This window comes from Camelus bactrianus, chromosome 23, assembly GCF_048773025.1.
Source record: "Camelus bactrianus isolate YW-2024 breed Bactrian camel chromosome 23, ASM4877302v1, whole genome shotgun sequence".
NCBI lineage: Eukaryota > Metazoa > Chordata > Mammalia > Artiodactyla > Camelidae > Camelus > Camelus bactrianus.
This window is the reverse complement of record NC_133561.1, coordinates 11,832,922-11,963,811: the sequence shown is the minus strand read 5'-3', so window position 1 is coordinate 11,963,811 and position 130,890 is coordinate 11,832,922. Positions and strand designations below refer to the sequence as shown.

At 37.6% G+C, this 130,890-nt stretch overlaps 1 protein-coding gene, 1 long non-coding RNA gene and 1 other non-coding gene across 7 annotated transcripts; 1 reads left to right on the top strand and 2 right to left on the bottom strand.

Annotated features, from left to right (window-relative positions):
- Window positions 1-10,497: 10,497 nt before the first annotated feature.
- RRP15 (ribosomal RNA processing 15 homolog) lies at window positions 10,498-48,356 on the bottom strand. Of its 2 annotated transcripts, XM_074351630.1 has the most exons (6): window positions 48,183-48,356; window positions 38,881-39,155; window positions 36,358-36,455; window positions 33,822-34,023; window positions 28,222-28,262; window positions 10,498-14,470 (listed from the first exon to the last, which is right to left on the bottom strand). In XM_074351630.1, the coding sequence occupies exons 1-6, from the start codon at window positions 48,325-48,327 to the stop codon at window positions 14,413-14,415; spliced, it is 819 nt and encodes a 272-aa protein (XP_074207731.1). In that variant the 5' UTR covers window positions 48,328-48,356; the 3' UTR covers window positions 10,498-14,412. The 2 variants fall into 2 exon arrangements, with proteins under 2 accessions (XP_074207731.1, XP_010972316.1); XM_010974014.3 differs by lacking the exon at window positions 28,222-28,262 and having other exon boundaries at window positions 48,183-48,355.
- Window positions 48,357-48,396: 40 nt separating this feature from the next.
- Window positions 48,397-121,660, top strand: LOC123613999 (uncharacterized). Of its 4 annotated transcripts, none has more exons than XR_012501796.1 (4): window positions 48,397-48,577; window positions 48,694-48,868; window positions 51,785-51,888; window positions 53,793-53,858. It is a non-coding gene; the product is annotated as an uncharacterized LOC123613999 (long non-coding RNA). The 4 variants fall into 4 exon arrangements; XR_006721455.2 differs by lacking the exon at window positions 53,793-53,858 and adding an exon at window positions 68,461-70,560 and having other exon boundaries at window positions 48,398-48,577; XR_006721456.2 differs by lacking the exons at window positions 51,785-51,888; window positions 53,793-53,858 and adding an exon at window positions 121,408-121,660 and having other exon boundaries at window positions 48,402-48,577.
- On the bottom strand, window positions 81,092-81,194 carry LOC123614025 (U6 spliceosomal RNA). Its single transcript, XR_006721493.1, has one exon. It is a non-coding gene; the product is annotated as a U6 spliceosomal RNA (small nuclear RNA).
- Window positions 121,661-130,890: the final 9,230 nt, after the last annotated feature.

Genomic DNA, 130,890 nt, shown 5'->3' with positions numbered 1-130,890 from the left:
GACAAGCGATCAAGCCTCCCATTTTTACTTAGTGGGGCCCACTCGCAGCCTCCCAGATTAAATCACTTGCTCTAGAATGGAAGTCTTCCCTCCTGTATTGTACATACACACTTAAGGCAAATAAGCATCAAACAGTTGATTCTGGGCCAGGCCATTTTTTTTTCAGTCTGTACAATTTATACAAGAGACAGGGACCCAGCCTGGACCCCTGCATTCCCTACAAATAGAGAGTTCCCTCTACAAAATGTAGATAATTTAGCCCCCCATAGCAGTGGCGGGGGAGGGGGGTGTGTGTGTGCAAGGAGCCACCCTCTGCGGAAGCTGAGGGCAGGACAGGGAGAGGGCTTAAAGGCACCATCAGCACTGAAAGGGGAGGGGCTACAGGAGCAGCGCAGAGGCTGGGGACCCGGGGTCTGGGGGCACCAGAATGTGGCATCTGATATCAGTGTTAATGGGGAGGGGGTTCACAGCTGAAGGCACCACCGGTGGGCATGAGGGCTGCACCAGAACCTTAGAAATAGGGCGAGGGGGTGTGGGAAGGGTGGCTTCATGTCCTAGGAACCCGGAAGTCCAGTGTGGACAACACAGAGGAAGCCCTGAGACGGGTCTTCCACAGTCTAAGATCCACCGCCTACCTTTTTAGTGGAATCATTTTCTGAGATTCCACACCACTGTTCCGGTACCTCTATCTTAAAGTTTATCTTTTTATGGATCTTAAAGCTTATCTTATTATGGTTTGTTGTTGACAGTTGATTCCTCCATTTGATTGAACTGCTGAAAACAGAGCTCTATCTTTTGTACCTAGAGAATAAAGTATATTTATTTTACTGTTTGAATGAATGGATATCTTTTTAATTCACTGCCTAAGTCACGTCTTGATATGCCTTTCTCTTCAGCTTCTTCCCCAGCTAGACTTGAGCAACTAACTTCATTCTTTCCACAGCATACATCCAGGAAGCTGGAATTTTCAGTGTTTGATGTCTACAGTTGTACGCTACCCAGAACTTGACATTTTCTATTTCAACCTAGTCCAAATGAAAGGAATACAAAAATAATTCTTGCCCCTGTTCACTTTTCCTTTTTTCTTTTCCTTTTACCTTTAGTTACTCAAAGTCAACATTTTCATTTCATCATGACTGTACCCATACTGACTAGACAGATGATTTAAACTGGAAAGTGTTGAGTTTTCCCCTAAACTCAAAGCCACTATATTATTCCCCAGTTCAGATGTTCCTTTTATTACAGAAAAGTCACAAGGAACTTTAACTTACAGAATTTACACTTTACATGTGTATAGGACCTATATCATTAGTAACTAGAGGGCTAACTGGTTTAACAGCAATAGCTAACACATAGCACACTTAGTAATGTGAGGCAGATGGGTAGGTGTGTGTATGTGTGTGTGTGTGTGTGTATATATATATATATATATACACTATATATATATATATATATATAGATATAGTCATTTAATCTTCACAACACTGTAAAGTAGGTATTATTATTATCACCTCTATTTTGCAAGGGAGGAGACTGCAGTGCAGAGAGGTTTAGTACCTTGGTCCAGACCATAGTCTTCAGCAGAGCTGGATTTTGCAATTGGGACCCATTGTCTATATTCTCACCCACGATGTATTTCTGAGAAGCACTGGTACCAGAATATGTCTGACGAATGGGGATTCTTGGTGCAGTTAAGTTTGGGAGATACTGGGTACCCTATTGTTCTTTTACAGATTCACAGTTCCCATCATGATGTTAAAGGCTCTGACAATCATCCAGAGCATAAACCTGTTTCTCTTTTTTAACCCAGCATACTCTGAACTTCCTTGAATGTGGAATTTTTCTCTATTAAAACACATTAGAAAACTCTGGAATAAAGGAATTGTTCCAATCCACTTGTGAATAATTCTGAAAATTATGTGTAAATCAGCATTAGCACCTTCCTTTCCTTGAGGCCAGTTTCAGATTGAAGCTACTTGGAAGGAGTCAGATAACCAGCTCCAATTCCAAGAGCCAACGCAAAACATGATCCAGAGGGGCTACCTGCGGGGCTGGTACTTTCAAGTTGTTATCCCTTTGAGTTCAGCTTGAGAACAGCAACCATCCAGCTATACACAAAGGAAACAAAGTGACCATTCCTACACCTGGGGCAATTCTAGAATGGAAAGCAGGAGCTGCGAACTAGAGCCACGGAGAGAAGATGCGGCTTTGGAACACGGCTGGTGAACTTTGTCTCCACACTCCGCTCAGGACGCAGGCTCAGCCTCACTGCAGCCACACACCTCTGACTACCTTCTTGAGATAAATGCAAACACACCTGAAGGTAAGTGGATTCAGATTAGAGAGTGGATAGAGCAGCAAAAGTCCATGTTACATCACTTCGAGGAAAACCACCTAAGCCATACAACCTTGTGACAAGCAACCCCTTCCAATGGAACCATACACACTTTGTCCATAATATTCAGTTTGCTGAATAGTTACTGCTTATTTTACAAGCTCTTAGACTCCCGGCCTACTCATGAGAGGCTACTTAAAATTTCCCCAAAGTCCAGGGAGGCAGGACAGGGGAGGGGTGGGTAAAGTCTCCCACTATGACTGAGGGCAGTAATGTGAGTGCAGCAGGAGGGGAGGGGAGCCCTTTCTACCTCTGTGGTGGGCGGTCCTTCAAAGATGTAATGGGTGAGACTTCAAGAGCTGTCTCGCTGGTTTCCCATAGCCATCTGGTGGGAAAAGGGTATTTAACCCACGTAGACCGTCTTGAGTTTCCCAAGGAGGCAGGCTCCGGAGGCGGGTTTTCCTGGATTCAAATTTCTGTCACTTTCTGGCTTTGTGATCCCAGCTGAGATACCCAGACACTTTGTGTTTGTTTCTTCATCTATGAAATGGGGATAACACATAGTACCAACAACATAAGGTGATCGTGAGGATTAAATTACACAAGGTACCAAGAGAGCATGTAACACAGCCTGGCCCTGAGCATGTGCTCCTGAAATGTCACCTACCATTTTTGTACCCTCTGGCATCTCCATTTTTGTCAGCTCTTTCTCAGATATAAATAGAATGAAGCAGCCAGGGAAGATGCGAGTAAGAATTGGTCTCATGGTTAAGCCTCCTAGCAGTTTCTGTAAGTCCATGTTCATTGTGATTTTAACAATTGTGATATTTTGCCCCCAGTAATTGTACTGAAGAAAATACATTTTTGGTGAATAGAACTCTAAATGATTATCACAGTCCAGTTAAGTCCAAATTCAAGTTAAAGTTCTTATTATGTAACACCCTAAAATGGGATATGCTTTGTTTTCCAGATCAGACAGGTAGAGAGCATAGCTGTTTTGACTGCTAGGGCTTCTCTGCTCATTCAAGGGTCTGTTCACTTAACTATTGCGGAGTTCCTACAAGGGGCTAAACAAATGTTTGATATCAAAACGACGACTCATCCTTGTCCTGGAGTTTTGCCCTCAAGGATCCCAGCCAAGAGTCTGTGATCTAATAGTCCTTCCTAACTCTGATGAAAAGAATAACTTCATCTGTAACAATTTTGGAAGTTTTCCACAATAGTTTCAAGCATTAAAAACCAGGAGGTGGGGAAAAGAAATACGGAACTCCTGTAACTAATTATATTTTACTCTAAAAGCTAATGTTTGATAAACGCAAAATAGGGTAACTTAATGTGAAAATATATCAAAAACCTTTTAATTTCTTATAATTTTGTCTCTGATCCCACAATTCAAAACCAATGTTTGGTCCATAATAGTTTTTGTCTCCTGTTCTGTGTGCATTTCTAGAGATACAAGTTTCTGCTCTCAGAATAATGAAATGGAGAGGTGAGTAATTTCCCCAGGAAAAAAAATGATCCAATTATTGTTTCCATTCTGTATCTGTAGGTTTATCTAAGAAAGAAGTGATGAGGAACAAAGGAAGTGGGGAGAAGGACTGAAAGAGAAGATCAGAGGTGGGAAAAGATGAAGGGATGAACTCAAGAGGCAGGGACAAGAGTGGAATGTATCACAGGTAGTGAGGTTTTAAAGAGAGAAGTGCCTCACACTTTGATGATACACTGTGGGAACGTGTATCCTGCCCTTTGGAATTGTGATTCGTGGATGGATTATTGCTGGTGGCTTCCTTCCGTCTCTACATTTTCAGCTCCATGAGACGTCTGACATGGGGTGACCTCCAGAGGCCTGGGGACTCACTCCCAAGGCTTTCTGAAATCCGCCAGAGCCTCTGTTTTCTCACCCTTGGTGAAATTCAGCCACTAAAATAGCACTTGGTGACCGATATAAATAAACAGCATTTAGTGATGGATATAAATACATGAACATTATGGGAACAGTTGTCATCCCGTAAAATATGGATATGTGCTTAATGAAATCTAATGCTGATAAAAAGAAGCCAGTGGCAGAGTTGACCTTAGTTCTTAGGGCTGGGTTTGACACTTGTCCTTACAGAATGTCTCCCACTTCGCTTATCCCACCACCCCAGCAGTCCGCAGACACTTCACAAAGCAAGAAGCCAGAATTAGGTTGCTGGGGAGACAGGAAGAGAGAGAAGTACTAACATAGTAAAAATTAAAAGATGAGGAAGGAAAAGAAGCAGCAAATGATGAGACAAAAACATAATGATGTTCTCATACATAAAATGAGAATGACAATATAAAGTGGATTTTTAATCTTTTAAGATATATAGTCTTTAAATGAATTTGTCATCATTTCAGTGGGCTTCACAGATGGTATAAAATTCTGAATGTGTAAATTACCTTTAGCAAAGTTACCAACCTATATTTCAGACAACCTTGCCTTTCTGCTGCCTGCGATTAAAAGATGAAAATAAAACAAAAACCAAGAGGTAGTCGTAATTGCACATAAAAAGAAAACCTGGACGCATTTCTTTAATGTTAGAAGAAAAAACTAGCAAATGCATATTTTAAAAAGCAGTGTAAGTATATTTTAATAAATATTTTAAAAAGCAAAGCTATATCAGTAGTTATGACTTGGAAAACTGGAGACTAAGGGCCACAAACTTTTCCTGTTGTTTCAAGTCTTAGAAAACAAAGTTAGTTCTTGCAGCCAGGGTGACCATATAACTTATCACACAAAACTGAGCCCTTTCAAGAGTGAAGCAGATACCCTTCATCAGTACATTAGGGCAAAGGGGGCAGACGAGGACTGTCCCCAATAATCACTCTAAAATGAAGCTACTTTAAAATCTGAAATCTCCAACAAAGCATCGGTTAAATTTTCACCTTTTCTTGGTTACAATAGTGATCTATTTTGCATATTTCCAAGCCCTTTCCCCTTTGCCTATGCTACAGATTCTAATAATCACCATCAGAGCTATAGTTTGAAAACACTTACTTATACAACTTTAGCATTTACATAATATGCCCCACCCCCAAAATGAAGCCCCTAAGAGGTGCTTGGTCAAGATTCTTCTGAGCGCCATGAGGGCCAGTCTCCCACACAAAAAGGAAGAAGAGGATAAAGATGGTCATAATTGGGATTAACAAGTATTCTGGGTATTCTGGGTACAGCCAAATTTGTCTTTAAATTTTGGAAAGTGAACAATAGGTAAGGAATCTGAAAAGTAAAAATAAAGCGTCCTCTTCCCATTTTAGCGTACAGACAAAAAAGAACAGAATGTTTCTGTCGTTTGCTGCTTCCGGGTCACCTCATACTGACTTCTTACTTGTGGTGACTTACTTTAGCAAACAGTAAAGTCTGCACAAAACCAGGGGCACCTGGGGAGTTAACTTCACCTAACTGATCGGGTTGTGTCAATGTGGAAATTTTGTGATCCAGATCCCTACGATTCCTGGTTTCTACCTGGATTATTTCAGTTAGATGTATGTGTCCTGTAAAGGTCAAAGGCAGTCGTATTTTTACAGTTCCTATCAAATGGCAAGCCGTTTAGCATAAACCAGAGAAATAAATCCAGAAATAGGTATGTGCTATGACCCGAAGAGACTCCAGCAATACACAAAAATGATTTTGGCTATCTGGTTATTAGAGATAAGTTTTTGGCTTTTATTTAAGAAGTCTAAAAGACAAAATGTTAAGTTAATTAAGGTCACTAAACAATAGGCTGGTCACTCTGGTTATCTGACCAGTTGTAACAATTAAATGGCATCAATACTGTGGTGGTTCTGGTTGTTCAGAAACTAGTCAGTCATCTGGTTGTGGGGAAAAAAAAAAATCAGTTAATGCAATGAAAGCCTAAACTATGCCATCTAGAGGAGAGAGGTAGGTATGTCTTCCTATTTGGAGAAAACCAATATGCTCAATTTTTTCTGGATATTTTCATCACAGCCTATTAAACATACAATAATATCAATTTGCTGTAAAATCTTTTTTAAAACTGTCATTAAGTAAGTTTCACCTCAAGAATATCTTCCACTGGCTTGTTGTTTATTTCAGAGGAAAAATTATGAAGTTTTAATTACCAGTTATCTCCTAGCCAATAACATTCTAAGCTAAAATCTAGTCTTCATTTATAAAGTATAACTTGAATATATATATTCTTAATAGCAAAAAAAAAAGTCAGCATTTTACACTTTTATGAGTCATCTAATGTCATTAAGTAACAACCAGCAGCCATGGGTGATATATTGTATCTTAGTATAAAAGGAGCAACTATCATGTTCCAAGAGAAAAACTACTGGATGCCACTCCTAATGGAATTTTACAGTAGTTCCATAGCCACAGCACCCAGATAATTAAATAGTAAAGTCTTAATTATCAGACATATTCAAACAAGATCCATAATAAATTATCCAGTAGTACACGGCATAATAGACTGGCAATAACAACCAACATACAGCCTGGGGTGATATACTACCTTAAATTCTGAATTGCTACTGCCAGGAAAATGTTCACCTTTTGATACATGGTGTCTAGTCTCACCTTCCACTGGCCATTCGTTCATACTCATAAGTAAATGAGATGAAAAGTTACAACATGCCTATTTATTTTTCCCAGAGCAAAGTGCAATTTCTAGAATCTCATTTTCTGTAAGACATTAATATCATCTAACATGTGAGGAATCACTGCTGTGTTTAACAGTTCTTATGACTCAAGCTTGGACTTAGCTGTATTAGCTGTGTGAACTTGGGCAAGTTCCTTAACCCATTGCCTGTTTCCTCAACTATGTGTTGGGAACAATAATAGCACCTACTTCACAGGGTTATAGGAAGACTGCATGAGTTGAGGGCATTATAAACTATTAAACGGTATCTGGCACACAGTAATTACTGTATAAATGTTTGCTGTTCTTTTTACGTCTTCTGTTCCAACTTACACTGCAGGGTCGATGGGATTTTCACATGGTCATCAATTTCGCCTCTCCACATCAACCCTTAGTGTTCTATTAAGACAGTGTTTAGAGGTTGGGTTCCAAACAGTTGAAGGAGGCAGTAAATATGTTTTAATCTCTCGTTAAATGTCAGAATTTTTGTACTGAGGGTGAAACTTGTCTTTTCAGACAGTCCAAAGTTATTTTCTTAAAAAAAGAATGTATTAACATGGCCATCATGTTAACTGGTAGCACCAAGGTGGAGGTACCATAGTTGATGTACGTGACCTCATGTCACCGAACTTAGAATTTGTTGCTATTGAAAATGCTATCACACTGTTCATTGAGAATTTTTTGTGTGATCTTTTCCTGAGGAGGGTTTCTAGAAGTAGAAATTACTGGGTCTCAACGAGTATCCACTGTCACCCTTTTAAATCTGTGTGTAGGGAACTCTCTATCTAGAACAGTTACAATTACATAGATCAGAAATGAATGACAAATCTACATGCACAGCACCTAGTCCTCCAAGTGCATAACACCGTCTCTTGAGACTCTCCCTACTACATACCAGCTGTGTGGACATTATTCAATCCTTAAAACACAAAGGTACCCCTCTGCCTGCTGTGCAGGATAGCCTCAGAGTTTGAAGACACTTGTCCAAGGAAACACGGCTTAATGAGTCCAAACTGAATTGAGTTCTGATTCCAAAATTTGCCTTTTGTTATCTGTCATGATGAATACTGGTATTTCTAAAAATGTTCGCTGTACATAGGATTTATCATTAAAAAGTGTACTTGGGAGTCCTCGTAAGGATCAAAATAACGGCAGCTGTGTCAAGCAACAGTTATTCCTATCACCCCTACCATTTGTAGAGAAGGGTACGTCACCTTGAACCTTTTGGACTATGAGCTTTTGTATTTATAATACACTTAAGAGAGCCCGGTGTTATTGTACAAAGACAAATATTATGGAGACACAGCCCTGATGTTATGCTGGGTACTGCTCAGTGTTTCAGGTTAACTGCTGGGCCTGGCCGCCTTGCTGATGTTTTGAGAGCTGATGTCAATCCACTGTTTATGTCCATTCCATGGCAGGGGATACATTTTTACCTAAGACTGAAGTCTGGTTCTTTGAGCAAGTGCAGAGAGGCAACTGTCTAGCAGCCTCAGGGTGAATCAACAGCTGCAAGGCCACCCACGCACAAGGACGCGGCTCTCAGCTGTCTCCCCATTCAGAGCCCCGGTTGATCTTGACCCCATACAAATTTGGTGTTCTTGCTTTGATGTTTATGAACCGATTGCATTAAAAATGCAAGCTAATGATTCAGGGGTTAGAGAAACTGTTATTTATACAAATGTGGTTAACACCTCATCATTTTAAACTGGCTGTGCTAATAATGCTCATCGTGCTTCTTTGTTTTCTGGGGTTTTTTGGGTTTTTTTTTTTTCCCCAAATCTGCAACCTCCATTTGCTCTGGCAGGATGTCGAATGTGTGCTGGAATAGATCGGAGCTGCTGGACGAGTTGGGAGCTCTGCAACTGAAGACACTTCCTCAGGAAACCTCCTAAATGAGGAGGCTCCAACGGAAGCCCACAGCACTGGAATTCACTGGCTGAGGCGGCATCGGCTATTTGCTCTGACAGCTCACAGTATGTCCTTTCTCCTGCATCACAAACTTCTTTCAGAGGGCAGCAATGAGACTTAGAGTTTAGTATGCTCATTCTGAAAGCTGAAGATAACAGTACTACAAAATCAAATGCTGTATGTTATGAACAGTGGCCTAAAATGGAAGGACAATTTGCCACTGGAGATAACTATAAAGCAACTTATTATATCTTTTTAAAAACACAAATTGTGAAAAGGAAATCAGCAAAAATTTAATCAATAAAGTCACACCAGTATATTTGTATATAAATTGTATCCATAAAAGTTTATGGGAGAAATTCAAGATAGACTTATGATTACTGATGTTGCAATAGACTAAAAATACGCTCTGTAACTTTTATTTTCTTCAATGGTAGACAGACGACCACCAGCCATATGCAGCTTTTAAAACTTAGTAACTACGTAGAATCAAAACTTCTGTTTCTCTGTATCCCTAGCCACATCTGAAATGCTTTCAACAGCCACTTGTGCAACCATATGGAAAAGCGGAGGTAGCGAATATCTCCACTATCACAGAAAGTCCTGTCGGACAGTACTGATGTAGAGACTAAAATTCTAAGGAATTAGGCCCACTGCGCCAACATACATCCTTATGCAACTACTCGGATGAAAACCAAAGGGCATTTAACAGAAAGCTAAATATGTAACTCCTGCTACAGGGCGGGGTGGGGTGGGTGTCGGACCAGATATCCTTAGAGTAAAACATATTCTGTAATGGTCTCTGAAGACAGCTTTTCTGAGCACCGAAGGTTCCTTACACGCTTAGATAAAAAGCACTGTATCATAACCCCCTGCAATTATGCTTAGAAAACCAGACGAACAGTATTAATGTGGTTCGAAGCTAGAAAACACCCGTTAGAGAATCTAAAATTATTTAAGAATTGTTGGAAGGCGGCTTCAATCTATAAAATTCTGGATTCACTGCAACTCTTAGTACTTTGTTAACCACCAATCTCTATCCTGAATGTCATCACCTATCTCAAGCAGTATTTTACTTCCAAATCTGTTCATAGGCCCTCCTGACTGATACATTTAATCAAGTTTCAGAAAAGCTCACGCAGAGGAAAAATTCGCCAGGCCTACCTTTGCTGCAAGAGTTAAGATTCATCTGTCCAGCTGGCCAACATTCAGACTCCTGCTTTCTTGGGGAAGGAATGAGAGAGCTTTTTGTAGGCACGGAGTAGTTCTCTCTCCTCTTTCCAAAATGTGTTCTAACTGCCAATTTACCTCAAATAGTCTTCGTGCTCATAATATCTGCAGGGCTTAACAGACTCACTACCTATCACTAATATTCCGAGCCGAGACAGGGATCAGTGACTTTGATGCTAATAGATGAATTTAAGGGAAGAGCAGAATAAACTCTGCTTCTCTCAACTGAAAATGGTTTCCAAAGAAAAATGAAGTCACCATCGACAGAATACTGACAAACTGACCTCTTCACAGCCTGGGACAAGCGTCGTTATTCTAGGACCCCTATTACCGTACAACTTAGAATCTATTATGATAGTTTTTTCAAAGGTTATCTTTGAACAAATATTTATAAAGTCATGGTAGAGAACTGATTTATTTCAAGTCACCACTGGTAATCCAAACTGTTACACAATTCAGATCACACAGTGGGCACTTACTGCAGGAAGTCAACTTTAAAAAGGAAGAGAAAATTCAATTTTTTTACTTTTACAGGAGTAAAATGACCCCTTATTTTGCCATAAACAATATCATCACTGAGATAATTCCAGCACGATTCCTGGTACAGGTGCTCAATTAACGCTAAATGTTTCACTTAATTTTTTAATTCTATTAGGAAGTATTCATGAAGAAACAATAGTAGCTGAAGTTATTTCACATCTACGTTAAAAATGCACCATTTGCTATTTTATACATTGCTATGGACTGACTTTTTGTCCCCTCGCCAATTCACATGTAGAAGCCCTATTCCCCAAGAAGACAGTATCGAAGGTGGAGCCCTTTAGGAAGTAATTAGGTCATGAGGGTGGAGCCTTCACAAACGGGATTAGTGCCCGTAGAAGAGAGACACTGAGAAAGATGAACCCTCTCTGCCTCAGGTAAAGACAGCAAGAAGTCAGCTGTCTACAAACCAGGAAGAGGGTGCTTATCAGACATCAAATCTGCTAGCACCTCGGACTCCCCAGCCTCCAGAACCATGAGAAATAAATGTTTGTTGTTTTAGCCACACAGTCTAAGGTACCTGGATTGCAGCCTGGACCAAGACACACACACACCTGCATGCAGGCACGCACACACTTCCTTAAGAAACTACAAATGTTAAAAAATATATCTACTGATATTTCAAACGTTTGTTTTAAAGTAAAGTTCGTGTGGCACAAATATATCAATCTACTAAGCACAATAAGGGTACTCTGTGGTCATTAAACAGACTGAAAAAAATAAAACGTCTATCCCATTTCACTTACAACTCTTTCAACACATATATTAATAAAAATCTGTAATAAAATAACAAAAAAGTAAATACACAGGGAGGAAAAAAGTTATCCAAAAGACACAAAACTATCAACTTACTTATTGGACCTCCTCCTATCTCTTCTAAAGAAATATTTTCATGCTCTTTTATAAAGAGTCCTTTACAGGCATTTTTTAGGCTTTACCATTCCTTTAACTCCTTAACAACACACTGTACGCCTTCAGTTTATCCATGTTTCTGTGCACACTCCCACCTTACAACTTCTCTGCTGTTACATGTTGAACTAGGACATCTTGAGGCATTTATAAACTGTAATTAGATGGCTTTATAGTTACAATACTGTATGCACATTTCCTGAAGACCATCTTGGGTGGCAGGATTAGTTTGGTTGGTGGCCACTGAATATTAAGTATGTTCATATGTGCAACAGCACATTGATTAAAAAGCCCTAAGAGGTTTTCCAAAATTTACTTGATTTACATACAAGTCCAGGTAACCTGAAAATAAATTCAGTCCTCTAAGTTAAAGTGCAAAAACTACTGTGGTGGTTCTAAGTTACTGTCAGTCTACAACAGGTATTATCTTTGTGAGATTTTGATGCCTAAAAACAAGAAACAAGCAACACTCAACTATGCTAATACTAAGAACCTTCACCCCAGCCACCTGGATACCCAGCTAAGGGAGTAAGATCACACCTAGTTACTAGTTACCTGGTTACTATTTTCCACGGTTCTTTTTAAACAAATAAAAATAAATCATTTCTATTACTCTGTTACCCTAAATAGTTACCAAAAGTGCAATCCAAATATTGTTATGTTTACATCACTCAAGGAGGGGCAGATACAGCAGTGCTGGTCTTTCTCTTTTCCCTCGTTAAAGAACTCGAGACAGTATCGAAAGATAAGACAGATGCAGAATTATTTACCTGACTGATGTCAGAAGAATTTAAATGTTGTAGGTAAAATACTGTAGAGTAGTGATGACAGAGCCAGACTATTTCAAATATTCATCTAAAGAGACACATTTAATTTCTAAAATAATATGCTCATCCTTAGATTCCTGTGTGGTGGTATTTTGCTTAAATATTTGATAGCCAATATGCACAAATACTAATACATATAAAAATCCATCTTTATGATTAAAAATTATCTCATGTAATTTACATATGCTTTAAAAGCCTCCTAACATAAGTGATATGCTTTTTTTTTTTCCTACTGGGGCAACTCAATTTTATTTTGGAATAAACTAATTCCTAAAAGAAGAAAATCTAACAATATTCTCTTATTTTCAGTTTGAAAAATCTTGCTCAATTTTTCTAAATTAAACCAAGGGCTACACAATGAGTATATGTTTCAAAAATAACTTTTTTACTAAGCATTATTTACCCATTTCTATCACCTGACTGTCCTATTCAGAAGAATTTTTGCAAAGCTTCATTATGATTCAGAAACAGATTAATAGCTAAGTAAAATCTTTAATTCTGAGAAGAAAAAAGTTTTTAGGTCCTGCAAGTATTTTTTTTTCAAAATGATCTACATGTTAGGTTATACTGAAATAGTTATGTGTGTTAAGGTACACTGAGATGTTTAGCACGCTTGTGTTACTAATGAGGTATATCTGATTACATTTACTTATTACATTGACAAAACCAGTTCTCTAATTTAAGAAGACACTAAATTTCAAAAGTTTGGATAAATACAAAAATGTATTTTGAGCTTTGCTGGTTGAACTACTTGATACCTTAGATGTTTACCTTCCTTTAGGATAACAAATACCAGGCCATGGACTAACTTAATTTTAGTTACATAACATGTGTAACACTCAAATGGGTTTGCAGGCTCTTCTCTAGCAGTTTGGAGGGGAGGGTTACCCTTCGATACGTAACAGATGCAAACATGTGCAATTGGGTAGGAGGAGGGGAATTATTTTTATCATGGAAAGATGGAGAAAAGGATGGATCCTTTTAAAAAAGAACAGATCACTTTTATTAAGTAACTCCCTGACAAGCTCTGGATCTTACACCAAGTTTCACAGAAATTCTGTAATGATACTAACCGTCTTGCTTTCTTTTTTCTTTTTGTTTAACATCTAGATACTAACAGTCACCCAACTAGAAGACGTCAAATATGCTTCCTAAGAAATGATGCGTCATTGCATAAGTTAAACACGAGAATTTCCACCTCGGTCAGTCAGTCCATAAAAGAGAGTTTCAGCTAACTCAAATATTTAGGTGGGAAAAAAAGGAGGGAGAGAGATAGAAACTAGAAGATGTCAAATATGCTTCCTAAGAAATGATGCCTCATTGCATAAATTAAACATGAGACCTTCCACCTTGGTAAATCTTGTATGAAAATAACCTAACACTGAAAATAAGTCCAAGTCATTATTATACACATATTAATTAGCATACAAAAGTAGAGATTTGATGTTTCTTAAATCACATTTGCCAGAGTATCTAAAAATACAATCATCGCTGTAAATCAGAAATACTATAATTTAAAGTTTTTGCTACATAGGTTTTTGTCAATAGCTCACCAAAACAAGTAACAACCTTTCTTCTCCAAAACTCTACATATATAGGTCTGAAGTTGGAAGGCTGAAAAATATTAACTTCAAGGAGTTCATTTTAATTATGAATTGGTATTGCACTGCCATAAACATCGGTGATAGTGAAATAAAACACCAATATCCATGGCCAATATGTAAACCAAAACGAACCTGAAAAAATGCATCTCAAGTAGAAACACTTCTTTTTACAAATGTTCTGAGGAACAATGCTTAAAATTATACAAGGTTTGAAATATATGCTTAGCAAAGTTTACAGGAAAAAGGAAAACACCGAAGTTGGCAATAGTGAAAGTCTTTCGGCTTTCCTACAAACGGTATCTTTGTAGTCCCCCAACTTCTGGAGCATGTGCTTCTTGTCCAGCTTCATGTGTCAGTGTCACCTTCAGATCCTGGCCTGCTGTCATCTGCTCCATCGCTTTCTTTGTCCCAGTCTTTCATGGATGCTCCCATCATGAAATCGTCACGTAGGATAGTCCATCCTGGGCTCTCTTCTGATTTTGCTTCAGTCTGAGGAAAATCACACAATCAAGATAGTCGAAAGTCAATCTAATCATAAGGAAATGAAAAAAAAATCCAAGCTACAAAATAAACTTGTCAATACTTAGTTTTACAATAGGAGTGAAACCAAGACAAATTATAGATTAACTTGTAGTGTGGTAACAAAATATTTTAACCTCATACAAGAAGCAAAATTAAAAATTTATTTTTTGCAGTAGGGGGAAAATATAGTAAAATCTAGATTTGGTATCAGTTTTTAAAATCTTCTGACAATCAAAACAGACTTACAAAATATTGCTTAACATTCAGTGATAACTTATTAGAAAATGTTTGGCAAAATATTTTAACACCAATAGAAATTTAACAAAGGCTTTTAACCCAAAATAAATTAAAGGAGAGAAAAATGAAACTTACCTGACACTGTGCTAGGTTTTTATAGATGCTCTCATTTAACATTTGATAAAAATTTGAACCAAATGTTCTTTGTTTATTTAGGTTATGATCTCATTGCCTGCCCAAATCATGTAATCAAAAGACTAATCACATGCTAAAGCTATAAATAACTGAAACAAGCAATAAACATAAAAGTAGTCAACTCATTTTGTTTATTCATAGGGTTTATATAAATCTATGTATGAGAGGCTAAGAATTATACACTGCTTATTTCATGGTACAACAGTACCACCTTGTGGTATTAATAAAGTAATGCAGGATGCTGAATTTTTTTTCCCCCCTTCATTCCACATATATTTACCGTGAGCTGCAAATCAAATACTGTTCTCAGTGTTGGAAATAAGCTGATGAGCAAAACAAAGCCCCTGTCTTCATGGATGTAACAGTCTGTGCTCTTCTACTTATTCCATTCACAGAAATGTATCATGTGGGAAAAATCTCTCTAAATATACAAGAACCTATGACATTTGGTTAGAAAATACTATCTTACGCGAGCCATTAATCATTAAAAGCAATTACTAAGAGAAAAGATATTAAAGACATTTGCTGGGTTAAAAGACTATCTAATTCTGCTGAAGCTACCTTTTATTTAAAAAAAAAGTACATATATATATATATATGGCCCTGAAACAGTCATACCATTAAAAAAACAAAACAAAACAAAAGGACACTATTACGAACAGGAAAAAATGTCTCACTGGCTGCAGTACTCCTGTCTTCCTGGGATCAAAGAATCAAGCAGGGCTCATGCCTAAACAGAACATGAAGACCGGACAGCACATAAATGTGAGCAAAGAGTTCAGCGCTGACTTAGTAAATCAAATAGTACACTTTGTACTATAATTTAACCAACATAAAGAAACAAAAAACATCTGTGCTAGTTAAAAGCCAACGGTTCCAGGGCTTTTCATGCCACACTGATAGAAACTGCCTTTCGCCTTCACTGCTCCCGAAGGCTGCTGTGGAGCACGCAAACACCTCTCCACCCCATTTCTGCAGTATCAAGCCTACATTCCTACAACGATTTCTGCTTCTATTAGATTAGGTTACCTAACTGGATAAAAGGTCATTTGCCCTAATTCAACCCAAGTTTTCTTTGCCAATCTCCTCACCCTACTTAAGAGAGCTGTTCCCAATGAACAGAGATCCACTTACAACCAATAACACCTCTCTGGCCTGCCAAATTAACGATTCAAAGTTTTCAGTTCAGTTCTAACAAGTGTATGCTTCCTGATAGAGGCAGGCACAAATTACTGTCTAGTAAAGACTCAGCCTGACGGTGGTGTTTGTGTTTACATACGAGTGTGCACAACCTCAATGAGAAGCCTCCGTGTTTAAGTAACTACACCGACATGCTCTCAACATGTTCCCCAGCGACAGCCGGCAGACCTGCCTCCACGTGAGCTCGCCCAGAGAGCCGACTTCTGCTGCACCGCAACACTGCAGGCACCACAGAAAAGGAGGGAAGGAAGGGGGGAAGACGAGGACAAAACCTTCAATAGGCAGTTCAGAAAGAAAGGGCAACAGTGGACCATAGGAAGGGATTCAGTAATTAAAGTGTTAGATCTCTGCCTCCCACGCTTGCCTTGAAAGACAATTAAGTAAAGGGACAGGTGAGGCAGAGAGTGACAGCAGGATAAATTTCAAGCTTCACTCAACTGTCCAGTTTTAAGGTAACAATGAAGTAAAGCTTTATTGGGGGTTTGGATGGTGGCGTTTTTGGTTTTCAAGTAATCAACATAGCCTATATCAGGGGGGTCCCAAAGTGGGGCCCCCAGACCAGCGTCAGAACCACTTGTTAGGAATTCAAAATCTCAGGCCCTACTCCAGACCAACTGAATCAGAAACTCGGGTTTAATCTGTTTTTATTAAGACAATCAGTGCTCCTGATGCTTGCTGAAGCCTGAGAATCACCAAATAAAAGGACAAATACTTCTTAGTGACTGTTTTTGTTCACTGCTGTAAGATCAAGTACACTTTGTGGCTGAGAGAGAAAAGATTTCAGATTTTGGAATCCAATCTCACCCAGCCCTGGATGTCTTACAGACTGCCATCATTCAAGCTATGTTACGGTCGCATTTCTACATGACGGAGCAACAAGATGGAGAAGAGACAACAGAAAATTTAGTACTAAGAAGTATGGGCTGATCAGTTTTAAAAACAGATATTTTTCTATAGTATCTTGCAAGATGGCAGCTCAAGAAAGAAAACTGTTTTAAAGGCAACAGAATGACCCTTTAACTCTAGTGCCTCCACGTGGTGAAGGAACAGATAGCAAGGAAAAAGGCAGTCTGCATTAAGGTGGCAGTTCGAACGTAAACAACCAGTCCTGCTCAACTGCAAACTTAAGCACAACAAAACGGACCTGTTGTTTTAAAAGATACAATTCACAAGGACAAGATCCAAGGAGGAAAACAGCAATACAATTTCAGGCGGTGGAAGCAGATGGACTAGAGGAAACTGTCTTGGCAAACCTAAGGGAGCTGAATCCTGTAACTGCAACCGTCAGGCTGACAACTAACCCAATTTACGCTGCAGAATCTTCAGGGGAGACAAAAACGAAAAACAAAAATCCTAGGAACTGGCAGTTCTGGGTACTTCTGAAAGTGAGGGTAGGAATGGAAGGACCAAATAAAGAGCACTCGGTGAGAGTTACGTTGATAACAGACTTCTAGATTCCGACCTCACCGACCCCTAAACACACACACACACACACACACACACACACACCTTGGCAGAAACACCAAACGTGTAACCTCTGGATAGGTAATGAGCTAGCACAGATGAAGGCTCAGGTACAGTATCAAAAACAGGGGATTAAGTCTCACACACACACACACTCTCACTCTCACTCTGTGTCTCCCCTCAACCCCAGTAATGAGTCCCAGCCCTCTCCTCACATTGGGTTCCCAAAATGCTGGTAGGCAGATTTTCTCCAGGCAGGAGATCAGGAATACTCTATAGAAAATCTAAGCAGTTGTTAATAAATAACTCAACGAGAGAAAGCTACATTTAAGCTCACATGTCATGTGGACAATTTCCACAAGCTTCCAATCACCTTTTTAGGATTAATTGTTCTAATCATGAACAGACAACTAAAGTTTATCAAAAGGAAGACTGAGAATAACATAAACACAAAATTTTTTAAAGCAACATGTAGGAAAAAGAAACTATTCAAATAAAGAAAACTGAGGGTAAAATACCATTAATATCCCTGAAGAGTTAGCGGAGATTACATCACACAAAATGAGAACAGTTGCTATTTTCAAAAAGAGACTAACAGAATAACAAAGAGCTTGTAATTAAAACCATGATAGCAGAAACAAAAAAAGGGTGAGGAGATAAAGCTGAGGAAATCATGCAAAAAAAAAAAAAAAAAAAAGAGTAAAAAGAAAAAAGTGATGCGAAACAGAAGAAAAAGTAAGATAGCTGGAGGACCAGTCAGGAGGTTTAATATACAAATAACAGGTCTACAGACAGCTGTGCAAAAATGAAGGAGGAAAATTCATGAAATACTTCAAGAAAATTTCCCAAAAGTTAAGGACACACATTTCTAGGATGAAAAGAGCCCTCTTGAATGTCTAAAACACCAAAGAAAAACAGACATCATGTAAAATTTCAGAATAGGTCTAAAAGATCCAATAAGCTTCCAGAAAGAAAACAACACATCACATACATACAGAAGATCAGGAATTAGAATAGATTCAGATTTTCCTACAGCAAGACTGGAAGCAAAAAAGCAATAGATGCAAGCTTTCAAAAATTTAAAGGAAAAGAATTTCCAATTTAACATTTAATACCCAGACACACTGTTATTCAAGTGTAAGGACAAGTAGAGTATCCAAAACTTTACTTCCAATTAAACTGAGAATGTCCTCCACAAAAAGGTGGAGTAAACCAAAAGATATAGGAAGGAAAAAAATAGGAAATCCAACACAGGAAAGAGGGCGTGTTCAGGATGAGAGGGAATGGAGACTCTGGCACGGGGACAACAGGTCAGACAGGGAGGGAAACCTGGAGCAGTGATTTCAGGGAAGGATGCTAAGCGCTGTCGTCAGCACCAGGCCATCTGCCACAGTCCCATCATTTCAACTTGACAAAACCCTCCAAGGGTATGTTTTACCTAATCAGTGGGAGTACATCAAGAAAGGAGATATAAGATCTAGGAAATAGGGAATCCAATCCAGGAACATCCCAAGGATCACAGGAAATTTAAGTCCCAGGGTGACAACTGTGAAGCGGCCCAAGAGAGCAATCAGCCTGGAAAAAGGAAAACGCAGGTTTCTAGCAGAGGATGTCTCAAAGCAAGCTATTACAATAGATATATTACCTGAGGTAATCTGATTTGGAAAAACTAAACGAACTAAAGTTAAATATGAAATCAAGGCAATTACTAATTTCAGGAAAAACAGGAAGGAAACCTGAGTAAAAAATATTATAGCTTTCAGCTGTAAATAATACTTACAAAGGCATAACAATAAATGTTGAATACTGAATTAACAAAAAGTAACTATGTGGAGAGGAAAGAGACTGTGCAAGAGAATGAAATCTTCGCCTACAATAATAGAAAGCTAACAGATAGCACTGCACATTGATGGATCAGAAGACATGACTGTGACAGCTGGAAATACAGTGACATACAAACGCCGGCAGAACTAACTAAAGGAGCGAGCTGCCCTGGTTGCCCAGGTCGCCCTGGGGTCAGAGCCGCGCAGAGTAGACAGAATGGGGCAGAAAATTGCTTTATGTAATGAACTTTTTGGCAAAATGTGGTCTTTTAAACTACATGCATAAGTAAAAATTAATTTTAAAAGGAAAAAACAGGACAAGAAGTGAGAAAACAAACTATTCCTCAACCATTTCCACAGAACCTAAGTTTTATAAGCCTCCTCCAACATCCTCCTAGAAAACTTCCCTCAAGAAACCTTTCTGGTTTTATTAACCATAATGATTCTGCTTTCCTTTCCAACTTATTCAATGAAAAAAAAAATTATACTATGAATTAGACCATGAAGATATTATGTGCCAGACACTTTACATAATATTGCCTTACTTCTAATTCTCTTAAGATTCTTAGCCAGATAGCTATCATCTTTCTCATCTTTTACGAAGAAACTAAGGCTCACAGAAGTGAAGCAAATTACTTAAGTTCACAGTTAATAAATGACTGAGTCAATACTTCAACCCCAATCCATTTGATTCCAAAGTCCAACTTCTTTCCACAATACTACACTGCTCTAAAACTTATTAAATATACATTACTAAATTGTCTGTTATAACCTAAAAATTACACAGGAGAATGAGCACTAAAATGCACTGAAAACAACTGAATATGCTTTAGGTTAATTTCTATGGAAGTCAGATCTTGGGCAAATTATCTCATACAATAGATTTATATAATTTCAACTTACGGGATCTTTTCTATAAAGATGATTTACCGTTAAGTATAAAAACTTCCTAAATATTTGGAGCACCTACAAAGAAAAGGATCAGAGGTAAATTCCAAACGTGTTATTCACTGGAAAAATTTGCCTAGAGGGATCCCTAAATAGATTTCATTAAATGCTAAGACATCATGAGAATTAAAGGTTTTTGTTTGTAAAATAGAAGTAGTGGCAACTTGATGTATTATGTTGACAGTAGGAATAAAAACCAAGAGCGTTCTGGATTTGAATCACTGTTAACCACTGACTACAACACTACACATGAGAAAGTTTAGGACTTCAAAGAAATTAAAGGTACTTCCCATTCTTAACCTTGGTATAAATATAATGTTAAGAGACAGCCATACTGTATATGTGAGACACAGATCACCACCATTAGTTGGAAGTTGTGCTGACATCGAAGTATAGACTAGAATGATCAAAATTTAGCAGCTTATGAAATCTGTCAGGGTTATTCCAAGGCAGCAATGATTCAATGACCTAAAGCAACCTACAAGACAACTTTCTGTGCCTACATCAACTGAAGAATAAAACTGACTTAAACACAAAACTGTAATGAAAACCATATGATGCAAGGAAACAAAATAGTCCCCTCCTTCATTGGCCTGGTTTTATACAAATATTTAATCAAGATCATACAGAAGCAGTTCTGTGTTGATTTTGAAGATGAAGACAACCCTTAAAAATGTTAATCAGCTTCCATTTCAAGGTTCAAACATACATTGGCAGCTACTGAAAAGAGAACTGAAAACAGAGGTTTGGAATTATTTATTAGTCTAATACCAAATAATTAAGAGCTTAACCTCATTTCAAGCATCTGAAGGGGGAAAATTAAAGTCAAATCCTAAAAAAATAAACATTATAATCATATCTATATTTAGCAATCAGCAATAGTTGATTTCATTGTTTTGCCTAAGAAGGATGTTCTGTTTTTCATTTTAATTTAGTTTCACCTAAATTAAAAAAGGTTCGTATCACTGGCTAAATTTATCTTAATACCTTTGCTACTGCAAATTTTTGTAAGCTACTTACAACTGTAGTGAGTAATCTCCCCGACATTTGTGGAAGGAAACTCAAAATGGAGTCAGTAGTGATAAGAGTTCTCTCTAAGACGCAGCCAAGAGGCCATTCACATCTAAACAAACTCAATTTTTCTGATTCTCAAAGAACGCTTAGTAAGCAATTCCTAACTGTCTTTATCAATTTTGCCTTCCCCATTCCCTCACAAACTTGTTTTAGTTCGTTTAACTATTCCGCTAGGATGGTATTCCAGGCAGCAAGCCCACTTGGGCTTCATTTTTGTTAACTACTTGTTTAGTTTCTAGATTCTTGTATAGTTTACAAATTCAGATGGGTAATTTCTAAGATCCAAGCAAACTAGAAAAGTATTTAGTAGGATATCCTAGGAAAAAAGACCAAGATGTTGAAATTATGTCACCTTTAATTATAGCCCAAGAACATACTAAATGTACAGAGCTCTCTGAAAAAATAAATAAATAAATAAATAAAAAACGAATTCTGCCTGGCTTTCCAAGAATTCCGGCCTAATACTCCCATAAAACACACTTCTCTGACGCGTTTTTTCATCCACTACACTGTTGTTTTGTTACTTCATCTGCTGCCATGAAGCAGCTATACAACGCGAGTAAGTCATACCTAGCAGAGAATATGCACACTATCAATCAATCTACCGAAGTCAACAAAAGACTTTAAAATAAATGAATTGTCTCACTGGAGTTCCTTGGACAAATGGATGATTCCAAGTCTGGGACACAGGAAGTTCAAGGTTCGGTCTGGGACAGCTTGTTGTCCCAGAAAGCAAGGAAGTACTCAAAGAAAAATGGGGTCATGGCAAAAGGGCACAAGAGCCAGTTTGCACTGGTTCCCATTGCCTCATTTGTGAACTTAAGCATCAAAAAGCAAAAGCATAATGATTGTAAGATACTGAACAAATAAAAATTCCTACGTCCATGATATTTAAAACAAAACAAAACAAAACAAAACAAAACAAAACAAAACAAAAAAACCACAAAGACAGAAGGAAGAGGGAAAGCAGGCTCAGCCGGCCAGCACTGGAGATGACTGTTAAATCAACTCCTCACTCCAGAAAGCAGTAATTAAAGGGAAAGGGACATTAACCCACCTTTAGGAACTTAAATTCATCCCTAGAAAAATAAATAAATAAATAGAAAATAAATGAAAAAAATCACCATTCTGTAAATTCCAAACGACGCAACTGTTTTAGGCAAGGCTTACTGATGGATGCTGAAAGGCAAGAGACAGATAGGGAAAGGTGTATTTGCTCCTTTCCTGGTCAGATCCACTTCTTTGTAGTTCCTCTGGGTGAGAAAACAGAGAGAGCTCTGCTTCTAACAAAAGCATCTCAGTATTTTAAGCAGGAGACATTGATGGCTGAAACAGGATTTTGGAGCAATACAGACTGGGTTTTAATCCAGATTCTGTCAATTATTATCAGTGTTACCAGAGAAACGTCATTTAACTTGACCTTGAGTTTTTCACCTCTAAAATGGGAGTTCTAGTATTTCTTAAAGTGATAATTATGTGAAAACACCTTCCATAGTACCTGGGGCAAAGGAAACAATAATAAGGACCCTCCCAGATCCTCCACTGCTGTCACCATATTATCCACAGAATCCCCAACTTGGGACATCTGTAGTCATCTACTGGTGTTTTGCACACTATTCACAAAGATGAGGACATTCAAATAATATGAAAGCATCCATTTAGAAACCACACTTCTCTTGGTAAGGAAAATCTTTTAAGTAATATAGTTCAACCACAGCTTGAGAAGACAAAGCAAGAGAAATTGGAGACATTTCTAGGCCCCCCATTTATTATTTTGTAAGAACTATACATTACTAGACCAGACAAACCTAAAATGAGAGAGAACTTTCCAAATCTAAACACAATTTTCATTCAATTATTGGACAATTTTTGGATTATCCAGTAAGTCAGTAGTAGTAACAGTTTCCTTTCAAACTAGTTTCATCTTTGACTACTACCTGTTAGGAAAAATAAGAACTGAATATAAGAAACTCACTCTGCTAATGACATGCAACACAAAATTTTAAAAATTGCTAACATTTATATAGTGCTATATGCTGAGCATTGTTGTAATTCTAAGCACTTAATATATACACTAACTCACTTGACTCTCAGAGTATCTCTATTACTACTAGAATGGTTACCTTAAACAGAGAAGAAACCTGAGGTTTGGTGTGGGTAAACAACCCACCTGCAGTAAATGGCAGGCCACGTGTCCTGAAGCCAGGCCGTCTGCTTTCTAGTCTGTGGTCCCTACCAGCATGTATAATACTTCATACATCCCCCAACACATTCTCAACTGCCTACAACACGAAAATGATGATTTTCAGCAAGAGACGGTAAGATATTCTTTTGAATTTTTAAAAACGTACGTAAGTGCAAACACATGGTATGACACAATTCGTGCAGGACACTTAAAAAAAAAAAAAAAAAAAGGCCTCCACCTCACTGATGAAAATCCTGCAGAGCAGCCACTTCAGCAAGTTCAAACAGAACGTTTCAAGGACGGCCAGAAGATGTATGGCACCATTATTAATTTTTATTTTAACAAGAACTAAAGATTTCCATAGCAGCTCGGTAATTATATTCTTCACTCATGCCCGTATTTCCCCCAAGGCAAATGCTCCCCGTTACCACACTGACAAACATAAGTTCACTCTGATTACAACGGCTCTTCAAACCAGAAACCGCCCTACGTTAAAATTAAACGGCGCATTCTAAAAGAAGTTGAGTGTAAAGAGAAGCTGGCTTTAAACTGTTCCCATCAAAAGCAACGTGTACAATCACCCTCATTCTCAGTTCAAACTCTCTTTTGTCTAAACTCTAATCTATTTAGGCATTTTCAGTAAACAAACATTAAGCCGAATTATTTACAAAGTTAGCATTCCACACATTCCTGTTAGAGCCGCTTGCTTTTGTGTGAGAGTAAAACGCGGTGGCCCTGCGATGCAGGGGCAACTTGAGGACAGCATCTTTCTCCACCCCCTTGCCTGCCTTCCATAGCCCCAGTTTTTAAAACTGAGCCCTGAGCGTTGCTGGAACACCACGTAGGGGCCTGCGTGAGGAGTCCCTCCATTCCTAGCTTCCTCCTTTGAGAGCAGGCATTCAGTAGGTCTATGAACCAGGAGGAACATACAGTTTTAAAAGCATACAGCCATTCAGAGTCTAGGTCTAAGTTACCAAGAGACCAAATAAGCCAGGTATTTCCAAGGTATTCCCACCACTGAAGACCGAGCTGTGAAGACATTACATGGCTGCCAACTATGAGAAATACAGGAGAAACAGAGCCCCCTAACTTATCTCTACGTTTGACACTTAAAGTGCTCACATCACAAACTCAGAAAAAAATTAATTAAAAAAAATTTTTTTCTCTAGTCTCTTTCAGTTACTTTTCCCCTTGATTTTGATTGAAATTTGCCCTGCAATCACTGAAGAAATGACTTTCTAACGGAAACTAGCTAGCACTTTCCCTTACTAGAAAATTATTATTGTGGTTTCATTATAACAGAACAAAAGCTGAAACTGATACACTGGCAATTTCAAATAAATGAAAATCTTGTAGAAAGTCTGTGATTCAAGAGTTATGTAACATACAGTCTCAAAGGTCTCCTAACAGCAGCCAATATACCCTCCTTAGAGACGTACAGACTCAAAATGCATCGCCTTTGCTTCAGTGCCACCTTTAAGGAAACAGGCACTTAAATTTCCAAGAAATCCGACTGAACTTTTCAAGAAAAGAGCAAAAGGAATAATCACAACTTTGAAAGGTACGGGAAAAATATTAACAGCTCTACATTATTAAAATCTTGATTATTCAACAGATTGGGAAAACAGGTCACTCTAGACAGGTATGTGTTCTAAATGGGGGAAGGAAGCTACTATTCCCTTAGAAATTAAAACAAATTTCTAATGAAAACTTTTCTTATACAAAATGTAAGTTTTTGCTGCTTCCTTAAAAACAGTATCCTAAATACCATTTAACCTTCAAAACCAAATCCCCATCACTCAGGGTCCACCCCAGGGAGTCAGTCCGGGTGCCCTGCCCCGTGCTGGTCCGTGATTGGTACAGGGCTTCACTCATCTGGTCCAAGGCAGGGATTTACAGGTTCTGGATTGGAGATCTTCCTCCAAACAGCTGACAATTAATTCTTTAAACCTAAAAATGTTTCTGTTTCTAAAATACATCAAGCACCTTCCCTGACGGGATAAACAGGCAAACACCTCTCTAGGGTGTCAGGAGCGAGACTGCAGGGCTCATCGGCCCCTGCACCAGGTGGCCTCCGCACACACGGCTTCTCTGCTGCCTGCTCCCGTGCGTCTTGTTTCCCGCATTAACCCGCTGGCTCTCCCCACACCTATTTCTAACCTGATCTTTACTGTCATCCATCTCATTTCTGATTACAACCTGGAGTAGACATTGCCTCCAAAAGTTTTTACCTCTCAAACATGTTCCATGTTTTCCAGTCTCGATTCTGTGAAAGCCATCACCATTTCTGAGTCTCCCAAGACTTCAAGCTCACCGTCACCCACCATTCCTCCCTCTCTTTTATCCCTCGGAGTCATGTCAGTCCCAGACCAAGTGAACCTCAAAACTGCCTCTCAAATCTGGTTCCTCTTCTTTTCTCTTCACCCTCCACCCACTGACCCCACACAGCCTTAGTTTGATTTCTCCCTCTTGCTTTGATTATGCCCACAGCCTCCCATCAGCTGGTCCTCTGACACTGGCTTTCCAGCATTCAGCCTGCTTCTTCTTAAAAGTAATCAGATCTGATCAGATCACTAACCTAATGGAAAATTACAGCTGGCTTCCAAATGCCTAAGGAATAAAGTCCAAATTCCTTCAGAGGGTATAAGACTTAAAAACATCTGATTCCAAATTCCTCAGAATCCCTTTTTCCACCTTCCCACCCATCGGTAAACACCCTTTATTCTAACCTCTATGGAAGAAGAAAAAAGAAAGAAAATTATAAAGAATGTTAAAAACTGGAAAAGTGCTAGGCTTTTTTTCCCCCTATAGTAGTACAATGATTGGCAGTTCTTTTTTCCCTCTTCAACTGCTTAGGTAGGCTTTGAAAAGAAGTAAAAACGAGGGGCATCGCCTCCATTTCCCTAAATTATTATTAGTGAAAATGTCTACTGATTATGGCTTCATTCTCTGATGCTTATTTCATTTCTTTTAAGTATTTTCAAAGACTGTGTTTCAATAGAGGCTGGTTTCAGCAACACTGAACACTTGTTCCAATTTGTGACCTTTATGAAATTCTTTAGCTTGACAGCAAACACTTCAACAGAAGTATCGCTCACTGGTGCCTCTTCCCCCGTTATCATCTGAATTCACTGTTAATGAAAAATGTTCCTTCTGATACTCAGAGCACCTTTACCCGTGGACTAGGCTGGTCCAGTGGATGAACTAGTGCCTTCACTACGTTTGCTTCATGGCATTTAAAAATCAAAGCTAAGGTTCTTCTAGTCTTCCAAAGCACATTCCTCTCAAGAGTCACATTTTCTATGAACATTCTCACAGCATAATTTTTCCAACTTTAAGACTTTCTAATTTCATGAGCTATCATCTATACTACCTGGAACACAAATTAAAACAATTTTTCAAATGGTTTCTCTTCTTGTTTCTGTATGAAATATTTGGTGGACTGATTCATTCAAAGAACCAAACTTCTACTGAATTTGACGTTCAATACTTTATGCCAAATTTCTATCTTTTTGGCTAAGAACCCTTCTTTTCTTAGGCTTTCTCATTTCCACTGACAGTGTTCCTTTTCACAGCCCTACCTCACAAAAATACAAATAAAATAAAAAAAAACTAAGTCCCCTATGTTGATTTCATAAGATTTACTGTGACATGATATGACGGTGGACAGAGGAAACAATGGGCATTACTGAGACGTGAATACTGGGTAATGAACACACCAATAAGTGACATACTTCTGCACAAAAGCTTTGCAATATGAGGAATTTTAAAAAAGAAAAAGAAAATAGAGTGTTAAATTTGTGAACGCCAAGGTGTAATGTGTTTACATTTATTACAGTGATGTACATCCTCTGCACAAATGACCTGGCTTAACATGATTATGTACATTAAGAAAAAAAATTAAACCTTACTTACGTAACTGAAAGAACAGGTCATCTTTTAGAGATGAGAAATACTTAGAATAATAACTGCCCTAAGCACTAGTGAAAGCTTTTCTGAGTGACGAATATTAGCTGTTATCTCTTCTGAAATGAGCCCACCAAGAACCTCTCTGTTTCACTTTGCAGTACCCAGGCTCAGCTCCAAGGAATAAAGTGCAGTAATTAATGACTCAGATAAAACTGAATATATCAGTGTGACATCTTTTAAAATACTTGTAAGTCATTTCAAAATCTCTTTCCCTAAAAATAATCTTCAAAAAACAATCACACTTTTTTTTTTGGCCCTAAGGAAGGCTTCCTAACATATTGAGTTCCCAAGTACTTTACTCCAGAAATAATGACTACATATAACAAAATTAGGAAAGAAAAAGGTAAAAAAAGTTCTAAAGGCAACAATATTATCCAAGTCAGCAGGATGAAAGGATTAAAAAAGTCTTGATAAACAGCTAACGATAAAAAGGCAGCCTTTGGAACATATCAAAAATTACTCCCATCTAGGCACCAAAAGCCTTGAAGGTGACAGTTTTAAATGAAATAAGCAGCCTTTAAACAGCTGAAGCTGCAGCTCACAAAACAGTAAATACAAAAGCATGAAATAAGCCAAATGCAGACACACAGCACACAGATACACACCACCCTTCAAATACTTACAAAGCATAGCTATGTGACTTGAAACCAGTCGTTCTATTTATCTGATTAAAAAACAAAATCAACACACTAATCAAATATTTTAAAAAGCATATACTCTCTTTCCTCCTTTATTTTCTAAGAAACAATGCTAAACACACATGTGCCAGAGCATGAATCCAAATACCTAAAGACCCTCAAAGGAACAGAGATAATCATAAGGATTGTTTTCAAAGAAGATGCAAACCCAGAGAAACAGAGGTGCTTGTATCTGCTTAATGTAGACATTTTCCTCTTTATAAAGCTACATTTTAGGAATTATGCTTATACATTATTTAATAATTCACTTCAAACCATTAAAAATGTCTATTACCAAACATTTAAAGGTTTATTGTTTGTGAAATACTTTATAATCACTTAAGACTACCAGTAATTCTTTCTAAGTAATAGGAAGCTATAAGATTAATTTGCTTTTAAAATAAAAAGGAAGTCTTCCAACTGAACATCAGACATGCATTTATCTCCAAGTCTTAAAAGCCTAATAAAATTAAAATAAAGGTTAAAAAGCTATAAACATATAAGAAAACAAAACACAAGAGAAAACAATAGTAGACACAATATGCCAACAAATTTGGGGGGAATGAAAACTAGACAGAGTAGCAGTAACCAATTACAGAGCAAAGAAAGCTGATGTTTAAGTGAAAAACAGTGGATCCATGCTCAGGAACCGGGGGCAGTGGGTGGAGGTGAGGGTAAAGGGTGGGATAAAAACAGAAGATTGGCTGAGAGTCTGTACAAGAAGCAGTTGGACCTCCCGGGCCCCTCCCCAGCTTATGGAGACAGGTGACCGACCCTAACAGGGACAGGTAGTGCACTCCCTGAGGATATTAAACCAGAGAGGTCTTGGACTTGGAAACACTGGTTGACACAAAGAGCTTGTATTGAATAAGTCTACATACTGAATGCTGAAGCCCCAAAGACAATCCCTGTATTCTGCTCCAAGAATACTGGCAGGCAGCAAGTTCTCACCCCAGACACAGGCAGCAGATTGTTAGGAGTCTTCTTCAGAAAAGACACAAGGTTCCAAAAGAAAGACCTATAGAAACTGACATCTGGACACCCCAATGGAAGAACCAACTCTACTTGGTTCTTCTATAGCTGAGCTCACGAACCAGTAGACTCTGGGCACTCACACTGGAATGTTCAAACAACTCTCTAGTACTTTCCTCTTAAATGTGAATGGACAGTGAAGATCACCATGTACTTAAGAAAGTCATCCAATTGAAAAGACTGAGGCCAAAACGGCAAAAAATTAATTCAGAAGGGATTAAAACAACTCCTAGTAAAAGAAAAATTTAAGATGCCTACAATTAATTCTCCAAAGAGAACAGACAGTGCTTTCATGAAATAACAATAGGATCCCAAGAACAAAACAAAGCTCTTCAAAATTTAAAAATACAAAGTCACACATTTTCACAATTCCAGTTAAGGAGCAGAACTCAAAGAACTTCCCTAGAAAGGCAACAGAGAAAGAGAGAAGTTTAGAGGGAAAAAATAATGAAAATAAGAGGATCGATCCAGATCTAACAACCAATTAACAGAAATTCCAGAAAGAGAAAACAGAAAAAAAGGGATAAAAGAATCAAAGACATTAACTCAAACAAAATGAGCCATCTAGACGTGAGCTTCTCCCTGGACTGACAGCGCCTCCCACGGTCTAGCACAGGAGGGAACAGGCAGCCCAGGGCATTTCACTGCAAAGTTTGAGAACAGCAGAGGTAAAGAGATGGCCCCAAGGGTTCCAGGGTAAAGAATCAGAAATCAGAACAGCACTGGACCTCGCACTGGCAAAAAAGAAATAGGAAAATGAAACAGTAACTTCGAATTTCTGAGGGAAAATCATTTCTAACATGGACATCTAGATTGTATTTGCTTCCCACGGCTGCTGTAGTATTATTACCACCAACTGGGTGGCTTAAAACAACAGCTATTTATCCTCCCACAGCTCCTACCTGGCAAGACCTCACCTCCTGAGGGCTGGAGGAGGGAACCGGCTCTCCGCCTCCTCCAGCTTCTGGTTGTGGTCGGCATTCTTCCACCTGCATCTACCACCCCAACCTCTGCCTCTGTGGTCACCTGACTCTTCTGCTTCTGTCTGTCAAATCTCTCATGTGCCTCTTCTCAGGATATTTGTCACTGGATTTAGGGCTCCTGTAGATAATTCAGCACAGTCTCTTCATCTCAAGATCTGTAAGTCAATTACACCTGCAAAGACTCTTTCCAAACAAGGTACATTCACAGCTTCTGAGAATTAGGACATGGACTTAGCATTTTGGGGGCCACCATTCAACCCACTACATATATCCAGCCAACATATCAGTTAAAGTATGAGTTAAAATAAAACATGCCCTTTCCCAGAAAGCTACTGGTAAATGTAACCTCATCAAAGTGAGGGAGAGAGCCGAGAGAAAATAAGACATTTAGTCCAAGAAACAGAGGCTACTGCACAGGAAAGAGGCAAAGGGGATTCCCAGGAGAGTAATAAAGCCAAGTTGAAAACAGTGTATTCCAGGTAAAAAACAATCAGTCTAACTTGCACCAGGATGACCAAAGCAGGCAGTACTGAGAAGGGTTTACAGTTCCTCTGAAGAGTACTGGAAGACTCTGATGCATAAAACTGAGCAAATGAAAAAAAGAGGCAACTGTTAATTCCAGGAAAACAAAAACTGTAAGAAATTATGTTAAAGAAAGAAAATACCATTGTCCATTACTTTGCTCAGCAGTGAACAATGCTGACACTGAATACTGATTTAGCCAAAAACATGACCATACTATACTGGAAGGACTACGTATGAGATGGATGGGAGGGAAGGGATGCTAAGAATGTCAACTCTCTATCTGCCACAAAAGATAATATCTAATATTGATAATGAAATAGTATAAACATTATTTAATACATGGAGGTAAATACTAGGAGAAAGATCTTTTAACTTAAGGTGAGGGGACAAGACAAGGGGTGGGGGGTGGGGAAGGGTACTGGCTATTTTATTTAGTCATAGTTCACTTCTGAGACTTGCTCCTATTGCTTTGAAAATAAAATTTAAAAAAATTTAATTCAGAAAAAAAGAAAAAAGGTTTGGAGAAAAGTAACTTGTTTAGGGCCATAAGGAAACATTTGTCAAAATGTCAAAGTTTCCTGTATCTTGCAGGAGTATGCAAATTCTTGAAAAGGGGTTCTTAAAAATAAATTCCCAAGTCATAAGTGTTCCTAAGGAGTCAAAAACAAATGAACAAACAAGCAAACAAACAAAAAAGCAAACCACACACAGCACCAAAAGCACTCCTAAGGCATGTTGACTATAACGGATCCAACCTCTATGTTACAACTCTTCTCAGCTTTGCTTATTATAAAACTGCTGACTCTTTTTCTGTTTTTGAACTTTAACATCACAGCCATGAATAACAGGTATAATCAGGTAAATGGGCTGAAGAAATAGTGAAGGCATTTCCAGACTGGTATCCTCAGACAGCTGCCAGTGAATCCAGCTGGACTCTAATTTTAAAGATTTCACAGTATTAGGAATACAAGATTAAAAGCCTGTGTTCTGAATACAGTTTGCCCAGAAAAGAGACAATGAGCAACTTCCATAAAAGCTCTTCTGTCAGATTGTAGGAGAAGAGAAAGAGCATCTTTTAGGAAAATGCAGGGAAGTAATGGTGCCAGGACAAGGTAAAATAAGAGAAAAAAGGGAAACCTTATTCTCTACTTAATATCATCCTTTATCCAGTTCATTGATGTCTGACTAGTGTTTTGGCACACCAAATCTATTCCCACCTTGGCCTTCCCTCCTTCTCTTCAAGTAACCTACATAGACCTACACATCTATGTCTTAAATGAATAATTCAGTTACTTCGAAATTCTCCGCACAAATAGGGACAGACACTTAACTTATAGTCTGTTGTACCAAGAGTCACTGATGATAAGAGTCTGGACATACTAATTTGGACTTTGTATGTTGCCATGGTAATCTTGTTTACTTATCTACTTGAAGTCATGTGTCTATCCAAATTTTAACACTTTAAATGATACAAAGGTAGCACCTGGTACAAACAGGTACTTAATATTTCTCCATAGATACAAAATCAAAATGAAAACAAACATCTTGAAAAGGAAGAAATGTGCCAGGGTATGGCTGGCATGGGGTAGGTAGTTCTACAAACAAATTACTTTCAAAGCAAAGCCACTTCGGTGTAAATCTCAAGCAATTTTTGACCTTGTTGCAGATTAATACTATGCCTGTGATGGCAGAAGTAGAAAAAAAGAAAGTCAAGGGCAAAAGAGCAAATGGTAAGAAAGAAAACGCAATGATGCCATTGAAAAGAGCCTTTCATGCATTTTCATAACTCATGGAAAAAAAAAAAAATCCCAAAGCAAAATCAAAAGCTTGTATTAAAAGTTACTTTGAAACCAACAAGAGGAAAAAAAAGTCTTTCTTTTCCCATCTTCCCATTAGCTCTAATCCAAAGCTGCTGGATCTTTCTCCAATTCTTACAGTAAAGTATCCCTAGTGAGAACACAGCCTGTTAGACTTCTAACCAAAAAGTGTAAATCCCCAAACATGGTGTTCATGTGTTTATAATTACTTCTTTTTTTTAAGACTATAATTACTTCTGACAACACTTTAAAATGGCAGCATCAGTGAGCACCACTATTACATAAACATACAAAATTTAAGTCCTTTGATTTTCAAGAGAGAGACAAAGTATAAACAGCTTAGAAAACTTTTGTCAAAATCAGGTAAAATGGCAACTTAATCAAGGAACTTGAAAAATACTTCAATCCTAGGCTAGCATGAAATTCCTAGCCGCTCTTCTTGCCAGAGTTTCTACTGTTTTCCTAAAACACAAACAAAAAACTTATGACAGAAACTCTTACTTCCTGACTGAAGTACTCTTTGTTGGCAACAGAAACCAAGCCATCAAATACAACTATGTACTTTGCTTTAATTTAAAAAAACCGCAGCCCTTTTGAGAGTAAAGCACATTTCAGAACCGTCAGCTGGTACATTAAAAAGAAAGCTATTGGGGTTCACAGGTCAAAGGGCTGGAGGAGTAAAGTTTCACGCCGAAGATGGTGAAAAGTATTTACGTTCTTCACATCCCAGCCAGCCAAGTAACACCAAAGCTGCCTCAGCACGAGGATGGATTCTCACAGTATTTCCCAAAGCTGCAATTCTTCATTTTAGAAGTTACACACCATTACAGTTCCCACTGTGGGTAAAAGTCTCAACTGAACCTGCATCCCTCCCTCAGGCTGCTAGTTCACAAGATGCACAAAAGGCAGGATATCAGACGGGAGGCAGGCGGCTCTACCTCTAAGAACGTTACCTGAATCCACTGGTCCCTGAGTTCTAACAGCAAGGCCATGACATCTGTAATTGGCAACTTTCATACTAAATAAACTATCATGAAAGGGAAGAAAACAAACTTTTAAATTAGGCATGAGCATGTAGAAATTTTAATAAAATCTGAAAAAAAAAAAAAATCCTGTAACTCCATCGTATGCTTTTTCACCTCAAAACTCTAAAAGCTAAAGTCTGATAAATCCTATATAAAAGTCTTACCTGTTTGGCTTTTGAGTTCTTTCCAGTTGAACTTTTCTCATTTGTACTTCCATCCATCCCTCTCAGGACACTGATGAAATCTTTCTTGGAAACAGTTGATATTAACTTAGCACGCTTTCTAATAGAGCCTCCAGCTTCTTTAACCTTTTCATCAACGTTCTTCTGATGCTTCTGAACAGCGTTGAATAACTGCACCACACCCCTACACAGCATAAAATGACCAGGACGACGTAGTTAAACAACATTACACAAGGACACAAACTCTGAGGATAGGAATGATGTATTTTTACCGCTCAGAAAAGAGGCAATCATTTAACAGGCACTCCAGTGAAAGGCACTAAATAAATCTGAAAAGTGTACATTTCAATGCGTGAATATAAATTTCTGAATAGAGAATAAATATACATGGATTGACTTGTGATTTTTCCCCCCAGCTTTGGTCTTTCTAAATCAACTTCAGTACAATTAGAACTAAGATGTTTTAACACAAATAAAATATACAGTGGTTGAAGGCTGCACGGTATAAATGGAATGAGCAGTTAGCTGTCTAATCATCTGATTCTCTTAAAGATTTTCTGATCTTGGTTTTATCTGGAAATGGGAAAAACAATACGAAAGAAGCCTAAAAAGTATCCAGCTATATTATCTGCAACTCTTATGATATAAAACTAATTAATAAAATAATTTATTTGAAGTACTTTGTCCTATAGTTAAGTTCAGAGAGGGATAAATTCTGAAGACTAGGACCCGTGATGTCCATTACAGTAGCTACGAGCCACACATAACCAGCAAACACAAGAAAGAGGGCCAGGAAGAACGGCGGTGTGCTCTTAAATACACACTGGATTTTGAAAACTTAGTATGAAAAAGAGAATTTTAAAATCCCATTAGTAATTGTTTTATAGTGATTACATGCTGAAATAATAATTTGAACATACTCAGTTAAATAAGATTTATTACTGAAATTGATCTCACCTCTTTAACTTTTTTCAATGTGGCTACAAGAAAATTTTAAATTACATGGATGGCTCACATTATATTTCTACTGGACAGCATTGTTTAGACCATTGACATCCCTTCCAGCTCTAAAATTCTACAATCTATTAATTTTCCTGCTATAGTAATCATTGTCAGAGGCAATCTGCCACAGAGCATCCCTGCATACCCTTGGGGGGGTTTTCAAAAATGCGAGGCCCCAACTGCTCCTTACCCAGGCCATGTCTCAGGCTTGTGTTTGCAGCATGCAACCTTGAGGGATGAGGTAATGTCTCCCCCAAGACAAAGAGCAGGCTTGTTACCTTTCACCAGAAAAGCAATAGATTCCCGGGTACAGTGTCCCTCTCCTGTAACACAAACCACTGCACGCAAGGCATCCACTGAGGGCACCTGTGCGTCCCCAGGGGACAAAGGGAACCAGTAGGAATGTGAAGCCCTGGGTACCGCTGCCGCCCTGAGTAACAAAGTCCTTTGTCTCTGACCCAGAAGTCTCTTGTCTTCTGCCAGCATCCGAGAAACTTTAACAAGCTAGCTTATTAGTTTATGAGGGTGAAATTCCATCCCCTTCACAGCAGGGCTGGGACCAAGGTGAGGAAAGTGAGATGCCCAGGGTATAATACTTAAGGAGGCACTTACTCTCTGGCACCACTCCTGCACTCTCCTAAGTTCTGCATGGGTATTAATTCATTTACTTCTGAGAGAAATCCTACAGGGAGGGTATAATATTCCCCAGGTTTTATGGATAAATATACCAAGACAGAGAGAAATTAAGTAAGCGCCCAGGGACACAGATAATACCTCAGTGCTGGGATGGGTCAGCAACCTGGCTCTGCTGCTCACCCTGACCCGACCAACCTGTCTCACCGAACAACACCCAGATAGATTAGAAGATGACCAAAATAATGCAGGGAACTAGGAAGTTAACAGTAATGCACTAACTGTAACTGCTATATTCTTTACAGAGCAAGCCAAACGTCATCTCCTCCGGGGAGCCTTCCTCGACTCCCCTAAACAATCTCCCATTGTATGTTCCCAACACACAGGACTTACCTTTATTCTCAGAGTGACTGCTGCAGGTCAGTGGGCAAGGCCCATGCAGCAGCCACCAGATCCTATTTATCTCTGGACACAGAGGGCATAAAACGTTTGGTGCCAACGATAAAAAAATGCAGAGTGACAGGACAGTGTGAAGCTGCTATACCATGAATATAATGCAAGGTAACAACAATAATCATCTAGTGCCATAAATTTTGACAACCGTCGTAAGAGAAAGGCAGTAAGAGGTCTGACTGTACTGTTCTCCTGATGATAAAATACAAGATGATCTGAAAAAGGTTCATACCAAATATACACTTAGCACATTATATTCTGGCCTCAGGAGACCCCCACAACCTGTGGCTGAATTCAGTATTAAATAGGCAGGCTTAGAAAGAAATCACTTGGCTCTGAGAAGGCAGAGCTTAAGAAGCAAATCTAGCCAGGAACGGATGGACCGCTATCAAAGCTTTAGTATACTTAAAGGGCAAACACACTGTCTTACCTCGTTGCAATCCTCTGGAGATTTCTCTCTGTTTCTTTGTCTTTGACAACATCTGGCTTTACTCTGCACATCATTTCCCATTCCCGCTTCTTATCAAGCTGTGTTATAAATATTGTTATGCGAAAGAATATTAGGCATTTTTGAAAGTGCAGCATACTTTGACACGATCCTCTGTGAGAGGACAAAGGTAATAAATCATTCCGGCTTAGTTTGTCACGGGGACTTTCAAACACCCACACTTTTAGGGGCTCGGCTCAGGGAGCCTGTGGTTAGCACTCCGCGTGTCATGTGAGAGGCGCCAAGTGAGTTTCCGTCAGGCTCTGACAGCAGGGGCCTGGAGCGCTGCCAGCACAGAGCAGGCTGGTCAGGGCGGGGAGTGAGACAGCCACGTTCCTGACCTCCCATCACCAGATCCGAAGAGGAAGAGGCAGCAAGACTCCACACTACCCTCTTTCACAACCGCAAGTTTAGACAGTGTTTCTCTTTACTTTTAGAAACTGACTTCCTCAGCAGTCAGAATTATTAAGAATTTATATCAGCTTTTAAAAGAATGGCATCATTTCCAGATATATGCTATTTCTACAGCGACTACCTTTCTTTTCTCTCTGGCACACCTGACCAATGTCCTCACCACACGTGGCCTATCAGTCACAACTACCGCAAGCCGACTCTTTGCTCTAATGTAGAAACAGAAGGGGGTCAGGAAATAAGAAAATCCCACGGACAATATAATCTAATTCAAAATTGTTTCCGGGGAGTTTCATGGTCTCAGGTATTTGATCTGATGCATTGCTTCTCCAGGTCCCCTTTCTCAGGATACACTGAATATGGTGAGCTAATCAACAAGAAGCTGGTGGGCATCAGAGCCAGTAATAAGAACCAGGGGGAAAAGGCCTCCTTTTATCTCCTCTTTTTCCCCATCCATCTAATCTCTCATTTCGTATTAATGAAAATGTCTAATCATGGTAAAACCAAATCTTTGCTCTTCCTATAAAGATTACTCTGATTCCTTTTTTAAAGGAATAGATTCTTCTCCAAATCAGATCATTTAACTATCATGAAATTCACTATCAGATTATGCCAGAAATAAAAAGTCTTACTTTTAAAACAGTCGATTCTTAATGATCTATTATACCCAGGGGATAATAGGCATGCACGATTCCAAAATATTTTTTAACTGTGAAATGTATTTTTATACTTAGGATTAGAAATGAGTAGTCATCATTCTGGAAACCAATAATATTTAGCATTAAGAAACAAGGAAATTTGACACAGACCCTCCCCAGAAATGTACACTAAGAGGAGCTGCAGCTGCTGCGTCGGATGTCTGGTGTCCACACGCGGGCTTCGTGCACAGTGTGGACGGCACCACCTCCAGCGCTCAAAGCTCTGGCCTAGAGCGGAGTCAGAGACTCACTTCTGTTGGCTTCAAGATGCTGTTCTCCCAGTGGAACACTGGGACTAGGGGTCATTAAGGATTCTGGTATTTTTACAGCCTCTTCTAGCTTTTGCCAGGTGGAAAATAAAGATTCAAATTTTCAGTTGAAAGGCTACCAGTAAGATTTAGAGACAAAATTTATCGTCAATAAGGTACAATGAGAATACTGAATTAATGATAGAATACGTTCTGTTTCTAGAACATTCTGTTCAAGAGCAAGATTTGAAAAGTTCCATCTCTGTATAACCTTTTGCACAGAGCAACCAGTATTAGCAACAAAGAAAATATTCATCTTGAAACAAGATAAAGGGATGATGAACTTAAAAGGAAACAAATGTCAACTCAAATCTATTTTTTTTTTCATTTTTACCTATAAAGTACCTTTTGGAAATTAGCACTTTTATATTGCCAGTATGATTGTGGAAAGTCATTTGTCTTTCATTAAAAAATAATACCTATTTCAGTAACCAAATATTTTAGATGTAGAAATACTTCATCAAGGGATATAAAATCTTATTATCTCTGTAATTATTTATATATTTATACAACAAAAAACCTAAGGCCAACTTTTGGCCTTTAATTAGCAGATTGCATGAGTCTAACTTATTCTAATTTGGTGGTTTAACAAAAGGTATAATGAATTCAAGTTTATCGAGCAGTGAACCACAACCACCCCCAACAATGACATCTCTGTAAATTTATATTGTAAAATAGGTTTTAAGCAAAAAGTGACTAATAATGATTCTACTAGTTTAGAACTAATAAGTAAAGTTAGTGTCTGGACAGTTAAACTGAATAAAATATTCAGACCCAGGAGTCACTGCCACATGTGTAACTACTTATTTTAAAAAGATACATTGCCTTGGAGTTTACACGTCTATCACTTCGCTTGGATGAACAGAAAGTGCACATGTGCAATGGAATGATTCAGACTCGGTTTCTGACCAGAACCTTGATTACCTGCCCCCATGTAAAAAGCAAGTTACAAATCGGAACGTTAGCTGGACAAACACCAAAGGAGCAACTTGGTACAGATAAGAACGAGACCAGACGATCTAATCAACAGAAAGACTGGTAGGACACACCTGTTTTCTCTTCTCCAGTCTCTCTTGCTTTAACTTTTCTTTTTCCTTTTCCAGCTCTTTGTTTTTCACCAGAATGGTGGGTTTACTTTTAGGAGTTTTCTTGTTCAGGATTTTAGCCATGGCATCTGCCCAGCCCACATTAGTTCCAACACCAGCTTCTGCAGCATTTTCACTGTCACTGCCACAGGGGTCAACTTCATCTTCATTGTCAGCTTCTACTGCTTCATCACCAGAAGAAAAGTGATCCTTTTCCGATCCACAGCTTTCTACAGAACCTAACAGTAGAAACAAATTAAACTTTAATACCAGAGGCAGAGCTTGGCAAGGCCACGGCAAGACCCCAGGACCCTTCCTAAGGCTAACGATTCTCCATCTGTCTCCATTCTAGCAAAAGGAGACTCTTCCGAGTCACACAGCTGCAGTAACAGTGGAGAATGGCAGGACCCTCTGTCTTACTGCCATCTACCCCCGAAGACCTGGCCAAGCCATGTGGACAGGAGAGGCTGCAGGAGCTTCAGCACCCAGGACCCAGGGAGCAGAAATAACCCAACAACCCCCTCTCATCCTGTTGTCAAGGTGGTGACAGATGCTGACGTGGGGCCAATGCAGGGTGTGTTCCCATCCACAGGCTTTAATTGTGTCATTAAACTACTTTAAGGGACTAATGATTATTTTGAAAACAAATTAACAAAAACTTCATCAAGAAAACAGTACAATGTTTCTATGGGATAGAGCAGGCAGAGGAAGTTCTCTGAGGGCTTTGGTCCAGATGTTTAAAATTCTGAATCTGAGTGCAGAAAAATCTAAAAGCCAGCTTCCTTTCATAGAATTTGCATAGAACATGATTAAATTGGGTGTTTTAACATTTTTGAAAAATAATCTAACAAAAGGATGTGTGCCCAAAATTTGACTGTACTTCTGGATGACTGAATGAAAATATCAAGTTCTGAGTTGAGGATATAGTTGTAAACTGGTGAATTTTATCATGTAGAACCACCAAAAAAAAAAAAAAAAAAAAAAGCATATACAGGTTATCAGCAAACTACCTCATCATGTAAGATTCAAATGGCTGGGCTCAGAGGATTAACTGAAACAACAATCCAGTTGGTGGTCCTGCTTGAAAATCAACTTGTCAAGAAGCTCTGGGCACTTGTAAGTTTTGCAGCCTTTCTTAGCTTCTGAAGTTCACTGAACTCTAGCAACAAGAGCACAAGTGCCAGTAGTCTGTGTGCATAGATAAGATCCAGAGCTTTCTGAAGAGCTTCTGCTTTGCTCTTTAGAAACCAATGGAACTTACTAGGATTACTTCAAACGAGAAAATCGTCCAACAGCTTAGTAACTTGGAATATTTCTTAATACACAGAAAACGAGCGAACAAACAAGGCTAAGAAGTGACCAAAGAAGAGGGAAACTCAGGGATATACCAAAAGCTGCTGCTTCGCGGCATCTTTGGGTAATAAACGCGCGTTCTTTGGTCAACTCCAGAATTAGTTGAATCTCCAAGATTAATACAGAAAATGCCATTACCTTCAGCCTTTTCCTTCTACTAAATAACACTGTTAGTAATGTAGATAAAAATTTCTATGCTGACTTGTATTGAGATAAAATACTATTTAAAGTAACCCTAAAAGAGAAGAAGAAAACAGGCCTAGACATAAACAGGTTTCCTGCCGCTCTTCACTTAATTCAATTTTGATGTCTTCCCACCCAAAGCAAAAACTAAACTTAGAAATCTAGAGGACTGACAGGCAACCCACAGCCCAGAAGCACCACATTTCAAGAAGTCTGCTCTGGGCCCACTTAGCCTTTGCCAAAGCTACACACCATAACCAGGACCTCTGCTTCTACCTACAGAAAGTCCACTGACTGTATCTTTTTGTTACTTCAAAATTATCTATCTATTCTTCAACTCTAAGCCCCCATTTCTTCTTTAAATTATTTTTTAAAATGTGCATATTTTGCTTTTAAATATCCTTTGAGCCTCTTTTGTTTTGTTTTTTTACATCAGATTATGGCTATGACCAAAGTGAAAGGAACTGAATGTACAGTCAGCTGTTTAATTCTGAGTGATTCTCTCTAATCTCTTGATTTCAAGCCATGAATTAAGAGAGAACTGCTGAAGACCTGACTTTTAGCTAGTCATCATCATACTTGCAGTTTTGGTATTACTTCTGCGTAATACTTTTATTTTTTCAGGGCTGAGAATTGATGAAATAAAAGGATGAAAAACTAAGTATTTAACACATTTCAAACAAAGACTTGTTAACATATTAGAAAATAACAAATGAAAGTACATAGAATATTTTATACATATACAAAAATGAGCCTCAAGAACAGGAGTAAGGATGAAGTACCTTCAAAAAGTAACAGAATACATAAAATTAGAGTTGAACACAGATAGCAAAATAATACTTCACATTTTTAAAAAGCATGATCTTAAAACAAAGTATATTAATGGTATCAAAAACTATTAAAGAAAATGATAAGGAAGTAAGAAATCACTAATAATTCTACTGCTCTGATGTGCTACATACTTCTTAATAAAGAGGAAGAATTTTTTAAAGAGAAATTAATTTGCCACTTACTTAATTTGAAGCCTTCTCTGCATTCTGTATACCAGACAAATTTAAGAAATCTTAGAAAATGAGTAGAATCTGACATGCGAATCTAGGTGATGTAAGAATTCTATCACTGCCCACAGTACAAAAAGAAAGTACCTAAATTTTGTCAATAAACGCTGAAAGCACTGTCACCAAACCCAACGAAAATCTGAATGTCTATTATATACCAGATTCCACACAGCTTTTCCCCAAGAAGTATCTCCTAGAATCAGTGTTCCCTGGAAAGTATGTTGAAAAACACAGCTTGGAGAATGTAGTTAGCTGAAAAATAAATACGTTAATATTGCATATGTTTTATTACTCAGAGTCAGCAGCACTACACAGGTACTGATAAAAAAAATAAACAATTCTCTGAAAAGCACCTTTACTAAGTAAGCATTTATCTAAATGCAAAGAGGCATGAAGGCTTCAAAGTTTATGTCACTGAAGAATATCTGGGTGATTAAAAGCAGAGGTCTTTACTAGCTACCGGTAAAATGTCAAAACTGCAACACTGACATCTAGTGTTTTGTCCTGATGAATTCACACACAAATTGCTGCGAATTTCACATTTTTCACCTGCACTGTAAACGCAGGCAAGGGCTTTATAGTTGGATAAGCCACTCCAATTCCCCATTTCTAAACCTTGGCTATTTTTCTTTGGTGTGTGTCTTACCTAGTATGACTACCACAACATGCATAAACCCGTGAGGTTTTAGATAATACCATTTCATACAACATGCCCTTTCCCCACCAATTAAAAAAAAAAAATTCCAGAAGAATCTGCTGAAGTCACAGTTCTTATTATTTTTTTAAGCTCTAGCTCAGAAGTTTTTAGTCACACGTTCACTGCCAATGGAAATGTTATTTTATATAAATAAATTTTAAATGTCAATGTAATGAGGTCTTCTAGCATACTATAAAACAGATTTACTTCTAGGAGACCAAAGATAATTACTATGCAAATCAGAAAACAGAACTGGTCCTTAAAAATTTACTATATCCTATGAACAGGAGATTTTTTTGAATTTACCACTGATATTTAACAGAAGTTAAGTGAATATACCCAGGGAACCAGGTAAGCACAAAATTCCTCTGAAATCCTGTGTGCTATTTTGAACATTAACTCTAATTTTGCATTGTTTTAAAAATCTAGAAATTAAGGGCTACAACAAATGCTTAATGTAAGTAATAACTAAAGGTTTCAATAGAACTCTATGCATTCACAGAAATGTTCTATTATCAGCGCTGCCCACCAGCCACATGAACCTACTGAGTACTTCAAGTGTGGCAGGTACCATAGTTACTAAATTTTTAATTTTATTTAATTTCAATTACTTTAATTAAAGTGGCTAGTGGCTACCACATTGAACAGGGCATGGTTAGACCTCCGAGGTAATGAGGGAGACGCAGGAATCTCCCATCTCTTGCTGCCTTCCCCCAGACTTCCACCAGCCTTTCAAACTTGCCATCTGTCCCTGATCCCAGATACGGTTCACTGCTGGCAGGAAAGTGAGCCATTTTCCTTAGCCTTTGGAACTGGGATAAAGTGTTTTAAGAAGACTCACAGTCCCTCAATATTTACCGAGTACTCATGAATGATGACAAAGGAAGGGCAAAATAAAAATTCAAATTCTAGGTCTCCTTGAAGAAGTCAAATGTTTAGTAGGACAGATAAATCAGTTAACCAACTGTAAAATCTGATTTTACAATTTGTATAATTTGTAAGCATTCTTCTAAAAGAAAAACAATGAAAAAGGATGACCGCTTGGGGGTATCTTTTAAAAGATGATATTCAAGTTGTTTCTTAAAGGTAAAGCAAGAGTATGAATGACAAGAGAAGGGAACAGAGTCTACAACCTAGGCCAATTGAAAGAGGCAGCGGCAAGATCACTGAATCTAGAACCAAAAGCATCCCAGACTTGAGTCAATGCTCTGTATTCAAATTAAAATTATTATTGTTATCAACATTATTACTGACGTCCCAGGGAGAGGAAACCAGCATGCCCAAAGGTAGGGGAATGAAGAAGGTAAGATATTTACAAAATAACAGGAAGCTCACACTGGCTGAAACTGGAGATTTGGGGATTGGACGGTAAGAACTGGGTAGGAAAAAGCTGTTGGTTTATATTAAAAAGCCAGTCTGATTTATGATCCAATAAATAACATAGATCAAGTTCCAAATAAAAAACAAGCAGTTTAAAACTTCTACACTCTAGGTGTGTGCGTCCAGTAAGTGGCCAAACCGCTAGTGCCTTTTTCTCCTGCCACTTACCTAAGGTCCTTTTTTTTTTTTAAGTTTCTCTATTGGGTTAAGAAGGCTGTTTTTTGTTTTTTTTAAATACAATTATCATCTGGGAGCAACAACACTATTGATTAACTGTGAATTTACTTCACATCTTTAGGATTTACTCTAAATCAAACAGGATTCTCAAGAAAGCTTGACTGAGATTCATTAATAGTGGTTAAAGAGTAAGGACACAGAATAGCTGCCTGATTCAATCTTAACTCCAGACACAAATCCACATGAACTTTCTGAAAGTTTTAAAGTTCTCCACCCTAGTTTCCTCCTCTGTAAAAATGGCAATAAAACAGTATCACTTCATTGGGGTTTTGTGATACTTAAATGGATTATTGTATGCAAATTTCTTAAAATGAGTGCCTAGCCCACAGTGAGCATCAATCAGATACCACACACACACAAACACACCCATGATGTACACACAGGACACACACAGTGAGAATTTAAATACGGTTGTGGAGGAGAGGAGAGGAACAAGGAAAAGGAAGCAATGCGCCGAGGGCTGGAATCCACAGGACATGTGCCGTGCTGATGGGAAGCTCTGGATGGCCAGACGGTTACAGCACAGGGGCTGAGACCTCAGATGATAAAATCAGAGAGACTTGGCATTATGTCCTGCTTCTATTACTTTCTACCAGTGGAATTGTGGGCAAGTTACCTAATTCCTCTGTGTCTCAGTTTCTTTTCAGTGAAGTTGGGATAAAAATAATACCTACCTCACTGGTTGTTACGACAGTTCAATGAGGTAATGCGTGAAAAGCACTTAGCACACCCCTGGCACACAGTGGGCACTAAGCAGATGATGGTAACCAGAGCACATGGGCACCTGAAGGCCAGAGCTGATGAATTTGAAAAGCAAAAAGGATGCCAAAGTACAGAGAGGGTAAAATGAATTTTACTTCCATTACAACTCTACCCAGTCTTGCTTATAGTCTATAACCCACCTGCCAGAGATTCATTGTGAGCAACCCACTTTTGCCTTTATTTTGGAAATGGTCACTGTCTCTGCCCCACAGCTTTCAGAGCACTCTAAAATAAGGATTAATACCAAGTAACCAACATGTATTTAGGGCAGAGTACTATTTAAAACACTTTTTATGTATAATCATTTTATCGTCACAACACCCTCTGAGTTGCTTTTATTATTTACAAAAGGAATGATTCTGACACTTAGAAAAGCTGAAAAAAAAAAAAAAGCCCAAAGTCACAAAGTTAACAGGGTAGGGTGATGGGGCTGTTGACTTCTAAGGTACTACAAAGCTGGGCACCAAACGTTCAAGTCAGACTAATGTATACTGAACTAAAGCAGAAAATATTCATAAAAGTTTAATAAAGTTTGAATTAAAAAGGAATTTCTATCTAAGCCTCAGTTAACCAGAGCAGCCATTCCTTAGGCCCATTCTCATTCTGCCCAAGAACACACACACACACACACACACACACACCACACCACCACCACTGGTTATTCAGAGCTCTGTGACACTGTCGTTCCCACTCTAGGAGTCAATCATCTGCTCATGCCGCGCGATCTTCCCTGCCTTTCTTACTATATTTAGAATATTCAAAATTGATGCTCGAAAACTTTTTAAAAAGCATTTACCTTTGAAAAAAATGAAGTCACCCCAGGTCTCCATAAAAATAACCAAAAATAAAATTAAAGTTTAACCATGGGACAAACTGTCCGATGTGATTACTATGTGCTATCTGGGCAAGCCAGAGCAGACAGAGCCTGGAAGTAGTCTGCTTCCTGAGTCTGTCCTATAAATTGCTAAACCACTCAAGGAGGACTATGACATATTTCATTTCTGAAGCATGTTCCTTTGCTATTTTAAGTAACTCAAACGATTAAGGAGACCATAAGCGACAGTTTGATGAAAAGCACATTTATCTGCTAGGTTATTATATCCTAAATACAGCTTTGTAGTTTATCAAAATGAAGGGATAGCTCCTAGATCTTCTAAACCGGATTGTTATAACTCTGGTGTTAGAAGTACATGGCCATTTTTCATGTATGTGGCCAGAACAATTCAGAAAACATGAAATTACCATTCCTCCCTCTAGTTTATGGGTCTATGGGCACATTCTATGAGGGAGGGGTCAACATATCATGGCACTGACCAAGGCTTTTTTCACTTGAATTGATTTACTGACTACAGAGCTTTTCTTCTTCTTCTTTTTTATTTTAAAGACTACAAGCTTAAGAAGCAAGTAAGCCTTGTGTCTAAACTTCCAACCACGCATAAATTCAATAAATCCAAGCAGTTCAATGATAACTTAGAGATAGAGGTTATCATTTCCCTCTTTATAATACTTGATATCATCAGTCAGTGCTTTTATTTTTTCACCTGAGTTGATTTACCGACTGGGAAAACTGTGTGCTTGTGTTTTCTGTTTAGACTACAAACTTCAGAGCGAACAATCCATTGTATCTAAACCTCCAACAAGGTGTCAGTTCAATAAATCTGAGTAGTTCGAGGTTAACTCACTAGGGGTGTCATCCTCTCCTTTAAAATGCTTGACATTTACCTGTTACTAAAATGCTGACTGTAGCATTTTACCCTCCACATTTCTCTGATTCATGATCACCTGCAATTTTACTATGACCAAATTTCAGTCCCTAATGAAGAGTACTACAATTTACCACAACCTCAGTCTGAATCACTCTGCTATCATTCAAGTTTATGTCACAATTAAGTAAAAGTGATAACTGATTTCTAGAGATAATACATGGATGTTAGGAGGAAAAAAAGAGAGAGAAAGGAAGGAAGGACAGAAGGGAGGAAGGATGAGAGAAGAGAGGAAGGAAAGAAGACCACAGTTAACAGTGGAAGGAGTGCTACAGAAATCTGATCACAAAAACATCCCACAGTGATGGAACCTTCTTGAGGGGAAGAAATATTTGTCTAAATACTAAGGCCTCCTCATACCCAATCCTTTCTTAAGATTCCATGCCCCTGGCCTTTTACTTTCTGGATAGGCTTTTTTTTTTTTTTTTTTTTTTTGATCATCTATATCTCCCTGGTTCCTCAACCCTATCAGGGGAGTTATTGGTCAGAGTCCAGAGCAAACTTCAATAACGGCTGTGTCATTTATCAACTTGTTTATCAGCTTACGTATTAGAGGAGCAACTTATAACCTCTGTGTCCCAGTTCCTTGTGAGTAAACTGAGGATAAGAATAGTATCTATTTCAAGAGGTTGTTATTTAATTAAAGTGATTTGTAGAAGCTTTGAACAGTACCTAGTACAAAGTAAAGCTCAAAAAATACAGCTATTATTATCATTACCTAATTCTTCTAACATTACAGTACACCCAAAATTTACGGTGCTACAAGTTTATTTGGAAGTTGGCTGTGTGGAAAATTCAATGGTTTCCTTCCGAAGAACACTTCAAGTGGGGATCTTTCCTCTGTCTTCACTGTCCAATCCTAGTGCAACCCCTAGCAGAGTTTTGCAATTGCCTACTTGTTCTGACACTCCATGGCAGTCTAATATAGTCAGCAGTGACACTTATAAGTGTCACTCTCTTGCCTGAAAGGTCTCAACAGCTCCCTATTGCCTACAAAGTGGGAATCTGACCTCCTTCATATGACACACAAGGCCCTTTACAATGTGGCTTTGTCTTCTGTTTTGAGTTTCAGCAACTCCTGTGAGAGCTAGAATCAAAGCCAACAGTTCATTCTGCCCTAACTAGCCCATGCATTTTAAGACACTGCATGCCACTGTATGGGCTTTTCCCTACATCTGAGAAAACTGTCCTCTCCACCCCTAGGCTTGGAAAACTATTCATCCTTCTAAGGCCTAGATGAAATGACACCTTATTTATCTATTCAACAAGAAAATTTAGTACCAAAATGTGCAAGGAAGGCCCTATGAAAATTAAGGTAAATGAGACATAGTTCCAGCACCTGAGAAACATATCTATAAGGAGAGAGACACGTTAAAATAAAATAATATAAGTACTATGTATAAGATAGAAGGAAGTAATGCTAAGCTGGGCTCATGTATACCATCCGTTTTCCTCTTTCGGCCTTTTGCTCTACCCTCCCTATGAGACCTATCTCATTCTGGGCAATTTCAAGTATCCCCCTTCCTTTCGCCCTTCGCTACTGTAAGCTTCTTTTTTGCTACTGTAAGAAACAGCAGTTTCATCTGTTTTAAATTAATCACAGTGACGACGAAAATGTCTAGTAAAAGAATGTGGAAGCTTTAACACTCGACTGCATCCTTCCCCTGAACACCACTTTCCCAAGCCTTCTCACGGAGCTAAAGCAGCCCCTTCGACAACCTGAGGAGATCAAATTCGGGCGGCCAGCGGCAAATGCACTGGCATCCCCTGCTTCCCGCAAACTCAGCCCGGCCGTTCCTATGAGAAGTCAAAACTCAGTCCTTAGTCAGTTACCTCCATTATCCGAAGGGTCTTTGTCCTTATCGTCCAGCTCCGGTGCTACAGCCCTGGCTACCATTTTCATTTTCTTCTTCTTCTTCAGTGAATTTTTCAGCTTTTCCCCCGCACTCACACGTGAGTCCTGAACGGCCGCCGCCATGTTTCTTCACCGGAAGCGTCCCGCGAGAGTTGTGTCCGGGGGTAATAAAAGTAACTGCCGAATCTAGTTCCGGGAATACAAGGTTCCGGGGCGGGGCCATCCAGCTGGAAGCTCGCGGGCTGGAGCCTCAGGATGTGGATTGGAAAGAGGACTGGGTGGTGATAAGTGCTGTCTGCTAAAGTTAAAAAAAGAAAAAAAAAATCAGTGAATAAACGTTCTCCACCGACTCTGCCCGCTCGCCCTTTTTCTGGTACGCCGCCCCACTCCGGCCCCAACCCGGCCCGGTCCACTTTCATTTCGTCCTCAGGGCCGTCTCCTTATCTGCTGTTTTATTTCATGGTTTTGTTTTTTTTTTTTTTTTTTTAGCGTGTTCGATGAAGCTCCTTTACGTGCCTACCAAAATCGCTAGAAGGTAGAAAGCGAGGAAAAATACATTGGGGATTGATAATAAGAATATGAGAATGTCATCCCCTCTCCCCGGATCACCACCAGCAAAGATTCACAACACAACACGCGAGATTTTTCTTACAATTCTGATCAGGTAACCGCCGTCTGATTAACCCTTGGGGTGGTTTTCAATTGCAAACCGAATAGAATCTCGTTTTCTTCCCCTGGGTCGCGGGTGTTAAGCGTTCCAGCCCCATCCTCCTCCCTCCGACCTAGCTCTGACCCCGGAGGCTCGCAGCGCCCGAGGCGAGGTGTCCACCGAGAATGCAAAAAGCTTTGCCCTCGGCGAGCTGCCCCTGCCTCCCCCCCAACCCCGGGGGCTCGCTTCTCCCTGAGGTCAGCCTTTGTCACTGCTTTCGCATCCCGCCTTCCCTCGAAGCTGCTACCACAGCCTGCCCGTATTTTCTTTCCCTAACTTGGCTCCTTGGCAGTAAGGACCATATTTCATTCACCATTCAACCCCCCAAGGCTAGCAATGGGGCCTGGCCCGTGGTAAGAACTCAAAAATATATTTTTGGAAGGGATGAATGAATGATAGTGTGCAACCATTCACAAGTCCCCCGGATAATGTAGCAAACCCTTCCCTCGTGTTCCATAGGCCAGGCATAATCTAGAGGCTTTCTCTAAGCTTAGCGTTTTCCTGGAAGAGCACTTCTTGGTTTTTAATACTCAGAATTTCTAAAGGAGTTCGAACCTTTCAGTTGGACATGTTCTAGTTGATGATTATATAGGGCAAAGTTATATTTACATCCTCCAAATTCAATACATTGTAAATAAAGCTGTACAGGAAAAGTTACATTCCAATTATAATTGGCAAAAGATCAAATTCCAGCATAATAGTTGAACCTTTTGAAAAGCACAGCTATTGTCAACAGGAGAGGTGCATCTCAGTGTGCCTCTTTGGATACTGCTGGTGCCCAGAAGTTCTCACCATCCTGTGTAAGCCTTTCACTGCCCCTGTGTGTTGGTCTGGAACCTGTGTCCTGCTAACATTCATATTTAGCCCTTGTTTTTGCCTAGTGTTATACAATGAGTTAAAAACAAAATTGGGAAAGCACTGAAGAAGTTGTAGAGAAGGAAACTAAAGTAAGAGAGAAAAATGATTACAGCGGAAAGGGAGATGTCTAGCAAAGAGGTACCATTTGTTAATATTAATCGGTGATCAGGAGTGAGTGATGTTTTCAGCATTTTACGTCTTTATATGGTTTATTTATATACAAGGATTTACTACATTCAGTTGCAGTTTAAGAAATTGCTTGGGGAGTTGGTTGATTTATTATACAGGTTTTCCTGCAGAAGCCTGATTTTCAGAAAGGGATTGCTACTATTAAATGAGAGATTCCTGTATTAACTACTTAATCTTCATACTAAGCCAGTAAGTTAGGTACTCTTGTTCCCATTATACAGATGAGGCACAAAAAAAGCTTAAATAGTTGCTCAAGTTCATAAAACCAGTAAGTGGCAGAATCACATCCAAACCTAAGTAGCCTGCTCCAAGGTCTTTTCAGCTGCCTAGCTATATTGCCTTCTCAGATTGTTGCGTTTTAGCATTTCGTAAGTATGTACTGAAAATAGATCATGGAAATTTCTGGCACCACTAGAATTCATAAATTTAAAAAATAAAAAACAAAAACCAAAAAAAAACACCTCTGCCCTTAAAATGAACTAAAATAATTGACAGGATGCTAATAGAATGTCCACTGTATGATGGAAATAACTGAAGTTATGTATGTACTAGGATGAGAATTTGTACATACTTGTGATGATTATCAGCTTATTGCCTGTCAGCTCTACCTTCACCCTTTTTGGCTGCTCTGTGAAAATGTAGTTGAATCTTTTAACTATTTCTCTTTTTTGCCTACTAGCAAGCTGTTAACCTTTGTCAGTAGAGGGCCCTAGAGTGACATTGTAAGAAAAAATTGTTCCTGGAATATCATTGGCCCTAAGGAAACCTTAGTGTCTTTGTTGGAGAAGAGTTTTCCTCTCAGTGTCAGTATTTCCTGAGCTTGCTGTTGAATAAGGGTCACAGTGGTAAAACTAGATGTTTAGGATGGCTTTGGATCAGAAGTAGGTCCCAGATGGCTACCTGTCCATTAAGGTTCTTTAATGTGGGAATATTAATAAAATCCCTGGACCTGGAATCTCACATTTAGTAAACCCATCAGTAATATTCTTGCTACACTTGGCACATCCATTGATGATCTGTGTCTTACTCACAGGAAAACCAACAAGAATGAAATTGTATATTTTTTACTTTGTAATGGGATTAGGTAATGGCCCAATTATGTTCAGCCTCACCTAGTAAAGGGTCTCTCTAATTAGTGGATAGAAGTTGCAGGGAAGCTATGACCTTTTGTTCCTTCTTTTACTAATGGAAAAGGCATTCCACTGTGTGAGAGTGGTCATAATGAGACTGTTACTGAAATCCACTAAATAGGGTAATAAATACATTCTGACGCCTGTTGATTTTTCTGTGAGATAACCAGGAGATCATTCTGTGGACCTCAGCAAGTGCTCAGACTGTGGCAGACTCATCAATTATATATATATATATATTTTTTTTTTTCCTTTGTACTTGGGGTTCTTCCCTGAGTCTCCTTGTAACATAGGGATCAGTGGAAGGATGGGAGCCACTGTGACAAGCTTCTAGTAATCCTACCCCCCAGAAAAACAGATAGATGATCAAACATGTGTGGCCTGAGTTTCACTTCAAAAGGAAATACAACCAGTGTCCTTCACAGACAGTTCCAAGGTCAACCTTAATAAAAATTGCAGAGTTAGAAATTATAAAGATGAGCAATAAGTAATAAGCAAAGAAGGCTCCTGCATCAGAAGAAGGATGTAACCAGTTGGAATCAGATGAATAATAACAGGAAGGCCTGCTCTGCTGGTTCATCCCCAGGCCTTGAGCAGGGTCAAATAGAACAGTGACAACGGTCAAAAAAAGGTACATGGCAAGATTACTAATGCTACTTGCATTCTGCTTCCTACTACCTCTTGAATCTATCAGGTTCTTTCCATGCTGCTGCCACTGTCTTGGTCAAAACCCACATTTTCCCTCCACTGGACTTCTGCAGTGGCCTTCCAGATGGTCTCCCTGCATGGATTCAGCAGGTAATGATTTTGTCAAAATACAAGTCAGGTCACAGTGATCTCCTATTCTTCATGATGTGACCTTCAAGGCCCTGCAATGGCCAGTGACCGAGTGGTTCTCAATCCCAGAAGTTTGTCCCCCAAGGGGCCTTTTGGCAGTATCTGGAGACCTTTTCGGTCCTCACACTGGAGTGTACTGTTGGCATCTAGCCATTGTGCTGCCAAACAGCCACAAAACACAGGACCAAGGTTCACATCAAAGAATCTTCTGGCCCCAAATGTCAATAGTGCCAAAGGTGAAAACCCAGCCCTAGTCCCTGTCCACCCCTTACCCTCCTCTTGGACCTCCCTCCTCCTGACTTAACGTTTCAGGCATGCTGGATTTTTTAAAAATATATTTTATTTTATTTTTTTGCAGGGGGGAGGTAATTAGGTTTACTTATTCATTTTATTTTTAGAGGAGGTACTGGGGATTGAACCCAGGACTTTGTGTATGCTAAGCATGAGCTCTTCCACTTAAGCTATACCCTCCCCACCCCATGCTGGATTTCTTTGTTCACAAATTTTCCATCTTATCTCCCATTTTCAGTCCTTTGTGTATGTTATTTTCCCTGGAGGATAGGTTCTGTCCCCTACAACTCTTCCCACTCATCATCTAAATGTTACTCTAAGAGTCCCTTCCACAGGGACACCTTGTCCAATGTCCACCCAGACTCTTACACATGCTCACAAGCATAGTTAGGATCATCTCCAAACCTGGGCAGGGCTGATACTAAAATCTCCAGGCTTGGCCGCTGGCCAGGGAGCGGGCTGTGGTGGACAGCAGTTCTGGAGGGGTGCAAGCAGACGTGGCTGAGTGCAGACCCGTCCTACCTGGAGTTTTCTCATTGAAATTGCTCCTAGCAGCATTATTTACAGTTGCTAAGGTCTGGCAAGGAGAACTCACCATAACAGAAGCTGTGGACATGAGTAACTATGCCAGTCCCACAAATCCTATGCTTTTTTGAATTAACTTAATTTAATAAAACCATAATTTACAGTTTACTATGTAATCTGAACTTATTTTTTAGAATAATAAAGAAAGTCCAGATATTGAAGAAAAAAGGTTTTTTTTTTTTTTTCTGCTGAGATGGGAATGGTAAGAACTAAAAGAGAAGAAAATTATGTCCCCGAAACTATATCTAAATAGCAAGAAGCAGATCAAATGCTTTCTGCATTTTTAGCATCTTCTTATTGTTTGTGCAGCTAAAATATTTTTAAAGAGAGGGTTATTGATAAGAAAAAAAAATTAACCCAAAGTAAAGTTCTAGTCATTGGAAAGGTCTTCTTCAACTGTCTTTGCTAAAATAGAGAACTCAAGTGGAAAAAAACCAGGAAAACGACATTAAAGTTGACATGGGAAGCACCAGTTTCCATGAAAATGCTCCCATCTCGTCTGCCTCCTTCCTTGTACTGTTACGTTTCCTGCAGGGCAGTGTTGCTATTGTTTTAATGGCATATAAATCTATTTACATGAGCAAGTTCAAATACTAATGCCACTCAGTAGGAAGGAAAGGTTGTTTCCAAATTAATGACTTAACAACTTCCTGTCCCTGGAGGCCATTCCAGGACACCAGGAAATGCACAACCACGTCTGGATTCTGGAGAAGTGTTCTGTGTCCCCGCTGTGGTCAGCTGTGCTTGGGAAAGAGGTCTTTCCTCCCTCTCTCGAGGGAGGCCATCCCCAGGCCTCACTCTCCCATTCTTTATTTGCATGCGCTAGCCTTTTTATTGCAAATAGGGCTCTAAATCTTACTTTAGAATGGATACGGCAGGGTATGCGGGCGCCTGTGAGAGAGAAGCTATCAATAATGTTAGTTATGAAAACCTGATCATAAGTGTTTTTAGTCCATTAGCCATTTCACTTTATTTATGTCCCCTTTCAGGCAGGATTTGAAGCCAATATTCAAAAGATGAAGTTTGGATGAAGAGCAACACGAGAGGGTATAAAGCACTGTCACATTTTTTCATGGTAGAAAATATTTCTTCCTTATGTTATTTCTTTAAACAGCTCCTAACAATAAGTAACCTCTGGGGGAATAAGGAATGCAGAAAGAGGAGCTGGGCCAAGCGTCACAGGTGTTAATATCTATCTGTCTGTCTATCTATCTATTATCTGTCTGTCCCTTTTCTATCATTTCATTTAATTACCTTTAACGAACATTACCAAATTCAAAAAAATTACTTATTATGCCCCCAGTAGATGTATCTACAGGCACTTTTGACTCATCTTGCTCCATTTCAGCTCCTAACAGAAATTTAGCTCATGATTTATTAATACGTCCTCTTTGCTCTTATTTGCTGCTTTATCTTGTAGACAGCATGCAGTCTGCACAGTTGAACCTGCGAGGAGAAGGTGTCCGTGCCTTTTCCTGGTGTACAGTGGCCGCCAACTGTTGAGATTGCTAGTGTGTGGTTGCCAGTTTAATGTATCCCCCGAAGCCACTGCCCGATCCTGCTGCAGTGAGAAGCACGTGGGAATGTCACCTCAGGGACTTCCCTCCAAGCTTCCCGGCCCCCGAGCTGGAGGTAGCAAGGCTGTGGCGATCATGTCCAGAGATCTGTTCCCATTTCACAATGCCCAGGGAGAGCAAGAAGAGAAAACAAGACTAGCAAGGAAAAGGGTGTCTTGAGTAATCTAACTTTCTTTTGTATTAAAACACATGATAATATAAATGCAAGGGAGAATGCATTTCCTCCAGGCGGTTAATAGGCATTTGGGGGTCTTCTAAGAAAAGAATCGAGTGTTCAAAACCAGTAAGCAATGTTGTAGCTCAGTGTTGGGCCCGATGCCTCATTTGAGCTCAGCACACTTAAGAGTTAATTTCCATTAATGACAATGCAGGTACGATTTTAAATCCTCGTGCAGGCCCAAGTGAAGGCAAACACCAGCTCCCTGAGTCACCGAGTCCTTCTCTGTGGAATCATTTCTAATTGAATGTTCAGATCAAAGTTTAAGTTTATAAGAAAGAAAAACAAGTGCAGATAAATAGTTATTATCCAACATCCTTATGAAAATTCATGACCTGCCACTTTATCAGGGACCTTATAAGAAATCTAACTGTGAAGTGTGCAGAGCTATTAAGTGGCTAGTACGCTTCAGTCTCTTGATAAGAAGTGAGTTAAATAATTGTCCTGTTTAACTTGTGCTTGTTAACCTTTAAGGTCAACTAGTTTGAACATACGTTTAATGAAATCCTGGAGCCGGAATTTATGATACTGCTGCTGAATGTTAAATTGGACAATTTACATAAGCAGGACATTAACCTTCTGAGCACTAAATAGCATTTTAGCACTTAGCCGCTGGGGACAATAAGCGACATGTTCTATATATTTGTGATTAGCTTGCCTGGAAACTCTCATGATGACCAATTGGCCTACCAAGTTTAGCAGCATAATTAAATGAATGGACTCAGCCTAAGTAAATTATCAGTGCTGTGTACAGTATATCATTATAGTCCGAAGGAGAAAAAAAAAGATATGAATAATTTAATAATACATTACTAATTTATCAATGCTAAGTGATTTTGAGGAGGCTCTTTGTAGTTCATTGTTTTAAATTTGACATTTGATTTACTGCTCAGATGATGAAAATTGAACCTATTTCATTTCTTACCAGAAATATATAGAAGCAGTAGATGTTACTCTTTTTTTGAGGTGAGAGGTGTGGTGTTTTCAGCTTTGGTGTTATTACAAAATAGCCACTACTGAGCACTGATTAGCAGGTAAGCTAGCACTTTGTCACAATCAGATGTCTGCAGTCCCTACTCCTTGGTAGCCTCCCTGAGGGGAGGGCACTAACCCCTGAGTTGTTCATGAGCCCAGCTTGCTGCCTAGCAGCAATTATCATTATGGCTCGGAAGGGTCAGGCACCAGGGAATGCAATTTGCACTTCACCTAGGACTGTTCCTGCTGATTGTGGACAATCAGTCCACTGGGCTGGCTGTCCGGGAGTTGCCTTCAGTACATGCAGTCTAATATTCGGGTGTATTGAACTTTAATGGCCGAGTACCTGTTTGAAGAAAGAGTATGTTACCCTGAAGTCAGGTGGGGCCCCAGCCTGTTAGACTTCTAAGGTACACCTGGCCCAGATCTCAGTCCACGTCTGTGATGGTCCAAGACTCTACCTTTTATTCTGGAGAGGTTCTAGGTTTGTACTTCCTGTGCTTCTCTTTCCTACTCTCACTCTCATTTTCTCGTCCCTTATGTCTCCTGAGACCCCATGAATGTTGTATTGAGCCCTTTTACTGGCTTCTCCTAAATCTACTCACCTCTGCCCTCTTGTGGTTCTAATGGCTGGAGGGGTTATGGGGTCCCGCTGCTGAGCCCCAGTCTTTCCCTAACCTCAGCCTTCATCCACTGCCCTCGCCTCTTCACCTTCTTCAAAGGCACAAGACTGTTTCTCTCTGTCTTGCCAAGGTCCCTGTCACATTTCCCTTCTATCCCAAAGGAGCACCCAAGTCTTTCTCCAAACAAATATTTCCCCCTTTCTGAAGGGGGAATCATAAATGTTTTCACATCACAGAACAATAGGAATACAGTACAAAGAATGGATATTTGGCAAATGTCTGGTTGATCTCCTTGATGGAGGAAGTCAGACTGTGTATGTGAGGTCTTCTCTTTCCGACTGCGTGGCTTCCTAATCTGAACCAGAGCCTGCTTCACCAGTGAGCAACAACAACAAAAACAGTAATTACTTGCATTTTTACACTTCAGAGCATGCTTTGCTCTATGTATATTATCTCATCTCATCCTCAGGAACCTGGGAGATGCCATCATACCAATTTCCCGTAAATGAAATTGTAACTAAAAGATAAAGTACCTTACACAAACCCTGCCCTGCTAGCTTGTGACAGGCCAAATTTAAATTCTCTGTCTGTTTCCAAGTCCAGCGCTTCTAGATTGACATGGCTCGTGTATTCCAAACATTGTTCAGGTCCACAAACATTAATTGCACACCTGTTATTATTTATTAATGCTAAGATGCTTTTAAGTCATTTATGTACATGATAAAAAATGAGAAATTATAAATATTTACATAGTAGAATGTAGTCTTTCTCTTTTCTCTGAATCACAGTTAACCTTCTCCAGAGACAAGACTAGGATCTTGTAGAGTTTTCCAATGATAATCTATTTTGCATTAATTTGTATGTCTGTCCTTTAAAATCCATTTGGTAACATACTGGTCATACTAGTCAGAATTTTTTCATTTAACAGTATGTCTTGATGACTGATCTGTATTAGCACACATTAATCTGTTTAATTTCTTTTAATGATTATACAGTACTCTACTGTATTTGTCATAATTTATTTATTCTTTTGGTTCCATCTAAACTTATTATCTTTTCCTATTACAAGTAATTTTTAAAACCTTTGAAATACATTTTTATGTGTGAATTCAAGTATATCCAGAAGATTAATTTCTCATTTGAAAAGAAGCACGTCTGCTACTGTTCCTGGCCATGCACTGGTTACTCAGCTTGGTGCCAAACTTCTTCATTAGCTGGCTTTCCTATTAATATATATTCTGTTTTGCTCCCAGCTGATTCAACTTCATTCCGCCTTTTCCAAACCATCTTTGGGTTTGATATTCAGCATTAGGAATATAGTAGAACATTATGAGGTTAACTGAGAAAGAGGATCTGGCCAAGATAGAGTTAAATGGGCATAGGAACGGGTCTGGACCCTGCAGTAATACGGACCTGGATTCAAGTGATAACTCTACTGATTACTAGCTGTACAATGTGGGAACTTACCTAGACTCTCAGTCTGCTTTTGCTTCTTCTCTTTGTGGCTAATGACAGCACTGACATTCATATAATTGTGAGGGGTGAAATGACAATGCTTGTAAATGTACAGTCTCTGGCTCACAGTAAGCAGACAAAAGATCTTAACTGTCATTGGTTACTAAACTTTACAAGACAATTGACTGAAGAGCTGAGTCAATCCTAGACAAAATTTGGTAGCTTATTTTTAATTGAACTGTTTACATTGAGCTATTACTTGACAGTTGAGTGTTACTTGGTCAGAATAATAGCCAGACAATCCTTTTGACAATCCTTGGGGCAAGGAATAGCAACTTTATTCAGAAAGCCAGCAGACCAAGAAGATGGTGGACTAGTGTCCCAAAGAACCATCTTCCCTAAGTTAGAATTCAGGCTTCTTTTATACTAAGGGGTGGGGGGGAGTGTGGCTGATTGTTGCAAAGTTCTTGGTGTCAGAATCCTTTGTTCTTGCAGCTGTCCACGTAGGTCAGGTCATGGTGTCCCTGTAAACCTCCAACAAGACAAATGTTATTCTCTGTTCTGCAACTTTTTATCTCTGTAGGAATCGAAAGGTATTGTGCCTTGAAAAGTCAGGGTCTTGTGAATGGGCTTCCCTATTTCAGGCTTGAGGCAACATTCTTAACTTGTAGCAAAAGCAATAGAATCCAAAGGTCAAAGGGAAAGAAACAGAGCCCATATGGAGTCAGATTTGTTTTTTCCTATTACAGTGAGACCTTACACTGAAATATTTTATTGGTGTGAATTCTTGCTTTCTCTGTTGCTAGTTTGCTTTTGTTATTAGTTTTGTATTGTTCTGTAATGTGAAAGAATTCAAAAATAACGTTTGGCCTTCCCTACTTTGGAAACCCCCATGGCCCCCATTTTTAACAAAGTTGGAGAAAAGCAAAGGAAAGATAGAATCAACTTGCTTGCCTCTCTGATGCCTAGTCTGTCTGTGGAAAGCTGGAATCCTTCCTCTAGAATTCTCTATGAGGACCACTCAGCTCAAAAGCCCTCTGGGATATTTAATTCCCATGTGGCTTGTACCAGCCCTCCTCAGAATCTGCAACTTTGCCTCTAGACATTCCAACAATTGACATTTTGGGAGAGTTTAGCATAGTGAGAAAAAGCACTTGGATGTGGAGTCAGAGGACCTGACTCTGCATCTTATTCGGCTGCTTTTGTGCCCTGAGTAGGCGGTTGCTGACGTTGGCTTCTTCGTCTGTCAAGTATTATAAAAATATTGACCCTACTTATCTCACAGGAGCCAATGTGGTGATGAAAGTTTTTGTGAATAATAAAACATGAGGAAAATTGTAGCAATTATTGTGATTATTATTGAGACTGGAAGTAACATTCAGAGAGTCAGGGATAGTATCTGAGGCCAGTAAAAGAAGTCATCTCTGTTGTGATCCTTTCGGCCCTTTGCTAGTATTTCCCATTCTGTTCAGCGAATCCTTCACCAGTGTATTCAGCCCTCCTAGAGCTTTTCTATTGGCAGAGCTGTGTGTGTGTGTGTGTGTGTGTGCGTGTGTGGTGTGACAATATCGCTGAATGGTTTTCTCACCTTTGTTACCACTCAGCTGAAGCTGTAAAAATTCAGTTTCTTCTTTTTAAATCTTTCCCCCATCTCCCTCCTAGCCTGTCTCGCAGGGTCTCTACAAATCACTCTCTCTTTTTTTTTTTTTCAAATTGAAGTATAGTCAGTTTACAATGTTGTGCCCATTTCTGGTATACAGCATGTTTCAGTCATACATATACATACATATATTCCTTTTCCTATTCTTTTTCATTATAAGTTACTACAAGATATTGAATATGGTTCCTTATGCTATATGGTAGAAACTTGTTGTGTGTATATTTTACATATAGTAGTTAGTATCTGCAAATCTTGAACTCCCAATTTATCTCTTCCCACCCCTTTGCCCCCCTGGTAACCACAAGTTTGTTTTCTATGTCTGTGATTCTGTTTCTGTTCTGTAAATAAGTTCATTTGTGCCTCTTTTTTTTTTTTAAGCAACAAATCACTCTATTCTGGAAATGCAAAATCACTAGAACAATTGTCATATGAAGAATGAAATGAGAAAAGTTTGCTGTGAAGGAACTCTATAAACTTTGTTCTTCAAAGCTTGATGGATGTGGTTTATGGATTAGCTGAGAGTCTGGGCTAGCTAAACTGACAATCCTCTCTCATATGTTTGATACTCAAGAGCTTCACTTGTCACTGATTTTCTTTTCCTCCTAATTCATCTACAGTGCTTAGTGGTTTTGAGTAATTTCTCGCCAACAGGTGTAATAAGAAAGTATTTCTATCTTTGCTTCTTCCTCTCCTTTGTGACTCAGCTTCTCTTGAGAATAAATGCATTGATACATGAACATTTTAGGATGATTGACTGGGTATGGAGAATAATTATTGAAACAGATAGGCTTTAGTGCCTAAATAGCTAGTTTGGAATCTGTAGCATCCTCTAATAGTTGCCACGTTCATCCATTGAGCTAGAGTTAATTTGCTTTTTCTCTTCAAACAAGTTGCTTGCCAGACACTAGGGGAACATTAGTTTCAGGAGATTTTTCAAAGGATGCAAATGATTTTATGGCCTTCTTTTTGGCCAGTCTAATCTTAGCTGGAACTTCTTTTCAGAAAGCATTTGATTCCTTCACAAGCACATTTGCTTGTCTCCTATTTACTGTTCTTTCATGTTTCCTACGTATTCTTTCTTTCCTTGGCTTGAAATGAATTATTTAGTTGGGCAAGGATAACCTTACATTATTCCCAGTCAACACCTGGCTAGAAGTGTATACAGACAGATTTTTTTCATCTCTGAGGACAAACTCAAAGATCTTGAAAAATGAAAGTGTTGATGTAGCCATCCGAGAAGATTTGAAACATCCTTTCAGTTTTAGTACAACCGTCAGCCCACTTTGCAAGGAAGATGCTTCCTGTTAACGGGAAGGAAAAGAAATTTCTCTGACACATTTTCCACCCAGCTCTCTTCCAGATAATTCCTTTCATTGCTTTGGTAAGTCAATCACACTAACAGGTACCAGTTATCCTGTGCCTGCCTTGGGCTAAACAGAGCAGGTGACAAAAATCCTTTCAGGTTGTCAGGTATTAATGTAAAATACCCTTAGACCTCACTGCTTATTCATCTTCATCTAGTTGACTAATGCTTTCCCCGTGTTGTTACATGTTGGTAAATTAAAGAAACCTTCCAGACAGTTCTGTCCAGAGTTTACTGAAACGTACCTCATTAGTGAAGTTGAGCTGTCACATGAGTGTAATTTAATCCTATTGAATTATCACTCAAAAATGCCTAAGTGCTCCGTTTTCATACACCGGATAGAACATTTGCTACTAACACTGTCACGTTTCCAGTTGATGAGAGAGGAAACAAGCAAAAAACACGCAGGCTCCCCTCTGTCCCCACCTGCTCTCCCCAACTTCTGCAGTATAATGATACTTATGTCAGCTCCTGAGCAGATTATGTTTCACTGTAGATCAAAAACATCCCCATGGATCATTTTCTTTTCAGATCTGAAAAATAAAGCGTGATTGCTACCTTCTTGATTTCCTTGTCTACTCACAAAAGAACTCATTGATACAGAGCTTAATCTGAAGGAGGTGTTCAGTTTTCAGAGTCCACGTACAGCATTTCCTGAACGTTATGGGAGCTCTTTATAGAAAGACGTTATTTGTGACCTGCTGTAAGCGCTATCGTGTTTTGTCTGTGGCGAAACAGCACATGAAATTAATGATTTTGCTTTAGTTGTATCTTTATTGTGATTTTCACATTATTCTGAGGCAAGTTGTGTCAAAGGTTGTAAACAGAAACAAATGCAGGGTGTGAGGTGCACTGTAGGAGCATTTTCTTAAGCTTTCCTTTTCAGAACACGTTTGTGATTGTTTCCTTGGTTATTCAAGTAATTCTGACCATAGGGTCAAGGTGTGGGTTTTTAACTGTTGTGACTTGGCAAGTGGATCAGCATAACCCGTAGAAATTGAGGCAAGTCTCTTTAACAGCTAAAGACAAACAACCCTGAAGTGTTAAGCAGGTCCCAAAAAATCAGCCTCACGTATCACAGATACACTGGCGGGGTATCTGTCGTAATCATACACGCTAATATTTAGTGTATGCTTCCTATGGGACCTGTCATTTCCTCTGCATTTTACATGGTTTTGTATTTTTCATTTCTCTTAACAACCCTAAGTGGCTCTATTCTGAGCACCATCTTATAGTTAAGGAAGATGCAGCTCATTGAAGTTGAAGGTAAGGGGTATCTAGCTCACAAATGGAAGAATCAAAATTTGAACCCCAGGGAGAGGATATAGCTCAGGGGTAGAGCGCATACTTAGTCTGCACCAAGTCTTGGGTTCCATCCCAGTACCTCCATTAAAACAAACAAACAAATAGACAAACTTAATTACCTCCCCCCAAAATAAAAAACAAAAAAAAAAGATAAAAAAATTTTTAAAAATATTGAATCCAGAACCCACACACTTAACATCTGTGCAGCCCTGTGGTAACGGCGGTAATGTCAGAGTCAGAGCCTGATCCTAAGCTCTGGACGTTCTAACTTGTCCCTGTGGTTCTCCGAAAGAATGTAGCTCTGCCATCTGCATTCGGCCTCCCAGTGATGGGGAAGGGAAGCTGCACAGTTCTGAGCTGTCTTCCTATTCTGTCACAGTAGATTAGCTGTGGCCCTGGAGTGGGGCTTCTGTGCGCTGTGATGCAGGTCATGGGGTAATGAAATGAGATCCTGTAGCTTGTGGAGGCTGGGCCAGTGCCCCTGTGACAGCACCGCTCGACCTTACCTGCTTGCTGTGCTGTTATGGACCGCAGGATTGTAAATTACACAGCTGCTTTCTTAGCCCTCTTGCCTTCCTCCAACCTCCCTCCCCCGACCCTCCATGTACCTGTCAGGCTTCACCAAAGATGCACTAAATTCTAAATGGTGGAAAACTGACCCTGCATAACGGTGGGTGAAAACGGCCAGAGAGCCTTATATTCCTATTCAGATGGCAGCCAACTTTGCCTGAGAAATAAAAAGGGAGGAAAATAGCAGAATGAACACATATTTTCATGCTGATGTTTTCTTCTAAAAGTAGAGCAAGGGGGCCAAAATCAGACTAATGCATGGGTATTTTTTTTTCTGTTATTTCTATTGATGGAATAAAACCCATAAGCAACCTCTGAGATTGCTATAGACAGAACTCTTACTGATTTCCACAGCCATTTTATATGCGAGGCACAAAGGCTAGACACCTTTCGGTGGTTTTACTAAATCTGAGAAACCTCATTTGTGAAGCAGAAAAGATGGTGGAGAGAAATTGGGTCAAGAGTATGGAGTTTGAGTCCCACCACTGTTGACCTGTGTTTCATACTGTTTGGGAGATTAAATTAGAAGATCTCAGAATTCCCTTTCATTTCTAAACTTGTGAGTCAGCTCCACCATCTTATGATTATTTGGGAATAAATATAAGCTCACCTTTCCACTCTCGATACCATATTTTATTTAGTCTTCTCAAAGTGTGGTCCCCAGTATAGCAGCGTCAGCTTCACTTGTTAAAAATGCAAGGGCTTAGCCTCACCCCACACCTACTGGATTAGAAACTCTGGTGAAGGGGGCCAGGAATATGTGGATTATCACACCTTCCAGAGGATTCTCATGTGTGGCCAAGTTTGAGACCCACTGACGTAATACTTTGCATTATGCTTCATTTCTGCATGTTTCTCCATGTATTCTGTGATAAACTTCTTGGAGCAGGAACTGTATTGGTTTTTCTCTAACTTTACCTCATAGATAATGAGTGAGGCATGATCTTTGCTTTCCTGGAGGGTATAATCAAGTTAGAAGCATAAAACTAGTGACTCTTGATGTATCAAAGAGATCGGGACCTCTGTACTCATCATTCTGAGAATCATGGGGGTGGCAGTGACAGACAGACCTTTGATGTCCTGCCTCTCCCCATCCACAGAGATGCAAATGAGCTGCTCACTTTTGCTTGACAAGCTTAACTATCTCGTTGTAAATTAAAAATCCTAAGTGGTCATTTTCGATAAAAAGTAAAAAATGCAGCTTAAAGTTCATTTGTCCTGATCAACTGACACAGAAATACATTTGATTCTCTAGAAAATCATCAGCGTGCTAATGTCACCTTTCTGGGCACATCAGCACATGATGTGATACAGGGAAAAGGGCCGAATGGGATGCACTAAGCTTTTTGATAAAAATCATCATGAGCTCCACAAGAGAAGGACGAGTTGCTAATCTTCTCCAAGGAAGAACTCGGAGGGGAGAGTCCACACAGAGAGAGAGGATGTTTCGTTGTCATGTCTTGCTTCAAGCCACATGGAGCCAAGCCACAATTAGTTTGAAAATGGTTGCAATTTTCAGATTTTGCCTTCTCCCCACCCTTTTAATAAAAGGGCCTGTCTTTTCTATGAACTCATTAACAAAAAGTAAGAAATAATGAATGATACCATGTGTTTTTAGATGACGTGAGAGTTAGGGCATCATGTTGTTCCCTTCAATGTCTCTTCTTTGTCTTAATATTTTTCTTAATAGACAACACACACACAAGTTACATGCATGCAGCCAGTGATCTGTTCATTCATCCTTTCGTCCATTCACCAAGTGGTCACGCCTATTTTCCTTCCCAAAGCCTTGTATCCTCTCATGCCTGGTCAGTCATAACAGTCTTTTGCCTATTTTCCCACCTTCTGTTTCTCCATTTTCAGTGTTCATCTGTTTTCCAATCCCATTTTTCTTATTTGCCTCAGGGTCCTCCATGTTACTGCATTAGAAATGGAGGGAATGGTCGCGCACTTACATGGGTGAGAAATGTTGGTAGAGACTGTGATTAGAAGGTGGGTAGAAAAGAAGATTTGGACTTATCTGTATTAGAGGTGCCCATGGGACAAACATCTGGAAATTATTTCCAATATGCAGTTATAAGCAGAGATCTAGGGCTTGGAAGGGAGATTTTGGGGTGATGAATTACGGACAATCATGGTCGTTTAAAGCTCAGATGTAGATGAGATCACTAAAGAGATCAAGTGAAGGGAAATGAGAACTGAGCACAGAGCAGGTACTCAGTAAATGTTTGCTGTTTGTGGTCTCTTTCCTGGGAAATTTATTATTAGTGTGTGTGTGATGATCCTTTTGGGTTGTCATGACCTGATCCTTTCAGGTTGTGAAACTGGCTCATTCCTGGTGTTCATTACAGATTCTAGCTCTCCACTTCAAAAGTTACTTTAAAGAGAGAGCTTCCTAGAAATTTTGGATAACCGAATGGCAGCTCAGTGGATGGAAGACTTCCAAAATAAATACCTAAAACATGTTTTAACCCTCACCCATCTTGAGGCTAAGAAAAGAAGGCTGCTTTTTGTAGAAGGAAAAGCCAACAGGAGCTATCATCGGAGAAGATATGCTAGCAGGGACCGCAAAGATCACAGCTGAAGCACTGATTTCCTGTGAGGGGAAGCAGGCTGAGAAAGCTGAAGAGGCTAACGCAAGGCCTCCTGCTGAAAACTGGCAGAAATCTCAACCCACGTCATGTGAACAACAGACCTAGAGAAAGAATCTTTACTAGGAGTTCTGACAGCGCCGGCATTGCTCCCTGGAGCTAAAAGGTCAAAATAAAGACCTCTTTCACCGTTTCAAATCAGACCTTTAAAATTTCAATTATATTTTTACTTAACTGAAAAAGGAAGGCAGGGTCTGATATAAGCTAACTTTTTGACTGACTTCCATTTTTTTTTGTTTTTTCTTCATTTTTTTTTAAAGGGGGGAAGGTGGTTTGGAATAGATAATATTAGGTCACTTTTAGCTTCAAAGGGATGTGGTTTGGAACAGATAACACTGGATCACTTTTAGCTTAAAAAATGTGCATTCTATAATTTTTAAGAATCATAATATACTCAAAAGGGATGGGAATGCTGGTAAATCAAATACTAACCCCCATGTGACATTTCATAATTATAAAAAGATTCAAAATTCTTGATCAGCACAATCTGTTGTAAAGTGAAGATTTTGCTTGCTTTGTGCTATTTTGTCTCATAATCTGTATACACAGCTTCTTTTTTAAAAAAAATTGAATTATCATAGATATGGGTGATTTCTACAGTCTGCAGAATCATACTATAACATTCAAAGGAAGACTTCAGACTACTTTTATTTCAGAAGACCAGGCAAAAGTCATAGTTTATTCATACTCTATGCTTTTTTCCCTCCACGTTAATGAACGTTTTAAGTGTGAAAGCCCGAACTTCTCAAGTACCTAAGTCTTCCTTTTTTTTTTTAATGGAAGCACTGGGGATTGAACCCGGGACTTTGCATATGCTTAGCATGCGCTGTACCACTAAGCTAACCACCCCGCTCCGCCCCCCACCTAATTCTTCCTTTTAAAACAGCTGATTCTGTCTTTACCTTTTCTTCCTTCCACATAAACTGGCTGTGGTGGGGGTGGGGCAGGGAAGGAGTGAGTTTTAGAAATTACAGAAATGAGCATCTCTAATATTCTCTCCCAGTTCTGCCGGTGAGTCATTGCATCTAATATCAGTGAAAATGTCTTTTATGTGTAGCTGAAACTCAAGAATATGCCGATTATTTATTCATCTGACGTTGGTTCATTATTTATTATTCACTTAACAGAGATTTTTGAGGCTCGATTTCTGTGCTAGGTAATCAGGTAACAACAACAACAAAAAAATATATGATGTGACACCAATCAGTTGCTTTTGGGGAAGTGGAGGGAAAAACTCTTCTATTAGGCAGAACTTTTCAAAGGCAACTTAGAGCATGATATGAAGTAACCATGGAAGTGGATCACAAAAGAAAGAAAGAGATAACGCAGTTCCTTCATCATTTCCCTGGGCAATTCAGCTTGTAAAATTGAATCCCTAAGTCTTTTGACAGATTCACAAATACGCAAACAGATTCACAATGACAAGATATGAGAGAGTTTTATTGTTCAATATGAACATCAAACAATATTTTTACAAATTACAGAGATTTATTTGAGTCACTTCTCTTTCCCCCATAAAATGCACACAAAACACTTCTGAAAATCAGCAAGTAATCCAAGTCACCCAAAGGTTTTGATTTCTTTGCTTGCCATCCAAAAATGACCCTGAGGCTGTGTCAAAATAGAGCATAGATTAGGAGCAGGCTCGGTAGGTAGGACAGAGTAACCCCCAAAGAAAATCTTGAACCACATGTTCGATGTGGTTGAGTATGTTAAGGACAGTCAATTCTAGACTTGCATCATGAGGATGTTTCTGGAATTAATGTTAAATCTATAAGAAAATTCAGACTACTAAATCTTTAAAGGTGAAGATAATATAGAAAACAGTGTGGAGAATAATGATTATGGTTAAAAGACCCAGGTTTAAATCCTTCTATAATGTTCTCATTTTTAAAATAGGCGTGATAATTCCTACCATGCAGGGTAGTTATGAGAAGAAACAGGTAATAAGTGAATGGCCGTATATACCAGTGGTTCTCAACAGGAGACCATTTTGTGTCCCCTCCCTTCTCCCCCACGCCAGGGGACATTTGGCAAAGTCTAGTGACATTTTTGGTTATCACAACTAGAGAGGAAGTATTACTGGTATCTAGGGTTTAGAGGCCAAGGATGTTGCTGGACCCCCTATAAAGCACAAGACAGTTCCCATGACCAAGAATTATCTGGCCCAAGTATCCATAGTGTGAAGGTTGAACATCTTAGTAAGTTCAGAGCACACAGCAGGTCGGTAGGAAATTATTCCTCTTACCTATACCATTACAATACTAGATCTTACTTTAAACAAAAGCATTGTGTGTTGGGGGGGGAATAGACTAAATATTTTTCTAGCCTTTATGAATTGACTTCAAGATCTCCTTGGAGTGGGGAGTATAGCTTAGTGGTAGAGCATGTGCTTAGCATGCATGAGGTCTTGGGTTCAATCCCCAGTCCCTCCATTAACAACAACAACGACAACAAAGATCTCCTTGGAGATGTTCATAATTTATTACACAGTTTGAATACTCTTCTCAGTAGCTCCAGTGGCTTTCAGAGAGGATCTAGGCTGAAATGGATGTCTATGAATGTATAAAGGAAATTTTCTGTCAGTATTATTGCCTGTCACATAACAAACATCTTGACAGGCCGAACAACTAAAACTTCAGATAGGCATAGGCTGAAAATACAGTTTTAGATTGTTTGTCAAGGTTGACTTTCCAGTATGCTGCCTTGAATCTACCTCTGTTGTGATGACCTGGTTATTCCTCCCCACTCTTTCCTCCCTTGTATTAACATGGACTGAGCTTTAGAGCTCTTCACAGCTTCCTCCCCAGGACAATTAGGCTTTGAGGTCTTCGGGGTGAGTGGAACATGGCACGCTGCCTGTCTGTAAACTACGAACACATGGTTCGTGAAAGTCTTACCTTTTTATTTCTGTGCTCTCCTGTAAACATAACAGCATTCTTTTGTCTGCACTATTACGGAAATGGCCTATCATGTTCCTTGGTAGGAATTGTTCCCATGGTAACTTTGAAAAATCACAAAGTACTTGGAATGCATTATGATTGAAATATTTTTTGACATACCAATAAAATAATCTAAACAATACACTCCATTATGTGATAATCTGACATTTTTGAGGAAGGATCTCTATCAAATCTAATTTCTCACACATCGTTTTGATGGTATTTTTTTTTAGATTTGACATCCTCATGTATAAGTTTTCATCTTCATTTTGTCACATAACAATTTTGAACATCTTTTCTTTTCAAACTTCTTTTTCAGCTTGCCTCCAGCATCCACAAGAGAGTTCACTGTTTCTGTCTTACTACAGCCATTGCACGGTGTACACATTTCTAATTTTGCTCACATACATTTTTGATTACTCTTTCATATTCAGTGATGGTTATTTATTTACACGGGTTGTCTGGTTAATCTCTGTATTTCTACAAAGTGTCTAGTACAGTGCAGACACATTGTAAAAGTCCCAATGAATGTTGATTCAACAAATAAAGGCTGACTCACATTCAACCAAGTTATGATGTAAGTACCGCTGACTCCCAAAGAGTGATTTGTTTCCACATTCTTATCAATGCTGCCTTGGTTCTTTTTGCTTAATGTTTGAGACATCATGAACTTATCAGAGGAGGAATTTATCTGTAAATAGTACCAGATCTTACAAAAGATCTAAGCTTTATAGCCACAAGGATTCTAAGAAATATTGTTAAGAGTTTATATTGATTTTGAACCTCTTCAAGTCCATGAATAGGATACAATGTTGTATCCTCTGTATGTATGAAATGAAATGAAATTAAGCAAAATCTTAATAATAAATAAAGGGGGCCCCCACACTGATGTAGTTCATTTATTACTAAGTTGCATATCAAATGGCACTGGACTAAAAATTCCTTGCCAAATATTTAATTTTATAACATGCTGTCAAAGTAAGGGTTTCAGTATGTCAGTATGACTTTTAAATAAATGTTCTTAACTAAAACTGGGGAAAATTCAGGTTTGCCTTCAGTCCAACAAATATTTATGGAATACTGATTTTATGTTAGTTGCTTCTTTAGGTACTTGGCACGCGGCAGCAACCACACCCTCTGTCCTTAAAACTTACTTGCAGTCTGTATTCATTAGCTGCTGGAGATTTATGAAGGGAATAGTAATTTGCTTCTTAAATAAGTAAATATATATACTGTTTGCATTTTTCTGACACATCTAACTACTTGATGATCCAGATTTCCTATGAAAGAATTAACATTGTAAGGAAAGAAGGCATGAATTTTTTTTTCGGTAGTCTTTCCAAACATTTGCGACTGAATAGTTTAAAGGCTGTTTCCTGGAATGTTTCGATAATGGTTTGGTGGATCCCCAGTTAAGATGATTTTCTGTTCTACTTTCTACTTTACTGTTTTACTTACAAATAATCACTGTTCATTACCTTATAGAAATATAGTTACAGACAGCTATCTAGCTACATGTTTAGGTGATATGTTCAAGTTTTAATCCTTTATTTTAAAGTAAACAGAGAATTTGTCTGAAGATAGAGAGGAAAAAAAACTTACGTCTGGTCATTAGTGTAAATCCAGTTGTCTGTACATTATAGGAAATTAGTCGCTTTTTAGAAAGAGCTTTTAATTGCTTAATCTAAGTAATGTGGGCAATGGCATACGTGTTTTATTTTAGGGTCTATCTAGCCCACTCAGAAAATGTAATGGACCTAATTTTCATTTAGGATAGGTCTGTGCAGTTCCTAAAACATCTAAATGGCTATTAATTTAATCAGGTAATTTAACTATAGCTCTAGAAAAGGCCACCAGCTAGTTGTCACGCCATGATTATGAGGATGACATTTCTATCCCATGATGCCAGAGGCAGACTTTGATACATCATTTTCTTTTTGAAGGTTAAACTCAGATAACCTGCCTTTGGCATTTAATTAGCTACATATTAAACACTCTTTTAATAATAAAATGATTAAAAATTTTATTGCTTCTCAAATGAGGCCCTTTTAGATAGATTTAATGACTTGGTTAGAGCTCTCCAGTTTGTGAACCAAGCCTTACTTAGGCCAGTATGTAGTAATGATATGCTTTACCGCTTGCAAAATCTGTATTTTATTCAAATGATGGCCATAATCATTTTGGATAAAACTTCTAATGCTTTCTTCTGTATTTTTAAGTCTGACTGTTAAATGTCATTGGGAAGTAACCAGAAACCCCTCGACTGAAAATTCCCAGAAATTATCAAGTTCAAAATTAATAAAGAGACCATGAAATCTGTTTAATGTGCTGAATCTTATACACTAATTGTTTACCCTTTGAAAAGTCATTTGTCACCATTGAAGACCTGCACAAAATAATAAAACGATTGTAGAAATGATGGAGAAGTGTGAGTGGACCACAAACCCGCATCTATATTTTTACTTAATATTAGCTCTTCGGTGAAAATGATCATCAGGAGACTCTTCACTGTTCATCCTTAGCATGAATTGGGAAGGAGAGAGGGGAGCTAAAACATCCATAAGACAGGTTGAGGAGACTGAAAGCTATCACACAGGAACGCGGCGTTAACTATAGTCCGAATAAAGTTGACCATTGTGGTTTGACTCTTCTTTTCAATTTTTTATTATATTTTGAATTGACTTTCTTATTTATACGTGCACAGGTTTTAAGTGCTCAGTCCAATGAAATATGACAAAAGCATGCAGCAATATAACCACCACCTCAATCAAACCATGAAACAAGTCAGTTGTCACTCACACCTCCTCACACCTCTTTCTAGCCAGTTTCCCGCAGCTGCCCAACGGTTTTGAATTGTGTCACCGTAACTCGGTTTTGATTGTCTGAGGGCATCACGTAGATGTCATCATACAGGGGACCTACTTCCTTTGCTCATCACCCTTTTTTTTTTTTTTTTGAGATTTATTCAAATCTTTGCTCCTAGCATTAGCTTATTCCTTTTTGTGGCTATGTCCACTGCGTGAGGACATCACGATGACTTAGCCATTTGCTTGCTGGTGGATGTTGGGGTTGTTTCCTGCTTATTATTATTAATTAAGCTATGAACATTTAAAAATAATTTTCTGAACACTTTTTTTTTTTTTTTTTTTAACTATTGAGTAAACATCCAAGAGCAGCACCTCTGGGTCGTTATAATACTTGTGTCTTTAACTTGAGGAGAATCTGCCGATATGTTCACCTTTGGTGTAATTGTCAATGAACCTGCATCTTCTTCCTTTAGCTTAAAATGGTAAAAGGATTCAATGAATACTATTGAATATGGTTATGATGCAAGAGTGTTTGGAATTTTAATGGTGATTTTCTTTTGTCTGTAGGGGTAGAAATGTTCTCTTTGGTGGTCTGACAGGAACCTCCCCCACCTTATTCCATATCAACAGATTAAACCAGATTACTGCTTTTAGTCCAAGTTTAAGTAAATATGGATCTTGTCCTTTGGGATTTTGGTTGTTAGAGGAGCTAAGGGAGAAAAAACCATAAACACACAAATTGTTAATCAAATTAAAATGAGTAATGCATGAAACCACCTGTTACTTGATCAAACATGTATGTCTTTTTACGTCAATGAAACTCATATGTAATCAAGCTACATAGATGGCAATAATTTTAGTCATTAGAACCTGTAGGCAGCAACAAATTACCAAATAGCATAAGGAAATCTTTTATTTTTCAGCTTTAGAATCCAAGATCACTGGCCCCAGTTCTGAAGATACCAGGTCCCTCTTTCTCTTCTTCAGTAGAGTTGATTGAAATAACTGAGCTCTCAGGAAGATTTTTTTTTTTTCTCCAGTAGTATTGTTATCGTAAACCTCCCTTGACTTGTAGGCTTGGCTTCCTGACGTCCATGAGTCTAGGGAGGGTATTTTCCCCAAACAATTGAACTAGTGTGTAGTCATTCCATCTAAATTTTGTGCTAGTTTCTTCCTGGGTTGTACATTTGGGTTTCTCAGACCAGGCAAGAAAGACTTTTTAAAAAGATAATCAATAGACAAGCGTACGTTTTTATTTTAAAAAAATACTCATTTTGTTTTTATCAAAGAATAGCTATTTATTGGAGAAAATTTTAAATGCAAACCATGCAAATAGGAAAAACTAGCTGTAATTCTATGACACAGAGTCATCATTAACGTAACAGCAAATATTGTCAGCTTTTTTGCTTTTATATATATGTATACTTTAAAAAATAGAAACCTAACTTATTCACCAAGCAAATGATAAAAATACCTGAAGTCAATAAATCTTATCTACAAAATAATTTTGAATATTTGAATTGTACTGGATTGTATCATACTTTATGTAATCATTCTCATATTGTTGGACATTTATATTGTTCACAATTTTATTTTCTTATACACAGTGTTGAAGTAAACGTCTTTGTAGACAAAGAATTTCACATGGACATTTAAAATTTTTTCCTTAAGATACATTTCTATAAATAGAATTGTACAATTAATAGATAACCATAATAACTATTTTCGTTTGGCAAATGATTTTTCTAGGAAGAACACTCAGACTTGAACAAAGCTATTCTACTGCCAATCACCCTTTCTCATTTTTACCTTTTTAGGGAGCATTTTGTTAATTGTAATACAAAAATCTTGAGAACTTTTGTGATCTATAGAAATATCCTTGACCTTTGATCTTGTGAAAAGAAATTCATTCTAGTTTGACTATCAACTAAGAATAGATTCCTGTTTACACAGAACCTTTATCTTCAGGGTAATTATAGTTAAGGGATCTCAGTAGAAAATAAACAATTTTGAATCAAATGAAATTGGTCTGTGTTCTGGAGACCCTTTACTTGAACTTTACTCACTGGTTTGCAGTGCCTTTTTGGTGAGCTAGAGCTTCACTGTCCAGGAGGGTTTGCATTGTCCATGTGTGGCAATTGAGCACTTGAAATGTGGTTAGTCAGAATGGAGACTATAGATATAAAATACCTCATTAGTCAGCTTTATATTGATTACATGGTGAGATGATAATACTTGGGATATATGGGTTAAGTAAAATATGATATTAAAATGAATTTCGGGGAGAAGGTTATAGCTCAGTGGTAGAGCGTATGCTTAGAATGCACGAAGTCCTGTGTTGAATCCTCAGTACTTCCATTTAAAAAAAAAAAAGAGGAATTTAACCTGCTTCTTTTTACTCCTCTCAACATGGCTATTGGAAAATTTTAAACTATATATGTGGTTCCCATTTTATTTCTGTTGGACAGAGTTCATCTAGATGTATATCCTCCTGCTATAGAAAATATAAAGCAACTATTGCTATAAGCTAATTATGTTTCCATGGTTATGAACTGAGAGTGGTTTCAATAGGTAACTGATCCATGAAGATCCCCTCAAATCGGGCTCTGATGAGTGAGAAAATGACTGAGAGGAGAACTCTGAAGCTTGCCTGAAGTACCAAGTTCTGTAGATGGCTGAAAGCCAATTCTCCCCAGCAGTGTGATAGACCCTCTCCTTGCTGAAATTCCAAATTGTTGGAAAGGATTTATACCAGTTTCCACAAGGATGAACTGAGGGTGAGTGGATAAAGTGGACGGCATTCCCTTCTAGATCCTCTTCTCATTTCAAACCTTGCTGATCACCATTCTGCATACACATTATTTGCATTTATCCTCAAGCAGTCTCAACCCCGAAGACAAGGATGAACTCAAGTGAAGAACTAACCTACCCTGAGGGAACTAGAGACTTAAAGTTTGGAAGTAGAACTCCCCATGAATTTTCATTCCTGTACTGTGCATAACTTGAGAATGCAGTAGAGAATGGATGCCTAGATCCTTTCCCCCAAAAGAATAAACAACAAAAATATATAGACAAATGATTGGATTATCCAAATTAGGTATCTGATGTGATGCATTGATAGAATTTCCCCTTGTGTGTGTAGATGCCGCCGAAAGGCAGGCTGTCTGGAATAATTGCAACATGCATGCTTGGTGAGAAGAGCAAGGAAGGTTCTCTGGCGTCTAATCTCCATCTGCCTTAGGGGAACCTGGGGCACGGTGCTCACTGATGAAGTCTAACAGTGAGTCTATAGAGGGTGTAATTGCAGGAGTTACAGAAAACAGAAAGAAAACAACTTCACCCTGTTTCCATAGGACTAAAGCCTTAATTTGCTCACTTACGTATAGGATGCTATGTCCAATGGGAATCTACCTCCCACCTCCCTAAGTTACTCTGTTTAGAGAAACCTCTGCTTAATTAGACTTCCTTCTGTAAATGTAATACTTGCTGAAAATGTCAGGTTGAGACTTAGACATGCCTACATGGCTTCATAACACGAAACAATTCACTGATGTGTGAAAAGACCAGTAAGTCAACGAGTTGCTTATTCTGTGTGAACCCAGCAAGCGGATGTGATTGAGTAATTGGACTGGGTGGTGCAGCCGTTTGATGCCATGAAGTCTCTAGCCCTAGGTGGGACAGTGGTCCAGGAACTGTTATTTCTTATTGAAGAGATGCTTGTGAATATGACAGGCAAATTTCTGAACTGTGCCACCCAGAGCTCTTTGTACGTCCTCATCAATCATAGTTTCTATGAATAACCATTTAATTGTCAGAGTCTTAGGCAGTCTCCTTAGTTATAAAAAGGCACTATGGTATGACATTTAACAGCAAAGATGCCAGAGCCAAATTGGGCTCTAATACCTACAAGTTGTATGACCCTGGGTACTCACCATTCTGTGCCTATTTCATCATCCAAAGATTTTCAAAAATGGGATAATAACAGTATTTAACTCATGGAGTGGTTCGGAAAATTAATGACTTAATAATTTTAAGATGCCTTGAAAAGTTCTTGGTATCCATAAGCTGTTAATAGTTTATTAACATATTTCATATTGCAGTTTAGAAAGTCCCACCAGTTCAGTGGAAGTTACGGTTGCATCCGTTTAGGAAGACATCACCTGAGTGTATAGCCTCGGGTGGACTGAGTCACAAAGAACTGCAGCTGATTCCTACAACCCTTCCACAAACTGCTAAAGATGACTTCTATCTCTTCTTGTTGGGAAAGCATTTTGAAACAGGGCCAAGGCAATGGGGGCCTGTTGCCTTACAACTGCACATTTTTCTTTTACATGGGAGAATAATGTGAGAAATTGTTCAAGCTGGCCATCCATTTGTATACATTTCTGCAACCCAAACTTCTAGCCTAGTCTGGAGCAAAGGGCTGAAACACCTAATAAGTAGTCATAATCATATTCGCACTTGCTATGGACTCTATATTTTCTTTCCCAAAATTCATGTATTGAAGCTCTAATCCCCAGTTGATGGTATTTGGAGGTGGGACCTTTGGGAGGTAATTAGCTTGAAGGTAGGATGGAATTATAAGAAAAAAAAGAAAACAGAGCCCTCTCCTCTCCAGTAAGGATATGGAAAGGAGTCTGCAAACCGGGAAGAAAGCACTTACTAAACACTGAATCTGTCCGCACCTTGACCTTGGACTTCCCAGCCTCCAGAACTGTGAGAAATAAATGTTTGCACTCTTGAGCATATATCCAGAGGGAACTGTAATTCGAAAATATACAGGCACGGCACCCCAATGTTCATAGCAGCACTATTTACAATAGCCAAGACATGGAAACAACCTAAATGTCCATCAACAGATGACTGGGTAAAGAAGTTGTGGTGTATTTATACAATGGAATACTTCTCAGCCATAAAAAAAGAATAAATAATGCCATTTGCTGCAACATAGATGGACCTGGAGATTGTCATTCTAAGTGAAGTAAGCCAGAAAGAGAAAGAGAAATACCATATGATATCACTTATATGTGGAATTAAAAACAAACAAACAAACTTATTTACAAAACAGAAGCAGACTCACAGACATAGAAAACAAACTTATGGTTATTACCGGGGTTGGTGGGGGAAGGGGGTGGGAAGGGATAAATTGAGATTTCAAGATTTGCAGATAGTAACTACTATATATAAAATAGTTAAATAACAAGTTTCTTCTGTATAGCACAGGGAACTATATTCAATGTCTTGTAGTCACCTATAATGAAGAATATGAAAACAAATATATGTATGTATATGTATGACTGAAACATTATGCTGTACACCAGAAATTGACACAACATTGTAAACTGACTCTACTTCAATTAAAAAAAAAAGAAATTTGATATCCCAGATGAAATGGACCAATTCTTTGAAAAACACTAAAGAAGTGTCAGAGTGTTGCCGAGTCCAAACTCAGCACGACAGGCCAGTAAATCGGGAGACGAGGTGTCGGGGCAAGGAATAGCGACTTTATTTGGAAAGCCAGCAGACTGAGAGGATGGCAGACTAATGTCTTGGAGAACCATCCTGCTCTAGTCAGAATACAGGCTCCTTTTATACAAAAAATAAGGGAGGGTCAAGGAAAATAAGGGAGGGGGTGTGGCTGATTGTTGTAATCTTGCTGCAGGCTTTCTTTGTTCTTGCAGCCATCCCCGTGGGCTAGGTCATGGTGTCCCTGTAAACTTCCAACGAAACAAAGGTTACTCTACTACAAGAGAAAAGTAATTTAAATGATTTAGGAAATGAAATGGGAAAAAATTATCTGTTACAAGAAAATTGTTCAAATGTCACCTCTGAAAAGGAACATGAAGACAGTAATATAGATAAATAAATATGAACTTTTTTAAATCAAAGCCTGTAGAGTAACTTTGATTTTTGTGGAGTTTTTTTTTATATCAAATACTGTAGAGAGGCCACCATTTGAAACTAAATCTAAATATATTTCAAGAAAATATTTTAAAATTATGATTTACAGCTTCACTTATCTAATTATTAATGTTTGGGGTTCAGTATTTTATGAGAAAGCACTGATATGAAATAAAAATTAGAATATAAACAAATTTATTTATGTTAGAACTACAAATGGGATTTGGGATAAGCAATGGTTTTCAAAAAATCATCAAAATCACTTTGGGGAACCTTGAAATGGACAGGTCTTGGGCTCCTTCCCTGGGATTTTACTGTCTAAGTGGAGAGAATGCTTTTTCTCAAAAGATGGTCTTGTGCTAAAAAGCCCCAAATTCCTTCCTCCTCTAAATTTCTAAAATGCCGTAATTCTTCAAAAGAAAACTAGGCCCTCAATACTGTAGAAAAGCATCAAACTTTGTCATAAGAGGGACCTGGTTTCATATCCTGGTTTATCTGCCTACTAGCTGTGTAAACTCTGGACAAAGTAATGCATTCTTTTCAAGCAACTCCCCATTGTATCCCCGTTCTTCATCTGGAAATGGGGATTAAAAATGCCAATTTCATAGGGGGGTTTGTAAGATTTTGTGAAAGATTAAAGGAAGAAAATCTAGAATAAATCCTTAGCATGAGCCTTATATATAGTAAGAGCTCAATAAATGGTAATAATTATCATTGTTACTAACAATTTGTCTGTGGTATTCATGTGGTGACAGAGTCACTTGAATGGTTTTGGCTAAGGATGACACCTCCTGTTCCTATGATTTTGCAGTTTTGAAATTGATAAGAAAACAGGATGACTTACCGTAGAGGGAATATATTCTCTTCTCTTGGGCTTAGTAACATCATCCAAGTAGGACTATCTGTACACAATTGGAAGGTAGCTAACAGCGCACCAGGAAATAGTGATGGTAAAGATAATAATAATGTCTTGTTACCATTTTTTGAGATCCCTCTATGTTCCAAGCACCATTCCAGGTGTTTTATGTACAACATCCTATTAGGAATCTGTTAGTCTTTTCATTTTACAGATGAAGAAATTGAAGCTTGAAAAGTTTACTTGCCCAAGGCTGGCTTATAAGAGGAGCCAGTATTCCACCCTTCTGCTTAGTCAGATATGGACTCGGTAAATCTAGTTAAAGGTAGGAATCCTGTGTTAATTATTACTTCAGTCTGCTCACGTTTTTATTGAGAGAATGAGAGAGTAAGTGAATGAATGAATGAAAAATAATGAAGATAATGGGGTAGAAAATGTTTAGGACATGAGCAATAAGACTTCTAACCTGTTATTAAATTACTAACAGAAACACACACACACAAAAATCTTTCCAAGCAAAATTACTGATCTTCAGAAGGAAGAAATGAGATAATCAAAACGGTTCGATTTTGAAACTGCCAGCACTAAGAGATTTTCTTTCATCCTTTTTCTCTCAAATAGGCATACTTTCCTAAGGGCTTGCTTATTCTTGCAGCTAATTGGTCAACATGAATCATGTAGCACATGGGGAAGATTTGGGCAGCGCAGGAAAAGACATGATAAAGGGGTTTATGGTGGGGAGGAGGAGACTGTCATTTCTGGTAATTTCTCTAGACTTTTGCTGTGTCATTAGCTTTGTCCAAGGAGGCGACTGCTATTTGCAAACCAGCTTTGTCAACGAAACCTGTTGTACTAAAGCCTTCAAACTTACCTTCAACTGAAAAACAAAAGTGCAGCATTTTCCTTCTTTAATACTGCTATAGAGCCTCCCTGATTTTCTTGCCTCTGGCTGTTTCTTTTGCTAGATCCTCACCTAATACATTTCTTTGGGTTGAATATTCACACTACTCTTGCCTAAACTGACTTTCTTCTCTCTCTTTGCTTCCCTGCTATAGAGGCATTCTATTTATGCCAGTTCTATGACTGGGGAGGAGTTTTAATTCTTTGTAAGTTTGTGTACGCTCTGAGGGTCTGCAGAGGGTCGAGAGAGCAGACTCCTGATGCAGGCCATCTATCTGCATAGATGGAAGGGAAGAGCAAGGGATGGCGGGCATTGGGGAGATTTTCTGCTGGTCTGTGATCTCATGGGACCCATTTCTGTACTTTGCTGAACAGGAAGGGAGCCTCCAAATGCTATCAGATCAACAGATACACGTTTTGTTTTTTTTCCAGACCCGATACTCACTACAGGAGAGTGACATCCTGGCCAAAGACGTCCCCAAACACAAAGCTCTCTTGTGCTGTGATCATAGTGCCAGTGGTTATTTTCCTTCCTGCAGTCTCCAGTGCTCCCAGCCCTGAAGCAAGTGGCCCCTCTGCACCAGGGCTGAGATTGCTTCCTGGCTGTGGCCATAACAGGGGCATCGATCCTCATCTGTTCCCCACCACTGAATCCTCCACTGCACATTTAAAACAAGCAGTGTGCCCTCCGACACCAGCGACACCGGCGGGACCTGGCTTTTAGAAGTAAGATTGAGCAGCTATTAGAAGGGGTGACGGCTAGAACCTAACACTGTACAGAGAAACCATGGCAATGAAATGACACAGACTCGTAGATGGCACCTGGAAGGCTCCTTAGACATCACCCTGGCCAACCCCTTAGCTTTATAGGTGAAGAAACCCAGGTCCAAGGAGGTTAATTGACCTATCCAAGGTCATATTGTGAATTATTGTCCTTCTGTGGTAGAGGTCAAACAAAATTTTTTCCCCAAGGTTTCTAAGAGTTCAGAGTTCATAGTCCACCAGCTTTAATAGCTGGAAATGCTTCCCTTTAGAACTTATTCATTCAGCAGTGCCTGCTGGGAACCTATAGTGAACGTGTTCCAAGTTATGGGTGATTAAAAAAAGGGGAAAGAGGTTTCTGCACTCAATAGTTTACAATTTAATTGAGGATTTAAGACATAGAGCAAGAGAAAAAATGAAATGCTTGATGTGTGCCTGTAAAGGCTCTGTATAAAGAGAATTCTGTGGAGCAGGTGTCTTATGCATTATCTTAAAGAAACTGAAGGTGATGTATTTGTATTAATAGAGAGGACCATTAATTTATTAGGGTATAAAGTAAAAGTCATAAATAGCAGTTTATACTTTGTGTTCTATCCTCTCCACATACAAAGTTTCCCGGGTGTTTCAACAGACATCAAGCCACTGAAAATGTGTTTATGGCTCACGAAGAAGTTCCATTTGAAGCTTGGTTCTTCGAAGCACAGCTTCATCTCTTGACCGTCTCTCCATGTGTCTAATATACAGTGGTCAGATTAGATGATCTTTAAGGCTCCTACAGATTTCCACCTTCCGTGTTCGCTTGATTCGTGAATGACAAAAACCAAAAAGCGACACACTCCAGATGTGCTAGGAGGTCTACATGTGGATCTGAGAAAAGACCTGAAGCATCTTAATAGTTTTAAATTACTTTTTGAGTGGTGAAATCCCACGGAGAATTTTCTGACATTCTCTCAGTAGAATAACTGGTTTTTAGAGCTGCGAACTGTTGATCTTGTGTTTCCAGGACAGATTCGGGATTATCATGAATTCCGTGGAGTAGAACCACATTGTAGGATCAGAACAAACTCAAGTTGCACAGGCACAACAATGGAACAGCTGTAAGACGTGTTTGACAGTTCTATCACACCAATGGGTTCTTTTGTCTACACATCAAAACCACTGTCAGAGGTAAATTAGCGCTCTTTGTCCACATGAACTTTTCCATGGTGCTGCTACAAAACTGTTTCTAAGGGTACAGTAGCATTAGCTACTGAAAACCCGGAGTCAATAATGATTATTTAAATAGTTCCTGTGAAAGGTAGAACTCGTGTTTACAGGTGCTGAGCCCGAGGGTCTCAAATGTATTGAAACAACCTTTGCCAATGAGGCTTTAGCCAGTAATAATAGCTAATACTCATTGAGCGCTAACTGCGGACCAGGAACTAGTCTAAATGTTTTGCATATATATGTATATATTTTTTAATTGAAGTAAAGTCAGTTTACAATGTGTTAATTTCTGGTGTACAGCATAATGTTTCAGTCATACACATACATACACATATTCATTTTCATATTCTTTTCCATTATAGATTTCTACAAGATATTGAATATATTTCCGATGCAATACAGAAGAAACTTGTTATTTATCTATTTTATATTTAGTAGTTAGTATCTGCAAACATCGAAGTCCCAATTTATCCCTTCCCACCCCCTCTCCCCCCTGGTAACCATAAGTTTGTTTTCTAAAAAGTACGGAACACTTCATGAATTTGCATGTCATCCTTGTGTAAGATGCTAATCTTCTCTGTATCGTTCCAGTTCTAGTAGATGTGCTGCCGAAGCCAGCACTGCATGTGTTATTTAATACTCCCAATGCTCTTATGAGGTAGGCACTGTTATTTTCCCCATTATTCAGATAAAGGAACTGAATGTTGGAAGGTTAGACAGTTTGCCTAAGATACAACTAGAAACCAGTGAAGCTGAGATTTGAAACCAGTTATTTTGACCTCATGGGCAATATACGATCTAGTATTACTTCCTGGCTTGCAATATTCTAGAAGACAGATGATTTTTTAAGTTGCTTGGGTATATATACTTTCTGTAGGAAGATGATGAGAGTGCAGACTGAATAGTGTGTGTGATGGTGGTGGGGGTTGGGGGTAAGGAGGCTGTTAATTTTTATTGACTTTAGCTAATTGCATTTAATTCAAATCTTCCCATGACTTTGGCCACTGCACATTGTGTTGGTCTGCAGTATCACTGAAAACAGAGATGCCGTATGAGGCTTAATAGGCATCCTTCCTTTGGAACCTTCACTTGCGGACACAAGCATGCATCTTCCAACCAGGTCTGAGCAATGAGTTCAGAAGCCATTTCATTATTTAAACTTCTGATCTGCAGTGTTGTATGAAATACTGTTAAGAACCCCGTGCTTTAGGATCTGTGGAATATCAACACACTCCCAAGCCTAAATATAAAGCAATGGTGCTTAATAATTTATACGACCGCGTTTCCCCCTTCTCCGTGTGGTTAAAAATAATGAAATAGAGAACTGTCCTCTCTGAGAATGTTACAGGCCAATTTATGATTCTAATTCTCTGTTTGGTCATCTGAAATATACTATTTTAGCAGCTTTATGCCTTTAACAAGTATTTCTTAGCAGCAATTCCTACTTGCATGGCTGTTCCGTAAATGTTTTGGCTTGAAAGAAAAAAAAAATATGTCCTTCAAACAAGTTTGTTTCCTTCAGGGCTACTTCTGTATGTGAATTCCTCGGCGGTGACTTCCCAGGGCTTTCTGTTATCATCTTCTCAGCGTACAATTCATTACCCCTGTTCATTATTCAATTTGTTGGGCTTTGAGCACCTGAATAATTGAAAGCTATGCAAGTATTATAAATTATAGTGTCCACGTTCATAATCCCCATTTTCAAGTTTATAGCTTCACTCTAAAAATTCACTGTGTTGGAACCTTACATACAAGGTCTTATATTGAAAACAAATTAGTTTATAAATACGTTTTTTTCTTCCTGAAACTCAATATTTATCAAATCTTGCATTTTTTTCCAGTTGTGGTTTTTAGGGCTTTTACTGCCACAGCAAGACCAATGAAAAGAATGTCTGACATGTTCACTTATTCATTCTTTTTTGCAACAAATACTTATGGAGTGACTATTCATTTGCCGGTGGGAGGCTGGGGCTGGGTCAGCCTATTCTCTTTGAGAAGAATGAGAGGGTAAACAGGCTTTGTAGCCCTTTAAGTTACGGCCTCCACCTCCTGATGGTGTTCCCAAACCAAAGCAAACACCCCCCCATCCCATCTAGCTCCACCCCAAACCAAGTCCTCAGCAGCCCTGCCTCTGTAACCTTTACCTCTTGGTGCTTTTCTGGTCCCTGAGGCCTGGATGATTCTCTTGCCTCCTTGAGGCAGGTAGCCCAGTTCTTTGCTTTGCAAATAAATATTGGAATAATTTTTTTTTATGAAAGTAGCAGAGCTATGCTTTAAAACTTAGAGAAGGAAAGAAGAGAGCCTGTGGGTGAGGTTTAAAAGATTGATGTCCCCAACTAGTAAGTGCCTGAGCTGGAGGGCAGACTGCAGACTCAAGTCTGGTGGAGGCAAATCTAGTGTGGTTTTTAATTTCATCAGCATTGCCTCTGCATGGCTAGATTGATTCATTGATTGTTTTTTTACCACAATAAAAATAGCTTTACTGTTTTTTTTTTTTTTCCTCCATAATTATACCAGCAATACCCACCATTCTCCTTGTAAAAGCTGAAACAATGGCTGAAGGTAGAAAGTAGAAAGTGAAAAATCCCCTGGAAACAAATTTGTTTGACTTAGTTCCTCAAGCACTTCTGCAGCACATATTCTCCACTACTTGGGCCTGAATAAATAGGGGTAATTAATACAGATGGGATTCCTGCATTTCCCTGGAAGTGTCGCAGGGAAAGCCTTCCACCTGTTTTCTCTGGCTGTGTTTATATACTTTTTATTTTTTACAAAAACAAGATCATATGCATACTGTTTTGCAACTTGCCTTTTCAATATAACAGTGTTAATCTTCCATGTAAATAAGTATAGACTGGGAGTATTACATTGTATGAATATATCATAATTTTAAAAAAATCAATCCTCCACTGATGGATATTGATTTTTTTTGCCTTCGTATGCATTGCATACTCCTTTGAATACCCCTTGGGGTGTACTTAACAGTTATTTCTCAGCATAAATATATAGGAATAGAGTTTCTGAGTCAAAGAGTGTACACACTAAACGTTCTGATTCACATGGTCAAAATACTACATGAAAACTTATACCAATTTCTACTCCCTGCAACATCATGTTCAAGTAGGAGACGGAATGGTTTGAGAGGGCGACTTGGGGGCTAGATTGCCTGGATACATGTCTCAGGTCCTGCGCTCATGAGCGATATGTGACTTTGGACAAGCTGTGTTACCCTCCTCCAGTGTCTCAGTTTCCTCTTCTAGGATGTGGGCATCGCCACTTATGGGATTGTTGTGAAGATTAAATGCGATAACTCATACTAAGCATTTAACAGAGAACATGGTGTATAATAAATGCTCAATAAAAATATTAGATATTACTATTATTTACCCCATACACTTGTGAGTACTGGATATTATCATTTATATAAACTTTAAATATATTTTAATTATAAAAAAAATGCATAGTTATGGTAAAGAATGTCTCCAACCACGGAGATGGATTTTGACACAATTACTCCTCCATCTGCTATTCCACTTCCCAGCAATAACCGCTTAAAACTTTAAAAATTGCCACTATCACTCTAAATTAAATGCCAACATCTGATATTCACAAATGTTGATTTTAGGCAAAATCTCCAGAAAGACCACTGTAAAAGAAGACAAATTTCACTTCTCTCCTATGTCAACCCAATTTTTGTCAGTTTACTTTCCAATTCTTTGATTTTCCAATTCATCTAAAAATAGTATTTCAAATAGAGTGCCTAGGTTATAAAGTTTTATTGTTTTACTTTTTAAACTGGATGTTGAGAACATGAGATTTTTCACTGTTATTCTTCTTGTCACCTTCTGTAAATCTGAAATAGTTTTTAAGGGACCTAGACTAGATACCCAGTCTACTGACATTTACCCTATTCATATTTGCCTAATCCCAAATATTCTCTATTCATATTTGCCTCCATAGAGTCCACTATATTAGATAAACCTGTTCCTGCACTGGACATCTACCAGTTGTGGTCTGTACGCAGTGTGCCCCTTCAGTCTGGTTTCCTGGGACAGTCCTAGTTTACGTGTTTTGCCCCAGTGTAGTTTTAACAGTTTGCTTTTAAAACTATGTTATCTGGATGATAACTTAGAAGTTTACCCAATTTATAGAAATACTTTGAGCAGGGGAGGGCCTTTCTTAAGACTGAGACGATGGGCAGTGGCTTCCTGGTCACTGTGTCTCTGTTCACATTTTATTGAGTGGCTAAATACAATGTGTTTCCTTCGCTTTTTAAGATTTCATATCTGTTCTTGTGGGCTCCCATATTTGGGGTTCATGTCCCTTCTCCATGTTTGGTATAAAGGGTGCCCCTCATGTTGACATACCATTCTATTCAAGGTGGCATTTTCCTTAACAGTGTTGAGAGAAGAAGAATCTGATTAGGAGATTTATCCCACAATAGGTTAACTATGACCTGGTTAATGTTATATTCTTATTCCTTTAAAAAGTAGTTCAGATTTGCAGAAAGGTAAAGAGAAAAATAATAATTAAAAAATCTCATGTTCTCAACATCCAGTTTAAAAAGTAAAACATTACCAGTTCATTTGGATTCCACAGTGTTCCCTGTTCCTGGGTACTCTTCTTGACGGCAATATCCTTTTCTTACCCCAAGGCAACCACTCTGCTGAATGTAATGCTTCACGTTTTGATGCATTTAAAAAAATAATTGCAATGTGTAGTAGATAATAAAATAGATAGTATGGCTTTTGTGTCTTGACACTTTATATAAATGATGTGCAATGTAGTTTTTTTTTTTTTTTCCTCAGCATCCATTTGGGAGAGTATCCGTTGATAATCTGTGTAAGGACAGTTGATGCTTTTCCACTAGGCTGTACCATTGCCTTATGTGACTATACCACTGTTTATCCGTTCTACTCTTTTTTGTTCTTACAGACTACATTCTGCAATTTGTCATTGAACATTCTTCACTATAAGGGTAAAAAAGTGATGGGCATCCAAATGGTTGTAACCATTCACAGTCCCACCCACAGTGAAGAAAAGATTTTTTATCATTGTCAAACTATTTATCTAACTCAGGAAATCAGGCAGCACTCTAAATATAATGTATTGTAAATGAGGTACCTGTCCGAGGCATTGATGATAGATACAAAGAAAAATAAGAGAGTCTGAGTAGAATATATATGCACTGTGAAATTCTCTGCAGACAAATGCATTTACTACCCTCTCCATGCCATGTACTGTCCTAGGCAGTCGGAATACCAAAGTGATCAAGAAGGTAAGATTTGGCCAGAAAGGTGAGGACAGAAATGGGGAGGAATTGGACAACATCCCAGGAAGAAATGTTGTCAGTGACCTGAGTATTCCTTTTTCCTTTTCTCCTTTTGTACCTTCTGTACAATGGTGATTATATACTACATTGATGAATATTCCAATTTACTAAGGAGGACAACTCAGAAATGAAAATATTTCATAAATGCTAATAGATGGCTTGATTATGCAAAGATTTTCTTGTTGTTGGTGGTAAATCCCAATACCTGAAACTAAATATATATTTAAGGCAATAGGCTTTTCACGATTCGAAATGCACTTTTGAAGATTACAGCTTTCTGTATGCAGACTTTGGTTGGCTAGAGAACAAGAATTGTTATAAGAAGATATAAAAGCTACTTATTTTTTATGGGACTTCTGCATCAATCTTATATCTATAACATGATCTAGTGACATAAATTTTAGCTGCTTGTTTCTGTTTCACCTGCTGTGGAACCAGTGCTGTCCTACAGCAATATCCAGGAGTGAATTGAGCTATTGGCTGGTGTCATAAATAAGGAAGGATGTCACGGCTGTTTTCATTTGACTGAGCAGTAATGGAGTTAATTATACTTTCCGTCTCTTTGTTTTTGATCTGTGTTTCCAAAGTCATCTAAGCTTTTGGGACTTCTCATATTTTAACTCTTCCCTTGTCTGGTTGTATTTCACAGCTGTTGGGATTTCACAGCTGTCCATTACTACTACTCTCTTTGAATTTTCACCTTTCATTCACAGTGGTGCCCATGGTGTTTCACATGAACTCTTCTTCAAAGTAATATGAAAACTGGTATTATTTTGTACTTGATGTATAATTTTTTTTTAATTTGAGCATTTTATACAAATTATCTCTGGAGAGGGAAGGATTTTACCCTGTTTTTCTAGCTGAGATAGAAACCACAGAAATAAGTAATATCTGAAGTGTGAACTAGCAATCCAGCGAGATAGTCAGGAGTGGATTTAGAATTTTCTTGAGTATTTTTGCTGAGATTAGGAACCATTGTTGAAATGAAAAAGGGTTTCCATGATTTTTCTGCCAGATCATTGTTTATCAAGTTGACAGATAAAAAGTAGATAAATACACAGATATATACACACATATAAATATCTGGAGATATCAGATTAATTTTTCATCTTTACTGATATTCTTTGTATCTATATGTTCTGAAATACTTGGATTATTAAATCAATGTAGATATTTTAGCTCTAATTAATTATCCTTTAATTTTTTGTTTATTTACATATTCTCTCATTTAATTGGCAGCCGAGCTCCTAAAGAAGAAAACTGAGGGAAAAATTTATTTGCATATTTTATTCAATACATATTAAAATATTTGAAAACAAGGAGATTTAAAATTTTTGTATTTATCAATTGCTGGACAATTTGGATATCTGATACACAGAAAAGCTATTCTCATATATACATACACACATATACGTACATCGTACACAGTATAATAAAATAAATTTATAATTTTATGGTTTAATTTTATTTGAAATGTGATTTTGCTTTTTAATAGGTACAGATCTTCTTCAGTGATGTTCCTTTGATAATGAACAGCTTCACACAATAGCTTTCTGGTCCATCTTACAAGTTTGAATTTGTTTTCTAAAGGATTTAGACAATTCTCAAGGTGCTTATTTTTACTCAGATTAAAAGTAGTTAAGAAATCCTGATTATTTTATCTTGTCTTTTATCTCCCACACGAATGACTTCTACTGCTAATCACAGTATTTCAATGATTGCCATCATTATTTTGAAGAACTTTTTTGATGAAGTTATTTTTTCATCATGAGAAGAAATAGGTTAAATGCCAGAAAAGTACACTAAACATGGGGCTGGGAGTTGTGGAGGGGCTTTGTTGAAATCTAGGTGAGAAGCTGAGTAGGAGTCCTTTCTGAGGTATATAAGGTCTTTTGACTTGTGGCCTGAGATTTTCCATAAGGAATTCATATAATTCTTTTTTGTTGGCAGGAGTATGGAAAGGTTGGTTGGGATGATGTTAGTTGTCAAGGACTTTCTACAGACCTGCAGAGGATACATTCTCTATCCCTGGTTACTGGTATGACCCCGATGGAATTCTTTCATCTTTCAGGGTTTGGGTAGGAATTTTGGTTGGTGACTGTTTACTCGAACCTCATCACACAGACCCACGTGCTGCTTTGGCAAAATCACTTCACAAGCTGATAAACAAGTAACCTGGGTGAGGTTCTGTACTTTGTCATAGGACAGACTGTTCAATGAAAATCTTCCAATATTAAAAAAACAAGAAAAAGGTGAGAGGGGCAGATCGAATCTGCATTTTGCATTCATTGAATGGCTTGATTTTAATGCTATCACGGCTAAATTGGATCTGCAGTTCAAAAGGAAAAAAAAAAAAACACCGATCTTGACACCTCCAAAAAAGTGGAATTGAAAAGAAATAAAGCCATCCAACCACCCTCAGGCCCTTTAGCAGCTGCTGTTTCGATCTCAGCATTCTGTGCACTAATGTGGAGGAGAGGTGTGTGTCCCCTACTCTTTAAAAAGCACACACTTCAACCATGAGTCACTATGAAGTCTGACACATCTTTGGCATTTAGGAAAAAAGCTAACAAACTCAGTTCCCAGCTTGTTTTTTTCTGAGTTATTTAGGAAGTAACTTACAAGGGATGTATATTTTCTTTGGGGGGGGTCTTATGAAGGCTACAAAAAAGTTCATACTAAAAGCGAATTTAACAGAGCAACAGCCTTTTATTAAGGAAGGTCAAATTTTCTTCTCTTTGAAATCTTTCAGGCTCCCCATCCAGTTTGCATATTGAGTTTCCCAGAACTATTTTCAACTACCTAGAGCAGTTGAGCATGAAGAACACCATTCTCAATGTCTTTAGCTACAAATTGGTAAGCAAATGAGCTCCAGAGCCCCGGCGAGGAAGGAGGGGCACACTCCTTGCATCCAGTCTGTTTATTACTGAGGAAGTTCTGATCAAGTTTATAGTGTTAAAGACTCGAACATATCAACTCCATTGAAGAGCAGGACAAGCCATTGTAAATATGAACCATCAAAGCATTAGCCATTTCAATGAAATGAAGCAAATCAATTGTTTTTTAGAAAGGTGCCTTTCAGATCTCCTCTCTCAGCTTCTGAGTGGCTGTATCAAGTTCACATGAAAACAACTTGTGCTAAAGGGATTTTAGCTCAGGATCTGGGAAGGTCATCGCCTTGACCAATAAACCATGATTCCCTTAATCTGTGGCCAAACAATCACCTCAATGCTTTAAAAATATTTCAAACAATTCAGTGACATTTTAGCATTAGGATAAAAACGAAATAGCTAAAATAATTGCAGTGACTCAGGTTGTGAATTTGTTTCTATCAATCAGTTGCATTTTATTTAATAGGCATTGGTTGTTTTTCCCCCAAGTGTGTTATGGTTTATTCAAATTGATATATGTGTCAGACGTATGCAGATATAGAGATATTTTTTGAAATGAAAATATCTTTGGTTAATCTATTGAGCTTTGTGTTCTGGAAAATTATTCCAGCTATAAAGAGGATGCTGAATATAATTTCTGTGTAAACCAGTATGATAATAATTACTGTACCATATTCTGATATTTTTTTAACATATTAACTGAATGCCTTCTATGCAGCAAACACTGAACTAGATACTCCCATGTGCTTGCTCGTTGAATGTACGCTATGGGCTTTTAAAGATCAGGGATCTTGTTTGATAAATCTTTGCTTATCCTTAGGACCTAGCAGCATGCCTGACATATAATAATAGGTCTTGAAAATCTTCCTGTTAGATAGGCAAAAATATATGTACTTGACTTTAAAGAAAATTAACTTCTGGCTAAGAACTTGAATTCAAGATGTTTAATCCTTTGAGCAGAAGGCAAAAACAAATGGGTATACTACAGAATTTTTTCCCAATGTGGTCACACCAAAATTCTATGGTATTGTGGAAGTAATTGCTACTTTTAAATTGAAAAGAGACTGAAATGAGAGGATCATATTTTACCCAAATATGCTATTTGTATTTAAAAAGTTATTCAGTATAAAAATTAACCAGCATTTAGGTAGAAGGTTTGAGGTATTTTTTGAAGTGAGCTCTATATTAATTAAAACTAAATAATGAAAAATAGGACACTTTACTCATAGTCAAGGAATTAACTCTTTAAATTGGTTAGATGTTAGTTTTGTGCACAGTCTACCAATTTAGATAGGTAGGTGGGTAGTTAAGTAGGTAGATAGATATTTAGATACCTACATACATACACACATACACAGATTTTTTTTCATGTGGAACCAGGCACTAGGCTAGATGACACATAGCATAAGGTAGAATTTGAAGAAAACTCTGCCATCAGTGCATTCACAATCTTCTTAATCTGGAAATAGACAGTAAGCATAATTTTGATACATGTCAAGTAGATGAGGAAGGCCTGAGGCATTGGGGGTGGTGGCACAATCCAGGCAGAAAGATTTCCAAGGACAAAAAACCCCAATCATTCAGTGTGGCTGGAGGACAGCGGGGCTGTCAGCCAGCTTCAGGTGGGGTGGGTAGGAGAGAGCTCTGTTGAAGACCATAAAATTTGCTAAAAGATTTGCTTCCCCAAGTCCACAGCTCAAGACAAAGAAAAGTTTTCAAAAATTTCCCCAAAGGAGTAGCTTGATCTAAAGAGTATTTTGGAAAGAGCCCTTGGCCACAGTGTAGAGAACAGATGGGAGACCAGGTATGTCCATTATTTGGTAGCAAAGATGGGAAGGAGAAGAAACAGAGGGATTAGAGAAGATAGTTATGAAAGAAAGGGTAGATGCAGGATTTCCATATATCTGATTTGGGCAATTAAGAGGGGACGGAGTTGTGGTCCACAGATTTAGTAACACAGAAAAAGAAATTGCTTAGTAGAGAGGAAGCTAGTATAAAAGTTGTGGTAGGAAAAAAAAAAAGGTGGATTCATTTAATTTTGGAGCTATTGAGTTTAAAAGTCTCTGAGACATTCAAGTGAAAACATTCAGGAGTTAGTAATAGAATCAAAATTTGGAGTAGAGAGAGTGATTGGAAGTCACTTCGCATTCTCTAAATCCTGACCCTACTGGTACCTGCTCTTTTTCAGCTCCAGAATATTCTGTGAAACTTAAGTCATCTAGGAAGTCTGTTTTTTTTTTTTTTTTTTTGCTTCTCCCCAAATCTTTATCTATTTAGTGTCTGTGTTTTAGAATACAGCTTTCTTATTGTAATTTGTAATTTTTTAAGATATTGCTTTGTAGAAAAATGTTATACTGGCTGAGAGCAGGAAATACAATCAGGAATTTCTGAATTGAAATGCTGGCTTTCCTACTTCCTAGCTGAGTGGCCGTGGGCAACGCATTTCACCTCTCTGAATCTTTCCTCATCTGTAAAGTGAGGATATCGTTGCTGAATTAAAGCACTGTCCTGAGGATTAGATGGTATAATATATAAAATGTTTGGCAGAAGTGGTGGCATGTTGCAATAACTTTAAAATGGCTGTGTTAATGTTAATAGGATAAATGTTGTTGACCAGTAGTACATAGCAGACATTATAACTAGTCCTCCTGCTGTATTTTTCTCATTTATTGTTCACAAAAACCTAGGAGGTAAATACTATAATTTCCACTTATAGAAAGAGAAATGAAACTCAGAGCTCAATAGCTAAAAAGTTGCACAGTCAAGATTTAAGCCAGATTTTTAAATTCTTACTTGTGGTGTTTTATTTGCTTCCTCACTGCTTCTGGAGATTATAGACCAGAACCTTCCAGGTTTGTACCATATAGAAGGATGCTCTCTCTCTGTAATACAGATGAACAGATTCAGGACAATGCAGAATATTTACTGAGCATCTATTATATGCCAGACACTGTAACATGCACTGACGATAAAAATAATTCTTGCTTTGCTATTGATATCTTGGCACAACAAACATTTTTACAGATAGCTATAATGCAGGGTGGGGTCTGTGCTCAACTACAAGTAGGGGGGATAAAGGGGAACAGCCCAATGAGGAAGGAACAATTTATTTTGTCATAAGGTTGGGGAGGAAAGTGAAATAAAGTCCCTCCAAATTCTCAAAGAAGGTAAAATCTGAACTGAGCCTATTTTGGAAAATTTTATACAATATAAAAATAATTTTTAATCTGTGTCTTTATTAAACTGGGAAGGCCAGAGTTGGTGTTAGACATTTCATCATTCTCACAGTTTCTTATCCAAGCATTAGAAATAATACTATATTTGATAACTTATAATAATTGATTAAACTATTTTAGAAAAATGATCTGTCTACTTTAAAAGACCTAAATTTTTGTAAATTCAGATTTAATGAGTACAAAATATTTTGAAAAATTAAAAAACTGCCCCAATGACCTGAATTCAAATTCCAGAACTGCTTCTAGAATACTTCAGATACGTGATCTGAGGAGTTTTCTTTTCTGTTGTTCGGTTTTCTTATTTGTAAAGTAAGGTTGTTGTAAAATTCAAGTGTTAGAAAGAGATAGTGTAATAGTGAAGGCTTGGTCTCTGGAGTAAACCTGCCAGAGCTTGAGTCCTAAATCTATTGTATGCTAGCTGTGTGACCTTAAGAAAGTTACCTAACTTCTCTGGGCTTCAGTTTCCTCGTTTGTAAAATGAGGATAGTGATAACCCATTTCATGATGCCAGTACAATTTAGTGAGCAGTTTGCCAGTTTGGTATGATTCAAAATACCACTTTTATTATATATTAAATTATTTCATAAAGTAGATAGATTTGGGGCTTTCTAATGTGTTCATTGTTCAGTCTCTCTAACATTGAACTAGTATATTTTGTTAATTGTTTTAGTTTTATAAGATACAACCTTAAATAAGTAATAATTCAACTCTCCCTCATCATTATCGACACACACATACACACATGCACATACAGCACACACACACAGAGGTTTTGCTAGCTCATTCTTTGTAGTGAACTTAGAATCATTTTGTAAAGACACAAAATGAAATCCCATTGAAGTTTGCTAGAAATTATATTAACCCACAAATTAATTCAAGAAATATTGACTATTAGATCTCACCAGCAAGAAATAAGTCAATTGTGTTCAAGTCCTCTTTCATATCCCATGGGAAAGTTTTGTGATTTTCTTCACAAAAACCTTTGTCTTGCTTGTTATATTCATTTCTTACTCTTTTATGGGTTTGTTGTTAATGTGAACTGAAGAATAATTTTTCCATTATTTTTCTGACTAGTGCTCTTCTATGGAAATATTACTGGTTTTGATATTTATTTTGCAACCAGTCACCTTTCTGAATTATCTTGTTATGTCTAATAGTCTTTTGGTGGAGCTTATATGACAACTGGATTTTACACTACAATTTTTTTAAGAAAGAACTGAAATCATGTTTATAATGTTTATGGATCGTTGCCTTAAAAATGCATATAGGTTTAAAAAATAAAAACAAATATTCTATTTTTCTATTCTATTCTATAATAGAAATATTCTATTATAAAAAGCATCAAGAATTTATATTAAAGTATTGAAATGAAACAATTTCTAGTAAACATTCAGTGGAAAATTTAATTCTACTCTCGCTTATAATTGAATGCTTCACACTTCAGAATGCATTTTTCCCCTACATTCTGGAATACTACAATTCTTTACCGTCCATGTTTTTTATTCCTTCTAATTCCCTAAAATATGAGGAAATGAAAAGTCCACTGAATGTTGTCCATTACCACCTACTATTGTAGGGTTAGCTCTGGACAATGAGTGGCCACAGTACTTGTCGAGTTTGATTGCTTTGAAGTCTGAACACAAGATTCATTTAATGGCACTTACTTATTTGTATGAAGAAACCACGCTGACCCAGGAAACAATTTGTTTTGAAACAGGTTAATAGCAGGAATGTTAAATTTTTTCCCTAAAAGTCTGGAAAAAAAATCTCTAAGTAGAAGGGAAAATTCATTTAAACTGAAAACGTAACATTTTTATTAGCTAAGAGAAAAAAACTGAACACCATTTTTCTGTATCATTGATATAGTCATTCTAAACATTACTTTGCTAGCAAACTAAATTGGACTTTCTGACATAGTTCTTTTTGGAAAACTTTCTCATTTGGGGATTTTTTTTAAGTCAAATTATGACTGACTTAACATTAACAAAAAGTACAAATAATGTTATTCTTGTAGGCTTTGACTATAAAGTATCAATGAAGCATCCACTGAATATCTAAGTTCTACAATGGTGAGATTTTGAATTGTGTACACAAGTGGCTGAGCCCAGCAATCTTTTGTTTATATATTATCAGGAGAGGGGCTATTTTATTTCTGCTGGCAGGTTCCAAAGAACCGAGTAAACTTCCATTATGTGAAAAAAGGAGAAAGCGGGAAAGATTTTGAATGCCAAAGCCGTTATGAAGCCAGGAAGGGTGGGCTAAAGGAACAGAAAGAAAAAGCCAAAAGAGGCAGTGGAAAAGATCTCTACTATTGAGGCCTCCAGAAAGTCATTTGTCATTGAAGCACAAAAAGACACTTAGGAATTAAATCAGCTGAAGTAACTGAATTTTATTTACTAAGGTACTTTCTTGGTTTTTACACTTCTTCATTTATATGGTCTATGTATCTTAGTTTTATATTTCTTGGTATTTATATTTATTTTATATTTCCTTTTAAATTTTATGTTTCAAATCTTCAAAATCATAATATCATAGAATATCAACATAGCAAGTTCTTACATGGAATGAACGGGTATTTTTTAAGTTGTAAGTATATTTGATAATGGACTGCATAAGAAATTAATTATAAGACAATACATAGTGAAATAAACCTCATGCAACAAGCTTTGTTATTCCACTAGAGAAACTGTATGGTTCATTGATTATTTTTTAATTAAAAAAATTTTTTTAATGTGTTTTTACTGAAGTATAGTCATTTTACAACATTGTGTCAATTTCTGGTGTACAGCACAATACTTCAGTCATACAGGAGCAGACATATTCGTTTTCATATTCTTTTTAACCATAAGTTACTACAAGGTATTGAATATAGTTCCCTGTGTTATACAGCATAAACTTGTCATTTATCTGTTTTATATATAGTAGTTAGTATCTGCAAATCTCAAACTCCCAATTTATCCCTTCCCACCCCTTTTTCCCCGTGGTAACCATAAGTTTGTTTTCTATGTCTGTGAGTCTGTTTCTGTTTTATAAATAAGTTTGTCTGTCTTTTTTTTTCTTCTAGATTCCACATGTAAGTGATCTCATATGGTATTTTTCTTTCTCTTTCTGGCTTACTTCACTTAGAATGACATTCTTCAGGTCCATCCATGTTGCTGCATCACATTATTTTATTCTTTTTTATGGCTGAGTAGTATTCCATTATGTAAATATACCACAACTTCTTTATCCAGTCATCTGTCGATGGACATGGGTCATTGTTATTTTTGGTTTGACATATCTCATTCAGATTGTTGTCTCCAAATTAGATAATAAGTAATTTGAGGAGACTCCTGTATATTTGATTACCTAGCATAGTATTTTATGTATAGTAGGCACCAGATAAATATTTTTTGATTCAAAGAATTATACTTCCACCGGATATTTCCAAGATCTTGGACATTTGTTAAAATTAAAAATCTAGTTTGCAACTTAAATCACATGGATTGAGGCCAATATTATCTATGTACTTTAATTAAAAATATTTTGTTACAAATGTTATAGCATTCCATGAAATTCTTTACTAAATTATATATATACATTAGCTGCCATTATCTCAAATGCACATGCTACTTAATATTATTTCTAAGACATGGAGGTGTTTTAAAAATGTGTTTTTGAATGAGAATATAATACTTTTATACCTTATTATATTCTAACATCATATTTAAAATGAGTATCATTTTGTGATAAAATTTAAATAAACTGTCTGTAAAAAATAAAGTCCTAGGAAAAAGGACTTTGTAATCCTAAGATCCGTTAAATATTTTGGCTTTTGACAAATCCTCTGAAACTATAGTAGAAGTCATGAAACAAATGTTTACTGAATTTAAATTATCTCTCAGTCTTTCAAGTCATTCCTGTTTTGCTGAATGAAAGATTCTTTAAATTCTATATATATTCGATAAAGTATATAGTCTATATATTCTTTATAACTTTCAAAAGTTTCACATGTGTGATTTCACATAATCCCATAATAACCCTTTTTCTCTCCTCCATGCCTAGATTGTCCCTCCCCTCCCCCTCCCCATTGGGAACCATTAGTTTGTTTTCTGTATCTTTCACACTTATTCTTGATCACTCACTCCTCCTCAATCTTTTTAATCTATTCTAAACTCGAATTGTGTTGATTGCAAGGTGAGTCACTCTGTCCATTTGTACAGCACATCTGTGTCGCAAAGACAGCCCTTCAGTGTTTGAGGTTGGTGGGGCTTCAGGAAGTCAGTGAAACCTACAGAAATAGTCATGCTCAGGGACGTGTGCAGCTATTGTCAACCAGGGACATAGGGATAATATCACAGCATCTTGGATGACTTATTAAAACTAAATCCCAGTTCTCGTCTTGTTTGCTTATACACACACAAGTCAGTAATTCAGCCCATCTTAAATTATTTCCTTATCTAGATGATAGGACTGGCAAGTTATCACAGGAGGAACACATGAAAAATGACTTTTAAAAATCAAGTTGCATATATAACTCCCACAGGTACTTGGATCTGCACAAATGAAATCTTAGTGGCCAATATAAAAGATTGAAGGTCTTTACATCTACATCTATTCTTTTTTAAAAAGTCCATGGCTTAAAAAGGAAAACAAAACTATTCTCTCTTTATGAAAAGATATCTAAGTAATTTCAGTCTATATGACTGTAAAAGAAAAAAAAAAGGACTGAGACTTGGCTCTTTGCCAATAAATCATTCCTCTCCATTATTGGCTACTGTCTATTTTATGGGCTTTGACTAAGCCACAAATACTCTAACAGCATAAAACCCTAATTTAGTAGAAGATGCTAATGGGAGAAATGTCTCCGGCATTCTACAGGTAATGAAATACCGTTTCAGGTAACATTATGGTGTTTGCATTTTTTTATTTTCACTAATATCCAATCATCTTGAATGAATTAATTGAGATCCCAGAGTAGTAAATGTACAATTATCTGACATACACACACAGCTAACAAGTATAAAATATTTGCATTATGTGCCATCCATCAGATTTATGTTATTTTCCATGTTCATTATGACTGTAGGCTCAAATGACAATGGTCATTAAACTGGTGAAGATACTGGCATGCAAGCAGTTGTGCGGTAATGAAAGCTTTTAGAGTCTTCTGGTTTGAACATAGTATTAAAAGAGATTTTAAAATATTATTTGTCACTTTAAAAATACATGAACAATTCTTATCATTCAGAATATAAGAATAAATGAACATAATAGATGAATTACTTTTAACAAGGGAAGAGGGTTGGGTGAGAACATGCTGTCTGCAGTTCTAGCTGGTCCTTTCTCCCAGAAAGACCTTCCTGAACATCCCTGCTTCACTGATGGGTCCTCCTCTGTTTTTTATAACCTATAAAGGTTTATGCTTTGTAAACCTTTTCATAACTCTGATTAATTTTATGTGATTATAGTCAAGGAATTTAAGGCTTCCAGAATTATGGATCTGGTGGAAGAACAAAACAAGATAACTCCATGGTGTGGCCATAGGAGTGTATAGTTAAAGAGGAGGTGAGGTCAAAGTCACTGGCATTTAGAGGTTAACAGTGGATGAATCAGTGTGTAGGATGAGGGAGTGACTTGGTGGCAGGTTGAGATGAGGATGATCAGGATTGGTGTGCAGTTCATAGGGTGATGGAAACCTAAAGTAGTTTCGGCTTAGATAAATCCTGAAGGGTACCTGAAGACACTCTTACTGTAGTTTCACAAAAACGGTAGTCAGCATTCAGTCAAAATGACTGGATCTGTGCTCTAGATGGGGAGTCCCCTTCTCCTCTGCCCCTCAAAACTACAAACACCCCAGACTATAGACAGTCAGGCCTCCCAGTCTTCGCATTACCAGACTGGTGTAACCGCAGCCTGGAAGTGGATGAGGGAAAATGTGTCTGGTCTGATCTTACATGAATCTTCTTCCCACTCCCGGCCATCGTCTTGATTCTGTATTCTCTGTTGATCTGTCCCCTCTGTAACCTGTTGTGGGACATGCTTTTTCTCACATCAGGAATCTCACCAATGTGCCGGGAATTCTCGTTCTCTGTGTGTAATGTCCTTTAAACCGAGACTGTGAGTTGTCCTTTTCGATCATTTATCTCGGGTTTTTAATGGCACAGACCTGAGGGGATGACGGCTGCGAAAGGCTGGCTGCGGTTTTTATTAGGTGGGGACCAGCATCCCCATCAATAGAATAGTTCTGTGATTCTCTAATCTGGGGCTTCTTAACCTGGGGTTCACAGAGGAACTCTGAGAATCCATGAAATTGTATGCAAAGCTGAATCTAAGCATTTTTCCAGGTGGAGGGCCCCTAACTTCCTCCAGCACTCAGCAGGATCAGTGCAAACCAAAATGACCTAGAACCATTACATCCTGGCCTGAGCTGCCCTTCCGGGGGGGGGGGGGGGGCTTCTATGTAACTCTCTTTTAATTGGAATAGGGCAGCTTCCTGTTGTGTGTGGCTTGACTTAAGTCTGTCTCTCACTACAGAGAAGTATGGACATTTATTTGGTAGCATCTGGAAACTTCTCTTATATGCAGCAATTCAGGGCTCTGAATCTAATGATTTTGTCCTTACCTTTAAGTAGAGTAAAAAGACATCATTCTCTGGATGCACCGGTGAGTGAGAAGTCAGAGTCCTCAGTGAGCTTGCTGTTCAGAATAGAAACTGCAGGCTAGATAATAGAAGAAAGATCAAATCAAGAAATTAGTAAAATTAGGACTTTGTAAATATATACATATATATATTTGGCTATCTCCCGTTTGGTATTTGATGGGCTTTTTCAATCTGAGAATCATGTTGTTCTTCAGCTCCTGGAAAATTTTACTTGCTTATTCACTTGTTTGTTATTTAGTTTTTATTCTATCTCTCCTATTTTTCTCTGTTTGCCTTGTTTGAACCTCGACTTCCTTAGTTGCTTCTCCATAGCTCCTAGCTTTTATTTCCATCATTTTCACCTCATCAGCTCTAGGAGCACAGATATTATGTTGTGTTCACTGCAACATCCCCAGCCGTTGCCTGACTCATTGTAGTTACACAATGAACACTTGTTCCATGAGTGAGTGAATGAAAGAATCTTTCTCTCCCTTGTCTTTATGCTTACTTTCTGGAAATTTCTTAGCCATAACCTCCAGGTTTTTAATTATATTTTGATTTCAGTAATCATATTTTAATTCACAAGAGCCCATTCAATTTCTTTCATTGGTCCTTTCTCAAAGAAGCTTGTTTTTTTTATAAATTGCAGTGTTGCCTCATCTCTCCCTGAAGATGCTAATTGGAAATTTGAAAACGTTCTCTTGTATTCCCTGAATTACATGTTTCCTTCAGCACCTATTTATGCTGTTAGGTTTCCTCAAATCATTGAGTTGTTCTGTCTCTCAATATTTTTGAATAAAGGAGTGGTTTTATAATTATAGGGAGTTTGAATGGATTTCCTCTGATTCTTTGTGGTTATTTTCTCTCAAAATATGTTTTATTTGAGAAAGATTTGGCTGAGTGCAAAGTTACTTAGATGGTGAATGATGATAGAAATCTAAAACCAGTTGTGCACGAGAACAGCGCTTCTCAAACTTCAGCATGAATGCATAATACCTGGGGTATCTTGTTAAAATGCAGACTTTACTTCTGTAGGTCTGCAGGGAACCTGAGGTTCTGCATTTCTAAAAAGCTCCCAGGTGCCTGTGGTGTTGCTCTGTAGACTCTGCTTTGAGGAGAATGGCCCGACCAATCCACTAGCTTCTTTCCCACCTTGGAGGATTTTTTTTTAAAACAATTATGCCCAGGAATATAGATCGTGGGATCTACTTAGTTTTAATTCATTTTAAAATGTGGGGATTATTTTCGATTATACTTGGATATGTTCCACATGAATAGCCTAATGATGGTCATGGCATAACACAGGAGGCACCCATGGGAAAGCAAAGTTGTTTTAGATCAGCAAGTGTGGATTATGAAAACATTTGCTCCCTGGATGTCAAATAGGATCAGTCCCCTCAACAAATCCTTGTCTCTGAAGCTGGAAAAACTGGTTGACATTGTGAATGAAAAATATTACCTGCCATATCAGTAAACAAAGGATGCTGTAGCCATCAAGTCACAGCGGCTACTGCCAACCCCGACAGCAAGTGGAGGGCACTCTGGATGCAGAGAAGCAGACAGCCTGGCCTCTGCTGCCACCCCCAAGGTGCCCCCTGAAGGAAGTCAAGATGGGAAAGAACTGGCTACTGGCCCTGCTTAGCCAGGTGCACATCCGAGGAACGATTTCAATGAGTCCAGATCTTTGCACCTTCCCATACGTAGAAAAGCGCTAAATTCTCTGACTTGGGATATCTGGTTTTCTTTAATTAACAGTAATTTTTTTTATAAAATGCAGTATAGTCAGTTTACAATATTGTGTCAATTTCTGGCATACATCATAATGTTTCAGTCATACATATACATACATATATTCGTTTTCATATTCTTTTTCCATTATAGGTTACTACAAGATATTGAATATAGTTCCCTGTGCTAGTCAAAAGGAGCTTGTTGTTTATCTATTTAATACATAGTAGTTAGTATCTGCAAATCTCAAACTCTCAATTTATCCCTTCCCACCCCCTTCCCCCTGGTAACCATAGGTTTGTTTTCTGTCTGTGAGTCTGTTTCTGTTTTATATATAAGTTCATTTGTGACTTTTTAAAAAAAATTCCACATAAATGATATTATATGGTATTTTTCTTTCTCTTTCTGGCTTATTTCACTTAGAATGATGATCTTCAGGTCCATCCATGTTGATGCTAATGGCATTATTTTATTCTTTTTATGTCTGAGTAGTATTACATATCAATATAGGACAACTTCTTTATCAAGTCATCCGTTGATGGTCATTTAGGTTGTTTCTGTATCTTGGCTGTTGTATATAGTGCTGCTGTGAACATTGCGGTGCATGTATTTTTTCAAATTAGAGTTCCCTCTGGATATATGCATAGGAGTGGGATTGCTGGATCGTATGGTAAGTCTATTTTTAGTTTTTTGAGGAATCTCCATACTGTTTTCCATGATGGCTACACCAAACTACAACAGTGATGCACCAACAGTGCAGGAGGGCTCCCTTTTCTGCACACCGTCTCCAGCATTTATCATTTGTGGACTTTTGAATGATGGCCATTCTGACTAGTGTGAGGTGATAATGTTGATGTTCCGACTACCTGGTCTTTGTGGCAAAACTCCTTTATGTCCTGGCTCCTCCCCTGCCTCTTTGAAACAGTCTCTTAGAGTGATCTGAGAGGCTGCCTCGCGGGTTCAGATTCTCTCAAAGTCTGCCGAATAAAACATAACTCAGTTTTTAGGTTGTACATCTTTTAGTCGACAACAGAATAAAGGAAAGCAGCTTCTGTTTTAGTGAAAACCAACAATGTCTACATTCATTTGGAAACTCACCATTTTATGTAAGAAGAATACAAGTACACACAACACACACATATGGAAAAAATCACAGGGTTAAAACTGAGTATGTGGGCAGCTAAAGTACATGCCACTTTGGAGAATAAAAATAATGTGTACCTTATTAAAAGCCGCCTGACAGGGTCAGCAGCCCAGTCACAGGATACCTACCAAGAACAATTTCAATTTTAATAGGTTTCACTATGTATTTCATAAGCATGCCCATTGAAATTGAGTCATCAAAGCCTCCCAGTTCCTCCAAGACAGATTTTAGCCTGAGAGCTTGGAGTAATTATCCCACTGGATGTTAGCCTGTGTAGCTGTTTCAGCCTCGTTCATCATTTCAAACAGCTACATACTCTGCCTGCTAATTTCTTCCGATGGATTAGCTGCTCTCACTTGTCTATCTTTTTTTTTTATTTCTGGGGGGTGAAATATTGCCTTCTTCCCATGTTTTAATAAGCTGAGCAGGCATGCACCACTGCACAGCTCCTGACTCCTATTTCTTTCATCTCAAAGAATGATCTTCTGGGGGAAGAGCCGGGTGTAAATGTGAAGGTGAAAACTTGGCTGTGACTACCTGCAGCCTGAGAGCGGCTGCTTTAAACAAGGACTGAAAGCCCCATTCGGAGCTGAGCTGGTCTGCATTGATCTGTGCAGAGTACGTTCCAGGCTGCTCTCCCATCACAGTATTTCTTATCTTCTGCTTCTTTGGGTCTCTGATCTTTATTCCCATCCCCAACCCCTGTATTTCACCTCTGCTCTGCCTGTGTGCCTCCCATTAAAAAACCCCAATGCACAGAACTATTCATTGCAGGATATAACTTCCTCCGTTCTTTACAATAATGACCCTGTTTGAGCTTTTGAATTCAGGGGTTCAATGATTTCTTTATTCTCTGACCTCCCAGTGAGAACACACAATTTCACATGCTGGGCTATCACTCCTTCTTAGATAGGTGGTTTAAAAAAAAAAAAAAAAGGCAGGGGTCTTGGTAACAAATTGACCCAGGTTTTAATCCTGTCTCTGCTGCTCAGAAGCTTTGTGACCTAGGGTAAGTTTTTGAACCTCTCTGAGCTTCAGTTTTCTCATCTTCATCATACAGATAAATACAGTTTTCATTCTAGGATCGTAGTGAAAATTAGCAAGTGAGATTGTGTGTACCTACCATAGAGGAGGCGCCTCTGCACGTGGAACTTTTATGTTTTCTTTACCCTAGTAATTTAACAAATGGGTTTTCTACCCCCTGCACCTGCTGCTATTGGCAATTAGCTGTTAGGGCTTTGGCAGTTTTACAGTGGATCCTAAAACACCAGATGGAATGAAAGCAGAAGCAGAGGAGGCTCATTCAATCCGCAAGCCTACCCTAATGTTCACCCCCATCTTCACTGAAAAGGCGTCTGAAGCTTTGCAGGATGTAGAGTCTAGAAGACCCTACTTCACGCCCTCCCATGATCCCATCTGAGTACTTTGACACCAACTTGAAAGACACAGATTTTCCCTGGATTGAAAACAGTTAACTGACCATGTCACCCAAGGTAAAGAGGACAGCAGATGGACTGCTGCTTCAGATAAAGTCTTCAGACTGATAAAGACTGAGGTAATGGAGCTCAATCTTCCAACCGTTAGAAAAGGCCAGTCTTCCGAGAGCTGCCAATTTAAGGAAAAGCTTCTTTTACTCTTGGCCCTAGAACTATAATGTATTTGCTGATAAATTGGAGGTGGATAATTTTTATCCAGCTCAGGAGGAAGTGTGAAATACAGTAATTGGTAATTCTTAGAGAGAGTGGTGCAGCTCTCCAGTCCCTCTCAAGAGATTTTTTTGGAAATGTGATATCATTTGGAATTATATTAATAAGAGCACTGCCTGGGATCAGAAACTTGGAATTGGTAGAAGTTTTTTTTTTTTTTTTCCTTCAGAAACATGAAGCATCCATTTTCTTCATTTACACATAAATTATTTAAGTGGATAAAATCCTCATCATCGGAGAGTGACCTTGATGTTAGGACACATTGATATTATAGGCAATATTCTTCTTTGAAATTTTGCAAATTTTTGACATTAGTTATGGTTCAGTGCCAGTATCAAGATCATTAGTGTTGAGTCAAATACGTCTGTACTCGCAAGGCAGTAATTAAAATGACGTTTCCAACTCGTTATATATATTTCACCCAATGAGGTTTTATATATATATATGTATATTTTATCTTCAATTTGTCATTCTTCATGTTCTCTTTTTTCCTTTCCCACTTTTTGATATTGGTTGAAGTGAAATGGAGAATATGCACTAACACTGGCAAGGAAAGAGCGTAGTCCAAAGACTAGGCTAAAGGAACCCACCCACCCCATGAAGACTTTGTTCCCCTCATTGAGGAAAATCCCCATCATATGTGTTGCTTTCTTTACTTTTATTTTCTTTCTTGACCTACCCACCCACTCCCCACCAATGGAACAGTTTCAAAAACAATTTTATTATCTTAAGTGAAGAAATGAAACTTATTGTCAGACAAAAATCTTCTTTCCAAAAGGAGGTAACTTTGCTTATTCTATGAAGTCTGAATTTTATAGCAGAGGAAAATGCCAGTGCATACATTTACCGTCATTGGGAAGGCTGATGGTTAGATAACTTACGTGAGAACCTATCCATAGAATAAAACTATCTCATAAAATATGGAATCTGTATCTCATCATGTTAACATATATGAAGCATTCTTATAAAAGATTGCGATTTTTAAAGCAAATTAATCTGATCCTGTATAAGCAAATGTGTGTCATCCTTACAAATGGTCTCTGACCCTGAAGATGCCTACAAAAGGCATGCCTCACAGACATTCAGAGCACCAGCACCCCTGACCCGAAAGGACAAGTAGACATTGGAAGGATGCTAGTCATGCATATATCCTTAAATGTGAAATCAATGAGTCACGTTAATTCAGTACTTTATAAACTCAGTATTAAAGCCAATAATGCTTCATTGACAAACACTAATGTCTAAAATGAGGCTGAGGGCACGAGTTCACACAAATGGCTAGAAATTAAGAAAGAAGAACAAATAGAACTGAAATGAGTGAGTGTACTAGGTGTTCTCTCCTGATTCAGTTTTGAAGAAATTATGATTTTCTTCTAAATAGGTCTTATCATAAAGGAAATAGGCATATTACACAAATGTTTGAAAAGAAAGGTAGATAAGTAAAAAGTTCGGGCACCATGGAACCCAGAAATAACCTAACAACTATTAGTGTTTGCAAGTTTTCTTCTAGTATTTTATGTGCATGTACATTTATTTTATTGAACAGTTTAAACCAAACTTTGCATGCCATTTGATGACTTCCTTGTTTTTACGTAATCATCCTAGTCATTGGTGTAAATTAATGTGATACACTTTTTGTAGATATGCTGTACAAATTAGTTATTCTTTCTATTAATGGGCATTACAGGTTTTTTCCTTCAATTTTTAAGGTTATGAATAATTCTGTGATAAATTTCTTTGTGCATAATTAGTTCTCCAAGTTGAGTGCTGATTGTTAGGATAAATTTTGAGATGGGATATTACTTTCCTAAATGATAAAATAAATATTAATCTTTAAGAGAGATTTTTAATCTATTCTAGTTGTAGAAAAATCTTGAAAATACAGAAAGGTTTGATGATAAAAATAATAATGTACAATCCTACGAACTAAAAGCATAAACACTAGTAGCACTGTGGTATGTTTACTCCAATGGTCTTTTTCCTATGTGTGTCTTCTCCTCCTCCCCACTCCCCACAATGCATGACTTGTGAAATTGAAACCTTGTTGTGTATAAAATTTGAATTCTGCTTTTCTTCATTTCACATGAAGTAATAAGCATTTTTTCAGGTCATTAGTTTCCTAAATATGATTTTTAATGGATATACCATTATTCATTAGTCATTTCCTTATTGTTGAATTTTTGACTGTTTCCAAAATTTTTCTGTTATAAATAATACATCTTTGTATCTTTGTATGTGTTTCTGATTTTTTCTTTTCTGTAGGATAGGGTACCAAAAGTCATATTGCTGGGTCAAAGGCTGTGCCCTTTTAGAAATTCATATTGCCCACTTGCTTTTCAGATAAGTCATAGCAATGTACACTGTTACTGGCAGTGTATAAAGATACCTATTGCATCGAACCCTCAGTAACATTTAATAATATTGTCAGACTTTATGATTTTTAATTATATAAGTGAAGAATGACAGCTTGTTTAAAAAGTTTTCACTCATTTTATTACTAGTGAAGCTTTCTTTCACCATGTACTTAGTTTCCCAAATTATTTTGCAGAATAATGATTTTTCATAATAATGTAAGAGCCTATTATAAGAAATTCAGTTACAAAGATAAAAGTAATTTTTGGTAAAAAGTATCTCACTGCTTAGATATAATAATCAGATTATATTAAGTTATCATCATTCCAGACAACCCAATGAAGTATACATCTCTTTTCTAAAAAACCATTTTATAAAGATATGATTGACATTTAAAAAACTGTACATATTTAATGTCAAAACTCGATGGTTACACCCAAGAAACCATCACCACCATCAAGGCTGTAGACATATTCATTACCTCCCAAAGCTTCCTCCTGCCCTTTGTTATTTGTGGGGGGATTGGGGGTTGGGGTGTGTGTGTGTGTGTGTTGCAAGATCACTTAATGTAAAATTTACCCTCTTAGTAAGTTTTAAATAAAGAACACAGTATTATTAGCTGTATAGATCCTATGCTGTGTAGTAGATCTCCAGAACTTATTTATTGCATAACTAGAACTTTACTCTTTGACCATCGCCTTCCTTTGTCTCCCTTTATCCCCTGGTAACCGCCATTTTACTCTCCGCTCCTATGAGTTTGATTATTTTAGATTCTACATCTTGATTGACTAAATATCATTGTGCAAAAGTGTTTGTTTGTTTATTTTAAAGTTGTAGGCAAGGGTGGCCCCAGAAACTGGAGAAATAAGGCAGCAAACACTTGGATAACAAACCACCATCTCTCCTTCATAAACATGATTTCCCTCATTTCCAAGATCCCAGTTTCCTCTGGGATTGTTCCTTCTACTCCCATTCTGGAGACTTTGCCCTGAAAGCATGAGATATTCCTAAGCATGCACATTAAGCATGGACGTTAAGCATGTAATTTACTTGTCTATAAAGTGTTGTCACTCAGTGAAAACTGTTCCACCTGTGATAGGGTTGCATCATTTCCTTTAGCCCATCTTTTTGAAACACAGAGTAGTTAAACATATTTTTTTTCTGTGTTCATGTCGATTTATATAATTACAATAACATCTGCCATTTGCATAGAAGTTTAAAACTATTTCACTTACGTTCTCATTTTTAATTCCTAGTATACTGTCATTGCCTTAACTTAAGATGGCTAAGTCAATTTTCCAAGGTCATATATACATACATCCTTTGCCCTAATTTTGATCTTTACATCAATTTATTTAGATTCTAATAGTATTTTATTTTCTGTACAAGTTTAATATAGATTGCAAGCTCCTTACAGATTTTGTCTATTGTGTTAGTTTTATATTGTACCTTGGACAGTATATAAAAGTTTATACATAAAATATTGTGTTATATTGACAGTGGTTATGGAATTTCTTTGAGTCTGATAAGGTGGGCAGTTAATCAATCATTTATTGATTATGAAATGTTTTCTAAATTAATTCTTAAAATACCAGAATATGGAAGAAATTAAGGCAAATATGTTGCCTTAAATAGGAAGATAATTTGTTTTCAGGATCACCTCACAATTAATATATGTTTGGGCAGGAAATGGAAAAGAAAAGGAAGAGGAGAGACAGATCGTCACTGACATTGAAATTAAAAGAGAGTTTTTTTCCTTTATTTTCTTTTTAAAATATAACATATAATAGTGCCTGAAGAAAAGCACCGTAAAAATTCATGGATATGCTCTTTCTACTTCTTTGGCAAACTCATTCCTTTTTATTTCAGTACTCCTGAGGTCCTTTCATTGCTACAGATGTTAGGAATGAAACCGTAGTGTGACTCAAATGAATTCCATATAAAATACGTCATATTTGAAAATGTTAATATTATTTTCAGAGAAGTTTAATAAGTACAATAATTCAATTGTAGTTTTTCAAGAGCTTTGCTCTTGGGTTAAGAATATAAAATTGCTACTTAATTATAGTGAAATAAGCTTCAGAAGACTAAGACTACTATTCTGAGTATTTCTAAAGCATATTCAGTGATATGAGACTATCCTAAAAGAAAGTGATCTCCATTAGTAAAGAGCAGGTGGCTATCCTTTACATTTGTTTGTTTAACAGTGAAGCTACTTCAGAGCATCTCATATCACTGATAATATGAAAAACAGAGCATCATACTCCATTTTATGTATTTATATCTATTTGAAATATATATCTATATGAAATATCTATCATACGGGAGCCAATGTTAAAAGAATTTCATCATATTATGTTCACTCAAATTTGCCTGTTTTTAGTGAACAAGTAGATATATTTCAGTATATATTATGAACATTTGCATAAATACCTTCTTTAGCCAAGTAATCTTGATAACAGCTGGTAGGTACAGTCCATGTCATATTGTTTCAAGTTCAATGATACTTACTGATAGGGGATGGAATAAAAAAGGAAAATAAGATTGATGGCACCATGAAGAATAAAAACATGATGATATTGGGTTTAGGATTTTCATATTTTTTGGTCTTCAAAGTCTTTTGCCAAAGCTGATTAATTAGTATTCCTAGTACCTAGGGAGGTAAATAATATCATCTCAATTTTAAATAAAATTGAAGAGTAAAGGTTAAGTGGTTTCCTTCAGGCTCCAGAGGGATTAGAATTTATTTTTTTACAAGGAAAATAAAAATGACTATTTAATAACAATATTAAGTAAGATAGAGGACATGGAAATCCATATTTACAACACTGGGCCCATAGTAGCCTTGCCATAAGTGTGTGTTGAATTTTTTAATTACTATACTAGAGGAGAAAAAAAGTTCAACATGTCTGCTTCCCTTAACCTGAAATTTATATGATTTATATGGTTTTTACATCTGTATATGCTTAGTTACTGATTAGAAGAACTAGAAAAAATCTTGAATGCATGAACTTGTGTATTCTTTTCTCTTTAGAAAGAGTTCGTTTCTTTCTTTGAGACAGGAAGGCAGTTATTTTTTCAGCATCTCCATGGAATGAGATTATAGATAATCTTTAGTCCCTAATGACATCCATATTGATAGCAAACTGTGTGGTAAATTTAATCAAGTCAATAAAGAATTCAATCACTCATTAATAGGCTTTGTAGATCTAATACTGCCCCATACATGTCCCAGTTGGATTTTTTTTTCTTCTTAATCTGATTGGTTGAAATTTGATCTAAATTTATTTGAGATTTTAGTGACATGGTAAAATATTCTCCACGTCAGGTTGTTCTACCTTATGTCTGACCTACATTCTTTATGATACTCTTCTTTTTTTTAAATCTTTTTTTTTTTTTTTTTTTGCAGGGGTAGGTAATGTTTGTTTGTTTGTTTAACAGAGGTACTAGGAATTGAACCCAGGACTTTGTGCATGCTAAGTATGTACGACTGAGCTACACCCTCCCCCACGATACACTTCTTGATTTCTAAAATGCCTTTGTTCTACTCTCTGTTGAGTTCACACCCAGGAACAAAGCTCAGTGGATCCTGAGTGGATCAGCAAAGAGTTATCAATCTAACTCTGTGGCATTCAGATACCTTTCATTCTCACCCTCCTTTGAGTTTAACAGTGTGGTACTCTCCTGAATCTTTTCTGCCTCCTTTCATAGTGAGCAAAGGTTGCTTTCAGCTGTGTAATGACATGAAAGAAAGAAAAACATATCATTTCTTTGGATAATTTCAGTACCCGCCCCCCCCCCCAAACTCCTCCTCTTGCCTTCCATGTACAAGCATGCTTTTTGTTTAACATAATTATACAGTTTACAAATTCTCCTTAGGATGCTTAGATCCAGGTTTGCATAGACATATGATATCAGCAGGAAGCAACCAGATTAATGAATGATGGAGATGCAAGGTTTAAGCCATTGTTCTGGGATGGACCTGGAACCTTCCCTGGAGCAGTCAGTCAAGCATCAAAACAGAGTCATCAGGAAGTGGGACAATCAAGCTGGGTGACGCAGCTCCCTGGGGCCAGGAGGAAGGGAGGCTGCAGAGCGGGCCCCCACCACTGGGGCAGAGAGGCAGCTGAGAAAGCGAGGCTACACTGAAGGCAAGAAGCATATCCTTCACTTTTTCCCCCAAATTTCTCATTTTATTATTGTTGGTGCCCTCAAAAAACTCAGTTAGGAATCCCAAGTTGAATATTTTCCAATATTTAGTAAATAATTCTGGCAAGCTATTTAATCTTTCTGTGCCTCAGTTTCCTCAATTGAAAATAATAAATAATAATAATAAATAATAATACCAATCCCACAGTTGTTATGAAGGAGACATGACGTAAAACATATAAAGAGCTAAGAATAGTACCTGGCACATTTATTCTCTCAATACATGTTAGCTAATTAGAATTATAATAACGGTGATTTATAAAAATAGGTGAGTGACTTAAAAGAGATTTTTGCATGCTAAGGAGTAGTAAAAAAAATGGTATATAAATACTAAAACTCAGAATAATATCAAAGCATCGTTATCAGACTCCAGTGCAAATATTGAATATTGAATATTGATTTGCTGGATCAAGTGAATCTGTGATCATAGCCCTTTCACTCAAGCAGCTTTCTTGAAAAAATGTATAATGATGGATTTTATGAAATTAGATTTTATTGCATGAATGATCAATGGAAGACACATTTATATGTTGTCAGAGGGTAGCATAAAACCACCACTGTTCTTTTGTTTCCTCCCAGCAATGCCCCCCCACCAAAGAAACCTTTTCCATATAAATATATGTGGGCTGTGGAGGGGAAGGTGCTCTATATGAGATCTTGGAAAAAATTCTTCATGACACCACTGATATCATTAAAGTTTTTCCTGTGATTTCAAGTGACCTACTCAAATAGTTCATTACCATGAAATGTACAGCATCTTGAATTGCCTGAATTTATTACTTTAGGGCTGAACTCTTACCGTTTCTATAGGCAGCCCAAACAGTATGGAAAATGGGTCCAATGTCAAGCTTTTAATTCTTTTCCAACATTGATTTTTGTTTTCTAGGAGAGAAAGAATTTAATGATATATTGTTGAATTTATTTTCAACATTTTATCACAGAAACAATTTATATGAAAAAAAATTTGTGTGTATTCAAATATACAGATAAGCCTAAAGAAATATGTAGTGAAAAATATCACATACCTACCATCTAGATTCTACATTTAACATTTTACTGTACCTGCATTTTCTCATTTGGATGCATTTCAAAGTAAGTTGTAGGTGCTTGTACCTGTTGCCATTTGGAATTTATTTTAAATGCATATGTAGGTGCTGGAGCAAACTATGAAAATAAATTTTCCAGACCTGAATGCAACCAAAAGGAGGTTTAATATTTTACTGGCTGATATCTCTCAAGCTGAAACATTACCTTTCCAGGTTTTTAATGCAATACGCTTGTTCACTTAGTATCTGACACAGTATCAAAAATAATTTACATTAAGAATTAACTGCATAATTTGCTAGTTCACAGTTAATGTAATATCCATATCTATCTGATGGAGTCATCTGTTTCAATTTCCACGGACTATAATTTTTAGATAAAAATATCTACTTTAGAAAAAAAATAGTAAACAAAAGTTTAAATTAGGGAATGAAAACAACTGGATATAATATCTGACCTGTGATACAAGCCTCTGCATCCCGGGAGAGAGACGACTCGCCAAAGACTGCAAACAATATTATAGTTCCAAGTGATGTAAAACTTTATCCAATTTTAAGTATGCTTTTTAGGTTTTTATATTTTAATACTTGTAATGAATTTTTAAATAAATTCCTTGAAAATAGTAAGGCATGTGCCAAATGTTCATAAGTCCTTAGATATAGCTGGCATTAATCTAAGGCCTTAAAGAATAAACATTTGATATGATTGTTTGGGTTAGTAATTTATGAAAGTGATAGAAAAGTGGTACCACTGATATGTGGGTTCGAATTCCATGTTTGCAATTGTACGTATCAGTGTATCTCATCAGCACACAACTAGATTTAAAGAATAATGGAGACTTGCAAATGTGAAAATTTGCTTATTTATTTTACCCTTTCAAAGGAGAATATTTACAGAAATTAAGGAGAAATCAAATGTCTCTCTCTCTGTCCTCCCACCCCCAATTATAAAAAGTAGGTCCCATAGATTTACCTACCATATTGGTTGAATGGAGTAATAAAACCAATTACTCAGCTACCTAAGGACCCCAAATGCCCACACTTGGTAAGAGTATATATATTTAAATTCTTAGTTAATAGTCTGACCAGCTTGACAAAATGATCTGTTATACAGTCTAGGTTAAAAAATTGAGAGTATACTGTACACATATAAGTCCTATACATTTACAGAGATAATATTTAATCTATATATACATATAGATCTGTGTGCATGTATACACAAACATATGTATCTTTTAAAGTCAATAATAGATTCAAAATAATTGACTGAGACATAGTTTTGGTCTTTTCTATAATATAAGTAGTTATTTCAATTTATTGCTTCATTTTGCGAGAGAAGACTTGGTTATATGATTAAGTTACTAAACTCTTCATAGGTGACCCTGGCAGACGCATTTATATGATTGTTTTAGCAAAATGTTAAACATTTTTACCAAATGGAAGAAGAATAACAGAGCCAGAAGAGAGGACATAAAAGATACAGGAAATTTTTAATTTGCTATGGGTAAAGCTTGTTTACATAAGCGTTCATGTCCTTTTTAAAGAGCTATCTAAATTTCACCCTCATTGCCATTTTTTAATCAATATGGATCACAGACAAATTGGGAAACACTCTGGTCATATTTTCTCTTTCTTAAAAACAAAGCACACCTTCTGTCTTCTAGTGCAAGCACGTAGATATCTTAACCATAAAGTCATCACATTCTGCCACTACTTAATTTCATTTTAGAATGTGGTGTATCAGTTCTAACATAAAAGAATGATGTTACATAATATAAATATATTAATATATGTATAAAGAAAACTATCCAATGGGAACTATAGTCTTTGCATAAAAAGTATTTAAAGGGTTAAATCAATAGCACAGTGGCTTCAAATCCTTGCTTAAAATATGCCCCTTCTTTGGAAAAAAAAAAGAAGAATAATGATGGGTATTCACATGATTGACAACCTTTCCAAATAGAAGTGTTGCTATAATTAAGCAATAATGTATGAGTGAGTGTACATTATGACAAATTGGAAGCTTGGTTGATTAGATTGAGCATATAAGCTGTCAGTATAATTATCATATTTTAATCATTTTTCTCCATTTTTTATAACAGCATTGTCTTCAGCCTCATTTGGTGCTTATTAGATTGATATTCTAAGAGGAATTGTACAACATAAAACATGTCCTTAAACAGGATGAACTTTAGATAAGGCTTTACTTATGTCTATAAACATTTATAATGATTGCTGTTATGTTTCTACTTCCTTCTATCTACTGTTTCACTTTGTGTAGAAATGAAAAAAAAATTCAGAATAAAATGGATAAACCTGAGCATACGTGTCTCTGTGAAATGCCACTGTATTTCAACAGAAACAAAATATTCATTAAAACGGCCTTCAAAATGTAGGGGTTTTTCCCTTCCCTTGCCTGAGATATCTGTAGACAAATTATTTAAATAGATAACTCAATCCTTTAGGGTGAATACTTGGCTTCTGTTCCTGGGTTTGGCTCTCATTAATCACAAATGTTGAATCTGCTAGCCACGCAGGAAAGGAATTTGAGGAGGGGGGAGAGTTGGAAGTGATGGTCTAGCGTCTGCTTACCAAGGACCGCTCATGTAAACAATGGGGAGGGGATACTAAGGGAAAAGCAGGACACCAATTAGTCCCCAAGTTTTAACACAAAGCTTGTATTATTCTGATGCTGTGATGTGGAAATTTAGGGAAGACATCTGGGGATTTGAATATTACAGTTAATTTCTCATCCCCACATCAGGATGCTAGCCTCACAGGCCCAGCAATCCATCCGTTCTCCTAGCATGGAGAGGAAGGACTCACCAGGCTTGCTGCTCTCTCTTTTTGTCTTCAGGAGCCTCAACAAGTTAAAAGAGTCTGAAACACTGGACGTGGATTGTATGAGAATCCGCACACCTAGTTGATGGATGAGATGTCCTAAAGTCAAAAAGAAAAAAACTCTCTTCAACTTTTAGATGAATGTCTTCTCCCAGTGTCTTCACATGTTCTTCTTTCTATGTCTCTGTTCACATTTTCTCTTCTCATAAGGACGTCTTGCTCTGATTCTTTTTATGTAGTTGTGAAAAATAATCTATCGGTTTTCTCAATGAATAGCTTGTATCATCTGTAGGTTATGAGGTGACCAGAGACAAAAATGGATAATATTGGGGCTTTATCTATAAAGAATGTGTATCCTGTGTTGCTCACAATGACAACAGGATTCAATTCATCTTGGTTTAAGATCGTATGGCTTATTGTGCTTGTGTTTGCAAAGATGTATGAAACAGTAGAATTAATATATAATCTTTAATGGTTAACAGTTTGATGTTATGATTAATTAAAGGTTTAAAAAATTCCAGTAAGTCCAAAAAATTGTTAACATGAATGTCATCAAACTACTTTCATAATCATGGTATTGGAATATCAGAATTTACTGAGAATTTACTTTGTGGTTTGTGGCTTAAATCATGTCTACACAGAATAGTGCACTGAGTAAGAACCTGGGGTATGGGTTCGTCTTCCAGCTCCACCATACACTTCATCCAAGTTGCTTAGCTTCTCTGTATCTCAGTTTTCTAATCTGTAAAATAGGAATAATAATATTACCTCATAGGATTTTTGAGAAGATTAAATGAGATGATCCTTATAAAGCACTTGTCTGACATATTTTATGAATTTAATAAATGTTTACTAGTAATGCACACCATTTTCCCTGGGAGAACCTAAACGATTCTGTCCCCAAATTTTTTGTTTTACATAATCAAACATCATGAATATTATTAGCTTATTTTGAAGATGTTCCATGTTCCTGTTTCATGTTATGCAAACACTAAACTAGGGTAAACTTGAGGCAGTTTTTTTGGGTGGATCTGCTTAAGATCTGTCCTTGAATTTTGAACTGTCACAAAGTATCATATTGCTGATGGGACTCAGCAGATTTCAAAGCACATTTGCATTAACATGCATCAAAATTATTTTTATTATAGGCCAGCATGAATGTTTTTTCATCTTAGAGATTTAAGCAGTGTTTTACATTTTGTCCTGAATGAGTGATGACTTGGTCACTCGTGTATATGTTCTATCTCTGTTGATTTCACTATTTCTTTTTTTTTTAAATTATATTTGTGGCTCACTTTATATTTCTATTAGACAGCAGTGACTGATCAATTGATTTCTCTTTTTTTTCAATTTTTGGGGGGTAATTAGGTTTATTTATTTATTTTTTAATGGAGGTACTGAGGATTGAACCCAAGACCTCATGCATCTAGGCATGAGGAGCTCTACCACTTAGCTATACCCTCCCTCCTCACTATTTCTTAATTTTATATTTACATCTAACATTTTTCTCCTAGTTGTATAAAATAGTGGTATTGTACTAAAACAGGAAGGGTTATAATGTATAGTTACTTTGTGGTTCTAAGGTATAAAGTCAACATTTTAAATTCATAAACAATTTGAAGTGTTCACAGAAAGATGGATATTACAACTCACTCTTGGCAAATCTTCATGTTAAGTGACCAGAATCTAGCCTCCTCTTGCTATTAAAATGGCATTTTAACTTTCTTGACTGAGACCATTCAGTAAGGAGTGTCATTGTGTCCTTGAAACACCTAAAAGGATCTTCTCTTTCCCACCTGGGTTTTCCCACTCAGATTTTTCCAGAATATGGATACAGGTTCTCTTTTCAAGCAATTTCCTATGTCCTCCTGAAACATTATTCCACAGATTTGCTAGTGAAATGAAATACTGCAGCGACCTTTTTAATTCCCCGGACTTTTTACAATCTTGGAAATTTAGCACAACAGCGGGAGTTTAATCATATTCACTGATGGAAAAGGCAAAGTAAGGCACCTTTAAATGCAGAGGGAGATGTGACCTCCAAGGTGTTAGAGTCTTCAGAGACCCCCTGGCTGTCCCTGGGGCCAGCAGAAACTCTGCTACGTGTGTTTCTCATGAGGCATCACTACATCTTGGGCTGACACACCCTCCCACTGCTTATACTTGAACCTGTAGGCTACGAACTCCTGCACGTGGTCCACATTCTAAAACTCACTTACCAGAAGCTTTATATTGGTATTCATTTTTTTCTAACAATGTCCTTTTTGATTTATTCAAAATAGTATTTATTCAAAGATTTCAATGCCTTTAATTTTGTCTAGTTTCACTGAGAGAAAACTGACATACAGCACTGTCTTCAGTTTAAGGTGCACAGCATAGTTATTCGACTCACATACACCATAAAATCATTACCGCAGTAAGTTTAGTGAACGTCCATCAACTTATAGAGATGCAAAACTAAAGGAATAGGAAAAAATTTTTTCCCTTGTGATGAGAACTCTTAGAATTTACTCTCAACAACTTTCATATATAATATACAATGGTTAATTATATTTATCATGTTGTGCATTACATCCCTAGTACTTATTTATCTTATAACTGGAAATTTGTACCTTTTAACTACCTTCATCCAATTCCCACTCTCTCCACTCCCTGCCTGCTGGCAACCACAAATCTGACGTCTTTGATTTTATTCTGAAAATATGTTCATTCCACTGGATATTTAATGTCTTTGCAATACCAGAGACTCTAGCTACACAGGATGCGTGATGCCAAATTCTCATTTGTTTGCATGAGTATCTCACAACTGGCGGACTGATTCTTTAAATCAAACAGAATGGTCAGTCCGATTCCTTGTGGGTCTAGCAGTGCCCAATCATTTAACCTAGTGTCATTACATGTAGTTTTAGTTTTTTGTCTCAATTGTTGTGCAGTTCAGTTGATGGATGAGATGGCCTAAAGAAAAGTAAGAAAGAAAAAAAAAAAGAACAAATTGTAGCCCAACGTGACAGAGCAGATCAGCTCTCCTAAATTCCCTGTCCATACAGCCATTGTGATCAAGGTGATGGATGAAGAATCCTACCAGCTCTGAGCTGTTTGGATGTCAAACTGATAGGGAAAAGCAGTGCTCACCATGCTCTTGCAAACAGTTTTGAAAGGTCCACAGTTAACACATCTCTACAACTAGATACGGGCTTCTGTCCTTTAGATGCGTGCAAGAGATGATCAACTTACATTTGCCATCGAGACTTTGTTTTATAGGTAGTCACCTTTAAAAAGCAAATTACTGAATGTTTCACCTCCCATCACTACTTTTTCTAGGTCTTAGATTGAGCCCTGCTAATGAGATAATGAGTGTGTTAGTGCTACTCAGATATCATGATACTCATTTTTTTTTTATCCTGCAAACACTTCTGACTGTATTTTGTGGATTATTCTGATGACAGTGGTAGAAAGAAGCACTGGTACCTTTCAGCCTCGTAGTTTGTCTTCCCAAGAGAATGTGTGTCTCCCAGCAGCTTGCATGGTCGTAATTAACCCCTCATACAACCAAAGAGTAATGGGAAGGAGAGATGGATGAACTATATACAGTTTATTTTTGGCCTGGACTTAGTAGGCTCCAGGCTTATGGGTGCTTGAAAGAAAGGTTTTTATTTCTCTTTATACTACAAAATAGATTTTCTGGTGAATCATAATTAATTCAAACATAAGATATTAGTGAAAACCTAGTATAGTTGTAAGAATATGTATTTAGTGAATTTATAATCATCCTAATCTTTGATAAATATTTAAACTCTAAAATATCATATATTCCTGATCATTGACCTGAGGATTCTTGGCAAGGGAGTTCTTTTCCTTTATTGAAAATTGCTTGTCTCTTGGCTGAGCTGTAAGTACTGAAAGAAAAAAAAAAAAAAGCTGTCATTGCTATGATCTGAGACTGGGAAACTTCAGGCTCCATAAATTTGTTTTATTTGATTTAGATTAGGCAGTAGATAATGTAACTGGACACAGCTGACAAGAAATTATTTTTTATTTAAAGAACTATTTGAAGAAGAAGCTCATTAAAGAAAATTTAAAGGGAAAGTGGAAACAAACAGAACATACAAATACACAAATAGTTCTACCACTGAAAGTATACAGGCAGTCTGTTACTAGCATTTTAGTATTAACTGTTTGGTCTTTTTGACTATGCCAAGGTTTTAAAATATTTACTTGTGATCATTTCATATATACTTTAAAAAAATCCTGGTTGTTTTGACTTAACATTATGTACCAAGACATATCTATGTTATTATATAGTCTTCATAAATTGAATAACAAAGTATTCTTATAAGTTCTGCATGCGGAGACTTCTAAGTTATCTACTGAACATCCTTTTCTCATGGAATCCTTGCTAGAAAAGCCCCAGTATGTTCAAGTGACTATGTCTCTCCTACACGCTTTAGGTAAGAGTGAACCTTTTCCCTGGAATATCTTCGACTGGGTCTCAGCCAGTCATAGTGGTCCTCTAACTCTTTCCATCGAATGGTTACAGGGTGCCGTGTGACCTATTTATGACCAATTGCATATATAGGGAGGTATATAATTTTGCTCAGGATCACTTGGATTCCATATCAAGGATCAAATTCCAGAAAGTGAGAGGATGGAAGAGAATCATGGTGTAAAAGAGCACGAGTTTGTGTTGGGAGAATATGAAGACAATGGTGTGTTCCAGTGTGCGTGATAAGAAGTGGCAGGCATATTTGAAAAAATTATTAAGATCGAAGGTAAGCAACAAACTTGGGGAAAATGTTTTAAGAGCCAACCTTTATAAGAGCAGTTAATTTTCACCCTGCAAACTGATCAAATCTAGTTATAAGTATATATCATAACATTGAAGCATCTCCACTCAAAATTTTTTGATCAACAATTTTGTGTGATATGGCTGATAACACACATTATTTAAAGAAGATACTTATTTGATTAGTGATCTAAATGTTTACAAAGAAAACCTTTGTAATAGGAAATTAAAAGTACATATTAGAAATAAGCAAGTTTTAGAAACACAGAAGACTTTATGAAAATCATGCATTTTTTTAATTAGGAAAAAATATGAAGCCATATTTAGAAAGCCCATTCAATCTTTCAAGAGACCACAAAAAATTAGAACAAAATGGGATTCCAGCAGATGATGGTAGCATTTAATCTTACATATAAGTAAGCCAAACGCAATGTGCTCTCTTTGGTAGACTTTCCTCTTGCCTTGTGACTCTTCTGAGGCCATACTCACTATGTTATCATATCTAGAAAAAACCCCACAAATCCAATTTCAGAAGTGTTTCTGTGCAATGTACATCTTGTGGGGGGGGGGGTGCAGGAGGGTATTACATTGTACATCTGTTTGAGTCATCAGAACTTGGGGCAGCCTCTCTTCTGGACCAGACTTCACTTTGGTTCTTTTTGATCTCGTACTTCTTATTCAAGCATTGTGCTTAACATGTGTTCCGAACATAATGTGTTTAATTATCTGTCTCTCCCATTTGACTATGTGGACATGAAAATGGGAACTATTCCTGTCTAGCACACCTTACAGAGTGACGTTTTATTCAAAGAGGAAAATAATTGTTTGTGTGTGTGTGTGAACATGTTGGGAGAGTAATTATGTAGAAATTGACCTGTTTTTGTAGTTCTATAGAGCAAAACTAGACCTGGTGTGAATGTATCAGCAAGACAGTATTCAAGTCATTGTAAGGAAGATCTTTTTAAAAACAAGAGCTGTCCAACAATGGCTCTGATGGCCTCCATATGTGATGAGCCTTCTGTCATTAAAACACAAGCAGAAGTCACATGAGCATCTCTCAGAGATGTTACACAGTGAAATTAAACAGACTCTAAATTTCCCTCTAACACTGTGACTCTAATCCTAGTAAGCTATCAATTATAAATTGAGTGTATTGGGAAAAATGAACACTTCCTAAGCATGTGTTACAGGCAGACATAGTTCTAGCCATTGAGGACAGAGTTATGAAGAAGGCAGAAAGGTCCCTGTCCTCATGAAGTTTAGATTCTAGTAAAGGAGACAGATGATAAAAAAAAGTGAAAAAATAACCCAAACAAGTTAATTTTAGATAGTGATTAGCACCACGGGGGGAAAAATAGGCTAATGGACAGAGATTAACTGGTGTTGGGTCCAGATACCATTAGGTGAATCAGCTAACAAAAAACGTTTTATATTGCATATAGTCTGAATAAAATGTATATTTCATATATTTTAATAGCATTCCTATAAAAACAAAGATCCAGGGTATATTTAGTACTGTCACTTCAAAACTTAACATCATCTCTGAAAACCCTGGTTCTGTGAAGTATGTGGTTACCAAAGAAGGGAGACACATATTCTGATCTGGAGAAGTTAACCAACCGTTCAGGAAAGACAACCATGTTATTAGTGAAATAGTTAAACAGGGTTGTTAATTGCACATGAGAAGCACAGAGAGTAAATATTATAGAACACAATCAAACGGAAAAAATAACGTGGTCAGCAGTGACCAGGGAAGATGGGGAAATTAAGAGAGTTCTAAAAATATATAATTTTATTGTAAAATCATCAGGAAACCAAATGCTCAGATTATGGTTAACATGATAATGGAATGCCTATTACGGGCCCACATATTTGATCTGTTACAAATTTCTGACATGCTTCTGCATGTAAAATATATCACTGCAAGCTCAGGGCCCATTAATGTGTGCAAATGTTCGCGTAGCAGATGGCATCTTACTGTATAAACATTATCAGTGCAGATATTAGCCGCTAGAACGTTATCTCCTTCATGTACCTACTTCTATAACATGGACCCCAAGGATTGCTTAACTGTGAAGGTTCTCATCTCCTTCTTTCTTTTTTTTTTTTTTTTTGTCCAAAGAAAAGAATTTTCAAAGCCTTCGCACATAATGTGACCGTGTGCGTGTTGTAATAACTTATGCTGTTTTCTCTCAAGCATGGATAGATGATATTGGAATTTTATGTTCTCTTTTAGAAGAAAATGACTGATATTGGAGGGGGGAAAAAGCACTTTTGCATTTGTTCATTATTTACTTAAATTTAAAAACTAAATTTAAAAAATCATTGAAATCTGACTTTATGCCAGGCACTGAGAAATCGAAGGCCAGCAAAAACTGATAATCATCTTTTTTCTCAGACCAATAAAAATAGCAGAGAGGTCATACCATGGGGAGCCAGAGTGTTTATGAGGGAAGAACAAGGGCTCCCCATCCAAAGAGCTCTCAAAAAATTATATTCTGGAACAAAATTATATTCATTCTTATGAAGAAAAATTAGGTACTTTTATGGGGAAAATGAACAGCAACATTTATTAGTGGACATATAGAGTTGCTTTTATCCTAAAATGCTTTGAAATTTCCTTGCATTACTTATTCACAAGTCTCTGCTAAGAAAGATGTCCTATCTTCAAAGCACTTGGAGAGAGAGTTTTCATACATAATATAATTGCACCAAAAACTGTAAGAATAAAATGAATTATCTCCAAGGGAAAAAAAAACCCCACTATGGTTTCTATTATTTGACAAGCATTCCTAAAATCACCAGGGCTTTACAGAGAAATGTTTCATTGGTAATGGTAGAAGTGTTTCTCACTTTTAAAAATTCTTTCCAGATTCTCATTAATTTGTGGGGATATCAACTTTTCATGAGTAAATTAATAGAAATGTTTTTATGTCCTTGATTACAGTGGTCCAGGGGAATGCCTCCCACTCATACTACTGAGTGTTTCCGAGTATCTCAAATACCCTCCTGGCAAGTTCATTCAGCAAATTCACAATAGACAATGAATTCCATCTCCTGCTCGATACTAATGGCATCAATGAGGGAGACCAATAACCAACCCATCCAATGACCATCCACCCCAGGCACTAATTCAATTTAAAGCTGTAGGGGGGGAAATGAGGACAAATCAGATGTTGATCTTAGGATTCTATTGTTTATCTGCCACTACAGAAGGATTTTTGAGATGCTACAATGACAGGAAACTTTTCGTAGATCAACAGCATTCTCTGTTCTAAGTGTCACACGCACAGCCTCTTAGATGAAGACGTCAAAAGAGCCACACCAGAAACAGCTAATGTCAAATTAAGACTGCCTACGTACACTGAGCAAAATGGAGATTTGAGGCAATTAATGCGATAGATTTTTTTAATTACCAACAATTTTCACATTGTTTGGTCAGATTTTTAAGGAAGATAAAATTATGAAGAAGCTTTCCTCTCTGGCTACTTCATTCATTTGAATATGCAGATAATGATGCCAAAATTCTGTGTAAATTTCCAGCTTTGTATTTTGATATTTAAGGGTAAAAAAAAAAGCCTATTGTTATTCTGGTACAGCAAAGCTTTTAAAAATTATTTGAAGGACATGTTAAAATTATAAAATGAAATAACACAAAAATCTACTTTATGAAACATTAATATTACTAATTTTATTTTTACTTGTCATTTTAATTTACTTAGTGCATAATTTAAGCAAGATTAATTTCATATAATATAAACATATTCCACTGTAATAAGTTGTTAGCCTTAGAATATAGTTTGCTGTACCAACTTTATGATTCTTTTGGATAATTTTAATAAAAAATAGTATTATGGGCTAAGAGTGTATTATCTATCAATAGTTTTATTCTTTTATCTTTTTAATATTTAATGTTTAAACAACTGAATGTTTAAAATCTTTTTATTGTCATTCTTGTTCTTTGTTAAAAATGAGTTATATTTCTTTGTGAATTTTTAATTTTTTTATCATTTACTGGGAAGATTTAGGAAAGGTTCATTTTGATTCCAAAGATGTAATATAAAACTAATTTTCTATGAACTGATTTAGTAAGTATCAAACTATTTCTAAGTGCATATTTATTATTATTTTAAAGATAACTGCTGACTATTATTTTTATCCTACTGAAAAACATCTTTAACACAAGTGATATTTAGGAAATGTAAATATAAAATAGGACTTACGGTAAATTCATTGGGAGGAGGCAAAAATGTTATGAAAATGTCTAAGAAAAAAGATAAAAAATTCTTAGAATTTTTAATTTATTTTTTGTTGTATAAAAGGCGGAAGATGCTTTACAATAGCCTCCTTCTTGTCTGATGCTCCTCCCTCTTACCACCAGATGTCAGACTCTCACTGCAAATTTAAACTCGTTCCTTGCCCGGTGGACACTGTTCTCTTTTTATTTGTAAATGTTCACTATTTTGAAATCATTTCTCTTTTCAAATCCAAGCAAACGACTTAAATCCTTGCCTTTGAATATGAATTTGTAGACATTGATTTTAGCTGTTTCAAGCACACACAGTTTCCATGTAAGTATTCTCTTTCCGTTCACTTCTGTGAGTTTTGTATTTATTTTGAGATTCTTGTTTACGTTCACACATGCGCATCAATAATAAATCTCTTAGTCTTAAAAATGGCACATCATGCTAGTACAATAGGAATATATTTGAAACAAAATAGAGGAAAATAAAAAATTAACATTTAAGAATAGCAAGATACAGTTTATTTTTGATGAAAAATGTGGCAGGAAAATACTATTTAGGTATTATATTTTTACTGTTACATAGGTGTTATTTTTTCACAAATATCTACATCTATGCCAAAATTTCTAATTTTCTCATTAGCGAAATAAGCATAATTTGATTGAGCATACTTAATACAACATAATTTTATCCGGCAAATTTAGACTACTTTCTTTGTATTTTGTATATACTAGGGCCCAAATAAATTTATTAAAATATACAGTTATCCTTTCACTGAGTTATAAAGTGTTGAGAATACTGAATTAATTTAGTGTAAGACTTTATTCCATGTTTTTAAAGAACCATGCTTTTAATTTCTTGCATAATGCCTGGAATGCTTAAATAGAAATATAGTAAAAGAAACAATATGTAAAAACAATCAAAGAACATTCAAGTTACTGTTTTTCTGTTTATTAAAATTTTAAGTTTAATGTTTGATAGTTTAATTTCTGATTCTATGTGATGCAGAACCTAAAAAATTTCAAGAAGTGTGTAGTTGGGACAGGATAAACCGGGAGAAAATGTATCTTGTTGCCATCATTCACAATGTTAAAAAAAAAAAAAACACATAAACCCTATCATAAGCATAAGCATTCAAGTATGGTAGTAAATCGCTAAAGACACACATATATGCCGCTGATGCTTCTGACTTGCCGTTTCCAACAGTGAGTTGTAAAGTTACTAGACAGCTAGTTATAGTGAATTAACAGAAGGCAGTTATCTAAAAGGAATGGAAAGGAAAAGAAAGGAAAGCGAAGAGACTCAGCTAGGACATGGGCATGAGGGAACTATTTTATTTAAACCAAATCTCCCTACCCTGTTAGAATCAATGTATCAAAAATAATGAAATTAGTATCTTCCTCTGTCTTTAGTTCTGCTAAAACTTTACATTCTATTGTTCTTCCCAGTTGAAAAATATCAAATTCCACGAATTACTAAGACTGACAAGTGGATAGTCCTGATTTCTTTTATGACAATCCCTTGATTTTTTTTTTTATTGTTAAAGGGTTTGATTAAAATAAAAATATTTTTAAAACTATGTTATTATTTTTCATTGTTAACATAGTTATTTCTCAATCACAGCTGTATTGCCATTTCATGTACTATGCTTCTGGGATTTTTTTAAAAACATAAACTAGACTGATTTATCATGGATTTTTACCTTCACTGCTGCTTTAAAGCTTCCTTCAATCTGACTTCTTTTAATGCATATGCACATATGCCTTCGTAAGTGAATAAAACTTTGCTTTCACTGGATAGTAAGTACTTAATCCTCATTATGGAGACTATGCTGAAACCTTGAATACTTGTCAAAGATTCATTTTATAATCCTGAGGTTGGTTTGGCATTCAGTGATTTACACAGGGGCTCTGCTTACAATAATTGATTCATTTCATACTTAAAACCCACTGATCTCATTACAATTATGGGAAGGCATTTTAGCTGTTGCAATTTAGACTTACATCAAAGAGAAAAAAAAAAAAAAAAAAAGAGGCACACTCTACCCCCTTTGGATTTCTGCAACACATGAAAGAATTAGGTCATATCATGCATCAAAATAAAATCCTAGTACTGACCTTTCCAGACTCAAAAGGTTGCCCTGGAAATATAAAATAATAAAACATATTTCACTTGAGCAACATTTGCATAGTTGAGAATGAAAATATTATCGACTTTATTATCCTAATGTACCTATTTTCCCCTTAATAATTTTACAGCATTAAAGTGACAAAAACACAGTTTTGAACTGTGAATTCTAACATTTAAGTCAGCGTCTCTACAGAGAAGCTCTCAGTTCTAAGAACACAAAATACAAAATGTAGCATTTGAAATGTATTTGCTGAATATTACAGACATTCTGGCTTCTCTTTAAAGCTATATGCCATATTTCTTTATTCCAAGTACTATTTTATTAAAAACAAATAAAATATATTTTAGAAACAATTAGCAATTGATTATGCTAGCTATGCATCAGAACACTTTCCATTTTTGGGAGGCTTTGATAAAAACGCGGTAGATCCTAAAGAGAGCTTCTTTTATATCCTAATATTTTGAATATTTAAGAAGATAGAGACTAATTGGTGAAGAAAGCCCTGGTTATTAAAGGCACACTGAAGGAGCATTTTTTATTTCATAAATCATTTAAAGGCAGTTAAAGAAAATAGGGGATTGTGGTACATCTTTTCTAGCTTTGTTCATTTCATTGAACTTTATTGTTGCAAAGAGAAAAAACCCAATAATTATGGTTTGTTAACACTGTAATTTTATTCACAGCAGAAAGCATGTTTTATAAAGTGAAAGGGACATTTTTACAAAAAGCATTGCCGGGCACTTACGAAGGGCTACGTGAAATAAATATTACCACCTCTAGCTATGGGAGGACGTTCCTCCGGTGGAGGGGAAAAAGAAACTTGGAGCGTTCCTGCCACCTGTGAATATTCTTGATTTGGCTGGTGGGAGTCTTGATCTCCCAACCCTAATATCGTCAAGTGCACGGGAAATCTAATTCATTAACTTTTCCAAACGTTTTTAGAAGTTTCCTTTCATCGGGGACCATTTTGACCTTCTTTATCCATACCACTCTCGAGACCAGAAATACAAATGATAATAATTGATGCCCGTTAGTTAGCAGCTCAGAAGCCCACTGTCTGACTGTACACTCTGAAGGCAAATCATCTTTGTACAAAAATATTCATATTTTAACTGAACTGTTAAACATATGATGCCGTGATGACAAATATTCTATCAGTATGATGTGATTTTAAGATGTTTTGATATTAAAAATGTGAGACAAAATCTTTCCTAAATTGTGTTTATAGCAAATGCACTTTTAAATACCCTCAGAGAATCTACTTGTCTCTTCTCTCATTTATGTGTTTAAGTCAAATCCTAATAAATGACCACTCTTCAGCACAAATGATAATTGTTTTCCTTCAATGTTACTTTAAAATTGTATGAGAAATAAGTCTGTTTAAATCTGTATTTACCTGAACAATAATAAATTAAATTAATGTTGTTTTACTGAATAATCCCTTAATAATTAGAATATAAGTATAAAATGCATTCTAAATAATTCAATGGACAGTATCAGATGCATTTATTAAGAATTTTTAGTCATTACCCAGAACTATCTTAAGTGATTATTTTATTTCCAATATTAAGTAAAAAGGTTTACAGTTCATTTGTTACAAAATAATCATATTGTAAACCAAATAATGCTATATATAGTATTGATAGAGCAAAAGGGAATTTTTGTGGTTTATATTTCAAATATATTAAAGTTTGGAGAGACAGTAAACAAATAAAGATTTTTACAGATTAAGACAAATGAAGATGATTTTCAAGGTTATCTATGCTTTTGGGTGTTCTTATTGAATTTTCCAGACATCGAATTTACATTTTTTTCCACAAAGCTATATTACATTCACCAAAGGAGAGAAATACATAAATCGGAAGTTTTTGGACCTTTGAAAGAGAAATAATGTAAGTGATTACTGTTACTCTCCTTAGTCAATTGTAAATAACCTCATTAAGGTGAGAGAAATTAATGTCAACACTAAGTTTTTAAAATAAAAATGTTAGCATTACCTAGAAGATCAATTTTGAAGGACAATATAAGAAGAATAACTATAAAAATCTATTATTTTAGAATTGAATCCATAAAAGGTGACTATTATGGTGAGGTAAATATTCTTAAAAGTTATCGAATTTTCTATTAATGATGCCTGTCCCTTGTCTTATATAGAGTTTAGGTTTTATGTACTCTAATATATTATATATTTCACAGAAATTATAAAATATACAACACTACCCTTAAATACATAATGGACTACATAAGCAAACATTTCAAACTGCACTAATACTTAAAACGTCTCTAGAAAAAAATTAGAAAAGATTTAAAAGTAACTCTTCAAAGATTGCATTTCCAGAAGCCTTTCATTGACAAAAATATTTACTCATTACACATTTTTACTTTCAATATTTTGCTGAAATAGGAGATATTTATCCATGGACTTTTGTTACTCTTGTAGAAAGGATTTCCCCCTTTTGAAGAATAGCTAATATCCTGAAATCAGTCTCCCTTCACTTCTATAATTGCAACCATTAATAAACATTTGTGTGACAATATCACCGAGCAGCACCCAAAGTAAATACTGCTTTACAAATTCTGGATTATGTTCTCAATTTGCACTACATGTCCTCTTTCCACTTGGTTATATGTCTCCCTCTTCTCCTATTAAAATTCTTAATCACACCAGGGACCTGTCCAAGAGCCACAGCATTTATGATTGCAAACACTGGGTACAGAAATATTTTCTGTAGCCAATTTATAAGAATATTCTTTGATTTGTGGTGATTTTCTTCAGGTCACTCTACTGTTTTTCTCACATTTGTTCCTTTCTAAGGGGACTTACGTAACTCCCCTCCTCTCTCAGTTAGCTTTTGATTTCATCCCAGCCCTCCCCCAAATCAAACATTAAGCCCCTTGAAAGAATACCCCCAAATCTCATTCTCTAGATGGATACATTAACTTTAATTTAAAAATTGGCTTTCTTGGGAGAGTTGGCTTTGATTGGATGTCTTAAAAATTTCTTTGCTTTGGGAACTGGAGTAGGTCTTAATTTTCTTTTTCACTCCTCATCATAAGGCCAAAGTGGGACCGAATATTCTTGACAAGTCCAAATAAGGCTTCATATTCTAAATCCAATTTCCTGAACAGAATCTTAAAGAAAAATAATATGCAGATAGGAACCCCTAAAGATGCTTTAAATTTTTTTCTCATTTGCATAGTAAGATTTAATTTCCATCCCTTAAATATGACGAATTGCTGAGATTTTCTCCAGTTAATGTTTTTAACAGCTCCCAATAAACTTCATTAATCAGGCAAGCTCGAGGCCCAATGTGTAGCCTGGAAACAGCTAATTTGCTTGATGAGACCCCGACTTTAGTGAATAAACAGGTGGATAATCTGAGGGCTTTATGAACTTAATTACAGTCTAATCAGTTCAGCGGTTGGCGGTAAAAAAGAAAGAAAAAAAGTGTGTTGGGGGGGGCAGCTCAAAGACACTTTTCCTAAAATAGGAGACATGCACCTTTTAAAGACACCTCAGTTACTATCTTCAATTTATCTCCCCGTCTATTTCCTCTCCCCCACCTCCCCTTTTTCTCTCTATTCGGCTTTCCTTTCCCGGCACCTCTGTTTCCCTCTTCTTTTCCGCAGTCTTGGCTCCGCACCTCCGCGGATACTGAATTCTTCTTTTCCTCGGGCGGTGGGGTCAATTTGCTCCCCCCTCCTCGGCTTCTCCCTCTTCCCCCCCACTCCTTTCCCTCCCTCCCCTCTCCCCCCGGCGCCTCCCGCCCCCCGCTCCCCGCCGAACATCCTCCCTGTCACCCGTGGGCCGCCTGACAAATCACTTCAAGGGCAGCCGAACTTTGAAGGACAAGACAAAGCTTCAGCATATGGTCCAATCCCCAGATGTTTGTCTTTCCTCCTCCCCCGCCCCCTCCCCCTTCTCGGGGTTCGTTTGGAAACCCTGCTCGCGGCCGCCTTCTCCGCGCGCCCGGCGCCGCTCCCCCACCTCCAAGTTCAGCGCCGAGTGAGAAGTAGCTTAATTTTCCTTTACGTCTTTTGTTTCCCCGACCTCCCTTTCCAGCTGATGAGTGGGAGGAAGGCGAGGTTTCTTTGAACCTAGTGATTTATGTTGAACTCTGCAATTAGAGTAAGGCTTCTGGTCAGTTACACGACACGGGGTGCGGAGGAGGGACCCCGAGAGGCTGTCGGGGGTGGCGGGTGCCGCGCCGGGAGAGGAAGCGGCGGGACACTGGAGGGCCCCGCAGCCCCGGGCCGGGCGCCGTCCCCAGACGCCTTCGCCTTCGGTGTCCCGGCAGGGGCGCGGGCTGGGGGGCATCTCAGGGTCTCCACGCCGCCGAGATCGGGGAGCCCCCGAAGAAGGAGGGGAGGGCGCACGACCTCTTCCCCCACTCCGCATCCCGGGGCACCCTGGCTTCTCCAGGCCCCAGCAGCTGGGGAAGCGAGTCTCCGTACCCCCCGCAGACCAACTTCTGCAGCGAGGCTGGGGCGCGGGTGATGGAGGAGACACCCCCAGTTGGGGCGCACGGAAGCGGGCGCGCTTTGGGCAGCGGGGGAGGGGCCCTGGCCGGCGCGAGCCGGGAGGAGCGGGGCTCGGCCCGGGCCCCCTGCCGGGGACAGTGCGCCACGAGGTGGGGAGGAGGGAGCCACCCGCCGCCTGGCCGGAACCAGCGGGGCTTACGCGGGAGCGCCCCAAAGGTTTTAAAATGTTCCCCGAACACCGGCTCGTTGATCAGCCCGAAATTTCTGCCCCATTTCGGACCTGCCAGATCTCCCACCCAGTTTCCTGCGTTTGGCGAGGACCCCTGGCTGACGAAAAAAGGCTTCGGGTCTAGAGAGTCGCGCACATCTGGCCACTAGAGCTCTGGGGCGAAGGAATTGTGTTTCAGAGCCCAAGTGCCCCGCAGTTCACTTTATTCCACCCTCTCAACCTCTACCCTCTTGGAGGGGATCGATCCGATCCGTAGGTACCCAGAGAAGATCTGTTTTCCCCTAGTTCTTAATCCGCTGCTTCTATTTATAGCCACGCAACTTTACTGGCGTTGGGTCAACAAAGGCGTGGAGAGTGGTGAGAACGGTTCCCCGCAGTAGAAACAATGAAATAAACGGGACGTGTGTGTTTGCGTGTACGTTACCCAGTGAGATCCGATTGTCCTAGAACAAGCCAGCCCTCTAAACGCTGCGGTCATTTCATTTCTCTGTCATTTTATTTGCCTATATTTAAGGAAAGCGGAAGGTAATGACGCTGAATAGGAAAAATAAAAGGGCGCCCGGCAAACAATCTGCTCTCTCACACTTTTTTTTTTTTAATAGAAGTCTGAGCTTGTGACGGGGCCCTGTAGCACAGAGAATGGCAGCTCAAACAAAAATGTGGATTCTAACCCAAGAAACAGTTTACATATCCAGATTTGTTGTATTGTTACTGTTTTCCCCCCTCCCCCCTGGTGAGGAGAGTTTCCAATCAGTGTAGTGAGTTTTTTACTTTTTTTTTAATTCCCTGCCCTCCAGGATTTTTCTAATAGGTAATATTATTTTAATAAAAGTATTCAGTCACTTAAGAAGCTCACACTTGAACTATGTGAGCAATGTACACAATAAAATAAATACACTATGAATATTTTAGTCTTCTGTCATAGAAAAACACACATGGTTCCACACAGAAGAATCAACTGAAATGAAATATTGAATGCTGTAAAAGAGGCACTTTAAAAAGTATTTTTACCACATATATTTTCGCTAAATGGCTGAATTAGCAGAAAATGATTTAAGTTGTGTATACTGTAATTTCAGCTTCTTAACTGACTATGGCACTTAAACCATTTAACTGGACTGTGATATAAAATTAGAGGCTTCTGAAAAAAACTGCAGGAAGAGCTTAAAAGATGAAAAAAGAATTTTTTGCCCTGCTATCTTAAACTAAGTTAGATGGTACAGTCTTTTTGGACAATAGGTGAGCATTGACTTTTTGTTCTTTTTCTTTTATGGGATCATAAAGGAAGAAATGTCTGTTTTGCGACTGAGTGAGACATCTCCCTTTAAAAGAATGGCCACAGTC

Excerpts from the sequence above, each read along its gene's own strand:
- RRP15 (XM_010974014.3), bottom strand. The coding sequence starts at position 48,327 with ATGGCGGCGGCCGTTCAGGACTCACGTGTGAGTGCGGGGGAAAAGCTG. Across the intron at positions 34,024-36,357 it reads CTCCAGAGGATTGCAACGAG|GGGTGTGGTGCAGTTATTCA; the intron begins GTAAGACAGTGT and ends TATGCTGTGTAG. Across the intron at positions 14,471-33,821 it reads AGAACTCAAAAGCCAAACAG|ACTGAAGCAAAATCAGAAGA; the intron begins GTAAGACTTTTA and ends GATTTTCCTCAG.